Below are 105,741 nucleotides of genomic sequence, written 5' to 3' on the forward strand. Positions count from 1 at the left end.
ACTTTCCACTCAAACGAAAAATTTTAACACTTCAATGCGCTTCATTGTAATTTAAAATCTTTTGTTCATGGACAGTAAAATTACAACTAGCAATTCATGATAACAATACTTAAAAAAGTCAAGTTAGATAATTAAGGATATCTGATCCTCAGCCAGGAAGGATAACTCTTAAATTTATTATTTTATTTAAAAAGTCTCAAAATGAAGCTTAAAATTGAGATCTTTTCGTGCAACAATTTTCATTTTATGCATCTTACTATGATTCAAGGTTCTTTGAAGTCTTTGAAACGATCTTTTAAAAAGTTAACATTTGTACCTCATAAACGAAAAAAATAAATTAATTTTTAGAGAAATCGAATTTCTTTTAGTCTAGCATTAGATACCAATGCTTATTAGCATGATATGAAATTAAACATGATATGTGATGTCTAGCAATGATAGCATAAGCTTTTTACACTATGTATTAAATGACAATTGAAGTAAAAAGAAGAACTAAAATACTGTATTAGAATAAAAAAGATGCAATTTTCTCCAAATGCCTGGATACCTATATTTTTCGATCCTAAATTATATTTGTTGATCAATTTTCAATTAAATAATGCATAGCTGATGTTTTTATTCGCATTTCCTGAAAATATATTTGAGGTTTGATAATTTTCCCTATATAATATGATTTACTATAATGATGAACTTTGAAGAAATTCCATGGGTAAATTCACGTTACTATCACCCTATGTGAAATCAGAGACATTTTTGTGAGCAATTTCAATTACTTAAAAGCCAATTTTCAGAACCTGAGGATTGGAGTACCTTAAGAAAAAATGGCAAAGACTACCTATGGGGTGTGTGATCCTCATATTCATTGCAAAAACTATTTTAATATTGGAAATAAAAATACATGTATAAACAGAAACTGCATATACATAATAAAATATTGGTATTGTGATCCGCTGGGCATGAATAGTAAAGCCTTAAGTTTACATAACCAATAATAGAAATATATCAGTTGGACACTTAGTTTTATTATTGTTGTTGTGTGTGGTTAAATAGTTTGTGTCACCTAGAAATATTTTGAACAAACAAAAATCTATGCTTTCGACTAGGGAGAGAGAGAGGGGGGGGGGGGTTGTCACGATTTACAGAGTCAATATGTAATTTTGCATCAGTGATCGAAATAGTGATCCAGCAGCTACTTGTAAATCACGGTTACATCCGCCAACAAAGGTGGAAAGTGGTTAATTCTGTTTTCATCTGTATGTATGTCTGTCCACAGTAAGTGTAGTACGGTTGACAACGGAATTTGCTCACATTTCAGGAAAAGAAGTATCCTGGAATCAATTGCAGCTTCTCGGGCCTTTGCCGGAAAGGCTCGAGAAGTTATTATTTAAAAAAAATGTAATGCTTTGAAATTTTGGTAATTCCGTTTTTGCTTAAGGTCTTGAGTCTTGATGATTTTTTTTTCCAGTTTTTGGTGTGTACAGATAATTTTTCATCGTATGCTGAAATATGGTCATCAATGTTTATGTTATGAAATCTCAAGTTATTTTTTGTAGAGGAAATGGAGAAAAAACTAAATATATAGAGTTTTTTTTTAAATCAAAGACATTTGCATGTATATCGTTAGGAAGTCAAATGTAGCCATGTTCATGTTGAAAATAAAATTTAATCTTAATACTCTATTCTTGTATAAGGATATGTACTTATTTAGTATAGTTTTCACCGAGGTAAAATATTGAGTTATTGCATATTAGATGTATGATTTTTTTCATGAATAATCATCTACTAGAGAAAGTCCGTCAAAACTGAATCAGAAATTTTAAAATCAAAAAATATAGTTCCATACTTTAAAAACACAATTGAGAGATCGTTTCCATTTTAAACTGAAAACAAACAAGGCACAACTTTTACAATATATGTTTTTAAAACAACCACCTTTGTTTTAACCTTTTGAATTTGAACGTAAAGGATTCAACAATCTCTTTGTTTGTAAAGTTTTTATCATAAATGTGGTTGATGTTTTCTTTAGTGTCTGCTTAGCCTAGGTATACAGAAGGCGTCTGACAAATCTTTTATGTTGGTGTAAAATTTCTTCTCTTTTTAAAATCTTGTATATGATATCACTTTTGTTAACTGCAGTCATAACTCTTAATATCTAGGTTACCTTGACGTTGTTGTGCAGGCTTCAACAAAAGGGATTGTCATTTATATAAATAGCATTAATTTAAGCGAGACAAAATTTGCCGCAGTTCATACTTACAAACAAACAGCCGAACCACTTCTACATATGTACCACTTCAAAATGCAGAAATGTGAAATAAACTTATCTCCCAAAGCAAGAATCTCTTTGTTAATAGGATGTGTTTCACTCTTTTCACATATTGGATACTCGATGTGCCATAAAAGATAGTACTGAAGGAACATCTTGCCACCTACTCGACAATTCTAATAAATTTAAACTCAACAAATCGATGGTCTGATTTTACAACATTTCCCTCCATTTTTCAACACTTAGATCATAAAATTTAATGCAGTGATTTTTTTAAACCTCTTTTATCTGTATTCTAACACGTTTTACCACTTTTATCGCAGAAAAGCGCAACCAGATTTGAGAAATATTGATCTCAATATTTCCATGAAGTTCAAGGTGAAAATTTCAATGAAGATACGTTCAAATCATGAAAAATGCAAAAGTTTTACGATCTTTTTACAGGTCGCACTGAAATAGTACCCAACTAACTTCAGAAAATGACGTCTATGGGAAATGCAAAAGTTTGGTTCTTTTTCTTTCCTAGAGGTCATGCTGATATTATCGGTGACATTCAAGATGAAGCACAAAGCAACAATAACAATATATAGGTATTAAAATACATTGACAACTACTTGTATATACATGTAGCATAGACAAGCACGCACACTTTACGACAGAAAACAATCACAATTTAAAATCATTAAACATTCATTTAAAGGCCTTGCTTATTGATCGATCTGATCACATTTAAAAGCCATTAATTTTTAGAGATGTATCACTGCATTAAATTCTCTCTTGAACACATTTTATATACTAGTATTAAATAGCACTGCATCATATTGTTTTTTTTTGTTTGTTTGTTTGTTGTTTTGTTTTTTGTTTTGTTTTTTTTTTGTTGTTGTTTTTTTTTTGTTGTGTTTTTTTTTTTTTGTGTGTGTGTTTTTTTGTTTTTGTTTTTGTTTTTTGTTTTGTTTTGTTTTGTTTTGTTTTGTTTTGTTTTGTTTTGTTTTTTTTTTGTAATTATAAATATATATGTAATTGTGTTCTATTACTATACCATACATAATTTAGGTAACCTGAATCACTTGCTTGTCGAGTGTCGTTCCCAAATTTTTGAACTTTTACAGCATCTTCACAGAAGCGTTCAACCGATTTCAAGCAAGTTTGGTGCATGTATAGAGCATATCGGCAAAGGGAGACAAAATTTGTGAATGCCATGGTCCCTGTCCCTCTGGGTTCTGATATGAGGGATGTTGCGAAAACCATCAAAATCCATGCAATTTTCAAAAGTCTTCTTCTTGTCGATTGGACATCCAGCAGTCAAACTGTTGGTATGAATATAACAAGCAAAATTGTGAAATTTATGGCCGCAATTTCAGGGATTCTGGAATTAGGGTGTGGCACTATTGATCATATAGTAAAAATGATCACAAATATGATTGATTATTATTGTTTTACGCCGAGTCGGCAATATTTCGGCGATACAAATATGAAAATGTTTAAATTCTTTAAAAAATCTTCTTTTCTCCCCCTTTTATACTTAGCAGACAAACGAGACGTGAGTTCATGGTTATAATGAACAACAGTGCAACCAACATCTAAAGGAAAATTTGCTATAGCAAAAACTATACTCAGAAAAAGTGGGGGGGGGGGTTCTAATAAAATTAGCCTCTAGTATTAGATGAATCTGAGTTTTCTGTCGACATTTTACAATTATATATCATGTAAAGGCACAATAAAAATAAAATTTACCCCCTCCCCCCAAAAAAGAAAAAAATAAATTTAAAAAAAAATAACCTTAAAAAGATAAAAAGAAATGAAAACAAACGATCAAAATGATATCTCTTGTCTAGGCTCTCTTTTTTAGGAGGCGGAGGGGGATATAGAAACCTGAATTTTCTTCTGAAATGCTAAAATTATCGATCATAAAAAGGCACAATAACAAAGTAATTTTAGAAAATCCATCTGTAGTCCGAGGTGATTTTTCTTGTGCAGTTTTTACAATGCAACCATGGAAATGTGAGAACAAAAGAAATGACGTTTTCCGACAAAACACAGCGTCATGACATAGAATTTGTACTTTTTATTTTAAAATTTTGACTCGTTTTTAGTTTATAAACAATGACATGTTATATATCATTTTAAAAAGGAGAAATTTGTCTATCATGATCACTAAACACCTCAAAATGTAATATATTTGACTTAAGGGTGCATGGTTTTTGCTTGACGGTCATCAATATATATTTATAGACGTATATATATTACAATACGGGTAAACACACATACACACAGACACACGCACAGATCCAGATCAATTAAGCATAACACATAATTGTATTAATAACATATAGTAAAACGATTTGAATGTTGTTTTACTATTATCTAACTGAGATAAATAAAGCAGAAAAAGTTGACTGAAGCACTTTTCCCATCGGGTTTGGTATTCAGTATATTTAATAAACAAGATGGCGGCGCCCATGATAATCATGATTATTTTGACAGTTTCATGAAATTGCTCATTCCTTTCATTGTCTTTCGTTCTTCTAGTATTTCACTTTCTAATAACTTGGTAAGTTTCCTAATTTTCTCCTACTTTGTAAATGAAATTAAATTATTTTCCTTATCATATTGTCATGCATACCAGTAATCCGAGATTCCTCTGACTCTAACCCCTGCTTTTATATTTTGACATGTGCAGGGGCACATGTCAAAATGTAAAAGCAGGGGTTAGAGTCAGAGGAATCTCGGATTAGCATACCAGAGACTTAAAGTGACAGTACGGCGCATCTCATCAAAAAACTGACTAGATAAAATTTTCCGACAAGATTTGGAATTTTTTTACTACTCATAAATGTATAAACTTTCAGAAAATTACAACTTTTACAATTAAATAATTTGGATTATTTCATTAAAATTAATAGTTATTTATGGGACGTAAATATATACATCCCAACGTGTTCGGGGTTCCACATTCCATGCTATGCATGCATGCGTAGTTTTCATAAACAAAACAGCATGGTTAGAGAGGGAATCCCGGTAGGCCTGCTACATTGACCAAGTCGACCAAAAAGAAAAAGAAACTGAAAATAGAACTTGAAAAAGCAACTTTCATGACTAAAATTTAGTTTGGGGATTAATAAAATTGCTGGATAAGGAAGAAACGGGAACTCGGCGACACTCACGCAGGGCTCTCGAAGGTTCTATTCGACAGGTTTGTTGATACTTGTTATCATTTCTCATTTTTCCGTCGCTTTCAAAGAAAAAAAATAGTGTAAACTTAACATTAAAAATACATCTTTGACTTATAAACATTGTTGCCATTTGAAATGCTAATTTTTTTTAACTGTGCAGTAAAATATTTTGTTTGACGTTTGCCGCGATAACGTATGATTAGTTGGTTTTTCCTTTCTCGGACCCCAATACAAAATACGTAAACATTTGTACTTTCAATTCTGTTAAATTCGCCTGAATGCAGACTAAAATCTTTACGATTATTATTTTAGATTATTTTATCAGAAAGTAATGATAATTTGTGTTTTTGAAAATTATAGACTCTACCGTGTAGGCACGTGCCGTTTTAGAATTCACGTGGTACAAATAAACAGATCTAAGATTGCTCCAGTTCGTACGACCCTTGATTTTCCGGCAGATTCTAATTACGTTAATTTTGTTTGAGTAGAGAATATTTCTGTTTCTCAAACTGCTTACATCAACTTTATACCTTATTTCTTAATGACATATTGGGTAAATTTGGATGAAATAGCACACATCTTGCAGCCGTACTGTCGCTTTAAATAAAAAATGTTATGTCTGTGCAGGGACCTATATACTAACTTACTTAGTATACTTAGTATAAAGGTCCCTGGTCTGTGTATGCACATGTATGTTCGTTCGCCCTAAAACGCGTTCTTCCTGATTTTTGTTTGCCCAGAGCGGCACTACAAATGACTGATATGCCCCGTAATCACCGAAATATACCCCCGAAGGAATCGCCGAAATGTCACCGAAATACCCTTGTTTTGATATTATTAAACAAAAAATATATAAATAAATATTGATGATATTAACTGTTCTAAAGCTAGCTGCTAATATCAGAGGGTCATCTAGCTGCAGATCTGTAGTTCTAAAAATATAGGGATATGGCCAGAGAGCTACAGTAGTGAGTACCCCCCATTGAAAAAAAATGTATATTTTTTACACAAAAAATGGTGCTGTTTCTGGAATAGCAATAGCAATTTATAGCAATTTGTTTTAAAATATTTAGTTTAATTTTCAGTTCTACATACCTTTCATACAAATTTTTATAAATAAAAGTATGTTCGATCTAAAGCTCATTCACCTAAGGTCCAATCACCTTAAATATTTAAGTCGACAAATTTTGTAATCTTTATTGATTTTATCCTGGAAACTCTGTCATCATAAGCGGAAAACATGCTGTGTTACTCCTTAGTTGCTTTTGATTTGTTTCTTGTTTGCTACACTTAGTAATGGACTTGAACATTGTTGTTAGTACTTAAAAGACAAAAAGTGCAGTTATTAGACTTCTAAACACCACTGTATAGAATGTGTATCACATCTGTATACATTACATCCAATGAACCAAACAAGACCTTTCTGAATGTACTATGATTTGACCTGGACGTTTGACATCAATAGTAGATTTCAAAAAATTTAAACTTAAAACATAGCTTTCATACTTGAAGAGACAGGGCTTTCATATTTTTATATGTGCATTACCTTTGCAGGGGTAGACAAATAGAATTTTTCAGTACTTGCATGCCCTCGGACATGTTACCCTTGTAAAAATTACTTGTATGCTTGTCCCACCTTTTTGTTTAATAATACAAAATTAAAACATAATTATTAACATTTAGGACCAACCTAGACCCAAAATCACTTAATAATTCTCCCATAAAGAAATTTAATACGGGGATTTTTTTTATTCTAGCTAGCGTGTGGGGTGAGCATTGGTTATTAAACTTCAATTTTTAAATACATGTAAATGTATATACATGTATACATATATACATACACACAACTTTATGATTGTGTGTGATCACCATTCAATACCTCCAGTTTTAATAACAGCAACATGTTTGTATGAGTATCATGTATTCACAGCATGAATTTTACATTTTGACAATAGAAAGGTCTAAAATCCTTTTCAACTTTTTTGACATGGCATTGATACCTGCCACGTTTAACGTCTTGTGTAAATTTTAACAACACATGAATGGGTTAATTCTAGAGGAGTTCCGACTGAGTATTTGATGTAGTGGTCAACTGCATCGAAAACAGACACTCCATTGAGATTCATTATATTTCAGAAGCAGTAAAACAAACATTTGAGGATATGTTTTTTAGCTCTACTGGTCAGAGACCAGAAGAGCTTATGCGATAGTAAGGTGTCCCTCATCCATCCGTCTGTCTAGCTGTCCAGCTGTCTGTCTGTCTGTTAGTAAACAATTTTTCAAAATGCTACTCCTCCTACAGTTTTAGTCTGATTTCAATACAACTGGGCACACAAGTAGACTACACTAAGATACATAATATAGTGCATCGGTTTTTGATTTTTTTGAGTGGTGTTGCCATGGTTACTAAAAATAGAAATTTCTTTGAAATTACTTTAAAATGCTACTCCTATTACAGTTTTGGTCTGATTTCAATATAACTTGGCACACAAGTAGACTGTACAATAATACAAAATACAGTGCATCGATTTTTGATTTCAATGAACAGTGTTGCCATGGTTACTAGAAATAGAAATTTCTGAGTAATTCCTTTAAAATGCTACTCCTCCTACAGTTTTGGTCTGATTTTAATATAACATGGTACACAAGTAGACTGTACTATCATACATAATTTAGTGCATCTGTTTTTGATTTCAATGAATGGTGTTGCCATGGTTACTAAAAATAGAAATTTCTGAGTAATTCCTTTAAAACGCTACTCCTCCTGCAGTTTTGGTCTGATTTCAATATAACTTGGCATACAAGTGGACTTCACTTAGATTCTTAATATTTTGCATCGTTTTTTGATTTAGATGAACGGTGTTGCCATGGTTACTAAAAATAGAAATTTCTGTGAAATTCCTTAAAAACGCTACTCCTATTACAGTTTTAGTCTGTTTTTAATATAAATTAGCATACAAGAAGACTATACTAAGATACATAATTTACTGCATCGGTTATTGATTTCAATGACAGTGTTGCCATGGTTACTAAATATAGAAATTTCTTTAAAATTCTTTTAAAATGTTACTCCTCCTACAGTATTGGTCTGATTTCAATCTAATTTGGCACACAATTAGAATACACTATGATACATGATATGTATTTCATTTTTGATGTCAGTGAATGGTGTTGTCATGGTTACTAAAAATAGAAATTTCTGTGAAATACTTTCAAAACCCTACTCCTCTTACAGTTTTTGTTTGATTTCAATATAACTTGGCACAGAAGTAGACTACAATACATTAAGATACATAATTCTATTTATTGTTGCATGTTGCAAAGTTTTAAATCCAAGTGCAACTTTGTTATACGTACAGACCAGTAGAGCTACAGTCTCATCAGAGACTTCTGGTTTGTTAAAAACTGGAAAAGCACTTGTCCACAGGCAGGTACCACTTATCAAATAACTTGCCTGCAAAAAAAAAAAAAATTGGTTGTCCCAGACGTTGGGCAATGCTATTTGTCTAGCTCTGCTTTGACAAGACTTTTACAAATATATTATGATTTTTGACCTCATAACATTGACCTTGAAGTTTGACATATAGCTTGATTTTTAAAAACTTTAATTTTGGCCATAAATTGTTCACCAGAAAATATTACTTTAAAAATTTAGCACTTTTTTGTATGACTGAGAGACAAGACAGTTACAGTATGCCATTAATCATTGCACTCCAACCAATAAGACTGCAAATGGGGGGAAGGGGAGCAATTTTCTGAATTTGCTAGTGTTACTTAAAAGAACAAAAATTGGCAAAACCAAATATTTGGCAACTTATTGACTTTTCCTCAGAGAGGAATGTTAGTAGAAACATTGCATCAATTTATATAAAACAGTCACTAGCTTTAAACACTGTGTCAAATTACATGTATTTCAGATTTCACATCAGGGATAGGGTTCAAGATGACAGCAGAAGATGACACAGATTTTATTTTGAATTACATGACAGAGGTGGAAACAGTGGCAGAGGATATTCTAGCTAAAAAGCAGCACATGATAGAACTGGACAAGAAAAGACAAAAGACTAGAGAAGCAATCAGGTTTAACTCTACAATGACAAGTTAGAAATTAGCATTTCATAAAACATTCTGGTACACATGTAAAATGATACTCATAGAGGAAAGACAAAAAACAATTAGGCTTTATTCGTGAAGAATTGAACAATAAAAAAAGGCCATTCAAGTGTATACTCACACAGGAAAGTGTATATTCAAACATATAATAAAAACATGCAATTTTTTTTTGTGATTTCATATTTTTGTTTCACTTTATGTTGTGTTCTATATTAAAGTGAATTGAATTGCATAATTTACAATGTTAAAATCTGGAAAACATTTCATGTACAAGTATCCATGTCACATGATTGGCTTAAATTGATAAAGAAAATGACCTTCACATATTTCTCTTATTTATCCCCAATAAACCCCTGAATTTAATGTGAATGACATAATTTTAGATATCTATCCATGACATTATTTTACATATCTATCCATGAACTATACACAGTGCATATGAGAGTACAAGTAAATGAAAAATGCCAAAATGAGTCCATTTTCAATCATGCTTATATGTATTTAACACTTTATCCTCAATAAGCACTGAAATTAACCAGTGTCTATGATATTCAAAGTTTAAATACCATATGTCCAAAATTATGACACTCATCTGAATTTGCAATATTGTTACAACCCATGGCCTTTGGATATTTTCACAGAATGGAGCAAATTCTTCATGCAGAATTGCCCCCAAATGATAATGGATACATTTTGTGATTGCATAATCATAAACTAACTTTGATGAAATACTTGCTGTTGCATATATAGAGGATATTCAATGTTTTATAGTTGGAAATGGAATTTATTTTACAAGTGTGACAGAATATTTTTAATTTTTTCACAATTGTAAAAATATATAAAAATAAACCTGTACATCTCACTATCTTTTTGTGATGAAGTTTCGTAGGCTGTGACATCATAGTTGAGTGGTTGTGCAACGTACATCATAGCTAAGCAATTATGAGTTTGAAAATTGTACATGTGGATTTTAACAACCTATACTTTGGCAGTATTAAGCTGTTTTAGAGTGATTTATTTTATCTATCCATGGACCTATATACTAGGTCACTGATCTATCTAACTTCAAGGAGTATTTTCTTTATGTTGTAATGCTCTTATTCAGTGAAGGAAAATTGAGAATTTTGCCACACTTTTAACATTTTCACAGTGAAAATATCACTTTTTAGCTCACCTGAGCTGGAAGCTCAAGTGAGCTTTTCTGATTACCCATTGTCCGTCGTCTGTCTGTCCATCTGTCCATCTGTAAACTTTTCACATTTTTGACTTCTTCTCAAGAACCACTGGGTCAATTTTAACCAAACTTAAGACAAAGCATCCTTGGGTAAAGGGGAGTTTAAATTGTAAAAATGAAGGGCCAAGCCCCATTCAAAGGGGAGATAATCAAGAAAAGCCAAAAATTGGGTGAGTCATAAAAAATCTTCTTCTCAAGAACCACTGGGCCAGAAAAGCTGAAACTTATGTGGAAGCATCCTGGGGTATATGTATATATTCTAAATTGTTCAAATCATGACCCCCGGGGGTAGGGCAGGGCCACAATAGGGAATCAACGTTTTTCATTGAAATATGTAGAAAAAAAAACTTTAAAAATCTTCTTCTCAAGAACCACTGTGCCAGAAAAGCTGAAACTTATGTGGAAGCATTCAGGGGTAGTGTAGATTTTAAATTGTTCAAATTATGACCCCCAGGGGTAAGGGGGGGCACAAGTTGGAATCCAAATTTTACATTGAAATATGTAGTAAAAATCTTTAAAAATCTTCCTGTCAAGAACCACTGGACCAGAAAAACTGAAACTTACATGGAAGCATTCTGGGGTAGTGTAGATTCTAAATTCTTCATTTCATGACCCCAGGGGGTAGGGCGGGGCCACAAATTGGAATCCAAGTTTTACATTGAAATATGATGTTAAAATCTTTAAAAATCTTCTTCTCAAGAACCACTGGGCCAGAAAAGCTGAAATTATATGGAAGCATTCTGGGGTATTGTAGATTCTAAATTGTTCAAGTCATGACCCCAGGGGGTAGGGCGCATCCACAATAGGGGAATCCAAGTTTTATATTGAAATATGTAGTAAAAATATATAAAAATCTTCTTCTCAAGAACCACTGGTCCAGAAAAGTTGAATCTTATGTGGAAGCATCCTGGGGTAGTGTAGATTCTAAATTGTTCAAATCATGACCCCATGGGGTAGTGCGGGCAACATTAGGGAATCCAAGTTTTACAATGAAATATGCTGTTAAAATCTATAAAAATCTTCTTCTAAAGTACCACTGTGCCAGAAAAGCTGAAACTTATGTGGAAGCATCCTTGAATAGTGTAGATTCTAAATTGTTCAAATTATGACCCCCAAGGGTAGGGCGGGGTCACAATAGGGAATCCAAGTTTTGCATAAAAATATGAAAAAAAAAAAAAAAAAAAAAAAAAAAAAAAACCTTTAAAAATCTTCTTCTCAAGAACCATTGGGCCAGAAAGGCTGAAACTTAAGTAGCAGCATCTTGGGGTAGTGTAGATTCTAAATTGTTTGAATCATGACCCCTGGGTATAGGGCGGGGCCACAATAGGTACCACAAGGGGGGAAATCAGGTGAAAAACAGCAAGGCCAAAGTTACTCAGGTGAGCATTGGGGCCCATGGGCCTCTTGTTAAATTTTTTTTCTGTGAAAAATATCAATTCAAAATTATCACTTTTCTTCACTGAAAAAATTGCAGAATTTTAGTCTTGTGAATGTAGTAAGTCTAAATCTTTTTCATAATCCTCATTGTATTTTTAAAATGGTGTTTGAAGTGGCCATAATCATAGAAAAAAATGATTTATCAATAATCAACAACAAAGTTTAGTTGCACAGAATGTACCGTATATACTCGCCTATAAGTCGATTTTTTGGGAGTTAAACTTTGGTCCAAAACTTTTTATCTGACTTATACATGAATTATAAAAAGATTGGTATTTCAGCTAATTTAAACTTTAAAAAATACAACCGACTTATAGGCGACGAGTATATACGGTACTTCTGTGATGTAACAGTTTGATTTTGATCTAATAATAGGGGAGAATGAAAAGAAATGCATCTTGATTTTATTAAATATACAGCTTATCATTTTGAAGGGTGCTCCAGAAAGATAAAGTCTCCAGAAAGAAATGGGTTTGCTTTGGAAACATGTTCATTAAAATGCCAACCAAAGAAACAAAGAAACTCCTGGAGAAAGGTAAGATAATGCTACTAACACTACATTACGGTAGTTGTAGGCATGCACTTTGGATTTTATAGACATTTTGTAGACAAACTTTATAATCAGGTTTTTAAAAAGTTGCAACAGAATTTAAGTCTAATATATTTGTAATTTCCAGGATCATGTTGATTAATGGGGCGTTCTCTGTTCTGTTTAACAAAAAAAAATCTGAACATGTTGCTTGTTTAGAATTATTCATTTCCAAGAGTTGTTTCTCTTTAAGTGACTTGTCGCTTACTAACTAGAACATCAAATAATAGATCTATGATTATGACTCATGATAATTTCATAATAGATAAGTTTTAAAATGATATTGGTGCTGAAGACAAAATTAATCAATTTACATGATAAATCCAAATTAAGGCCATGGAAGAAAAACGGCCTTACCATAATAAAACAAATTTTGCAGTGTACTTCAAAAGTTTTATAGGGTTTAATTTAAATACTACATTTAACAGGAATACATGTCAGACATGTATTTACATTTGCTAATATTTCAATTGTCATTGCAGTAATAACAGTGAATAACTTGCTAGTCAAAATAGAGGTTATAAATGGGAAGAATAGATCAAAATGTCAATTTGTTCATGATATACAGTAGATTCATTTTGTGCAATTAAAATTTTACTGGTATGATGGGACGTAATTTAGCGAGTAACTTAAACATAGAAAAGTTTCAATGAACCAACATGTTGACAAGGTTGTGGGGATGTCAGTTCATGGGTATTAGAGAAGCTAGCTAACCAACGTGTACGTGTAGCAGGGGATGGAAGTTTGTGCATTACATTTTCTATTTTGCTATTGACGAAATTCTACACGTATCCACTTACGTGTAAATTGCCGAGTACATGTAAGTCCAAACTTACAGCATACATGTATGTTTCCTTATCTGCTGTTGATTTCAATAAAAGTGTGTGTTTTTCTAAAACCTAAAGATTTGATGCAAATACATGTACTGATATAAAGAACTAAACCTCTATTAATGGAAAATGCAATTATACAGTGTTAAATACACAACATTCAGATTTTAAAAACAGGCTTTGACGGATTAAAATTATTAGAGCTCTTTTCAAATTATTTCTTATAAATATATTCATTAAAAACAGTGATATACATAATAGATTTCATGTGCTTTCTAAAGATTTTAATGATAAGGACTTCTACATTTAATACACTTACAAGTACACATACACGTTATACATTGATAAACAAGAAAAATAATGCAAACGTGTATTTGTAATTCTGACTTGTAGTTTACACGTACAAATACATATACAAGGGAGCTTGCTAAACCTCTTTAATATAAAGGGTGACCTTTGAAAACCATGAACATTGGTCCCCCACAAACAATGATGATTCCACAGTGAATGAAACAAGAGTAATTATCTTTCTTAAAATCAAAATTAAAAATAATTGTATTAAAAGGCGAGTACTTCACTTTCCTTCTTCCTAAAATTATTGTTTTTAACGAGAGCAAAATTGCACATAATGACAAATATCACAAAAGGTGATGTAGGACATAATGACAAATCAGTGTATGCATGGTCATTGAAATTTGTCTAAACTTGGGATAATACTTAATTATAGAGACCTCCCTTTGAAAAAAAAAATCTGAATAATCAGAAATTTTTTCCAAAGTAAGCTCTGCAAGTTATCTGGTACACATCTTTAAAGTTTTCCGACAAGCAGGACTAATCAAATATGTAAGAAATGCATGAACTGAAAAAAGTTAACAAACTGTATTGAAGTTTTTAGTATGAGTTTTTGACATTAATCAGGACAGACATCTCATGTTTATTTTTAAAAAACAATTGCATCAGTTTGTGGCAATTCTTTAATTTAGTATTGGCCAGAAACTTGATAAAGATCAAATCTGAGCCAGGTGGTACCCTCTACTGTTAATACATGAGAATGACGGCAAATTCAAACAAGCGGGAATTTTCATGGAAGTTAAATTACTTAGCAGTGAAGTACCATCTCACAAGGTGATGCCCTAAACTGTGGGTGGGGGGGGGGGGGGCTGATAGGAGGATGTGTTTTTGAATCTAGAAGGTCTATAATCATCAAAATAAGCTGAGCATCATTTTCCTGTTAATACATGTAGCACAAATACTAGTAAACCTGTACTAAAAGTTATCACACAGTTTTAAACAGAAACGAACACTTAGCTACATTTTTTTTGGACAACTCTCATACCTCGTAATATTTTTTAAACAGAAAACCCAAGAATTATTTTTAGCTCACCTGAGCCAAAGGCTCAAGTGAGCTTTTCTGATCAAAATTTGTCCGTTGTCTGTCGGCGTCGGCGTCGTCGGCGTCGTTGTTGTCGTAAACTTTTCACATTTTCATCTTCTTCTCAAGAACCACTGAGCCGATTTCAACCAAACTTGCCACAAAGTATCCTTGGGTGAAGGGGATTCAGGTTTGTTCAAATGAAGGGCCATGCCCTCTTTCAAGGGGAGATAATAAAGAATTAGTGAAAAATTAATAGCATCTTTTAAAAATCTTCTTGTCAAGAACAACAGAGCCAGGGAAGATGAAACTCATGTGGAAGCATTCTCAGGTAGTGTAGATTCAAGTTTGTTCAAATCATGACCCCTGGGGGTAGGGTGGGGCCACAATGGAGGATCAAAGTTTTACATAGAAATATATAGGAAAAACCTTTAAAAATCTTCTTCTCAAGAACAGCAAAGCCATGATGAGTCATATTTATATAGAAGCATGCTCAGGTAGTAAAAATTCAAATTTGTTCAAATCATGACCCCCGGGGGTAGGGCGGGGCCACAATTGAGGATCAAAGTTTTACATAGAAATATATAGGAAAAATCTTTAAAAATCTTCTTCTCAAGAACAGCAAAGCCCTAATTGGTCATATTTATATGAAAGCATCCTCAGGTAGTGTAGATTCAAGTTTGTTCAAATCATGACACCCGGGGGTAGGGCGGGGCCACAATTGAGGATCAAAGTTTTACATAGAAATAAATAGGAAAAACCTTTAAAAATCTTCTTCTCAAGAACAGCAAAGCCATGATGAGTCATATTTATATGGAAGCATCCTCAAGTAGTGAAGATTCAAGTTTGTTCAAATCATGACCCCCGAGGGTAGGGCAGGGCCACAATGGAGGATCAAAGTTTTACATAGAAATGTATAGGAAAAATCTTTAAAAAATCTTCTTCTCAAGAACAGCAAAGCCATGATTAGTCATATTTATATGGAAGCATCCTCAGGTAGTAAAAATTCAAATTTGTTCAAATCATGACCCCCGAGGGTAGGGCGGGGCCACAATGGAGGATCAAAGTTTTACATAGAAATATATAGGAAAAATCTTTAAAAGATCTTCTTCTCAGGAACAGCAAAGCCTTGATTGGTCATATTTATGTGGAAGCATCCTCAGGTTGTAAAAATTCAAATTTGTTCAAATCATGACCCCTTGGTGTAGGGCGGGGCCACAATGGAGGATCAAAGTTTTACATAGAAATATATAGGAAAAATTTTAAAAATCTTCTTCTCAGGAACAGCAAAGCCCTGATTGATCATATTTATTTGGAAGTATCCTCAGGTTGTGTAAATTCAAGATTGTTCAAATCATGACCCCCTGGGGTAGGGCGGGGCCACAATGGAGGATCAAAGTCTTAAATAGAAATATATAGGTAAATATCTTCTGATGAAGAACTGTAAAGCCATGATTAGTCATTTTGATATGGAAGCATCCTCAGGTAGTGTAAATTCAAGTTTGTTAAAATGATGACCCCCCGGGGATAGGGATGGGCCACAATGGGGGGTCGAAAATTTTACATAGGAACATATAGGAAAATATCCTCTTCTCAAGAACTGAAAATCATGTTTAGTCATTTTGATATGGAAGCATCCTCAGATAGTGTAAATTCAAATTCGTTCAAATGATGACCCCTGGGGTAGGGTGGGGCCCAATGGGGGATTGAAAGTTTTACATAAGAACATGCAGAAAAAATATTTCTTCTCAAGAACAGAAAAGCTATGTTTAGTCATATTGAAATGGAAGCATCCTCAGGTAGTGTAGATTCAAATTTTCAAATATTGACCTCTGGGATAGGGAGGAGCCACAATGGGGGATCAAATTTTTACAAAGGATTATATGGGAAAAATTTTTCAAAATTTACTCAAGTACAACAAAGCCATTTGTTATATTGACATGGAAGCATCATCAGGTATCCCCCCCTCCCCCCCCCCCCCCCCCCCCCCCCCCCCGTAACCTTTTCAATACTGAACTGATTTGTGCTTTTGTCTAGCCAATGTGCTCAGGTGAGCGATGTGGCCCATGGGCCTCTTGTTTTAGATATCGATATGCTGGGAAAAAAAATTAAAAATGCATTCATCATAAGTATAAAATAATATTGCATGGATATATTGGTTTTGATAGTATATAAAATGAACAATTGGAGCAATGTTGATGCCAGAAAATGAAGAGCATAAAACACAGTTTGTGTAATACAGTATAATAAAAACCCAGTAGAGAGGAGCTCAGTATTAATTAAGTCAAGGCTGAGTTTAAGGGTCAGAAATAAAGGAAGTTTTGTACTGTTGCAAGGCTGTGATCTGAATAAGAATGTGTAATTATGAAGCATGTATAGCATCTTTTTAATAAATATAACTTGGTATGAATTAATAATAAGGCCTTCATTTCATTGACCCCTGCTTAACATTCATTGTTTTATATTTCCCTCCAAGAAAATTTTTAAAAAAAAAACATATTCTCTGGCGAATATAATGCAATACAGATGTATTTGGTTGTTTTAAGCTGCAAGGTATAATTCATATATGATAATAAAGTAATGTTGTTCTTCTCAAATAAATTTTTTTCAAATTTAAACATGACGGGAGATGTCAAACTGATCTTGCAATGAGTGGTTACTTTATATCTGGTAATGATATTGACATTATCTTATCTGGGAAATTAGCTGAAAATGTCACACAAGGCTTGTACTGATTTAGTTCTAATGTGTTCAATATTCTCATAAAAGTCTTATAACGATGAAATATTCAAGAGATCAATTCTGAAAAATAAATTTTTACGTTAGGATTACATGTAGTGAAAATTGTAGAAAAAATAAATGACCGATAAATAATGAACATACGTAAGAACTTGTGTTTTTAACAAATTGCCATGTTCAATAAGATCACTTTTTCATTTTTTTTTTTTATTTCAATGGAAGCTTTAAGGTGCCTGAAATTCGTGATGAAAATGTGCATTTTATGATTAACTAAAACACTAGAATGCTTAAGATGAAGATGAAAAAAATCAAAATAAAGTTCAAAAGCATTAACATCAATAATATGCAAAGTAAATTTATTAGAATCTTTAACTGGTTACCCTCCTTCATGTCAGTCAGGCGCTTTTGATTTATGTTTCTTTTACATGACATATAAATTGCATTAATTTTTTTAGGTTTTTTTTTCTATTTTATTGTTGAACTCAGAGTAATTTGTAAATGTTCAACTTTTAAATGAAATGTGGAGATAACGATCAGTTTTCAAGCTCAAAAGTCCATTCAATCAGGAGTAGAGCAAACATGGCCCTCTAATACATCAGAGGTTGGATCAAGTGCCATGGAGGAGTGAACATCCCCTGCCGACCGGTCACCACATATCGAATCAACTGGGAGACATAAACCCCATATGCAGGTGATAAGGGTATATTTCTACATAAATAAGGGAAGTTGACGATTGAAAAGTTGAAGTCATCACATTTATCTTATCATAAAGCTTTTTTGTTAGATTACCATTAACATCTTTTTCTAGTAAAATATCCAGATATGAAACAGATATGTCAGACTCTGTGGTATCTTTTATATTAAGCTCACTGGGATAGATTGAGTGGACTAAAGTAATGTTAAAACATGTACAATGTAGCTATTATTAATTGATCATACATTGTCGATATATCTAAATGTCGAGCTGAAGGCCACAGCAAGTGTTTTCTTCTTTTTCTTGTATAAGATTTTGTCGAATGATTGAATTCTTCATATGATTAAATGCTTCGTATGAATACAAAAATAGGTCTGCTAATAATGGGGCACAGTTGGTACCCATGGCAATTCCGACAGATCGTTGGAAGACCTGGTCTCCAAATCTATATAGATATTTTCAATCAGAAAAACAAAAATATTTAGGATTAGCAGTCAGATCTCTTATTCTTTCCCTCTTTATCTTAATGTGTATTTAGCAAATGATACTTTTCTTCATCAAATTAGAAAAGACAATGAAATTGTGAATAGATAAAAATGGCCAGTGGGGAAATTCCTGAGAAAACTGTAGGAACACTACTATATTAAAAGCTTAATAACAGCATAAAAATGATTATAGCTTTTCTGCAACATGTGAGAAACCACTGAGTGTATTTTCTCAATTATAACCACCTGTGTAACAATTATATCATTATGTTCTATTATCAAAGGCATTATGCATGTGTTTAGTGATGTAAAGTGTTTTAGCTTCCAATACCTCGGTCATAAGGTGAAACTGGGGATAAAGAATTCCCACATGGTTAATGAGATAGTAATAGGGATTTGTCTGGATAAAGAAGGTTAAAAAACAAATAATGACATTTGAAGAGGTGGATACACCTTGTAATTTGTAGGATCAAAGCTGTAAATTCTACATGTTAAAGAAAAATGAATTGTGTATGAAAGGGAACAACATTGATTTTTTTCTGGCATAAAATAAACAGTATTTATATGAAACAGTTCCGCGAAATCTCTGTTGAAGGCAAATTGCACATTACATGTATAAATATTTTTTTGATATGCAGATAAAGGTGATCTGCATAATTTTGTTATATATGTATATTTGTAAATAAAGCTTCCACCTTTGCTATTATATTTTTATTTAAAATACCATGAGTGCCCAGTTGAATAAAACTATTTTCCTGTCAATTTTTTCTTTTCTTTTTTTAAAAAGAGTTTTACTAAGGATAGATAGTATTTATTTCTAAAATAAGAATGAATTTCTAAACAATTCTGCAATTTTCTTTGTTCACTAACACCAACTCAAGCATTCCTTTTTCACTAACCTTTAATTAGACATGTTGTATGTATATAATACATTATTGATAATTGAAGGATAGGTTTGGAATTTGTAGCACATTAAAATCATAGAGATGAGTGTTAATTTGCTCTATCTGAACAATTCGGAAGCTACATGAACAATTTATTTGAAAATCTCTATTCTTCATCTTGTCAACTTGCATTGGAACCATGTAACAGCAATTCACATGGGAAAACTTGTGAATGATTACATCAACAAATATTTTGATTAATGTAAGGATATGTAAGTTGAAAGATGAGTCACTTTGTTTTGCTAGTAGATAGATTTTCTGATCTTTAACATCTTTTCCAGAATATGTCATCAGAGACACTGGTCAGTGCTTTATTGGTATATGCTTTCCCACTTCACACACGTCCAGTACACATATCAGATCTCTGGTTTTGTAAAAGTGATATTATCTGCAGAACTTTTTTTTGAAGTTCATTGTATCTTTTGTACACATTTTAACAGCACATACGTAGAGAAAATACTGATATAACCCTGAACGTTTTCTTTGGATTAACATTTTTATTGTTTAAATATTAAATCACTGCAATGATTGTTTTTTTTTTTAATTCTTCTCATCAATCTAAGGTTTTGATAAAATGTTTTGCCTTGGCTACTATAAAAAATCTCTGTAAATCTTTCAGAATGCTACTTCTCAAACAGTTTTGTTTGATTTCATTAAAACTCAGTACAAGTTTGATAAACATCAGGACATACACATAAAACTTATCTCAAGTCCTAGCACAACTTTTCTTGACCCAAAATCGAAGATTTGGGAGTATATAGTTTTGGTCTGTCTGTCTGTCTCCACAAAAACTTTAACTTTGCCCATAACTTTTAATTGGTCTGAGCCAGGGCTTTCATATTTTATTTGCATAGTTCATATGAAAAGATCTAATGACCTTGACCTTGGAGTTTGACCCACTTTTGAGAAATTTTACCTTACTTCTACCTTGGCCATAACTTTTGAATGGATTATGTTAGAGTTTTCATACTTCACATGTGTATTCCTTGTAACATGACCTTTCCTTGGATACCAGGTTTTGTGACCTCTTAACCTTGGAGTTTAACTTACTTTTGAAAAACTTTAACCTTTTCCTGACTTTTGAATGGTTGGTACTAGGGCATGATAACCATACTTGAACTTTTTTTTGTGATTGATTTGTTATTGATTTGTTTATTTTATTATTATTATTTTGGTTATGACATGTATATTTATTAAATTATATAATGACATGTATAACTGAGAAAGTGTAAGAACATATCATAAATCAGTACTATATTGCATTGAACAAAAAAATTGTTATTGTAAGATCTAGGGCTGTATCCCAAATTCTTTTGATCACACATAGTATGACCTTGTGAAATACTTGCTCCTCTTGATGACCTATATTTTAAAGGCATCCATTAACAACACAACAGCATGAAATCCTGCAATTAATCAGCTAAAATAAAACGTGACACTGAATTAAAACTAGGATGCTTCATTATTTGAAGAGAAATCAATAATTTGGTGACATTCTGTAACAATAAAATCAGGAATCACCAGGGAGGTGGTCTCATATGCTTAGATAAATTTGATTGTACAATATGTCTCCTCTCAATCAAGAGCTAATGTATACAATATTTTGAATATAGATCAATATGGCCTAAATTTTCTGTAAACGATTTATTTACTGTTTGCTTTCTAGTTACATCTGTGGAAAGATTTAATTTATTATTATGACTTTTGCCATTCCCCGATCTCTACACTCTGCCTTGAAAATAATATTGCAAATAAGATACGTTGTTTATGAACAATGTAAACAATTCTGATCGAATGTGACTTTTATGTAAACATTTTTATGACGAATCCTGATCGAATCTGTCTGACTTTTAAACCGTCATAAACTCCTCGGAAGGAGTTGCATTCACTGAATTTCTAATGAAACAAAAGTTATGGACAGAAAAAAATATGCAGAGCAATCAGCCAATTGGAATTTTATCAGGAATGAGATTTTAAAACAGACTCCCCAGACAACCAAGACAATATATACCTTGTGTTACACTTTAATATTTGGCCTTCTGACTGTTTTCTGCTAGTGTTGTATGTTCTCCCCATTTTGAAACCGATTTGCCTCCAAAATGTATTTACAGTTTGATAAAGTAAAGTACTGTAGTAAACCCTAAAGTGAAAACAGAGAGTTCTAAATATTTTTATAGCAGCATGGACTTACAGGCATATCATTTTCGTAATGAAAACTTTCTTTTGAATAATAACTTAAATGGCATGTCTGACTCATTTTTGGCAAATCTTTCGTAAGCGAAATCTGAAGCTCCTACAATGCAATGTCTTAGTTTTGGTAAGCACAATAAAATACCGTTGTTGCGTTGATACAAACCATACGATTGACATTCATGTACTTCCTCGTTTTTATCTTGGATGATACTTCCCCCAAAACCTCAAACCACACAGAAACTTTTTAATTTTTTTAAATGGGATAGATTATCAGCATTACAAAAGTTTGGTGGTTTTTGTCTTTACAGTTTGTATATATACCAAATTTGCTAATAGTTCTTCTGTATCGGTATACAGTTTCCTTCAATTTTATTAAGTTTATGAAAGTTTCCTTCATGCTTTGAATTCACTGTTTTGGTTTCCTGGATGCTGTGATCTAGTGCTTGATGTTGTTTGCCTCATTGTGACCATCAGCTGGTCCTCATTTCTGAAGGTATCTGACATCTGAAAATGTTGTGAACCAACTGCATTTTTCTTCCGATGAAACAGATAGTGGAAGATCCACAACATGGACAGTTTTATGATTCTACGAAATTTTGATTCCCCAACAAAATAAATAACAGGGTTGATTACGTTATTTACAAAATAGGCCCTGGCTAGTAAAGGTAATGTTCCCAGAACCACTGGTGTAGAAGGTAGCGTGTTTCCTTTGTTAAAGGTAGAATTGGCATCCAGGATACAGTCTGGTAAATAGGAGAGAATGAAGGCCACAGTTATAGCAATCATTATCTTTGTAATTCGAGGACTGACTCGATGTTTTTTCTCCTCTGCTTGGTTATGATGTTGGAGTTTAAGGATGACGATCGTGTACAACACAACTAGGCTGAAGAAAACAGAGGTATAGACAACGGTCAAAACAATTGTGTAGACAAAAGGGTAGATTGTCATCTTCACCTTATCATCGATGGAGCAGTCATAACCGATTACACCACCCTTCAAATAATGGTGGCGCATGCCTTGAATAATTGCATTCGGCCAAGCAAATAAGATGGCTACAAATATTGCAATGGTACACAGAATTTGAGCTTGCTTGACAGAGATAGGTTTACTGAATGGTCTGCATATCTTTTTAAATCGGCCAACTGCCATTACCAAAATAATAAATGCAGATCCAATTTTAAAAACATGACCCAAGAATCTTCCCCCTTTGCAGAATCCTTCGATGAAGAACATAAGTGGGTACAAGTTATCCACTAATTCCACAGGCATGGCTATAAGGCAAGATAAGAGGTCCACAGCTGCTAATGTCAGGATGTATGTCCGAAAGGTTGATGAACGGTACCTCAGGGTGTACACAACCAGGACAACCATATTTCCAATGATACCAAAGGCTATAAGAATACACAGAAATATAATTGTAGGAAGTCTCTGTCTTGCCTTTTCATCGTTGAACTCCTCCAATGTTTTAAAGTTTGTGTGCTGTAACGGAGAAGAGACTGTGACTTCCGAAGTGATGTTCATTGTTTAGAAATTCAGTGATATCTGTGTTTACTCTTTGTAAGCCCTGTAATTATAAAAGTGCAGAAAATTAGTTTTATAAGAAGAATAATTTTAATAATACATGTATGCCATGGGATTTTGTGCACATGCATCTGTTCAAGCAGTGATTTATTTTTTTTTTTTTATCTCAACAACTGATTATGTGCCGTATAGTATTTTTGACTCAAAAGAAAACGTTTGGAGGAATACAAATGTAAACAAAAATCTGTTACCATTGCAAAACTCTAATTACTTGGAATTCGATAGCCATTACGTAGAGTAGACACTTACAAAAATGTACATACCACCTATTAGAAATATACATTTATTCATATATAAGAAATTACCATCCATCTTGTATCCTTCTATGCAAGACACGGCCAGAAAACTAAAACGGGGGGGGGGGGGTGAAAAGAAATTAGGTTATCTTATAGCGCATGCTTATCATTTGTTCCGTGTTGAGTTGCTTAGAAGTGGTAGTGAGATATTCATTGTCATTGAAATCTTAAACAGGAAATTGATATCGCCTACGTTTAATTAGGATACTGAAAGCGATACTGAAAAAAACATGTCTTTTTTTATTTGATATTTATTGCAATAGATAATAGTGTAAAAAGAATAAATTGACATCTAAATCTTCAAAGGAAGATGGTACTTATATGGGAAATATGTTAATTTGAATTCACTTAAATTATGTCATAGAAAAAATGTATTGAATGACCTACTGACTGATAGCCCATTTAAAGTCTAAATTTAATAGAAAAATAAAACAACGCATGATATGAATAGACAGTACAATTTTAAATCAGCTTAAATTCTTTATAATATCTTTAACTGCTGTTTATCAAATTTTAAGAACGCCCTTTTTGCATTCTAAAGATGACAGATGATTCTTTAGCAATTTTTTGAATAGGTTTTTTTTTTTTTTTTTTTTTTTTTTTCTTTTTTCTTTTTGAAACACCGTACAAGTTTCATTTTTTTCTTGTTTTTTTTCAAGAACAAAACATTAACTTTTTTCCAATTATCAACAATAAATCTCACCTTTTTGAAGGGCAGCAGCTCACACAGTAACTGTGAAGAGCATATTCTAAACATTCAAAAATAATCGGAGAAAAACTCCAATATATTCGCGTACTCTTTAACACAAATTCTATTAAAGTCAAATGTCCACTTATTACTGAGCTCTTTAAGATTGTAAACAAAGGGGTTTTATGTTCGTGTTATAATTTCCGGGGTGTTTATCTAAATCAAAGTACATGTTATATTTGGAAAAAAAAACTTAATATGCAGTTTTCTTATCATATATAGACCAGAATAAAATAACCAGTCTTAGTACAATTATGAGATAGAAGTAAAGAAAAACAAAGGCGCACGTGTTAGTTATACAATTACAGAATTGTTTTACTTGTATCTTTCCTGCACACTGTGGTGCTCTTGTGATTTGAAAGGAAGTTTTCTCTAAGGTTCATATTGGTCCAGCTCACACCTGGTGCATTGATTCATAACAATATCAGGTTATGAAATGGTTATTTTCTGGAAGATATAGAAGATGGCGAAATGACGACTTATACAAAATGGCATAAGTATGGGATAAGAGTAGAAATTTATTGTTCAGAAGAAGAAGCTAATAAATAAACAATTTTCTGTCGCTGAATCTTACATGTAAATGAGAAACGGACTTGTTACACATATGTATCAAATCACAGTGATTTCTCAAGTAATTTTATATGAATGACAGAAGCCAGGGAAAATATAAGACGAGTGATTGGTGAGTTGATTGACGATGTGTCATCTAATGATTTTTGCTGAACTTAAATATATATATATATATATATATATATATATATATATATATATATATATATATATATATATTTCGATGAAAAGCAACCTTTTAGGATTCCTTATCTTCAATTATAAATCAATGTAAAGAAAAAAAATATTAAAGAAATATGCATCAGATCTAATGAAGATGGGGTTTAATCTTCAGAATTTCTTTTTTATCAGTAACTTCAAAACTTTCAGTCTTTCATTAAAAGTTTAGCTCGATTAGTAAAACTTTTTTTTTAATTCAAAAATACGAGGGGTGATCAAAAAGTTCGTGGATTGATGCGATAGTATTAATACAATGAAGGCTGTGCTTACAAAATTTATGAGGAACATAAAACAACAACAGTTTAAGGAATGTTGAAAATTTTAGCCCGATACGTTGATAATTTGCCAAATTATTATGAATTAAAAATGACATTATATGATCAACCTGCGCTGTCGCCGTTTAGTTTCATTACGACTGACGACGTCTTTGTTTCTCAATGTCCGCTTCCTCTACGTCATACATTATCTTGACGAGATTCCCTGGAGTTAAGTAAGGACTTATAAACCCGACTTGTTTAAATGGCTTTACAATGTCATGAACAGCTGCATTAAATGCATATAATGTTGTAAATTGATTTATACATATGAAGAGATCCTTACTTGATTATGCCAGCATATTTTGCTTGTCGGAGTCAATATCTACCACACATGATCAACGTCACTTTTTGACGTGACTGACTTTTGACACCCCGACTAAATATCGACATTAACTGTGCATATCTCTGAATCTTTTTCGGCGTTCAAAACAAGTACTCTGGATGGATTTTATTTCTCTGTACAATGTTGTCCGTTTAAATATTTCCTAAGGCTATACCAGTTTCTCCAGCGGCGAAACTTTATAGAATGATGGAAAAAGAAACCCTTTCCCCTCTTTGACGTCATTTTCAAGCCTTTAATTGTTTGGACACTCCAAGTTTTTCTCAGTTACACAAGGTAGAAAAAATGTTGTGTTCGAGGTTGCACCGCCTCTTGCGTACAAAATCATTAACAATTTATTAAAAAATTAAAACTAATGATTTGTGGTTTACTCTATCGATAGAAAAGATGATGCTAACTAAATGTGTTAAAATTCATTGAAGTATACCTAAAGCGGTTTTAATTTTATGGCGCTAGTCCACGAACTTTTTGATAACCCCTCTACGTTGTATTTAACCAAAAGGTATTTTTCATTTCCTTTTTATAATTGACAATTTTAAGGAAGTACTACTGTAAGCGTACTTTTTTCCACGAGGTCATAATTCGGCGAAATAACAATTTATTTTACGCGGATTAAGTGGACTTCTTAGATTGGCACTGTATGCTTTTATTGTACTTAAGTTACGCTGGGACAAAATTTCATCGGAAAACTTGTGACCGTGCACATAGTATAAATTAATACCACGCGGAAAAAGTACTTCTACAGTATAACCAATTTAATTATATTTGAAAATAAGTTAAATACGAGTAAGTTGTTTCATGAAAAGTATGAACTCAATACTTTTTAGGAATAAATCCTTTGTTCATGAGCATTGATATTCAAATAAACTCGTAAATAAACAATACTAATACACTGTAACCGATGCAAAATTAAATGGCTATTATAACATTGCAATAATACACTGTTTGAACCCCCCTCCCCCCCCAAAAAAAAAAAATGTTATCCTCCATATTCAATAAATTACAGTTTTCTTTTCAATTGCCACACTGGTATATTAATAGAAAAATGAAAAGTTATATATTCGTTACTCTGTAAAATATTTATTTTATTGAATTTCGTCGAAAATTTCGATGATATTATAAACGATATATAGAAATTCATTTAAATAATGAAATGCTTTCTTTGTTGATTCGGGAATTAAGGTTCATTGGTACTCAGATAAGAGAGATAACTTTTAATGACATAAATGTCTATTTCTCCTTTATAAATTTTGATGTTAAAATTTCTCTCTTGTATAATTTTGTTCCACAAGCTACGCCATAATTGTTTGCATTTTACTTATTAAATACATTCCTTTGGAAAATCATAAGCGTTAAAGTAAAATTTTGTATGAATGAGCAGAGGGTTTATGAACCTTAACAGATGCAACCACTACAAAAAAATAACTTGTTACGAGGTTTATGTATTTTTTTTCTGTAATGGTTGCAACCGTTTATCCCTTCATTAACAAATGAAATAGGTGGAAATAATGAACAGTGATCGATCTCAAAAAACCTACGAGCAATACAAATCTGCGAACAGGGCATAAAACGCAGACCCCTATAAATTCCAGAGGTAGAATCAAATGCCTTTAAAGAGTAAGCATCCCTGTCGACTGTGAGCCTTATATTTTGATCAGGTAGACGGATTAATCCTAAGACTAGTATAAAAACAAAAGCCTAACAATTGGTTTGAAAAATTCAGTCAAATACGATCCCAATGAAAGGTTGTATTTAGTAATATTTAGTAAATAGAATTTCAAAATGCTGACTATAAACGAGGTTGTTGAAATCCCTGTTACATCACCTTACTTTTTCAGTAGTCAGGGCATGCTCTTGGAGGACATAAACACCACATGCAAATGGTAGTGGAATGTAACTACATAAATAAGGAAAGTTGACGACGAAAAAACTGAAGTTCCCATTTGAATTCCAACAGATTGTTGGAAGACATGGTCTCCAAAGACTACATAGATATTATCAATGAGGAACTCCAGCATCTTTTAATATCAACCTCAGAGTACTTGTTTGTAGAATCAGGATGATTTTTAACAAAGTAATTTTGTAGAAGATCAATCGATATCACAATATATATTAAAATTTCCGAGTTCCATTTTTATTGAAGAAGTAGTTGTCTATATCAAAAAGTCTGGTTTTTAATTTATCGTGAGTATATCGTTGTATAAGGTGTAGAAAAGTCATACGTGTTGACATTTCTGACTTTTGAAAAATGATGTGATTTTAATTGTTTGTGAGCGGTAAAGATAGGGTTTGGAAGAACATTTTTTCCCAGGATTTAAGAAAAAAAGGAATTTTATTTTTTTTTTATATCTGTATAAATTTTTCGGATAAAAATGGATGTTAAGTTGTGAAATGTTATATCATTGACAAGTAAATGGAAAAGCCCACCTCTTTAGATATTTTTCATACAAATGGCTTTAAAAATGTTTCAACTAGTTTAGAGTTAATAGATTGGCGAACTGTTTTCATAAGAAATAAAGAACAACATATTCAGAGGATTGAATATTTTACATTTAAAAGATGTTGTAACTATAATAAATATAATTGCAATATATATTACTCAGATATCAAATCTTGAGAAACTTGACAGAATGTTCAATAGCGAGATTAATCAATTCCATTGCTACTGTGATCATCCGGGATTTTAATTTTATTCCTTCTGTTAAAAGTAAATTTTCATTAACAGGGGTTGACATCCCATTGCGAATTCTGTCATTAAAGGAAAAAGATTAACTAAGAATAGGTACAATTTATCTTGTCCAGATAATTCTGCAATTGAAAAAAAAATGTATATGCATGTTTATTTATATCATTGAAAAAGGAGCATGAAATAAGAAAAATCGAGAGAGAAAAATAGTTTGTGTGGCATTATTACAAGTTATGATCGCTATAATACGTTTTTATACTATCACCAAAGCGTTACGGATTAAGGAGAATGTCCTTGCGTCGCGGTTTCAAATCCCACCGCGGAACTTGGAGACCGGTTCTTCGGATGAGACCATATAAACCAAGGTCCCGTGTTGCAATAGGTACCGGCTCGAAAAAAGATCCCTCACTGCTCAAATGCGGTAAGTGCCGACTACAGGTCTAAATTTGGCACTATCCATCGGCAAGTGGTGGCACCTCAGTATGAGTGAAAAATTCTCGAAGGGACTTTAAACAAACAAACTATTACCAAAAATGGATAGGACCTGCAATGATTTTGTTTGAGGTGAAATTGTACGCATTTCTGCAAAATACCCGAATAAAAATAATGTGGTATTGTGATTGTGCTATATATAAGTCTTTCAGACCTTTTGAAGTACTGTATTCTTTCATTATTTTCAAGGAAGTTCCTTTACTTACATTTCCTTATAAGATTGATTGAAGATATCAATACTGAGAATATCATTTGAAATCAAAAAAGGAAGCAATGATAACTAAAGTAATTGTACACAGATATTCTTTTCTTTATTTTTAATTTACATTATTTTCAGTTCAGAATTAATTATTTTGGTCAGACTCTGTGCCAACATCACCGATTTTTCCTATTTAGAATGATTTAACATTTATTTAGACTTGTTCGCCCGCTTTTTGTTTAAGCTATAGTGTTTACCTGTTTATAGCCTCAGTATTAATGACATATTAACATGAAATGTTATAATCGTGAAAATAAAACATGATAAGAACACAGAGTTTTCACGAAAGTTTCATTATTTAAATAGAAATCAATAATTTTGTGACAGTATATTACTATGAAATAAGAGTTCACATGGGAGTTCATCGTATCCGTGTAGATTAGTTTGTTTACAATGTCTGTTTCATCAAACACAAAGGCAAGTGTTCCCACCATTTGCAATACTAAAATGATATCGCTGCGGAAAACGCTCACGTCCTTTGCAGTGTGTTTTGCTTGTACACTCTTATAACATTTTATTCTATTAAACGGGTATTCATTATATATATATGTAAGACTGGTGTCTCTATCGTCTTTTTGACTTCATATGAACATCTTTGAAAAAAAAATAATGTAATAAAGAGAATCAAAGATACATGTAGTTTGACTTTTTTTATTTAAGATGAAAAGAAATATTAAAAGTCTGAGTAAGATAATACTCATTATGATTTAATTTATTTTCTGCATATATAAATTAATGAAATTTAAAGATGACGAAAATAATGTATGGCCTTTTTTCTTTCTTTTTGTCTTCGTTATTTTGACTCTGAAATCAGTTTTGTTTTGTTTTTTTTTTGGGGGGGGGGGGTTGCTTCTGGTTTTTTTCTTTCTTAAATTTGCTTATATTTCCTTTTTTTTTTTTTTTTGCAAATTTATTAAATAATAAAATAGGACATGACGTCATCACTCGCGATATTAAAAAGAGGGGTGGTGGTGGCTGAAATCCAAGCTCGACAAGCAAATAAGTTCTGTTGAAGAATTTTGATTAATTTGATATTGAAACTAAAATGTGTGTGTGTATTTGTAAGGGAGGGGATTCATATATACCTACATGTATAAAGACTAATAAGGTTAAATTTACTTCAAAAGTCATGACCTAATTCAGTAGCTTCCGGGGACTTTTCCTCCTTGGTCCTACCAGGGCTTTGCTTTAGACCTACTAGGGGCCTTCAGGCGGTCATCAGACCCACTGCATCTGAAAAAAAAAATCAACCCCCCCCCCCCTACCAAAAGGTGTAAATCTGAAGTCCTTCGCAAGTATCTGGTGACGTCTCATATGAGTGAAATTATCTTGCAAGGGAAGTAAAACTACAACAATAAAAATAAATCCAAACTATTCAGGAATTGAACCACAGGTTGAGGCTTTATTTTTAAATTTTGGGACCTGCCAGGGATGGTTTCTAGTGTTTCAAAGACAACTTATATAGCGTATATAGGGGCCGTACAGATATGCATAGTAATGTGGCTTAGATCTCTGCCTTTTATGATTAGTGCCATTGTACACCTCTTATGTTTTGTTTCGACCGGACAGATATTTCGGGTTTCCCATGGCAAAACCATGACACTGCCATCCTTTTTATAACATTGGGGATGCCCATCTCTTATTCACCCCTGAAAAAAATTTAATGAGGGACATACCGTTGCTTAGTTTCATTGATTGATTTATTGAGTGTATGTTGTTTTACGTCCTATTCGAAAATTTTTACTCATATAGAGACGTCGCTTTATACCGATCGATGTAGGAAGGGTTTCAAACTTAGACCCTTACACGGCACTTGGGGCCATTGAGCAGTGAGGGATCTTTTTCGTGCAAATGCCTGCCACGAAATGAGGCCTCAGTTTTTAAGGTCTCATTCGAAGGACCCGCAACTTCCCACTTCAGAATTCCGAACGCTTGGCGAAGGAACAGTAGCTACCTATTTTTATCGACTTAGGTCGACAGTTTAGTGCCATTGAAGTATATACTTTAAGCAAGGAAATGATAAATAAAATATGTGAATTCAGAACTTACTCGTACTTGTGTTTGGGTTTAGGATTTCTAATAGTATTTTCTAATTTTACACATTTTTAGAAAACAAAAAGTAACCAATTTTTATATTTCCTCTCTTTACAGTAAGTCAAAGATCTTACCTTTCTTCCTTAATGACCAGCCTTTCAGTTATATAATCATTCTGTAACTCTCAACTGTCAATTTCTCAGTTTTCCCTTTAGTTCTTGAGACAAAATATATATCACTTTTATTTTTAATATAAACAGGCACATGTACATGTAACTCTTCTAAAAGTCAACAAACACTGTTTATATTTATACCTGTAGATATTTTCAAATTTCCTGTTTATTAAAGTTATAATAACACTTCGGTTTTATTCAATGCTTTCATATGACGAGAGGAAGAAATACTGAATGAAAGTTTAGTTGAGAGAAACAAAGACCATTATTATAATGATCGTGAATGTTATGTGATTGACAACATGCACTTTATGGCTAAAAATCCTATTCCCTCATGAATTAATCGCAAACAATTTAATTTGGGTTTGTTTTTTTTTTTCATTTCTGATATCTATATTTTTGATAATTTTGCCATTTCAGTCAAAGCTTTTTGTTATTCAAAAGGATTCACACAATTTATTCTGTGATCTTATACATGTATTTTCTTGATTGATTCTACATCCAAGGATTTACAGCAGAAAGACATCTTATTGTAATATATATATATATGACTAAATTTTCTTAGGTGAGCGTTGTGGACCATGGGCCTCTTATAAAATTATCTTCTCTATAACCAAGGGGCCAGAAAAGAAAAACTAATATGAAAGTTTCCTTGTTGGATATGGAATGTGAAATTTTAAGGGGTGTAGGGTAATTGCACTCAGGGGGAACAAAGTTACACATGTGAATAAACAGCAAGCCACTTGGATGCAAGCATCCTTGTGCATATTCTAGTTAGTTTGAAGCTCACGGACCTAGGTAGTCGTGTAGGGATTCAATAGGGGTTAATATAGAAAATAATATACAGAAATAATTCAAATCTTTCTAAAAACCAGCGCTACATATTAATATTCAAATAATCCTTAGTTGTATGGATTTTTTTATTTCTCAAAGGTATTGTCTTTATTGTTAGGATGAGGTTGAAAGGGGGAATCAAATTTTATTTAAGTAAGTATGCAGGAAAATTTTCTCCAGAACATCAAGTCCAAGTTAGTCATATTGCTATTTCATTCCGATATTGTGTGGAATCGATATCAAGTCATAACCATTTCGGACTAGGATGGGCTCATAAGAAGGGTCAATATTTCCATGGGAGTAGTAAGGGGAAAATCTTTTACGAATCATATTAAGATCATCAGAACCAAGAAGGCCACACTGAGTGTTTTGGCCTCTTGTTAAAAGTTGCCAAAAAAGTACTTTGAATCAAGATCAGCAGATGTACTGTGACGAAATAAAGGTTATTTTCGCATGAAACTGAGCTGTAAAAAGGAATTTAAAGGTCAAAAGGCAAAAACTTAACTTTATATGGAAATAAATCCTTGACAGAGAGTCGGCTTTAGTGTTTTTTAATGACATCAAGGGGAGTTTTATGTATGGCGACAAATTTAATGTTCAAGGACATGTACATCGGGTAACATGCAATTTGCTTAAAGGACTCTTTCCGTGTTTCGAAATCATGCAGAAATTGATGTATTTCTTCAGAAAGTATATAAGAATGAAAATGTGTGTCAAAAATTCTCAGTTTTCACTGTAAATTATCCTTAAATTAAATAGTTTCAATGATATTCTTTTAATAGAACAGTCAACTATAATATATTAGTTGTATTGTATTTAAACACATTTTTAGTAAAGTGAAGTTTGACGCAGACTTGATAAATAATTTGACCCGAATCTATTTCACTTAAATACAGAAACGTTTACTTATTCTCCAGTTAATTACTAAAGTAACTATTTAGAAGTCTTTTACTGGTATAAATACTGTGTGCCAGTGATAGACATTATATTTGGCTACGCTTTTAGATAGAAATCCAGTGACATTTATGTCAGCAATTTATAAAAAAAAAAAATGATATTCTTATGATTTCTCTAAGGTAGAATATTTTAATAAACACACACACACCCATCCCCACAACGTAAGATGTCCTGAGTCAACACCTTGCCTTTGGACCCCTGAAAAAGTTCATCCCTGTGTCGGGCTTGCTTCTCTCATTAAGAAGCACCGGTCGCCCGCGTGGCGCAGTGGTTAGAGCGTCTGCTCTAGAGTCGCGAAGTAAGGAGTTGATCCTTACGTCGCGGGTTCGAATCCCACTGTGGGACGTGGAGACCGGTCCTTCGGATGAGACCGTATAAACCGAGGTCCCGTCTCGCAGTAGGTGCTGGCACGAAAAAGATCCCTCACTGCTCAATGGCCGTAAGTGCCGAGTATAGGACAAAATTTGCAGCTCTCCACCGGCAAGTGGTGGCGTCGAGAGGGACGTTAAACAACATACAAAGAAACAAAACATTAAGAAGCACCAATCAAATTGACGCTTTCATGACTAGATAGATATGTTAACAGAAAGGAATCAGTTGACAACACAAATTCAAGTTTGTTTGTTTGATGTTTAACGTCCCTTTGGAGAATTTTTCGGGGCCGTCACGGTAGCTTAGCCCGTAGAGCGCTCGCTCCGTGATCGGAAGGTCGTGTGTTCGAATCACAGCCGCGACTAACCTAAGTCGATAAAAAAAGGTAGCAACTGTTCCTTCGCCAAGCGCTCGGCACTTTAAGGTGAAATTTGCTGGTCCTTCGGATGAGACCTTAAAATCCGAGGCCCCGTGTCGCGGTAGACGTTGGCGCGATAAAGAACCCTCACTGCTCAATGTACTCTGAGTGCCGAGTAAAGGTCTAAATTCTCGAGAGAGACGTTAAACAACACACAAACAGCTGTTATATAATAAAAAGTGCGAAAAAGCTTTCTTTGCAAGACATCACAGATCACTTCTAATTCTGTCGAAAAAAAAAATCAATTTCAAGTTTCTTTTGGAGACTTTTTAAATTAAATAACAAAAAGAGTTATTAATAACATTCCTGGCTGAGGATCGGATCCTTAAAGTGATAAACATTTGCAAAGAAGATGGGCGAACAAGGCGAGCAAAGTGACTATAGTGCGACAAACATGAATGTGAAATATTAATTCTTAAATATAACAAAATTTTCATTGATATTTTATCTAACATTAAAGTATACTTTATGTAAAATCTCCAAAATTTGCAAAGATCTCACGAAGATTGAAATTATTTGCCTGTGAAATAGCATACACACACTTAAGAGGGCAAAAAGATTCATTTTCTCATACTATAACACAATTTTTCGATATAAGTGGGTCTTCGCTCCATTTTTGTCCCCCGCTTTCACTGAAAGTGGGGGATATTAATTTGGGTCTGTCTGTCCTTCCGTCCTTCTGTCCGTCCGTCCGTCTGTATTTCTGTCTGTAACACTTTCGTTTCCGCGCGATATCTCGAGAACCCTTTGAGCTTTCGCAATGAAATTTTGCATAGCAACTCCCTATGGCCCAAAAAAGAACTCTATTGATTTTGAGGTCAAATGGTCAAAGGTCAAGGTAGTAAATTAATAAATTCTCTCTGTTTTAACACTTTCGTATCCGCGAGATATCTCGAGAATCCTTTGAGCTTTTGCAATGAAATTTTACAAAACCACTCTCTGTGACCTAAGGAAGACCCCTATTGATTTTGAGGTCAAAAGGTCAAATTTCAAGGTCGTAAATTTATACATTCCGTCTGTGTATAACACTTCCGGTCGATATCTCAAGAAGCTTTTGAGCTTTTGCAATGAAATTTTATAACATAACTCCCTATGGCTTCTTTCGCCCTTCTCAAAGTGTCCCGCCCCGTTTCTTTTTTTTTTATTTATTGTATTAAAAGTCGCTTGGAAATATTTTTAGCACATGGGCATGTGGAGAGTTATTACGTAAAATACAGGTTGTGGGCGGACTTTATATTTTAATTACGTCTATTAGAACTATTTGGTAAAGGCTAAATTAGACATGTATCGTGTAAAATTTTGACAATATCGAACGTGAATATAAACATCATATGTGACCTAATGTTTGCATTAAATTTGCTGTATAATCAAGTGACTCCGTGGTCTAGGGGTATGACGCTCGCTTAGCGTGTGAGTGGACCCGGGTTCAAATCCCGGTCGATCCTTTTTTTTTTTTTTTTTTTTTTTTTTTTTGATTTACTATATAAATGATAGTATTCAGCATGTGAAATGAAAAAGTTATGACGTCTGGCTTGTACAAACTCATAAAATCATTAATTACAGTGTGATAAATATTCTATACAAAATGAATCTTCTATACACATATTAAAGAATAAGCAATCAAATCTTTTATATCCATATTGGCATTTTTCATTTGCTTCAATATACATGTATACATTTAATAATTCTACAAATCAAAGGGGGGGGGGGTTCCGACCCCCCCCCCCCCCCGAACTGCGCATGTTCTTCTTTTTTCCCTGAGCGGGGGACACAAATTCTCTGAATTAGCTTGTTTTTAAAGTTTATCCTCAAAGTTTCCTTAAAAATATACAGTTTTTGCTTAACAAAAACAAAAGCAAAGACCCACTATACCTTAAAGATACACTTATATGACACAACATTCGCATCTTCTGAGAAATACTTGATTTCTCAGAATACGTCAAGGGTCGTATTACAAACATGATTCATCAGGAGCTGTGTAGCTTAGTAGTTAGCGCATTAGTGTCAAAGGAAAATGATACTCAGGATTTTTATTGCTAGGGTTCAAACCGTACGAATACCACATTGTATTTTTTAATAACAGAATGATTTTTGTCGAGAAAATTTTCCTCAAAAAAGTTTTGTTTTTCATAATTTCATAAATTTCAATAAAGATAATTTTACTCTAAATACTAAATTCACAAATTGAATATAATTTTTACATATCTAAGCTATAGGCATTCTGCACGCCTTGTTCACCCATCTCCTTTCCCGAAAGACGGCGCTGCAGTTAGCCCGTAAAATATCGAATGATCTTTGTCAGGGGTCCATCGGTTGCCTCAGGACCCCTGAGGTTGTGAGGATGATACTCCCCATGAAGGGGAGGAAGGTAAGGTACACTTGTGCTGAAGTTAACAAAAATTTACAAACACAAGGTAAAAATTCCTGAAACAAACTTTGTACCTGGCGTTTTCTGACAAAAATATGTTATCAGTTGCTTTTTTGGGTCAAGTCACTTTCTCAAAATAATTCTGTATTATTTGAAACAATTTAATTTAATCAATTTTTTTTTATTTCAAAATCATTTATTTACACATGAAAAGAGATGACTGTGGTATATTGTTTTGAAGAACATTTTGTTACATTTTCTTCCTTATTGTTGTCTGTTTAGTCCTGATAAGGAAAGCTACAAAATATAAAAACTTCCTTGAAAGGCATTATAACCTGTCTAATGGAATTAAATGATCTTATTCTTATTGTGTCTAACATTTAAATGCAAAATTTTTGTTAAACTCAGTTTTTATCAAGACCTAAAAGATTAGATTACTCATTGTATGTACAATTTTTATATGTATACCACTATTCTTTGACAGATCATTGAATTAAAAAGATAATTTAAAGAATGAAAGTCATTTACGACGTCTTCAGTGAGTAGACTTAGTAACAATTATTTTGAATTTTGTGATCATAAACAGGAAATCAGATTTTTTTTCTCTTTTGAACAAGTAGCAATTCAAAACAAAATTCCACGCCGGTATTTAGGTTTATTAAATTAGTTTTGTTTAACCAAGTTTTTTTTCTTCGAGTTTCAAGTTTATTCCCTTGAACCATCTGGCTGATTAGAGTAATGAGAACATGTTATTAAGAAAAAAAAATCATACAGGGAAAGTGAAATACCTGCATGAAAACTGTGTTATACATCAATGTTGTTTTTTCTTATCAATGTGGAAGCATTCAAAAATTTGCCTAAATTGAAAAGATCTTTAACATTAATAGTGCTTAGCAATTGAATTTATTTTAAAAACACTAGGCTTAGTATAATAGTACTTTTTTCAAAAATTTCTCTCTTGGGCCGTTATACAAAGAGCATTTCAAATTAAAATGAAATTCGTCTTCTATATCATGGATATTATAACATATACATAATCTATTAATCTTGGTTATGTTATTGTGTCGGCATGTTTCCATATTCATTGTATATTTGATAACCTAAATTTTGTTATATTTTTTGTCAATAGGTTTTGTTAAATATGATTGCAAGCAGAAATTGTCAGTGAAATGTTGATATAAATAACACTTTGGAGAATTTGGTATACTTTCTGTTGTATTTTGCTGAGAAACATATAAAAGTCGTTTTTTAAGTGCTATATGCTTTATCATTTAAATGGGTTTCTGTCCAAATTTGACCTAGTCCTAGAAAAGTCGGCTGTTTTTTAACCATTCGATCCTCAGTGACCCTTTCTAATTAATCAACCTTAAAAATCTTTTACCAGCCAATTTGGTGAGACGTCCACTCAATTTCATTTTGTATTTGAACACGTAGGTACGCCATACGAGTAAACAACCAGAAAATTACGGAAAGTGCATGTACCTGGAATGTATCCTAACAATATCTACGACGAAGTATAAATTGAGAAAGACTTTGACCACCGTATGAACTAAGCGTGAAATGGCACGTAATCTGTGTATATCGAATTCTTTAAAAAATAGAGTAGGATAAAACATACATATCCATACACATTATATCATCATAACGTATTATGATAATAAGGCCAATCCCAAGGTCAATATATTGGTTCATGGTGAGCACTCTGTTGTAATTAAGAACATAATATGTGTACACCAGATTAAAAAATACTGCGACTTTATGCATGTTTCATTAACTTTGTTGTTATTTATGCACGTTTGCTGGCCTTGTGTTTCTGGAGTTATTTACAACGTAGCAATCCATCTTATTTTCCCTTTTGTTTTTGTGTAGCAGCTTGTGTATTTTTGTATCGTTCTGATGATATCCATCTACATCAAACTTTTATGGTTCCCTTGTTACCTCTCTAATTATCTGCGGTCATATCAACTTGATGCCAAGAAGTGTCGAGAATCCATGTTGATGGCTTTAGATATTGTAGCGTCCGGTTTAATGGTATACAAATGTACTTGTATATTCACTTTCACTCAGATTTCCGGAAACCGATGATTATATGTGTACACCCAATGTGTTTGGCCAATGAAAACATTTAAGATATTTGCAATTGCTTAATATTATACATATGCTTGAATATGAGTCTGTTTTGGAATATAGAGTTTACAGTGCTTGTTAAAAGGTACCTTTGTCATTGCCTCTATATATTTTATAGTACTACTGGTCCGTGATCCATTATTTTAAGTAGCTTTGTACTTATTTATTTCTCAGCAGATTTAAATAAATTACCTGCTATGAAATTGAGCGACAGGAATTTGTTGAAAACCGAATAACAAGTCGGATGGCATTAAGTGTCATTAATGGTATAGCATCAAACCTTTTGAACTTACGTCCTAACATATGTTACAATTTATGTCCGAACCACTTTCCTCATCTAAACAAATAGCTTTCCTTTGGATTGAATCATTACGTAACGTAAATCCCTTAAACCAGTAGTGAAGTAGAGCAAATTGAGTGAAGTTTAATGAAATAAATTTTCATCTTCAAATTGGCGCCATGTGCAACCACTGATGGACAGGTTCCATTGTATACACGATAATCGATATTACTTCCGTTTGTGATCAGTGATATATGATGCTAGAATAATTGTGGGCTTAGGTATTCCTTTTTTTAAAATTCTCTTCTAAATCAGTCCTTAATTATAGTCATCTCAATAAATGCCAATGTTAACTTGATGTGAAATTTCAGTCTTCTGCAATTTACATTAACGATTATTGAAAAACTGTCCTCCTATTTGCAGACTGGTCGTTATGTATGACAAGAGAGAAGAATGTGATATTAATATTTTGCTGCCCTTGAATTTGAACCATAAATTCATTTTAACAAATACTTTTATTACATCACACATAGACAAAAACATTGTATAAACACTTTACGAGACAAAAGTTGTCAAAAAAAATCACATTTAGTACATTTTTTTTTCAATCTGAAAAAGTAATAAAATGTACATGTATAATAAAAAATATCACAATACAATATCTAACACTGGGATACGAGTCACTTTTCTAACCCTAGATATAAAATGTCAACTCTTAAAATGAAATAACTGATTGAATCGATCTCTGTCTTACTGTAGGACATCGTCATTACAGAACACCGTAACTTTGATAAAAATATAGCTAAAAATATAGCTAACTAATATTGGATTTCAAATATATAATAAAGGTATTACTAATTTTGTTTTCATTGCTTTCTCTCGCTTTTACCAGAGACCTGTATATTATGTATGTATATAGGTCCCTGCTTTTAAGTAAGCAACAGCGTCCTTGAGTAAGAGCACCTATGATTCTTCGGAATTTTTATTTATTTTTTTTTTTATAATAATGGATAATAGAGATTCAATTAACTTTTATTATAGGTAAATTTAGGTGAAATGAATGTCCCATTCAAGAAAATATTTTAATTTAAAGACATGCTCAGTTTCTGGTCAAATATGACGCTTCTTTTGATGGCGTCATTAAATAAATATTATTGCCATTTTAAACCTTCATTTATAAAAAAAAAAAAAAAAAAAAAAAAAAAAAAAAAAAAAAAATCGAAATATTGTGGAAATTTCTTTACATTGATTATATTTTTTACATCCTGTGATTCAGTTCTAATGACTTTTTAAATTTGAAACCATATTCAATGAGATCAAATCTGTATACAGGAAATATTTGTTACAAGTGACATAATTCAGAAAAGGAGCTCCGTGGAACGTTAAAGCTCTAAGTAATCTGATGAGTAAAATTCAGCACATGTTTGCCTGACATCCGGTTTTATTTTAAATGTGATGATTGTGTAACTTATTGAAGAGATTTATTTCCCTATTTTTGAATCAGGAATGTGATACGTGTTTCACGTCTGTTAGATGCATTGTCTCGGCCACTGTAAAATCTTTCAATTTCTTTTTTCCTGGTCTACAGATTGTGTAAAACAGCCATCGTATTGTCTGTTTTATAATATTTCTAAATTTTGGGTCTCCGAATAAGTAGATGAAAGGGTTGATGACATTGTTGATGAAGAATGTCCTTGCTATCAAAGGAAAAGTTGCCAGGACGATGGGACTAGGGGGCGCTACGTACCCATGTTTGAATGTAGAGATGGCGTCAAGGATACAGTTAGGTATATAACACAAAATAAAAGCAACTGTTATTGCAATCATCATTTTTGTAATTCTTGGATTGGATTTCCGAATGTTATCATTGAAAGCAAATTGTTCTTGTTCTTTGGCATGCTTATTGAGGGAGTAAATAACTAAACTATACAGGACCACTAATGCTAAAAACACTACAGCGTACAATGAGAACAACACTGTAGAAAATATGAACGGATAATTCGTATGTGCCATGTCCGAGTTGATAGTGCAATCAAAACCTGTAATATTGAATTTAAGATTGCGTTCTCTTATGCCTTGGATTAGAATAGTTGGCCATGAAAACACAACTGCTAGAACCACAGACGCTACACATGCTAGTCTAGCCTGAGATATCGTCGTGCTTTTACTGAAAGGGTGACATATCTTCTTGTATCTTCCAATCGCCATGACTACAATCACGAATGCCGAAGCAATTTTGAACACATTTCCTAGAAAACGCCCCACTTGACATAAGGTTTCATTGAAAAACAAGAAAGGAAGCACATTGTCAGCGATTTCAAATGGCATGCTGATGCAGCATGTTAAGAGGTCAATTACAGCCAAGGCCAGAATGTAGAATTTGAACGTCGTGGAGGGGTATTTCCGAATGTACACTACTAGGACGATTATATTTCCAATTACTCCTACTAAAATAAGAATTCCAAGGAAGATCACAGTGGGCATTCGCTGATAGGCAGCGTCGTAATTTTGCTCTTCGCGACTCCTATAGTTCATTTTTCCATTCATCATGTCGTCCAGCAAAGAATCCTCAGTTCCGATCTCATTGTACAAAGTTACCAAATCCATTTACTCCGCAGATCTGTAAAGGACAGCAAATTTCTATTTTATACTGGGGTTTAGAACTGTTCTTTGACAGAAGAGTGTTTTTCAGAGCTGCTTACTTACTCCGTTTTTCCTATTCTGAAATATAAATATTGCAATTAGACAATGTGCAAGTAACCCCTAACCTTTCATATTTGATTATGAGATGATTCAAAGTTTAATTCTCGTTATCTAACCAAGCTTTATAAAACATTCATAGGCGTTTTCAGTGTAATTTTATTCATTTGAACCCAACTTGTAGAGAATTTTCCACATACAGCTTTGGTTTATTAATACTGAATGACAAAATCTTTATTGCTTGTATATTGTTTCCTTGTCCATGTCAAATCCTGTTTCCTATTGGTCCGTAATGGATATCTGTTTTTATCCCAATGTTTTACATTTTCTCTAATTACACAATAAAACGGAAGACCTGCCTCATAAAACCATTTTTACAAGGAAACCAGCTTCATTAAAGGTAATATATATTAGTAATAATCTATAGAGATGTTGCTATGCTGGAGAGAGCGTTTTTAATTTCAGTACTTCAGCAGTATCCATAATTGATGTAGTAGATGCTCTGTGACATCACGGCTCGCATCCATTATTTCTTACAAAGTGACACCCGTTCCGTGATTATACATACCAATAGACTAGGAAACAGTGATGATTGGCTGCATTATGTATTTGATAGGACAGTCACCCAACTAACAATTTCATTTCATCAGCAGTAATGCATGGACTGGAGGCACGGAGTGGAGTCTGGAGTGGAGTTTGGAGTCTGATTTTTTTTAAAATTTGATTTTTGCTATTTAGAACAAAATTCTGCAGGTGACAACTCTGTAGTCTTATTATATTCCCATGTTGCTATAAAGCACCAGCTATTGCAACGTTTAACATAACTCCTGTTACTAAAATTAGATTACGAGTATCTTGAATCACCTTAAAATCTGCTCAAAAACAGACAAATGATGTTTCTTTCTACTTTTTTAGATGGTGTCATTCATGCCCGTTTGATACTCCGTAATCAATTTTAATGTATTTTTCTGCTCCTTTCGCCTGAAATTTTCCGATTGTTTAAGCAAATATATTCTTTCTTGCAATACCCCCAAAATAAGAGTTACTGAATGTGAGCTTTACATTGATCAATCTTGGTATAAATATGAGATTTAATCTGTCTTACTGATGTACATCGTCGCAAGCCACGGGCTTTGTGTCCATTCTATTTCCACAAACCCGTGGCTGCCTCCTACCAAATTCTCTCGTTCTCGCGACTGAATCATTGAATATTTATTAAGTGACGCCAGATTTACCTTGACCAATGAAATCACTCTGTAGCAATTTTTGGTACGCTTAAATGGCGGGGCCCATAATGAAATCATGTTTGCTATGCGTGGCAGATTTAGTGAAAAATATACGATAGATCCTGAAGAACAGAGGTGAGTAACGTATATTCTAAAATACAAGGTTTTACATTAAAATACAGGATTTCGAATGTAGACGTTGTGTGAGAACGCTGAATAGCGTTACTCGTTAAGAAAGGAAATTCGAACCGAAGTTGATGTACAGCTCGTGGTTATGGTTACATCCAAATACAAGATAGACTGATCATTTTCATTGGTTCTGACTTGAAGTGTCAGATGTTATTCCATTGGTTGAATGTATGTTATTAATATTCATGAGAACGAGAGAAATTTGTAGGAGGCAGCCACGGGTTTGTGGAAATAGAATGGACACAAAACCCGTGGCTTGCGACGATGACTGATGTATAGAATAAAGATACAAAATTCTTCAGGTGACAATTCTTTAGTTTTATTATATTCCCGTGTTGCTATTAGAAGTGATGCGTGTGTTCCTTGGAAAAGTGTAGATGAACATTTTAGTTTATATTTCAGTAATTTAAAACTAGAAGTATTTCCATAGGACATGAATGCCCCGTCTAGTGTATATTAGTAATGCAACATGAAAATTTGTATTAATGTATGAAGTTTGAAGCGAACATCTTCTTTCTTTAAAGAAACTTCTATAGTTTCTTTCAAATTGAAATCTAAAAAAATTGGATATAGATGATAAATTTTCACCAAATTATGTATAAGTGCATAAGCTTTCATAAAAATATCTTAAATGTTTTTTAAGACTAAGCAAAATGCAAATTATAGAAAAGTGAGGTCAAGGTCACAGGAAAGTGCAAGGTTAAAAGATTTCATGCAGTTAAATAGCCCTCACTAATAAGATCAGCATATTAGGTTTGATAAACATATCTTGAATGGTTTATTTAAAACTGAGGTAAACACTGATTTAAGAAAAGTGAGGTCAAGGTCAAGGTGAAAAATGTTGATGCAGTTGATAGCTCTCATCAGTATGTATTAGCATATGAAGTTTGATATATCTTAATATCTTAATATCTTAAATTCTTTATTTAAAATTAAGCTGAACATTATTATCAGAAAGGTGAAGTCAAGGTCAAAAGAAAGGTCAAGGTAGAAAAAGTGTTAACATCAGTATGTATCAGCGTATGAAGTGAAGTTTGATTACACTATCTTGAATTGTTTCTTTAAAACTGAGCTAAACACTAATTTAAGAAAAGATCAAGGTCAAAGGAAAGGTCAAAGTCAAAAAATGTTTACACAATTGAAAAGCTTTCACCAATACCTATCAACATATGAAGTTTTATAAAAAATATCTTGAAAAATATCTTTGAAACTGAGCTTTGAACTGAGCTAAATGCAAAGCTTGACGGAAGGAAAGAAGGACGGAAGACAGACATGACAAACTCTATATGCCCCAGCCATATTCATGGCGGGGCATAAAAATATTATGAAGTAGACTAGTGGTATGCTTTTTTGATATATTTGAATTATAAAAAAAAAATATCAATTTTGACGATTTTTCATAATAATCATTAATCAAATTTCTTAGTAATATCAATTAGAGCTTTTTTTCACAACCAAATTTATACTTTTGAAAGACATTGTATCAGTCATATTTGAAAGCTTATGTTCTAGGATTTGAGATAATAACAAATATTCATTTAAGATATTGATTGTTAGAACAAGTCAGTCGAAGATCACATTATCTATTATCTAATCTCAGGACTGGTATTATATTAATGTTAATTTTTATTTAGACAGATTAATCTTCTGTTCCAAACTCTTGAACTTAAATCTTTTTCCTCAAAAATGAATTTGTACTTTAAATGAATAGCATACAGATGTGAATAAATGGATCTGTTATAGTTGCCTAACACTACCTGCATGCTCTTGTATAAATAACTCTTGACAGATTATGTGGGACATACAGTGGCTGCATTAAATTCCCGCAAATTCTTTCAGATAAGGTCGTGGGTATTAATTTCACTCTCATTGTCAAAAAGTGTGTTATCTATAACAGTGGCAGTTTATTCTATGTTTTAATCAAATTTAACTGTTACATAAATAATGATCACCATAGCTTTCAACAAATAATTGCAGGGTGATAAAACCATTTGAACTAAATTTTAGCTTTCTGTCACATCTTTGTTATGTCTGCTAAAACTTAGGTTTTTGACCACACAGCTGAACAATGTAGGTTAATATAATTATTGTTACAAGGTTGTTTGTAAAATAAGATTGATTTTTCTCTCTATATAATTTACTGTAGATTTGAAACCATCAATTTTGTATCTTAAAATTTGAATTTAAAAAAAGATTATCAATAATGCAAATAATTAAATAATATTATGATACTGTAATATAAATTACAATACATTGGTGACTCGCAATTTTTATCAATTTAGAAGTTAATGGGAAGGAATGCACTGTGATGCTACTTAAGGGATGATAATATTTATATATACTCCTAAAGAATGCAATAATTTTAATGTATGCATGCTGTTCAAGTTAATTCACACTAGATCACATACTCCAAAATTAAATGGTCATCGTTCAAAGGTTAATCAGCATCTCTGAAATTAGGTGTGGGGATTCTGGCTTTTCTCTATGAGCCAGTGTAGTCTTACATAGCTTTCACTATCAGTTAGAAAACTGACAATTTATTCAATGTTTAATAAAGATAAACTGGAGTAAAAACAATTAACACATTGCTTTCACTTGAAGTGTGATATGACCCATATAGTTGATTTGTTGATTTTGAGGGTGAGGGAGTGACAACCCAAGGAAAAGGGAGAGATTAGTATGGTAATTGCTATGTCGCTGAAGTAAGGGAGTGAGTGAACCTTTTGGTACACCATATGATAGTGGTATAAAGTGTGAAACTTATTTTAAAACTGATTATATTTTCTTTTTTGATTTAACATGGAAGGTAATGAATAGATGAGTGTATATACTGGAAAAAAGCGTTCTTATAAATTGCTTTAAACACTGAACCTAATAGCTTTTGACAGGTTTGTTAACACGTCGAATTAAACTATATTAAAACAATCAGTAAGACAGACTATATCTGTTGATTAATTATATTCAACAGATATTAATTATATTCAACAGATATTTTTAAAGAACAGGGGTTATCTTGTCAGTATCATGTCTGTTTATTCAATACTGATGTAATTTTTAAAGTTACAAATACTTAAGTTTCAGAAACTTACAAATTTTAATTAAGTCATAGTACCTATGAATTGTCAATCTGTTTAGTTACAAGACAAGAAACAGCAAACAAATGTACAAAAAAGAATACTTTCATACTAATGCAATTTCTTGAACATCTTTTTCCATTCATGTTTTTAAATAAAAATCTTAGACTCCAAAATTTGACTCCAAACTCCACTCCATAACTCCATACCATGCCTCCAGTCCATGAATTACACGGTGCCAGCAAGGATGAGTGGTCGGAAAACCGTCTGTCCATTCTGGTTAAATCCGATTATATCTAACTACTATGATGAATGGAATTCATCACAAATTCACTTCGTTGAGAATTATCACACTTCAAAAATAAAGGGTTTACACTATTTGACATATCAATGTTTCAGCGATCACGACAATTGTATTACTCGTAGTCGTACATGATTCAGTTTTTTTATGTTTGTTGTACTGGTAGACTGTAAAAACTATAGAAATATAAATGAATTTCCGAAATCTCAAAACGACAACTCTCAAAGGAAGAGGTATTGTTATCTGAGGGAAGGATGGGAGTAATCACAGTGGTATTGTTAGCTGAGGAAGGGTGGGGTGGTCACAGTAGAATTCCCACATGTTTTTTTTTAATGTTTTCCACGAAATAAAAATAAAATTTCTAAAGAAAACCATATTACATTTCTTAATGCATGAAATCAGATCTTCTCAAACCAAGAAAAATATCCTCCATTGAAATAAAATCATTTTACAGTATTTGCAAGAATTATCAGCAATTTTAAAAGATGGTCTTTGTAAGAAATATACAGGGTATAATAAGTTATGAGTAATGCAATATACATTTTACCATAATAAATGTAGAGACAGTAAACTTTACTTTTTCACAGTGAAAAGTTCTAATTGAAACTCAAAATCACCGAAAACCATATGCTTTTCCCTCTGTCTTTGCAAAGAAATGCACGTTTAAAGTAAGCATGCATGGTCATTTACGTATAGATATCAATTCAAAGCTGAAGAATCGAACGACTGATTAGTGTCGCAAAATGAAATACCCAATCAGTACCAAAAGTATGCTAATATTATAAAAAGATTTTTAGTGATTAAAATTTTAATGATTTCGTTTTTTTAAAAAATGGTACAAAAACAATTTATTTTTGAAAACAGCTTCATAGATTTGTTCCGTCTGAAGCTGTACAACGACAGGTATTTTATAAGAAAAAAAATTCTCCGATTTTCTGACTTCAATATGAGAAAACTTAAATTTTCTTTATAACTAATATCACTTCCGGTGGTTGTTAGCGTTAGGGGTCATTGGCTTTGGAGAAGGCGGGAGAAAACGATGTGTAATATGTCTCAGCAAGCGACAATAAAATGTTTTGTTTGTTAATGCAGAGATAACTGTTCGACATTGCAGAAAAATTAATTTCTGCAATGATTATTAATTTTTCTGCAATGATTGCAATCAGTATCCCCTGCATTAACAAAGAAGGACAGTTCATTGTTTATGTCTGTATAGATTATGTGTATAAAGTGGAAGGATCCGTAAGTTGCCGCAATGGAAGAACTTACTTCTTAACAGATGGTTTAAAAATCCGATTCTAACTAGAGTAGTGTTAATATAGTGATAACAGGAATCGGTTTTCATTAAATATTAAGGTTAAAAATATTTAGTGGATGTTAATATGTATCTTTGTATTTATAATCCTGTACAATTTGATATCAAACTTAGGTCGCACTGCACTGAGTAAGAGCGAGTACCCTACCTAAGACATTCTTCAATGATGTGATAATTTTATGCCCTTTTCACTTTTACTACGTTCTGTGGGCCAAAAATATATAGATATGTATGATTTGAAACAATGGCAATAACATGTATAAATTTTACTTAGTTGGCAAGTGCTTTCATTGTTGCATTACCATATGATATTCAAAAAAAAAATCCCAATGAGTTCTTAATCAACAGGTACTGAATGTTGGCGAAACTATACAGTATGTATATGTGTAAAAAGGAAGGGTAGACACTCTTTTTGAGGCAAATTCGGGTTTTGGGTACTACGTTTATCCGCTTATTTTAATTAACTGCGATGTTAACCGGATGTAGAGCTGTCTTGCAAAATTATTTTGCAATTGGGTGTGTAAAAACAATTAATTCTTCGAAAAAAGGACATTGAAACTGAACATTTTATCGAGTCAGGTCCTATTAGAAACATCCGTTGTACCCCAAACCCGATTTGCATCAAAAAGAGTGTTCTACTTTTCTTTTCTTATTCATGCACATACCCTATAGTTCCCTGTATTTACGGTTACTTCCAGTTCTCGTGTTGTAATCTGTTTAACATGTTTTAAGGTTTCTCAAATATCTGTTTTGTATCTCTTTATGATATATTCAGAAATTAGCATAATGATCATTATCTCATGATTTCCAAAACTGTTTTCAAAATGTATTAAAAATAAGTCCACCAAAAATCGTAGTATTGACAATTCAAGAGATTTCCAGTAGAGTTACATAGGAAACGCCATCCTTGAGGAACGTGTCGTCTGACCTTTTAACATTTATTTAAGTGTCGTTAAAAGGTGCGACCAAAGTTTCGATAAGACCTTTCTTTTAGATTTCGCACATGTAATATGTCTGTTAATTTACTCAATTAAAAGAAGTAAAAATAAACTCAATGTTTAATTAGCTATATTTAAATCTTTGCGTTAAAGGTATTTTTATTAGAATCAGTTTAGGTTACCTTTGAAAGTGCAGGAAAGAGTTCAACACATCACGTTTTTCCTTTATCCTGTAACATTATTCCCTTGCCGTAGACTGATAGATTAATTCATTCGTTTGTTTCTTTCTAATTACAAACAGTGCACTGCGGAGCTTTTTAAAGGTTAAATATGTTCAGCGTTTAATTGATTTTTTTCTCATTGCTGTGCCTCTTTCTCGTTTTATTTCTCTAAGGCCCCTCTTGTTCTATTTTATTGTAGTTATATTTGATTAATATTGTGTATTTTACACAAAGTTGCAATACCTTCCCATGTATAAATCTAATTAATATATAAAGTATACCAGCGAAGTCTGCACTTTCTTCTTTATTTTTTCAGTGCTTTCTGACAACAGAAAAATGAGGGATTTTTGGCTGTTGACGGTAGACTTGATACTATTTGTTTTATGTGTTTACTTTCTTTGTGTGGTCCTGCAGCTAACGTGATGTTTTTTTTATTTGGCCAAACTGAATCGAATTTGTTTCTACGATTATTGACTGTCCAATCTTATTTTTTGTCAGAATCAATAATTACCTGGAACCTTTCAACTTTTGCGATTAATTATCGTTTGATGGATACATTAAAGATTTATAACCGCCAACAAAACTGTGGCGTCTGACCATTGTTCTGATTTTTGGTTAAAGATAGAATTTAAATATAGTCAACGTTTATTCTTGGTCCAACGTTAAGAACATTAATACTCCCACTTAAAATAGAGCTGTATGACGCTGGATGCGATAATTTGTTTTATTCACTGCGTACATCTTATAAACATATTATGGCGTTTTAAGAAGAGGAGTTCACTTTGATTACACAAATTATGTAGAAAAATTCGGTCGGATGTTGTAATGTTTAGTATGTTATGTGCAAGGTAAATGAAGCTTATTAGTGTTTGAGTATTTAAAGTTGTATGTTCAGTAATCTCGCCCATGTTTCCTAGATTTATGCTTAGGTTGCACATAAACTGGACTTTATTCTATTAAAATGGTTCTACTTAATGAAGAAACAAATGTAATTTGTAAGAACATTAGAAAATAATGTTTCTTTATCTTTACAGATGCCCCTTTTGAAGTTCAAATGAAATTAACGAATTACAATTGAAATTTATTTATTAACTTGCTTTTGACAAAAGATTTGGTCATTTGTAGCAAGGAAGAAATGTACATCAGTGGAATGAGATTTGCAAATTTATAGATCTGTTGTTTATTACTCTGAAAAGCCCATCGGTTTGTTTTATAGTATCTTTCATACCATGTTAACAGACTGAATAGGCTATATTTTACCAGGGTATTTACAATGAAGAAATTTCTATTGTACTTGTAGTTTTTACAGATCCAAGTGCCTTAAATTAATTTAATCTTGAACCTACCTTTCAAAATCGGATGCGCTGTAATGTTCAGAAATAGAGTCAATATTTATACTCTCGACATCAAGTGCATTTTCGAATCTTATTGTACGAAGGGGAACCTGCTTGTAAAAGAAAAAAAAATCATCAAATTCCTCTGTTGTTCTTGACACCATCTATTATAGTATGATATAGTATCTCAGTTTGAGACTGAGTTTTTTATCAGCACATTTTGTTGTACATGTCCTCATCAATAGCTTACAAGTGATTCAAAAATATTTTGTTTATCCTTTATTCATAATTATATATATCGATCATAGAAATATTTTAGCCCATAAGATATTTTCTGTAGCGGAGAACACTGTAGCCTTAGAAAATCTCCATAGCAAAATCTCTCTAACCTAAAATAGTTCTATTGCCTGAGATAATCTCTAATGCCAAAGATAATCTGTGTATCTTAAGAAAAACTAAATAGCGTAAGATATTCTTTGTAGTGCGAGATAATCTATGTAGCCCAAGTTGATCTCTGTAGCCTAACAATCTCTGTACATATAGACTAAGGTAATCTCTGTAGCCATAGTTGATCTCCGTATCTTAACTAATCTATGTAGTCTTTAGTAAATCTATGTAGCCTAAGAAGGTCTAGGTAGCCTAAGATTATCTAGGTAGCGTAAAATACTCTATGTAGCATAAGGTAGTCCATGTAGTGGAAGTAAATCTGTAGCCAGAGATGCTCAGTAATCTATGTAGCCCAAGTTGATCTCTGTAACATAAGATAATCCATATAGCTTTATATGGTATTATAGAATCCCTGTAGCCTAACAGAAAATATATATAGCCTATAGAATCTCTGTTGCCTATAAATTAATTATATTTTTAAGTTATCTTTGTTTATTGGCTAGATCTTTTAGTTACAATTGTACATTGCCTTCTAATACACAGTGTAAGAAAGGGAAAATGAATTATTTTCTTATATGTATCTCCAATTTTGTAGATTCACAATCTGTTATGTATGTATGTAATAGTTTTCATGTGTATATATTTTTTATATTGAGGATCTCGAAAATTTTATATGTACTAAGTCTAGATATTTAAAATATACATGTATCAATATCCCACATAAATGATCTAAGGAACTACATAAAACAAGTCTATGTATTCTAATGTCCAGCATTGGCATTGGCAAAGCATAGAATATACAGACTTAGACTACGATTTACACCCCTGATTTGTAGAATTCGTAAGCATAATCTGTGTCAAGTTGTAATCTTAGAAAATTAATTATATCTGGCTTATACATGAGATTAATTTGTCAACGCAGATTTTGACGAGTGATACATAAACATTAATGTGAAGACAGTCTTTTGTCTATGCTGAAAATCCACTCCTCTTCATCTGCCGTTCATGATATTATTTTTATGTGTATTGCTGATTGACATTTTATACAAAAGGCAACAATTGGATATCAAATATTCAGCATTAATTGGGGATTTCAAGTGGAAAGAAATGAATTGCTGTTCCATTACACTATTGATTGTTAGTTGGTTTTATATTGACTTTTCTGTATATATGTCCAGTACAGTTGTCTTAAATATAATAGAGATTAAATCAATGATAACATTGCCATGTACTATTTTAGATAAAGCAATTTAAAACATTAATAACACATAAATATGAATCTTCATCTTGGAACATTTCTTCATTTAATGTTCTGTAATGTCTGTTTCCAAGAATTGGGAACATATGCACCATGTTTTTTTATGTTATTGATGTATATAATAGTCCCGGATGTTACAATTACACTCTAGTCTATCCTAATAATTCACATCAATAGGTAATAATGATGTAGATTGTACATGTACATTGTACTTCAGCTAGATGTACTTTTATGTTCATTGATATATGTATTTCAATAGCGTATGAAATGGCAAACGCCGAGTAAGGTTCAGCAGGTTATTTGAGCATATTGTGAGGCGTTGACCTTGTTAAAAAAATTTTGTGTGACAAGTGTTTACATTGAATGATTTATAACAACACACACATAAGAAATGCTTAATCTTTTGTTCTGGTTTTAAGGTCTCATTGTTTTGTAATTTCTCTTGCTTAAATAGATTAAACTTTAAAAAACATGAGATTATCTTAAATGAAATTTCACATACCTTGCAAGTTGAAAGGCAAGTTCCTGCGGATGGAAACAACACGTGTTTTACTGGAAAATATTTAATCGAAGGATCGGTCGTAGCCCACACACTTAAAAATCTACATTATGTTAAATTATATGACGTTGTTCACGTGACTAATTAAGGGCTAATAGAAAAAACATAGGATTACATCACATGACCAGAAATCCAAAATGTCAATGAAGTGCACCCCAGAGAAAAGCTGCCCTCAACAATCCTAAGTCAGCGATAAGAAACTCACCTTCACCTAGCGTAATGCACGCGGTCCTGGATTCAAGCAAATGGTTTAAATTGTCAACATTTCATTGAATATAAACGCTCATCCAGTGTGAATCTCCGAATAAAATGGGGGAGAAAATGGCTTGGTTCCACATTGGTAATTTCATTGCCGCAGCTTTTTAACAGAGCTCAAAGAGTACGTGTTGAATACAACGTGTTCTCCTGGGCAGGGCATTCAGTTCATAGATAGTGCATTGGATATGAATTCTGTGTGGTCAGTGTGTTTGTACATGTATTGGATGAGGCACTTCTAGTTATTGTTCATTTTTACTCACTATCTCAGAGACGCTTTTGGAATATATCATTCTCAATATTCTGGATTCTTAAAAAAGAGGTTATTATGATATAAAACATGCTTGCCATTTGTGACTTCGCATTAATGAATAACACGATATCACATTACTTTTTTTGCAAGTTTGCGTTTTAGAAGCAATTAGGTCACCCACTATCACATTAATCAGTATACAATACAACCAGAAAAAATGTTTACTTTATCTAAAAGGTAAACGCTATCGTATAACAAACGAATAAACATTGGAATAGGTTAGGTTTAAATACCTAAGAAAGAAAAGGTTTTTGAACGGAAGAATCTCATTATGGTCAAAACTGAACCTTACAATGGTACTTGGTCTTTGGCGAAAGCGTGTCTGCTACTTGTATGTCCTCTAAGGTAGTCTAGGTGGTGTATTTTTCAAACAGTCAAGGGTTATTTAACGAGTTGAATTTTTGTTGTGTAAGACATGGGCCACTAGTGATCTAATGGACTCTGTCAAAAGATTATTTAAATCAGCTGAAATTTTGTTGTGTAAGATATAGTTTATTAACCCATAAAAATATATAATTTACACTTACACGAGATTTAATGACCAATTACCACATGGAAAACTAACGCATCGACATTTTTAAGAACCGACTGATTTTATTGAAGTACACAGCTTCTGTTTGTCAGAGCCTAGAATAGTGAAATACTATAAAGCAACTACAAAAACGTGATTATCGACTGAAAGTTTTTTTTTCGTCCTTTTTTTCTCGACAGTTTCTTATTAGTACGAGTATGTAAAATCAGTTATTTGTTGACACTAATGAAACAGAAAATTGATATACATGTACATGTATCTTATTAAGGACCGCCACACTTGCATGAAATCGGTCTTCTAAAACTAATACTACATGTTTATCATATATCATTCTGACTGTCTCATGGAGAATAAACGGTACTTTTATACGTGCAGTTGATTGTTATGAAGAAAGATCCGAAATTAGTATGGAAACCATAAACCTGAGAATAGAATGTTACATGAGGAAATTATAACTTAGTCTCTTGCTATGTTCTTTATAAATTTAGGTTTTATGTAAAATATTTAAATTCATCGCATCTATCGCCCAAATATTGCTTGTAACCAGAGGGTGTGTAATAACCCAGAACCGCGGTCATTTTGAACAAGGTTAGGGGTTGAACATTCCTGTCCATAGCATAATTTTTTAAATGTTTTTTTAATGGTTTTTAATGTACGTCATGTCCCTGAACAAAGGTCATTTCGACAGGTTCAGAAGTCAGAAATTTCTGGTATTTGATGAGCATAAGAAACGATCTTCAGGTTAATCTTGGCATAAGGGAGTCCTTGTAATAAAGAGATTTTTCATGGTTCCATGTCATTATGTTTATATTTAGGGCAAACTCATATAACTCTGAAGTTGACAGTGTCATTAAAGTGATTGAATTAAAGGTCTTATTTTTTCAAAACTCAACACAAAATTGATCACTGTACATTTCCACAGCGATTTACTGTTAATTTTTGAAGCAAAATGGCAGGGTTCTTTTCTATAAGATATTTCAAAGAATGACATTTCTTTAGTCCTCTTGCAGTTAGAATATGGACCTATTCAGATAGTTTAGTTTAAGCTATGTTTACATCCAGGGAATATTTTCCCCTTTATTTCTTAAGATAATCATTGTCGTTTATCAATCAGTAAACACCACTAAGCATATCGCCTGCCTGAGCAGTGGCTCTTCCTTCAATGAAACGTACAGTGACGTACATGTACATGATATAAATGGATATATTCAAGCTCTAAAGTCCATTAAACAATACAAATTTTGGAGCAGAACAAAAACGGACCTCTAAAACATCAGAGGTGGGATCAGATGCCATGGAAGAGTGAGCATCCCCTGCCGACCGGTCATACATAACAATAATACAACTTATATTTAATCTACTTAATCCTACATCAAATGATTATATGTACAGATATAAATATAAACAATAAAATGTCTTTCTTTGGTTGTAAGTTTGGGCATAAACGTTGCAGCTATTGCAGAAACAAAATTTACATTACCCGCTTATGCGGGATATGCATTTTTCTGCAACAGCTGCAACATTCTTCCCATATACTAAAAACCAAAGAAAGCATTTTATCGTTTTATTAAAATGTTCCTCCTTTCTTAATTGATAATATTAGTCCATTTATGAGAGTTCAAGTTTTCTTTAGAAGTTTTCTTATAATTATTATAAAAGACACCGATTTAGTTAAAGCGAGATTTAAAAAAAAATATGTTTTTGGTTTTAATTTGCATTTACTTAAATGTTAGATTTATGAACTGCGATTAACCTGGAATGAGCAAATTTTGTCTATGAAAACATAACTTAAACAACAATTTTAAAAGGTTCTAGGCATAATGTATGCTCTTTTTTTCGGCATAAGCATCGATTGTATCTATAAGGCATTTGTATAATTGTACTTTTCAATTCAGTAGAGATTAAAATTTTAACGTCAAGACTGAAAGAAAAACAGCTTTATGTATGACATAAATAGGTCACCAATGTGTTGTATGTGATTGATTATTTTACTATCTCATTATCTGCTTTTTGGATAAAAAATTGCGATGTAAATTTTGCTAAGTCGTCAATGTTGTTTATGCTCTTGGTGATGAGATTTTTTTTTTAAAAAAATGATGTCATATTTGAATTGAAAGAAGAGATGTAAAAATTACAGCAAACAAAAATGCATAGCATGTCATAACAATGTATACATTTGCGGAGTGCAGGAATAATAAGACACCCGGTCATGTTGACCATCTTTAAAAACTTCAATGTTTTACAGTTTAATAGCACTTTTGGTTAAAGCATAACCAACATCAGAGCGTGTAAACCGGGCTTTACTGTGCTTTGTAAAGGTAGCATTAAATAAATGATGAATTTTCATGGAATTACACTCATGTGATAATACTTTAATTTTGATGTAAAACGTGTATGGTCATGTTAGAATTGTTGTTACGTAATATTAAATTCTCTATCGTCCAATCAGCTATTTGAGGTAAACTCTAACCCACCAATCTTTCAAATTTACGACCCCCATGTTAACTGTTGCTCTGATGTATGTCGCACCAGAGTTGAAATAGATTTTTCTTCAGCATTGATCTGTTTCTTCATAGTTTTCCATATACCCTTGTATTCTTGTGTTATCTGTAAACTTATGAATACGAATATATCTTTCATCGCAATGAAGCAGTTTGCTTCTTTTTTTTTACTGTCGGCTCTCTATGAAAGATGAAATATGAAGATATCTTACAGTAGTCAAGCTCAGAAGTCCATTTAAATAATTTAGATTTTACGCAGAGCAAACACGGACCTCTAAAAACATCAGAGGTGGGATCAGATGCCATGGAGAAGTTATCATTCCCTGTTGATCGATGACACACGCCGTGGGCTCTTTGGCATGATTGGGTAATAAGAGAAACCCTTAGTCAATTAGGTATGAAAATATTGACCTTACAATTAATATAAAAGAAAAGGTCAAATTCGACCTAATGACAGATTGTTTATAAAAACAAGGTCATAGTATCGACCACAGAATTTGCGAAATGTACTTCAAATTAGATTGTAGATACCCTTGAATCATCGAACTGTTTGTTTGTAGCCTGCCTCATTTTTAAAAATTGTTCTTACGAAGAACATGCTCTTGCGTATTGAATCAACTGTGAGGCATAAACCTAAGATATGCAAGTATTAATGGTATATTGCTAAATAAATAAGGGAAGTTGACGATAGAAAAAGTAAAATAATCACATTCATCGTAAAATTTAGGTTTCAATTTGCCATCAATGATTTTCTATAGTAGTATTTCAAAATATGAAGGAGTTGTGTCAGACTAAGTGATGTTGAATGGGATATATCGAATCAACATATGATATATCACACTTTGAAAGAATGATAACTCTTTCATCACAGTACAGTAGCTGTTTTTCTTTTTTTAGAATTCTCCCGCTTTGTATTTCTGTATAATTGTATGCAATAATATTGATGGTAACGGGTTAAGTTTTATCATTTAATCGAGTGAATATAAACAATATTACAATGTATGTGTAAATATATCGATCAAGTTTTATCAAATCAAAATAGTTACTTTCATTTATGTCACCTTGATATATCCCATCGAACTTGCAACAGGGTGTACACATATAATTTTTTTTTTAAAATTGAGTTTTTATGGAGGGGGAAGTAAATGGATTTTAATTTGGCAACAAAATACATGTTCAGAATGAAAAAAAAATATTAATTGGTCAGCATTCTATTCAAAGATCATACCAATCCAAAGATACTCTGAAGTTCAAATCTTGATTTACGTCTATCTACATATATTTCATTCAACTTTATTGCTTTTCATTAATATTGAAATATAATTTTGACTGTTTATTATCAATTGTTTATCGTATACAGTATAGAAAAATTCACTTGCATACATATGGACATATTATATAACAAATTTAAGTAATCTTCCTCAAGTTTTTTCTCTAGAAGTATAGAATGTGTTTTGATAGTACTTTGCAAAGATAAAAAAATGTTAACATTAGTCTATCAACAGGGATATGCATTACATGAAAACTTAAAAAAAATAAAGTTAGTCCGATACACTAGATTTAAAAGACAAATACTTATGCGATCAATGTAATACTTTCAAACAAATTTGAAAGAAAACATTTTGTCGAACTCGGAAAAACTCACGTATAAAATAATCCTCCCCCCCCCCCCCCCAATAATAATAATGACACAGGTCTTTGCTTAGTGGTATTTCAAAATGAAGTGTGTAATTATTTTGTAAGACATTTATCAAAGTTTTATCTTTTGCTTCCCAATCCCAACGCACGCCAGTCATAGTAATGACGTTAAAAGGCAATCATGGTTCGGTAATAAATGTACATCTATCAATATTCATTTCAATCAATCAATATTCAATTCAATCCATTGTTGTAAGTTAATATTTCAATCAATAAATGTTAAATGTCAATTTTATGTACAAGTCATCAATTTTCCACGAGATCATGTTGCAACTGCGCCTTTGTTAAGTCAACGCAAGTGAAAATAATTTGATAATCCACCCAACGTGCATAGATACTCATGCATCCGGCACCTTACACAAAATCAAACCCCGGCTCCTGCCATCAATGCACACTGATTTGGCCGTTCACGATAGTTGCAAATCCACTTGTACAGTTTTTAGCTCACCTGAGCCGAAGGCTCAAGTGAGCTTTTCTGATCACATTTTGTCTGTAGTCCGTCTGTCCGTCTGTCCGTCTGTCTGTCTGTCTGTCTGTCCGTCCGTCCGTCTGTAAACTTTTCACATTTTCGACTTCTTCTCAAGAACCACTGGGCCAATTTCAACCAAACTTGCCACAAAGTATCCTTGGGTGAAGGGGATTCAAGTTTGTTCAAATGAAGGGCCACGCCCTCTTTCAAGGGGAGATAATGAAGAATTAGTGAAAAATTAGTAGAATCTTTTAAAAATCTTCTTCTCAAGAACCACAAAGTCAGGGAAGATGAAACTCATGTGGAAGCATCCTCAGGTAGTGTAGATTCAAGTTTGTTCAAATCATGACCCCCGGGGGTAGGGCGGGGCCACAGTGGAGGATCAAAGTTTTACATAGAAATATATAGGAAAAACCTTTAAAAATCTTCTTCTCAAGAACAGCAAAGCCATGATGAGTCATATTTATATGGAAGCATCCTCAGGTAGTGTAGATTCAAGTTTGTTCAAATCATGACCCCTGGGGGTAGGGTGGGGCCACAATGGAGGATCAAAGTTTTACATAGAAATATATAGGAAAAATCTTTAAAAATCTTCTTCTCAATAACAGCAAAGCCATGATGAGTCATATTTATATGGAAGCATCCTCAGGTAGTGTAGATTCAAGTTTGTTCAAATCAAGACCCCCGGGGGTAGGGCGGGGCCACAATGGAGGATCAAAGTTTTACATAGAAATATATAGGAAAAACCTTTAAAAATCTTCTTCTCAATAACAGCAAAGCCCTAATTGGTCATATTTATATGGAAGCATCCTCAGGTAGTGTAGATTCAAGTTTGTCCAAATCATGACCCCTGGGGGTAGGGTGGGGCCACAATGGAGGATCAAAGTTTTACATAGAAATATATAGGAAAAACCTTTAAAAATCTTCTTCTCAATAACAGCAAAGCCCTAATTGGTCATATTTATATGGAAGCATCCTCAGGTAGTGTAGATTCAAGTTTGTCCAAATCATGACCCCTGGGGGTAGGGCGGGGCCACAATGGAGGATCAAAGTTTTACATAGAAATATATAGGAAAAATCTTTAAAAATCTTCTTCTCAATAACAGCAAAGCCATGATGAGTCATATTTATATGGAAGCATCCTCAGGTAGTGTAGATTCAAGTTTGTTCAAATCATGACCCCCCAGGGGTAGGGTGGGGCCACAATGGAGGATCAAAGTTTTACATAGAAATATATAGGAAAAACCTTTAAAAATCTTCTTCTCAATAACAGCAAAGCCCTAATTGGTCATATTTATATGGAAGCATCCTCAGGTAGTGTAGATTCAAGTTTGTCCAAATCATGACCCCTGGGGGTAGGGCGGGGCCACAATGGAGGATCAAAGTTTTACATAGAAATATATAGGAAAAATCTTTAAAAATCTTCTTCTCAATAACAGCAAAGCCATGATGAGTCATATTTATATGGAAGCATCCTCAGGTAGTGTAGATTCAAGTTTGTCCAAATCATGACCCCTGGGGGTAGGGTGGGGCCACAATGGAGGATCAAAGTTTTACATAGAAATATATAGGAAAAACCTTTAAAAATCTTCTTCTCAATAACAGCAAAGCCCTAATTGGTCATATTTATATGGAAGCATCCTCAGGTAGTGTAGATTCAAGTTTGTCCAAATCATGACCCCTGGGGGTAGGGTGGGGCCACAATGGAGGATCAAAGTTTTACATAGAAATATATAGGAAAAATCTTTAAAAATCTTCTTCTCAATAACAGCAAAGCCATGATGAGTCATATTTATATGGAAGCATCCTCAGGTAGTGTAGATTCAAGTTTGTTCAAATCATGACCCCCCGGGGGTAGGGTGGGGCCACAATGGAGGATCAAAGTTTTACATAGAAATATATAGGAAGATATGTTCTGATGAAGAACTGCAAAGCCATGATTAGTCATTTTGATATGGAAGCATCCTCAGGTAGTGTAGATTCAAGTTTGTTAAAATGATGACCCCAGGGAATAGGGATGGGCCATAATGGGGGATCGAAAATTTTACATAGGAACATATAGGAAAATATCTTCTTCTCAAGAACTGAAAATCATGTTTAGTCATTTTGATATGGAAGCATCCTCAGGTAGTGTAAATTCAATTTTGTTCAAATGATGACCCCCGAGGGTAGGGTGGGGCCCAATAAGGGGATCGAAAGTTTTACATAGGAACATATAGAAAAAAATTTCTTCTCAAGAACAGAAAAGCTATGTTTAGTCATATTGATATGGAAGCATCCTCAGGTAGTGTAGATTCAAGTTTGTTCAAATGATGACCCCTGGGATAGAGAGGAGCCACAATGGGGGATCAAATTTTTACAGAGGAATATATGGGAATTTTTTTAAAAAATCTTCTCAAGTACAACAAAACCATTTGTTAAAACAAATTATATATTGACATGGAAGCATCATCAGGTAGTTTAAAATTCAAGCCCCCCCCCCCCCCCAAGTAATCTTTTCAATACTTCAATACTGAACTGATTTGTGCTTTTGCCTTGCCAATGTGCTCAGGTGAGCGATGTGGCCCATGGGCCTCTTGTTCTAGGAACATTTAATAGCCAGACGGAGAATGGTGTACCCCCCAGTACAGTGATTTTCCGGACTGCAATATATATTACACTGTTTAATGTGTACTGTGTTGTACTGAGATAAAATATGCTTGGTAACCGTGCTATTTACTCGCATCCCAACTTTTCCAAATCGGGTCTGTTCTTCATATTGCCATACAACCCTAGAGATTATTTGCGACCAAATTATTTGAGTATTTGACAGATTTTTTTTCAAATCCCCTTTTATTGCAAGTATCAATTAAATTTTCTTCATTTGACCGAGGTCATTTTCCCGACAGTATTACTATAATACCAGATGATTTGGTGGATGGATGAAAAAGTAGATTTTTATAAGTTTGAGAACACAGTTCGAGAGCATTCCTCTTGGGCCTTGCCACAATATTATGTTCATGCGCATTTCACTAAAAAAAGGAGTCATCAGTGACGAAGAAGATGTATAATACTGATTGATTAATACAACTGTAGTTATGGTATAGCTACACCTGTTCACAGCGACGGATTTTCATATGATTTTTGTTGAACTAAATCCGCCAATGACACTTAGGATTACTATCACTGTAATACGTACATCAATGGATGAAAAGGGGGCCAGAGTGACACAGGCATTGTCCAAGAATTATTGATAGCTCAACTTATTGATAGCTCAACTTTCCTGAAATGAAAAATCTTCAAAAGTTTCAAAAGTAATCATTCATGGCAAAACTTTTATTTTGTTTCTCTTTAGGACAACAGATGGTATAATACAACCATCTCAATGACTGGTAAACCAATAATAATTGTAATTATCAGGAAGATAACAGTGGGGAGGCATTGTTCGGCTTTTGTCGCATTGATTTCTTCCAAATTCGGGTAAATTTTGGCAGACACATTGGAAATCATCATTGTAAAATTTTCCATCGTTATCAAATTTGAAAAATTAAACAAAAATGTTAATTTCTTTATAACTTCCTCGTTATAAATGAACACGATTTGCACTGAGCACTCACTTTTTTTGTAATAATTGCGTGCAACCTCTAAATAAAAGATGTGCATCTGAAGTAGACAACGGGAGAGATGTGACGGGTGTGGGTCCTTGTTCACATTTCTCTTCGTTTAAACATATTTTAATTAAATTTTCTTTCGATTGCCTTTCCTTCCGCTAACTTTCCTTTGTTTCTCTTGGAATTTTCCATGTGTCAGAAAAAGATATATATCATTAAGAAATTTTCTATTTTAGCTTTTTTTTCTTCCGTTTGAATTTCTTTATCTTTTTTTCCATTTGCATGTTTTCTCCGCTGATACACTTTCTTACTATGATTTTTCATACATACTTCCTTTATCAGTTGATGCACCTTGGGGTTAGGGTGTATAATGACCCTGAAGTAGGTCACTGTGACCTTATGTTTGAATTCTATAATTCTTGTTCGTATGATTTTTATAAAGTTTAGAAATCTAGTATAGGTAGGGTAGATCGATCTTCGTTACTGGAATGTTAAATATTTTAAAGGCCTAAATGTGATTTTGAAGAATGTCCTCCTTAGAAAGTGATCTGTGAGTATAAGTTGGATTCCTTTTAAAATAGTTTTAATAACGAGTCTTACAAAGCGGTAAAAACGGTATTGTTGCTTGTCTGCTGAAACCATAGCATATTGTTCATGTAGTCCTTCAGATTCTTTTTCAACTCCGATTTGGTGAAAAAACGGAAGGATAGGTGGTTCCCATATTGCATTTTAACTTTCCAACACGATTCTTTAATATATGTCTAAAACACTAATATATTTCTAAAACACTTATCTGTTTCTAAAACACTTAATCTATTCTGAGAAAGTGTGGAGGTCTTCCTCTTCATATTTCGCCCCACGTCTGACATAATCTTCGACAGAATTCATGAAATAAACGACTTTCTGTCGCCAATTGAAAGATCGGCACTCCCTGTATTTAAGACCTTTTTAAAATGATTGCTTTTAGGCCGTCATTTTCAACTATATTAACATCACAAGTAATGACCGTTCCAACGGGACTATAGTTGAATGAAGAGCAAGAGCACTTAAGAGGATTTTGTTTTAGATGTTCAATATGAATTCATTGTAAGACTTGTTTATAATTGAAAAGTTTGGAGACAACTGTTTTGGAATATCCGTAGGAAATGCAGGGTGTAGACTTCAGCTTGAAATTTGGTTGAATGCAAGACTGAACTTTTTTTTATGATTAAGAATGTAATAATGTTCACAGCACCTCTTCCTTTGTTGTCAAATAATTTATGGCACCGAGGGGTTGAATTGGAACTATTATCTTCCGACTCACGTGGCGACTTAAAGAGCATGTGTTGGGCAGTTAACATCCATAATCACAAACACTAGCTTGTATTCTGCAGTTGAAGAATCAAAATAAGGACTTGCTTTAGCTTCTTCAAATAGTACATTCAAAATTTCAAGGAAACAGAGTAAAGTGTGAATGTGATTAACCCCTAACTTTATAGACGTGGGGAAAAAGTAAATTAAAAGAGACGTCATGTATATTAAGTCTATTGTATGATCGATGTCCGTGATTACGCCTACGTCTGGATGTTTTCTTAAAAAGTCCCATCATATTCACACTGGTGCATTGGGGGCTTAAAAGTCTATTGTATGATCGATGTCCGTGATTACGCCTACGTCTGATTGTTTTCTTAAAAAGTCCCATCATATTCACACTGGTGCATTGGGGGCTTAAAAGATTCCCTACATTATTATGTGGTCGTTGCAACCATACGGCACTGCAGTGCCTAGGTGCCTAGTTTCCTGATCAAGTATTCTTCTCGTTGTCTACGGAATGAAGTACAGAAAGTGGGACTACCGACGATTCCCAAATATACGCGAGAAAATAATTACAGGCATCGTGTAATTTCGCGAAAAGCACCCCCCCCCCCCCCCACTCCGCGAAATAAAATTACTCGCTTTTATTTTTATGGTGCGGAAATGCATGTAAAATCTCAAGATAAAATCTAAGAGCCATTTTGCGACATAAAGTACTCGGGTAAAATAAGAAATATACAGTATTATTTGGATGATATATATATTTTTTTCCAAAATTTAATCCTCCTTGAAAGGATAGAGTGGTCAGGGGAATTAAAATGTTTATTAAGATGTTGATGACTTCCATTATTTATTTCAGACTTGCCTTTGAGTAGCTCTCTGTTGATTATTTACGTTTTCTGGAGAAAAAAAGTATTTTCAAAAGTATTCTAATGTGAATCCATTGCAGCTATCGCATAGAAGTTGTTATGTAACAACTCCACACCGCGGTCATTTGATCTCAAGATTTAAAGTGTTAATTTTTGTCCCTACCAAAATCTTTTGAGAGAGGGGGTTTTGTGCCTAATGTATTTTGGCACTGCTTCAAATGTCCCTATTTCCCTATTTTAGAAGTTCATATTTAGTCTCAGGATTGCTTATGTTCATTGGATATGTCACGATCCTCAAAAGCATCAAATTATGTGATTGATATTAAGTAGACAAAAGTCATTGCAGGAGCATCAGGAGTTCATCCTTGGTACTCTAGGCCCTGCATAAAATGTAGAAACCCTTAAAAAATCACACTAAGTATCAAAAGTCATTGCAGGAGCATCAGGAGTTCATCCTTGGTACTCTAGGTCCCACATAAAATGTAGAAACCCTAAAAGAAACGTCTGTCCGTCAACAGTTTTGTCTTTAGATGCACGCGGGGGGGGGGGGGGGGTCTATTGGAATATTTCTAGTTGAACTATTTTAAAGGATGTCTTATAGTTGTTTTGCGGGTGTATCATAGTCCATTCAGAGTTTTGTTTCTAGATTTGTCATCATTATTCTTACTAAGAAATCTCCAATACCAGTTCCAATTCTATTCATATTTCATTACTCGACCATTCGTGCGGAAATTTCAAGGTTTAAAACAGATTATCAGTGTACAACAATTTTCCACTCAGATGCCGTTTTATAAGTACATATTCCAGGGAACTTTTGGAAAATTTGAAATCACAAAATTTTACCAAAATCAATAACATCAAAACTAGCGACTTTTCAACACTATATACTACCATTCCCCACGACAAATTAAAGTCCCGGCTTTTTGACATCATTGAAAGCTGCTTTTTCAATAAAAATAGAACTCGAAAATTTACTTACCTTGTCATTGGTCATTTGCAAAATTATTTTGTTAAAAACATTCTGATTGTACACAAAAGTACTCTGAAGTTGATATTTAAAAAATGCTTTTACAGAAATGAGTTGAAATATTTATGTGGTTTTTGGAGACCAGGTCTTCCAACAATCTGTTGGAATTCCCATGGGTACCAATTGCGCCCCATTGTTAACCGATCTATTTTTGTATTCAGACGAAGCAGAATTTATTCAAAATCTTATACATAAGGAAAAGAAATCTCTTGTGGCCTTTATCTCAACATTTAGATATATCAACGACGTATTATCAATTAACAGTAGTTATTTCCATTCATATGTCGAGAAGATATATCCTAGTGAGCTTGAAATATAAGATACCATAGAGTCTGACACATCTTTTACCTAGTTTGATATTTAACTAGAAAAGGACGTTAGTGGTAATCTAACAACAAAGGTATATGATAAACGTGATGACTTTAACTTTTCAATCGTCAACTTCCCTTATGCAGCAATATAACCTTATCACCTTATTTACAACTGAACTGTCGACGGATTTTTCGGTTATTTTCCGATCATGACAAGGAGCACACGGCGGGTGTGACCGGTCGGCAGGGGATGCTCACTCCTTCATGGCAGCTGATCCGACCTCTGATGATGAAGTCCTTGTTGCTATGCTCCCGATTTATATTTTTTTAATGGACTTTGAGCTTGAATACTGTTCGTTATCTCCATATCTATTAGTAGATGAAAAGTATACTAGTATCACAAAATTGGTAAGTTATCATGTTATTTTTTTTCGTCCTGCCATCAGTTTTATTCCGGGGGTGACTCTATAGCGACAACGGTTCATACCAGTGAGGACTTGCGTTGCAAATCTAGTCGTCAGTATTTATTTATGCAATTATCACTAGTGAAACTTTTTTACTAACGTTTTTGTTTGTTTGTTTGTATGTTGTTTAACGTCCCTCTCGAGAATTTTTCACTCATATTGAGACGCCACCACTTGCCGGTGGAGAGCTGCAAATTTTGTCCTATGCTCGGCACTCAGGGCCATTGGGCAGTGAGGAATCTTTTTTGTGCCAGCACCTTCTGCGACACGGGACCTCGGTTTATTCGGTCTCATCCGAAGGACCGTTCTCCACGTCCCACAGGGGATTCGAACCCGCGACGTAAGAATCAAGTCCTTAATTCGCGACTCTAGAGCAGACGCTCTAACCACTGCGCCACGTGGGCGACTTTTTACTGACGTCATTTAATTTAAAGAAAATTGAAATCAAATTATATAATGCTATAGGAAATATAAATTCTTCAATGCTTTCAAAAGGTGTTTCACATTGCTGTAAATTTGAATTAAATTTAAGTAAAATCTCTAAAATAGGGAAATAGGGACATTTGAAGCAGTGCCAAAATACATTAGGCACAAAACCCCCTCTCTCAAAAAAAAAAATGTCAGCAGAGCAGTTCACAAAATAAAATGGTGTTTAGACCGGAGTTGTTCATTTCAGGTACATGTAAGATTTTAAAATACGTCTGTTTTATCTTATTCTTAACGTGTGTCTCTCTTTGTGCGTCACTGATAGAAAATCAACTTTGGAATTTATGAAACAATATTTTGATAATTTGGACATAATCATTTTAAGTTGTCCTCCAATCCAGTGAGGAAGATGGGCGAACAAGGCGAGGAAGATGGGCGAACAAGGCGAGCGAAATGCCTAAAGTGCAACAAACATGAAGGTGGAAAATTTAATTTCAATTAAAACAAAATTTTCATTGAAATATCATCTAACAATAAAGTATATTTTAAATAAAATCTTCACAATTTGCAAAAATCTCACAAAGATTGAAATATTTGCATATAAAATAGCATGCACACCATTTTTTCGATATGAGTGGGTCTGCTCCATTTTTTTTTTTCTTTTTTTTTTTTTTTTTTTTTTTTTTTTTTTTGAAAGTTTATCCTCAGAACTTGCGTATAGGTTTGCGTATAAATATTATTTTTGGTCAACAAAAACATGGAGCAAAGATTAACTATACCTCAAAATACACATTTATGACACAACATTCACATCTTTCCAAGAAACTACGAGATGACTGAGATGGAAAAACCTGTTATGAATACCCTGTGAGATTTACATTTTTACGATTACTATCAGTTTCAATGTTTAAAGCGAAATGTACAACAAAGGTCACTGTGACTTGAGGTGACTAAAAGCAATGTTACAGTCCACTAGATGTTCAAACTATCGATGGAGTTTTTATAAGATGGAAGGAGTAATTTTTGTTGAAAAGTTTTTATTCGTAGATCACATCAAAGTTATCAGAGTTGAATTTGCCTCCGTATACTTCAGCTGTAAGATGTTTCTTCAGATCATAGTTTACCTCATACCCTATAGGTTCTTGTGTACTGTGTGAACTTATGAATATGAATTTGTCTTTCATCACATTGAGGCAGCTGATGTATTCTCTGAAGAATTTTCTACTGTGGGTTTTCTTTGAAAGATACTGTACCACACTGTGCAAGAATGATAACTCTTTCATCACAGTGTATTATACTAGCGGTTCTGATTCTTTGAGAATTCTCCCGCTTTGTATTTCTCTGTAGTTAGTATCGATGTTAACCGGCATTTGACCGACGGGAAAATAAATAGGATTACTTTATATTGATTATCAAACAATAATGAATACTAGTAAGTCATAGTTTACAAATTTATTTTAGAGAAACCAAAATTTAGCGCCTATTTGCATGATCAATTATTCATATCCACTTAATATTTTTTCTACTTTGTTTCTTGCGTAAACCGACTGTTCTTGATCAATCAATAAATACAATTAAGTTCGAAACTCATAAAATCCATTTTTGTTCACCTGAGTCACTAAAGTAACCTAGTGCTATCTGTTTTCGACCGTCAGCGTGCGTCGTGTGTTAACATTTGAACATTTTCAACTTTTATTCTGGAAGCAATTTCAACCAAATTTGACAGATATATGCCTTAAGAGAAACAAAAATTTTAAATAAATGGTCATTATTGGTTTTTGATTTCAATGAACAGTGTTGCTATGGTTACTATAATTAGAAAAATCAGTGAAATACTTTCAAAATGCTACTCCTCCTACAGTTTTGATCTGATTTCAGTATAACTTGGCACACAAATAAACTACACCAAGATACATAATTCTCTTTATTAGTTTTTAATTTTGACGAACGATGTTGCCATGGTTACTAAAAATAGAAATTTCTGTGAAATACTTTCAAAACACTACTAGCCGTCACAGTAGCTCAGTCGGTAGGGCGCTCGCATCGTGATTAGAAGGTCGTATGTTCGAGTCACGGCCGAAGTCGATAAAAAATTGGTAGCAACTGTTTCTTTCGCCAAGCGCTTGGCACTTTGAAGTGAAAGTTGCAGGTCTTTCGGATGAGACCTTAAAAACCGAGGCCCCGTGTCACGGTGAGCGTTGTCACCATAAAGAACCCTCACTGCTTAATGTACCCGAGTGCTGAGTAAAGGTCTAAATTTGAAGACCTTCACCAGTATATAGTGACTCTCTATTTGAGTGTACGATTTTCGAACGGGACATAAAACAACATAGTATCAATCATCAATCAAAGTACTACTCCATCTACTTTTTTGGTCTGATCTCAATATAACTTGGCACACAAGTAGATTACAATGAGATACATAATTGTCCTAATCTTTTTTTGATTTTGATGAACGATGTTGCCATGGTTATTAAAAATAATTTTTTTGTAAAATTCTTTCAAAAGGCTACTCCTATAGTTTTAAGTTTGATTGCAATAAATCTTGCCACAAAAAGAGACAAAATCAAGGATCATTAATCAATCTGTTTATTGCTTTTGCAAAGCCTCAAGTCCTTTGTTCTTCTTTTGTTATAAGTACAAACCATCAGAGACTTCTTGTTTGAAAGCTGTTTAAATATATACGTTAAACCATCTTTCCGAGAAATATTTGAAGTCTAGTTGTGCAAGGGTCATATAATAAATAAGATTTAAATGCCACTACCTGTTATAATTTGCGTAGTGTAGTGGTTAGCGTGACAGTATCTAATAAAACATTCTCAGGATTTTTATTTATTCATACAATAAGCACTGTTATAGTATGGATGAAAATGGTGGCGACAACGAACAGTGGTCAATCTCATAATTCCAGTTAACAAAATGAATCGTAAAAAGTACAAAAACAGGCCCCTGGAAACACCGACCAGGTGCTTATGAGAGGTAAGCAGTCCTGTTGACTGGTCACACCCACCGTGAGCTCTATGAATTGAGTAGTACTCCGTAGTCAATGTATGCAAAATCCGACAGCTTCAATTATATCAAAATCAAATTCAGTTTGTAAACTAGGTATTTTTAGTTCTAATTATTGAAAGATATGAAATTATGACAAACAGAACTTTTCTGGGGGATGTTCTCTGTACAATATTATCCTATAACATAAAAAAAGATAAGGAGGTTTTTGGATCTGAACCCAAGGGATAATGAAAAAATAAAGCTGAAATGATACATTTTTAAACATTTTTAGAATAAACATTATCTTAAAATACTTAGAAATAAATATATAGCAGTATTGCGCCATAACTTGAGGATTGCATAGACAAAGTATGATTTTAGCTCACCAAGGTTCGAGTTGCATGTAATTGTGCGTTTTCTGTTCGAAAATTTTTCCTTTGTGTGTCTTTGTAAGTTTTTCATATTTTCATCTTCTCAGGAACCACTTGGCCAATTTCAACTAAACTTGGCATAAAATATTCTTGAGTAAAAGAAATTTATGTTTATTCAAATGTAGGGGCATAAGAGGAGATAATAAAAAAAAATTATGATGGGTGTCTCAAAAAATAAAAATCTTCTCAAGAACCAATGGACTTAAAATGATGAAATTATATATATATATATATTAGTCATGTAAATAAGCCGGCATCCTCAGATAGTGAAGATACAAATTTGTTCAAATCATGGTCCTCTAAAGTAGGATAAGGCCACAATATGGGATCAGAATTTTTATATGGGAATATAAAGGGAAAATCTTTCTAATATCTTCGTCCAAAGAACAATTAATTATATTGATATTAACGCATCTTTGTATGAAGATATCACTGTGGTTCAACTTTGGTTAAATTATAACCCGTATGGGTTAGGGATTGGCCACAATATGGGGTGAAAACTTTTCCAGGGGAATAAAAAAGGAAAGATGTCTTCAAAAAAAAATCTGAAAAACAGGGACCAAGATGACTTAGGTGAGCGATGTGGCCCATTGACCTTTTGTTGTCACTAAGCTGCTTTCATCGAGCGCCGTTCTTTCGTGATTAAAAATTTTGGCTTCTCGGAAATAATTTGACCTAATTTTAGTATGATTTCATCTTTTCTTAGAGACATATCTACAGCATACTACGTTACATTTTATGACCAAATATTTTCAAACTTTGTTCGAATAAATTTGCTTATTGATTTAGCTGGCAATGTTTTATATATACAGTAACAGTAAAGGTGGTTGAATTTTAATGAATGATTTATGTGAAATCCATTAGGCACGACTATCAAGGAATCTTAAAATTGACCCGATAATGCAAAGGAAATCAAGATTTTCTAAAATCATGGCAGATTTTTAATGTCAACGCCAAATCAATTATGCTATCTTAAACTTAGCTTCACTTCTGATGTCGATGTTTACTGTATGTAGCAATCAATGGTGGTGACCTTGCTTATCTTAGGGTGAATCCTTCAGAAATACCTAATGACACAGAACCTCCCACGAATAAACATATAAAATGAAGTATTCTGAGTATTTCCAAAGAACCTTATGGTGGATAAGAAATAACAATTTATCTTTCTGTTGTTTTCTTCCTTGATACTCGATATGCTGGATAATCATCTTTTACCAGAGCTTTGCATTTATTTGATATTCGCTCCTCTGCAAAGCAGAATTATAAACTGTGTTAAGGTGCAAAGCGAATGATTTTCACATAAAATTTATAAAGAGCTTAATAAAAAGTGATGTTCTATAACGTATTTCTTTCTCTTTATTACTTTCTGAGGCCAGTGATGAAGAGTACATGGATATTGGTTTGGTCCTCTTTGTCTCTTGGTCTGATCGTTTCTTTAATTAACTGAAGCTCTCAATCATCTCAATATTTCTCTTCATGATTTGTTTTACAGTTTTTTAAGTAATCGACATGGAGATTTAATACTTGCTTTAGTGATTATGACTAGGGAGTGAATTTAACCTTAACCCAACGTCATATAAACGAGGTCGGGGTCAAGTATATGTAAATATTCAAAGCAAACAATAGCAGTTATTTTAAATTTATCAGGAATTTTGATGTTCTCGGATTAGTCCAGGCTCTCTTTCCAGAGGTTTACCTCAGAGGGAGTTAGTTCCGGGAGGCTTATTTAGGTTTTCCCTTTTGCCCAGCCATAGATTTGCTTACACTTTAAACAACCAATCAAATTGGGCGTTTTAAAGCATATTTCGTTGTAACGTAAATATTACAGAAGCTAGTATCGAAGAGTCTAAGCTTCTTTGTTAGTGAATGGTTGAGAATATATTGTTTTATAACATTTATTTTCCACCTTGTTAACCAGTTGTTAATCTTTTAAAATTTAATTATGATATGTTGCTACAAAATATATGATATCATGAGTGTTTATATTTGGTTGGAGACAATAACTATAATGTGAAAAATGATGTAAAATTTCTGATTACTGTATATGTACTTAAAAAAGTGGGCTTCATATTTAAGCGTCTTTGGCGTAGACACCGATGCGCTAATTCATGAATACCGCTAGGAAATCATTTAAAAATACAATATAGGGAACGGATATGTATAGCGCTAATTCGTGATACTCCATACCCAGTGATTGTGCTAAATTTTTTATACGCCAATTTATGTACACGTACAGTATTTGATAAAACGGTTGTCTTTTGAATTCGGCATACGCGGTATTGGTTAACCTCGGCCTTCGGCCTGGATTAACCAATACCTGACCAGTTTCGTATAGTTGCGAGCAGGCCTCATTAAAATACATTAATTGTATAATTTCATCCCGAATTGCCCAATATTGGAGTTAAGTAAGCAAATAAAATCAATTTTTTATAATTTCAAATTTTCAGAAATTTACCCTTCCTTGTGTCAATGGCAACGGCAGCAATTTTTAAACATAACTGACTGATCAATATTACCTTTTAACGAAGAATTATGCTTTTATTTAGACTCCCTTCGCCCCCCCCCCCCCCCCCCCGCCTTTATTTCTTAAATTGACACCATTGTCAAATTTTTTGCAGGAATCAATTAATTTAAGACAAGGAAAAATCATTTAATCATTTTAACAGTTAAATATATTGGCTGGGTAGTTCTTGAGAAATTTTCACATTTCTCTATCTCTATTGCAAAGGTGGCCATTTGAACATTTTAAATGATGTATGCACAGCTACATTGGTGATGATCATTATTATGAAAATTGCCAGAGCCATTTGCAAGAACAATTGCAGTCAAAATGGAATTTGCAACAATAACGATACCCCCTTCCCGATTTAGTTTATTTTTTCGGGGGATGGGGGCGAGGTGGGGTTGAGGGGATTGGAGGTGATCTGTAATTTTGTAAGGGAAATTCATTATAAGAGCATTTATGCACAAAGTTAACCATGCTCCTCTGATATCTTACAACGATTTGTTGTCAGACACGTCAAAAAATAAATGTAATAATTATTATATACGTGACCTGAAATTCTCAAGTACAAATGATGTTTATTAAATTGTGGGATACGGGGAAAGTATTTCTAGTGTTTTAGACAAACAAACTGTTATAACCCAGAGTGCATAAATAGGTTGCAAAGTAAGGGTTTTGTTAAGTGGGATAGTCATTCTGATTTCCTGAGGTGAAGGATATGCATTCTAAGTTAACTACAGTGCATGTACAACGTACTCATCTAAGCAGATTTGTTACGTATTAGGTTTTTTCCCCTTGATTTGCTAGACTTGTATCCATACTTACTATTACAAGTAGAATTCATTGGTTTGAACATTGTAAGATTTGATGACATTTATATCGAGACCCCAATAAACATGATTATTTGCTTCGACAGTTATTTGTAAAGAGATAAAAATGTTAACACTAACTTTTCTTTAGTCAAAGATTCCATGAAAACAAAACTTGTATAATTATGATTTTGTATGCAATGTACACCAAGGACTCATTAAAATATAACCATTCCACATATGTTGGAAATGATTGTATGTTGTTTTGCGTCCCGTTCGAGAATTTTTCACTCATATAGAAACGACGCCATATACCGGTGAAGGACTTCAAATTTAGACCTTTAAGGTATGTCACTCGTTAGATTAATTATATCAAGGATTGTTTAAGAAGTATTTTTTAGAAAAGTACTCATATGGCATGATTCAAAATCGCAAAGAAAATCAGGGGCCAGTGTGCTTCTTCCTGAGCAACGGTACAATTAACTTGACCTTTTTGCACTTAAATTGTAACTTTTAGGTTAATCACTTTAATCTTTATCATATTTTATTAGATGGAATCATGACAATAAATATAATCTTATTTTACGTTAAATAGTTTGAATAAAAAGTATCATTGAATAGATCATGCAAATTAATGTGTACAAATTATTGTGTGACTTTTTGCACTAAAAAGCATCATATATACGGTATTAAAAATCTAAATTGGCAATAAAATATTTTCTTGTACCGAATTTTTTATGTCTTTAGCGCTGATCGGTTGGAAGTATGGTGTAGTTTAAAATAATGAGTGAAAAAGTTTGTGTCAGTGATGTAAATTATGAGATTATGGTCAATTCTCTGAGAAAAAATATGTGGGGCTAAAGTTAAAAGATATTAAATGTAACAAATGTGTAGATTTGAAGAATTTTCTTCTAAATATCCTTCCACCAAAAGAAATAGTCCCCCATAAATCTTGTTTCTTACTGACTGTAAGTAGTTTTTAAATTGAATATTGTATAATTTGTATTGGTTAATTCAAATATCTTATAAAAATTGAATTTAATGAATAGTTTTGAAGTTAGAGGTTCAAACCGTACTTTTTTAAAAAGCTGACGAGTGACAGTGCCTAATCGGCACTCAGGGTCATTGAGCAGTGAGGAATTTTTATCGTGCCTACGCCTGCCGTGACACGGGGCTTCAGTTTTTAGGTCTCATCCGAAGGAACCACAACTTTCACTTCAAAGTGCCGAGTGCTTGGTGAAGGAACAATTGCTACCTATTTTTTATCGACTTAGGTCAGTCGCGGCCGGGGCTCGAACCCTCGATCTTCCGATCACGGAGCGGGCGCTCTACCGACTGAGCTACCGTGACGGTCATATGTTGGTGTAAAGGTGTGGAAGACAAATAAAGTGAATTAAATATGTCAAATTCAAGTTCACCCGCCAGATAGCATTATTTTTCAATAAAAAAAAGTTTTAAGGTGAAGTTTCTCCTTTTTTTCTAAAAACTAATTCAAACTGAAGATAACCTAAATAATTTATATCTAATATATAATTCTAATTCTTCAGACATTAAAGCTTCATTAATACTCACCCTGTTTTCTTTTATTTAAAAAGGCTAAATCAGTATCAATTTCGATTACATTTACGTGGTATATAGTAATAAAATTAAAATTGTAAATGATACATAAATATCCTTTTTTTCAATATGAAAAAGAATTAAGCAACTAGAAGATGTGCGAACAAGGAGAGCAAAATGCCAATTGTGCGACAAACATGAGGGTGAAAAATTAAATATGAATTATAACAAAAAGTATACTTTATGTAAAATCCCTACAATTTCCAAAAATCTCACCAAGATTGAAATTGTTTGCTTATGAAATAGTATACACACACTAAAGAAGGAAAAAGGAATCATTTTCTCATACTATAACACAATTTATCGATATGAATGGGTCTTCGTTCCATTTTATTGAAAATGTTTTCCTCAAAGTTTGCGTAAATATACTAGTATACATTTTTGGATAACGAAAACAAGGAGCAAGGACCCACTATACCATAAAAATACACTTTCATGAAGCAGAATTTATTCAAAAACTTTTACATTAGAAGAAAACGCTTGCTGTGGCCACTGACTCGACATTTAGTTATATCGACGACGTATTATCAATTAACAATTGTTATTTCTATTCATATGTTGATTTGATATGCTAGTATACCAGCGAACTTGAAATAAAAGACACAACAGAGTCTACAAATCTGTGTCATACTTGGAAAATTTTCTAGAATAAGAAGTTAATGGTAACCTAAGAACAAAACTTTATGATAAACATGATGACTTCATTTTCTATCGTCAACTTCCCTTACTTATGTAGCATAATACCCTTATCACTACATGTGGGATTTTTGTCTTCCAGTTGATACGCAAGAGCGTGCCCTACGTACGATCATTTTTCAAAACGCTATAGGGACACAATGTTTGATCAAAGTTTTACAAATATTGATTGATTGTATGTTGTTTTTATCCCGTTCGAGAATTTTTCACTTATAAAGAGACGTTTTTACAAAGGAAAACAGAAGAAAATCTTTAAAAATCCTCTTCTCAAGAACGACAAAGCCATGATTGATTATTTATATAGAAGCATAATCTGGTAATGTAGATTCTATTTTGTTCAAATCATGACCCCCGGGATTAGGGAGGGTCCACAATGGGCGATCAAAGTTTTACAAAGGTATACGTAGAAAAATTCTATAAGAAGCTTCTTCTCAAGAACAGCAATGCCATGATTCGTCATATTAATTCAGAAGCATCCTCAGGTAGTGTATATTTAAGTTTGTTCAAATCAAGTTTTCCGGAGGTAGGGCGGGGCCTCAATAGAAGATCAAATGTATATAAAAAAATCTTGAAAAATCTTCTAAAGCCATGAGAAGTCAAAGAAATGTAGAAGCATCGTCAGTGTAGATTAAAATGTTAACAAGTCGTATACACACAGACACACACATTCGGGGTGTTTTTGCGATCACATATATTTAACCTTTTCAGTACCGAACTGATTTCTGCTTTTTCTTAGCCAGTGTGCTCAAGTGAGCGATGTGGTTCATGGGCCTCTTGTTCAATTCATATTGTAATACCTGTATTAAAGCAGCAATTGAATGTGATAATATGACGCCAATGATTTTTAAACACGTCATCTTTAACGTCTGAAGGGAGAGAAGTTATTTGTTCTTTGAAATCAATATAACAGTGTATTCTAGTGTCTGCATTTCCCGATATGATAGGCGTACTTCCTGGGCTCATCACTTACGCATGCGCAAGAACTATCCTATGAATGGCGTCTCGTCTTTCATTTCTTCACCTATATTAGCTGATGTAGAGTGTCTAAATTACATACACCAGTAGTGCGAAAAGCACATAAATGAATTGTGGTAATTAAGTTACTAGTATCCTATACATGTATAAAATGACAACTTGAATACTACCGAAAGATACGTGTGCATTCATAAAAGCAAATGAAAGCATGTAAAAGTATTCTTTATTTTAAAATGCGTTACATATTGGATAGTACTTACATGGATCCAACAGTACGTTTTTAAATACAGATTAAAATTATTTTGCAAATGATGGTTTTCAACGTTCTGCAAATGTGTTTTAGATAAACAAAAAATAAATAAATATGTCTAAGGAACAACCTAGTAACTATAGGTGTCATAAAGACTCGTGATATGATAGAGGTCAAAGCTGTGTTAAGTGATATTTTCAATCAGACGTCTCTTCATTTCTGCATTAATCAGCATCTTTTCATTCAGTTATTTTCGTCATGTTGCACACTTCCAATTTGCTTTATATATTTTAATGCAGAAACATTCTGATTTAAAATAATTCAGGAAGTGCTGTCAATGTTGTATCAGAAATGAGACCTTTTTTTTGCCCAAAATTCATGAAAAAACCAACGACCTATTGAACAAGTACTACATAATTATGATATGCACATTTATTTTAATGTCGATTTTAATGTTCATACGATGGAATATTAGCCATATCAATGTTTTCCTTAACTAAGAGTCGGTAGATCTAACCTCTGTTAATCGAATGGACTCTGTAATAGCGAAGCTTTTCTTTTGTTTCTCTTTAGGACAACAGATGGTATAATACAACCATCGCAGAGACTGGTGAATGATGTTTCGGAATTTTGATTCCCCGATTAAGTATATGAAAGGGTTTATGACATTGTTAATAAAAAATGCTCTGGCCAAAAGCGGTAGAGTTCCCAAAACAATAGGGCTTGGCGGGAAAATGTTTCCTCTTTTGAATGTAGAGATGGCATCCAAAATACAGTTTGGTAGATAGCACAAAATAAATGCCACTGTGATTGCAATCATAAGTTTTGTAATTCTAGGGTTCATTTTGTTCAGTCTCTCATTTAGATTTTTTGTTGTTTGCTTTTTAGTATGTTTCTGAAGTGACAAAATCACAAGGGTATATAGTACAGTTAGCAACAAAAACACTAACACGTACACAACGAAAAGAATTGTAGAATAAATAAATGGATATTTTGTGTTAATGATTTTGTCATCAAGAGAGCAATCGAAACCAGTAATATTTCCTGGAAGATATACATGTTTTATTCCTTGGATGATTGCGTTTGGCCACGAAAAAGCAATAGCAAGAAGGACCGCCGCTGCACAGCAGAGACGAGCCTGAGGTAAGGTAGTGGCGGTCGAAAACGGGTGACAAATCTTTTTGTATCTACCTGCTGCCATCACAACGAGAACAAACGCTGATCCAATCTTGAATATATTGCCAAAGAAACGACCACATTTGCAGAAGGCTTCATTATAAAACATAACCGGGTAGGCGTTGTCCACTACTTCCACGGGCATTGCAAAAATACATGAGAGAAGGTCAATGACCGCTAAGGTCAGGATGTACAGTCTGAATGTGGACGGTGGGTATTTTAATGAGTACACAATGATGACCACTGTGTTTCCAATTACTCCAATAATAATTAAAATTGTCAGGAAGATAACGGTGGGGAGGCGTTGTTCGGCTTTTGACGCGTTGATTTCTTCTAAGGTCTGGTAAATTTGTGTAGAGGTATTGGAAATCACCATTGTCAAATTTTCCATCGTTTAGTTCTGAAAAAAAAAATCTAAAATGAGAATTTCTCAAATTTTACATAATGATACTTCCGTTGAGAATTTTCACGTTACAAATTAAAGCAATGTTAAATATACACTTTACATATTTATGACAAACACATGCAACCTCTTAACAGCATACATATATGTGCTTCTTAATAATAGCAAACGGAGCAAATGGGGTGGATATGGTCCATATTTTATCTATACTCTAAATTGAATGTCAAAATGACCTGGTTAAATGAATTATGAACACCAATGTCACCAATGTCAATAACCTAACATTGATCCAAGTTAGGAAACCGAATTTGTCACCACACTATTTCTCAAACGAAGGAGAGAGTTATGTAACTAATTTGTTACGCTGGTTAGTGTAATGGATATTTAAGAAAATTGATCTTTGACTTAAATTAAGAATCTGACAGCTGACATTTTTTCCCCAGGGATACTTTAAACGATATCTATGTCGTATAATATCAATTCTTTCCCAGCCTGAGTTCATGCTGACAGGTATAAAATGTTATTTTTATAGTTTAAGTACTTTAAAAAATAACAATAAAATTATAACGTATCAATATCAATGAACTAAAACGTACAAGTTATTAAAATGACTTTTTAAAATGTATATTATTTACAATGGAGTAAAATTTTATTACAATCCAGAATTTAAATAAATTTAAGTGAAGTTACTTTTTACTGTAAAATATCAATTAACCATTTATTAATTTAAGCTACAAAAAGCTCATGGTATGGAATGTATTAATTATGTAATACTATCGTGTTTTCACACACAACAAACATACCTGGCAGCACAAGAATCCGAATACACCAAATGTCCGAGAGCCAAACGTGTGTATCTTTTCTGGTATTTCCGTCAAATACTAACGAACACGTGTATAGAACATCTCTTTATCTCTTGACATATGTGTAATGTTTTGTTCCTGTCTCCACAGATTAACTCTATATATTGTTTCTTAGTCTCTCACTTTGATATATCTCTCTGTGTTTCACAAGTTGCTGTAAACCGTTACTGCATGATCTCGATGATAAGTCCTATAATGTCCAGTGCTGTACATATATACATTTCCTTTAATTATCAAGGAGTATATAGGGTTACCCCGACACTCATTAGTCTAACAAACTTCATAGATTTTCTCTTCAAGTGACAGCAATTAATAATTAAACGTTATTTGCACGTTTCATTAGTGTGACTAGACGTCATTAGACGCGAAAGATCTTTTCCCTTTGTCTTTAATAAATGAGTGCATATAATATCATCTTACCTACTCTTTTATTCAAAAGAGAAGGATATAATGGAGCGGAGTGACTGTGTCTTTCCGCAATGTTTGTTTGGGTATGCCTCGTTTTAAGATCATAATCGTCTTTCCATTGGACTGCACTATTTTGATTGACGGGAAATTTCACCGGAAATTTGACGAACACTATATCGTTTATCCTCCGTGTAAAACAAAACTTAAGCGGATCTGTCAGGACAGTTGTTAATGTTCTGAGTTTTTCTAATGGCTTCTTGATAACCTATTTTGTTCTTATCAAAGCCAATGAGATGGTGTTTATTAAATGTGAATTTTATCATTTCTTAGACGAAATACCGGGTATACGGCATAACGTTTCATACTTATTAAGTAAAAATGAAATTTAGATAAAGTTTTTTTTTTTCATTTTCATTCCAGTTTAAGAGTCTTTTAAGTGCTTTAATTTGTGTTCAAAATTCATATACTTTTTTTGTCTAAATAGCCCTCTATAATAACGATCAGAATTGGCTCACACTTCATCATTGTACAAGGATTATTACCCCACTCACTGATACAACGCAGGAGAATTACGGTATTGATATCTAAAGATCGGACAGGGTTCAGGTGCTAAACAATTACGCCACATATTGATTTTGGTCACCAAAATATATAACTGCTTCATATTGGATGAAATTGCTATCAAGTTTACTGTTTCTCCGCAAAATTAGTATTTCCATTTTCCAGTAAAATCTTCATCTCCAAATTCTGTTTTGAGGAAATATAAATTAAACAAAACGGTAAAAATAACAAATGTAGATAAAATTATTTCTAAGTTGATTATTTCTTTTATGATTACCATTCATATCATCCTCTGGTTTTTCTCTGTGGTCTTGATATCTACATTGTATAGATGAGGATAATTGACGTTTCCTCTAAGGTATTGTTTGATCACCTGAACTAGACAACCATAACACGAAGACTAATGCACATTATTGACACAATTATCCGAATTATCTTACACACATGCCAAAACAAAAGGTTCTTCGCTCTTTCATAAGTCAGGTTAAGTCGTCAGCGAAACAGCTATTCCTGTTAAAGTCTTTAATGTTTCTTTTCCTTTAAATTGTTTATAAAACTGAAAGGTGCGTTCGTTTAGATTACTTGCCGGCTGTACTGGTCACGTTACTCATGTTTATCGCCTTTATAATTTCCTTAAGATCGAGTTTCTTCAGAAATGCTATTTCGTTTTCTCTAATTATTTGCATTACAAAAGATCTTGAGTGTTTCAATGAAAAAACGGGAATACAATTTTTTGTGTATAAATTACGAGTTATCATTGACGTCATTTCTTATTGGCTAGAGTTAAATAAGATCTTGATTTTCAAAACAAAAGGCGAATACCCATACTGAAGTGTAAAAGGAAAACAATATCACTCCATCATCATTGAAGCTGATACCTTAGCAATATTAAAAGCAGTTTCATTTATAAATTCAAAACTTCCAGTATCTTCAGATTAAAGTCCCTTGTTAAAGGTCATCTTAAGTCTAAATTTAACTTAGTATTTAACTTCAACATCAACACGACTTATTATTATCATCTCTGTGATTAAATACATTTTTATGCACCCGTATCGAAGATTCGGGGATATATAGTTTTTGCCCTGTCCGTCTGTCTGTCTGTCTGTCTGTTTGTTTGTCCGCAAAAACTTTAACATTGCCCATATTTTTTGATTGGTTGGAGCTATGGCTTTCATATGTCATGTACATTCCTTGTGACAAGACCTTTCTTTGGGTACCATCATATTTGACCTTGACCGAGTTTGGCCCAGTTCTGCAAAATTTTACCATACTTTAACCTTGGCCATAACTTTTGAACGGTTGGTGCTAGGGTTTTCATACTTCACATATGTAATCCTCTTGACAAGATCTTACTTTGGATTTCAACAACTTTGACCTTGACCTTGGAGTTAGACCAACATTTGGAAAACTTTAACCTTGGCCATAACTTTTGAACGGTTGGTGCTAAGGCTTTCATACTTTACATATGTAATTCTTGTGACAACGCCTTCCTTTGGATATCAACAACTTTGACCCTTTGAACTTGACCTTGGAGTTTGACCTACTTTTGGAAAACTTTTACCTTGGACATAACTTTTGAACAGTAGGTGCAAGGGCTTTCCAATTTAATATGTCTTTTCCTTGTGGATATCAACAATTGTAATCCATTGTAATCCATTGACATTGACCTTGGAGTTTGACGTACTTTTGGAAAATTTTAACCTTGGCCATAAGTTTTGAACGGTTGGTGCTACGGCTATCATATTTCACATGTGTATTTTTGTGAGAAGGCCTTTCCTTGGTCACCATGAATTTTGACTATTTGATCTTAATGATTTACTTACTTTTGAAAAACTTTAATCTTTTTCATATCTATTCAATAGTTGCTGCTAAGGCTTTCATGTTTCACAGGTATGTTCCTCGAGACAAGACCTTAATTTGGTACCAACATATTTGATTTGCATTTGAGAAAGTTTAATCTTTGCTATAAGTTGCCATACGGGGCCATCAGTGTTTCACAAACACATCTATTTTTTTCATGAAATGAAATGTATAAATAAAATTAACTATTACGAAAAACAAAAGCCTTTGTATAAAAGTTTTATTGGAATTTGAAAGTAAAATTAGCAATTGAAGAAAAAAAGTAAAAATCTTTTTTTAAATCATTTTAGAGGATTTCCCCTCTTAACAACTTTTGTGGAGGTACTAGTGTACACACCATTTGTAGCCCCAGCTTTTTCTTGATACTAACATATAAAAAGATGCAGAGGAAATTCAAGATAACCATGATGATGTCGGTATCACCTTCAGTATAAGTCATGATGTGATTCTTAGAAAAGAAGCTAAAAACAACAGCTAGTGAATACGCAATCATATGAAGATCTATACATTTGTAACAAAAATAAAACTAATCAGAGTCCGAAATCTTGCTGACTTCCGAGTCATAGAACCTTGCACATGAAGGAAAAAAATATTTATCAGTATCTATGCTACTATATTAAAATAATAGACTCGAATTTTTGGCCTTTAATACCGATAAATCGGAAGAGAACTGTCGTTTGTTTTATATATTATAAACATCATTGGTACTTGAAGATTACCAATTTGTTTTTATTTTTTCTCTATTAAGCTTCGCTAATTAATAATCAACGAAAATTCCTCAAAAAATTCCGGAAATCATCTGGATTTTTTTGGATTTTACAATCTTGCGCGTGCGTATTACATTCACGCTAGATCACGGTGTTCAAATCAGTAATTTGTACTAAGTAGATATATATTTGTTATTTTATAGTTTTCTCTAATAAGAAATCATAAATATATATGAACAAAATATATAGCATATTTCCAATGAAAATTTACACTTATTTGTATTAATGTTTCTAAGTATATCCATGCAAGTGTGATATTGTGGCCACGTGGGTAATCATTCGCCATCTAGGAGACACATTTATTAAATGTTATTTATGTCTCTGGTCATCTCAACGGAGGCAAAAAGCTCATGATCGTAGGAGCAAAATTAATGTAACTACCCGATTTTATTTTATCCTTCCTTTCTTTTATGCTTTTTTGAGGGTAAATGGGGGAGGGGGGGGGTGTTACAACTCCAGCTAGAATCACATCTTAGTGAAGTAGGCATTCTTTTTTCCGCCAAAAATTACAATAACATTATTTTCATTTCTTAACTTTGAAATAAATCGAAATAATTAAATAACGTCAATATAACCGATATTTTCAATTTGAAATGTGTCTAAATGATTGCAACTTGAATTTGATCGCCATGTTTACTATTACCTTCACTGCTGAGATTTATAACTTCACCTCCAAAAATTTCATTAACTTTCAAAAAAAGTGGGTGAAATATGTAAATTATTGTTATTGAACTTCGGTACGTTATATAGAAGGGACAGCCTGTTCTTCTAAATATGTAAAGGTTGTCGTGGTAACTACGCTTGATAGGTAGTCTGAAGTCAGCCCTTGCGGCCCGTACAGTTCATTCTATCAATGCTGCTAAAATACCGATTGTTTTTAAAATTTAATTCATGCATAGTAAATCTCAAAACTATGAGATGGGACAAAATTAAGATCGTAAAAATATTTATTCAATGATGAAATGAATTATATTTAATCGTAGCAAACAAACTTATGTTTTATTAAATCGCCACAAGAAAAAATACACCAGCGTGAAAACAAGTTGTCTTCTTCAGCAGCCATGACAGTTCTCATGTGATGTAATGACTTTTGATTGAAAACGTTTAACACTGCAGTAGATTAATTTTTGTTATCACTAAACAGATATATAAATGTTTATGAGGTATTTATTTTATTTTTGCCTGATTATTTACATGTACGTATGAAGTAAGAAAAATTCCCATATACAGTTCAAGATCCGCTCCCAAATTCTCATTGGCTGTCCCAAAATAAAATCGGTAAAGGTCAGTAAGCTTTAAAGTTTGCGGTAAACTCAGACTTTACTAAATATTATGGAAAAATTTATGCTCTGAAAAATAACATTAGAAACATTTATTTTAAAATGTTCCTGATTACATTGTATGATTTCAATTAAAAAATGGAAATGATATTGTATGATCCAAAAAGAGTTGTACCCCACCCCCAGGAAAAGGCTTTATTATTGCAGCAAGAAGTACCTTCAAATTCCTACTTTCCTACTTAGGATACCCTTGCTTGGCTTATGTAAGATAATGATAATTCATGTTTCCCATATATTTTATGCTTAGTATACACAAGAGGCCCATGGGCCACACCGCTCATCTGAGCAACTATGGTCAATTACTCCAACCCAAACAGCTTTAACAAATCAGAAATATCTGTACAAATTTAGTTTTTTATATTAAGTTTTTGATACATATTCTAACTTTGAGATTTTTCTCCAAAGATTTTCATATGTAAAATTTACAGTAAATATTCTGTCCCCCCCTCTCCCATTGTGGTTATGGTTACATTTCAGAAAACCTCTCTGGTCAAGTAGTTTTGGAAAAGAAAATTCATAAAAAAAATTCCTATAAATACTCCCATGGATACCCCTCCCCCATTGTGGCCCCACCGTATCCCCAGGGGTCATGAAAGGTCATGATAAGATTTAAAGGAAATTGAGAATGCTTCCACATAAGTTTCAACATTCCTGGCCAAAAGGTTCTTGAGAAGAAGATTTTTAAAGATTTTCCCTATATATTACTATGTAAAATTTCAACCCCCATTAAGGCCCCACCCTATCCCTGGGGGTCATGATTTTAACAATTTAGAATCTACACTACCTGAGGATGCTTTCACATAAGTTTCAACTTCCCTGGTCAAATGGTTATTGAGAAAAATATTTTTAAATATTTACCAAAAAAATTCAATATTTCTTATTTATCTCCCCTTGGTAAAGGGCGTGGTCACTCATTTTAACAATTTTGAATCCTCTTCACATAAGGAATTGCTTTGTGCCAAGTTTGGTAGAAATTGACTTAGTGGTTTTGGAGAAGAAGTCGAAAATGTGAAAAGTTTACGGACAGCTAGACAGACTGACGACAGACAAAATGTGATCAGAAAAGCTCACTTGAGCTTTCAGCTCAGGTGAGCTAAAAAGTAAAACACACTACATTTGTTGAATCATAAAAGATGAAAAAAACTTTCAAATTGGTTAATATTTATTTCGAATTTTCAATAACTATAACAGGTTTAAACAGAACTGAAGCAAACATTTTGTTTCCAAAAATCGAATCAAAATTATTCAAAAACCGAGGTTTTTGTTTTAATCGAATCGATTCAAAATATTACTAATTCAAGGATTTTTACATTAATTTTTATCAAAACAGACAGTCATGAGAGCATTTTCTTATATCATATATAAAGTTCATTTTTATTATGATCTCTTGAACAAGTAGTATGTTTTTTTTCGGGGGGGGGGGGGGTATTTGCAAGATAATCTGTTCTGCTTCACATCTGCTAAATTGTGTAGAAATACCAGTATAGCACATTTGTCCATTTTCATTTCTGCTTTTACAGATTATATACATGTCTATAACCTGTGTATATATAAAGTATATGTATTAGCAGTGCTTAATAACTCTTTTATTGTTGAGATCATATTTTGAACAAGTTGAGACCTGCAGTGTTAAAATTGTTACAAAAATTTTTACACCTTTAGTTTAATAACTATTTGTGTAAAAATACCAGCTAAACACATTTCTTCATTTTCATTACTTTGCTTGAAATGTATCAGCAGTGCTCAACTCTTTGTTGTTGTCATATTTTCAATAAATATCCATAATTTCTTTTATTAAAGTTTGGAAAGGTGAAATTTATGTAAGCTCCGGCGTGATTCGAACTCATGACTTGATTTATAGCTAACTGGGGGTCAAACCCATTCTGCGCTACACTGTTACGCAACAATTTTGCAACAAAAATAAATAAATAAATAAATTTTTTAAAAAAAGGATTATATTCACATTCATTGTTTATTTCAAAAGTACCTTACAATATATGAATGTGTCGATGTATCTATTTTGTAAATGTCCGATATGCACATGGATGCATTCATAACAATGTCAACCCGTGCACGCACGGGTCAAAGTCTAGTTGTGTATTATGAGAATCTCTATAAATCCTTAAACAAGCTATGAGGAAATTTACAATGCTTCGCATATTAGAATTAGTCTTTTTCCCAAATAACACATTTTTATGCCCCGCCATGAATATGGCCGGGGCATATAGTGTTTGTCATGTCCGTCTTCCGTCCTTCCGTCCTTCCGTCCTTCTGTCCTTCCGTCTGTCCTTCCGTCACACTTTGCGTTTAGCTCTGTTCAAAGCTCAGTTTCAAAGAAACTATCCAAGATATTTTTATCAAACTTCATATGCTGATAGATATTGATGAGGGCTATGCAACTGCATCAACATTTTTTGACCTTGACCTTTCCTTTGACCTTGACCTCACTTTTCTTAAATTAGTTTTTAGCTCAGTTTTAACGATACCATTCAAGATAGTGTAATCAAACTTCATATGTTGATACATACTGATGTAAGCTTTTCAATTGCATCAACATTTTTTTGACCTTGACCTTTATTTTGACCTTGACCTCACTTTTCTTAAATTAATGTTTAGCTCTGTTTTAATGAGACCATTCAAGATATTTTTAACAAACTTCATATGCTGATACATACTGATGAGAGCTATTCAACTGCATCAATATTTTTTACCTTGAACTTTCCTTTGACCTTGACCTCACTTTTCTTAAATAAGTTTTTAGCTCAGTTTTAAAGATACCATTCAAGATAGTGTTATCAAACTTCATATGCTGATACATACTGATGAGAGCTATTCAACTGCATCAACATTTTTTGACCTTGACCTTTCCTTTGACCTTGACCTCAATTTTCTTAAATTAGTGTCAAACTTCATATGCTGATACATACTGATGAGAGCTATTCAACTGCATCAATATTTTTTGACCTTGACCTTTCCTTTGACCTTGACCTCACTTTTCTTAAATTAGTGTTTAGCTCAGTTTTAAAGAAACCATTCATAATATTTTCATCAAACTTCATATGCTAATACATACTGATGTAACCTTTTCAACTACATCAACATTTTTTGACCTTGACCTTTCCTTTGACCTTGACCTCACTTTTCTTTAATTAGTGTCAAACTTCATATGCTGATACATACTGATGAGAGCTATTCAACTGCATCAATTTTTTTTTACCTTGACCTTTCCTTTGACCTTGACCTCACTTTTCTTAAATTAGTGTTTAGCTCAGTTTTAAAGAAACCATTCATAATATTTTCATCAAACTTCATATGCTAATACATACTGATGTAACCTTTTCAACTACATCAACATTTTTTGATCTTGACCTTTCCTTTGATCTTGACCTCACTTTTCTTAAATTAGTTTCTGAATCAAATGTCATATGCTGATACATACTGATGTAAGCTATTCAACTGCAGCAATATTTTTTTACCTTGACCTTTCCTTTGACCTTGACCTCACTTTTCTCAATTTGTGTTACAATGTTGCATTACTAATATACCCTTGGCGGGGCATTCATGTCCTATGGACATATTTCTAGTTTTTTCTATTTTTACAAAGATAGTAATGTTAACTTATTTTGAAGTGCAGTCTTGTTAACCAAATGCAGTTATAAAGCCCTAAATTATATAATTTATAGCCAAGAAAGTGGTTGAATTACTCTTTGAACCTTTAGAATGATTCTCAATTTCTAATCGATAGCTGAAAACTTTTTTTGTTTTTTTGTTTTTATCAAATTGAATCATTGTCAAGCATGTTATTTATAATTATTTTCACTCCTTTAAAGATGGAACAATAAAATTCTGAATAAATGCTAGACTTATAGCATGGGAATATCAATGTATTTAACTATGATTTCACTTTTTCCAGATTTTGATCAGCTAGACAATGAAATCGCAGAAACCAGAAAGGAATTGAAGCCCAAAGTGAGCCAACTGCATGATCTGGAACACAAAGACAACCCTAAGGGCTTCCATTTGAATCCTTTAACCAAAGAGGATATGCGAGCTGTAGAGCAGATGCTATAAACTGTGTAAAAGGTCATGAAAGTGTACTTAACAAGTGCATTCTGGAAGCAGTAGTATGATTCATACAATTGTGAATACTTCTCATTTAATAACAAAATGTTTGAAATAAGTATGCCGGAGACGTTTTTCAAGGAGGACGTTCTAACCGATGTTTGGTTAAAAACATTGAAATCTGATGTGTTCTACTACCACTTGTCATGTGATCTCTGTTCAAAAACTGTGATGTATAATCAGTTAATTTGTAGAAATTACTACACGGTGACCAAATGCATAATGAAATATAAAGGTCGGTTGTTTGTTGAAATAAAAAAATTGCTCATAATTTACATCTTTTCAAACGTTTAGTAAAATAATGAAGAAGTGCACTTTGACATTCAGAGACCTGATTTGACCGGATTTGTTTGTTTGTTTGTTTGCTTTTTTTTTTTTTTTTTTTTTTTTGTGAACAGCGACACGTTTCACTGTTTCATAAATATATATTTTTAATATAGTAAATAAAAAGTTAATCATTAATTGATTGGTATGCCTGTTTTTAGTATTGTGGGAAAAGTGAAAAAGTATCGTTCTTCCTCTCTCGAGATGGTGTTAACAATGTTGAGAACACAATACTTTATTTTCAACAATATTAACAAGAGCCATAACCTCATTCATCTGGAAAGAAATATGTTTTGAAATGTCAGACACTAATGCTTTTCGTCTCTGATCAAGGGTAAATTTATTGCTAAGATCCTGTCCAGTTTTACCACAGTAAATGTTTGTGTTCCTCTGCATACATGAATGTTTTAGTCAAACGAAACTGATAAAATGATAAACATTTTGATAGGTACATGTGATTAAATGAGGGTACTCATACCGAATTCTAAATCTTGTAATGGTTGGGGAACTATATGAATATTTAATGAAATTTATTTATATTGAAAGCACAGGCGCTTGACGTTTTTAACTTTTCTTTCCATAAATAAAAAATCCCCCATACTATAATAATAACAAGGTTCGTCACGGTCGCCATCTTGAATTTTTCAGTTCAGCTACTTCGCCTCGATTTTTAGTCTACAATGTGTTTAAAATTAACGGATACAACCGTTTCCCTCAAGTACTTACTTTAAACATGCCTCCACTTTCGGGCAATTCAGCTCAAATCACATTAAATCCCCTCTAATTCTTAAAATGTCGCTTCAAACTCAGTCTACTGCTACCGATTCCGTAAAACTTAGAAAAGGGAGGCCGGAAGTTGATGTTAGAACGTCACAATCCGGGAAAGCCCTTTTCTGATTGGTGGATATCTTGAGAGTTATATTAATACATGTATTAAGAACTGTTTAAAAATGGAGCTTGAGCAGTTCTAGACTACTGGTACGTATTTTATAAATAACTTAGTAATATATATTGATACATCTATAGTCCCCAACTGTTTGCAAATAAATATATATTTAGCCTAAAACTGTGTACTTTTTCAACTGCTATTAGAAACACTGAAATATTTAGGCTGAATAGTATACATTGTATTTTACATACAGAGGCGTAGTTACACACCTAAAAGTAAAGGGGGGGGGGGGCTTAAATCCAAATAAAAATACAATTATATTGTCAAAACATAAAAGCGTTTACAATTTAATTCTGAAATTTAGGGGGGGGGGGGGTCTGGCATATTTTGATAATAAATTTGATTGTCCTTCACTGACATGGAAATAAAGCTGGAAAAAAATTCCCAGCCCAGTCCCCCCCTCCGGAATCAATTGGTCCTCCCTTAAAAACAAATGAATGGCAATATAATCTGTGAGGCCACCCGTAGGTCTTAGGCGAAGCCTTGTCTGGGGCGGGGGCTTGTACAAATATTTCAATCACATTCTTGCAGGGAATAGCATGGTATTTAGCTTTTCTTATGAAAGACAAGGCAGTAATATTGTTTTCAACACGAAGTTTAACTTTCTCGGAAACTTATTGTAAATGTACTTGAGGCATGCAGAATCTTTTACCGCTACATTTGTATCGTCTGCTCTCTGTTATAATATGTTTTAATAATGTTCAGCAACAAGTATTTTAATTGTTGGTAGCAAAAAGAATTTCAAAATCATATACTACAGTGGCGGATCCAGGAATCTTGAAAAGGGGGCGACCAGTTTGGGGTCAGGGTAGGGGCTCACAGCCACACACAGAAAAATTGCTTTATTAAATCTTATGTATATTTTGGACACAAAGGGAGGGGGCTGGTCCCCTGCCCCCCCCCCCCCTCTAAATCCGCCAGTATACTATTTGATCAAGCCATTTAACGATAATTAAACTTAATTTCTCAAAGGTCTTATAGAATTATTAATGTGTTATAGAACACTTACTATAGATTAATGATTTATTTGGATTTGGCAATATGATTCAATAAAAAGATTTCAAATTTCAAATATAATATAAAATTTGATTCGAAATAATGACAATTAATAATTTGAAAAAAAAAATATTTGCCGGATGATGCTAATATTTTTTTTCTCTCAACAATCTCTCTCTCTCTCTCTCTCTCTCTCTCTCAGACCGAGATTTTTTTTTAAAAAAAACGATGTGTAGTAACGCACTTGCGTACTTGCAAAGACAGCTTCGCGCCTGTAGAAAGAGGGGACATGGAGGTTCAGTGATCTGGGCCAGCTCACTACTGTAATGAAAAATAAAAAATACACATATCTATCCTTCTATTTTATAATTTTCATCGCTTCCAAACACTGAAAATAGTACCATTGTAGGGAAGAAATATTTATGCCAGAATGTAAGGGGTCTGGCTTACACGAGAAATTAGTACCCAGAATTCCAGGACCAAGCATAATTTTTATTTCCTCATGATTTTTTCTTCAACAAAATAAAAGAAAAAAAAATATTTCACATATTATTTCCGATGATTATGGAAATCATCGGCCTGCTCAGCATTCAACATGTCGAAAAAGTTTGTTACTGTCTTCGCATGATTTTTCCCGCGAAACGTCATATTTCTTTTAACCAATGAAATTTAAGTAGAGGGAATTCCCATTTACATAACAACATCAACTTCCGGCCTCCCTTTTCTAAGTTTTACGGAATCGGTAGCAGTAGACTGAGTTTGAAGCGACATTTTAAGAATTAGAGGGGATTTAATGTGATTTGAGTTGAATTGCCCGAAAGTGGAGGCATAGTTAAAGTAAGTACTTGAGGGAAACGGTTGTATCCGTTAATTTTAAACACATTGTAGACTAAAAATCGAGGCGAAGTAGCTGAACTGAAAAATTCAAGATGGCGACCGTGACGAACCTTGTTATTATTATAGTATGGGGGATTTTTTATTTATGGAAAGAAAGGTTAAAAACGTCAAGCGCCTGTGATTGAAAGGTAACCTTAAAAACAAATAGATTTGTTAGTTCGTCTTTCTTATGATGCAAGATAATAAGATTCAGTGCACAACAATTGATTGATGAGTGATCAGTATAGATTGATCATAAATCTTCAGTTACTTGTAAGTGACTTGTGATTCATCTTTTTATCCTTTTCATCTTTGTTAAAAACATTTCATCTCTTAAGTTCGAAATTATCAAAGGCCGAGAGAAGAGTGGGTTATTTTTTTATAGCTATGAAATAAACGCTTTCCCAAACCATGACAGCGAGAAAACATATATATATATATATATATATATATATATATATATATAGAAAGCACAAAGAAATTCACTTTTTATTAGGATACCCACATCCGCCCCAACCCGGGGTTGAACTCTCGACCTATGGAATCTGTCTCCTAGCAGTACAGGAACAGCGTGCTATACCGCTCGGCCATCTAGGAAAGTCAAAAAAACTTGCTTTCGATGCCGATGGAATTCTTGCGATGCTGTCCTACACTACAGGGTCATTGAGAATGGAAGTGAGATACAGTTATTTGGTCATTAGTTTTATTAGGAGATCGTTACCGATACATATTGTAAAGACTAAAGAATTAATTTCATTTATAAAGCACATTTTACAACAACTTTTAAACTATCATAACTGCCCTAAGTAAGAAATATTAATATAGAAAGCACAAAGAAATTCACTTTTTATTAGGATACCCACATCCGCCCCAACCCGGGTTTGAACTCTCGACCTACGGAATTTGTCTCCTAGCAGTACAGGAACAGCGTGCTATACCGCTCGGCCATCTAGGTAAGTCAAAAAAAAACTTGCTTTCGATGCCGATGGAATTCTTGCGACGCTGTCCTACACTACAGGGTCATTGAGAATGGAAGTGAGATACAGTTATTTGGTCATTAGTTTTATTAGGGGATCGTTGCCGATACATATTGTAAAGAATTAATTTTTTTTATAAAGCACATTTTACAACAACTCTTTAACTATCATAACTGCCCTAAGTGAAGAAATAAAGTATAGAAAGCACAAAGAAATTCACTTTTTATTAGGATACCCACTCAAAAAATTAAAAAAAAAAATAATAAAAAGTGAACTTCTTTGTGCTTTCCATATTTAATATTTCTTCACTATATATATAATTTAAATGCCCTTGAATATTGAGATCGCAAGTTTATTTTTAAAGATCAGCCTATATCTTTCCTAAAAGTGAACATTATTGCCATATTTTTTTCATTTAAAATGTGAATTAAAATGAACAATTTCTTATATTATTTACTTACTGAAGATTTTTTTTTCCATTGAAAGCTTATCACATGAGTCACTCATTTGACTTTTGCTGTTTTTCGTTAGTCGTCGCTCTTTTTTTTTTTTAACCTTTTCAGCTTCTTCGGAACAGCTGAACCAATTTGAAAAAAAAATTAGCATCTTTGAGTAGAAGGGAGTAGACGGGAATAAAAATAAGAATGAATTTTATTGTATCTGTCACCTTGGCCCTGAGGGTCATGACCGAAACTATAAAAAATTATTCAATCTTTAGAAATCTTTATTTATACATATAAATCAATAAAATTTTAGGCATGATTATAATAAACAAGGAATACGAACCGTTTGCACAAAATGTAAAATCCATGGTTCAGGCTTCAGTGTAGGGCTAGGTTGGTCTTTTATTAAAAATGCATTGTATATTTAATTTTCATCATTCACTTGGCCTCTAACTTTAATCAATAAGGTCGTTTTTTCCTGATTTTACAAGGTTAAAAACAGACGTGTGTTATATTTGTAAATTTAAAAATTCGTCATAGCCAACAATTTGTTTTTGTACCTAGCATGGAAATATCTGGAAAACGGAGATTTGGCTAGTCACGGCATGGCTATTTTAAAAATCATTTCAGGTAAAAATGACCAAATTGTTTAACAGTTTTGAATAAAAAGAATGTTCAAGGTTTCAATAAAAACATTTGAGGGAAAGGGGGCCAGGTCATCTAATGTTAAAGTGGTTTAAAAACCCTGATGTGGTACTCATGAACTACTATTTGTGGAAAATACAAGCACTGAAGAAAAACATGACTAACAGGTTATTAGTGGAATTCAATCCTTCCTACATATAAACTCTAGTACTAATGAATGATATTTTTAATGGAAATGCAACTGTGCAATTACAAGAGGTACACTTAAGAGTTTAAGTGTTTAGTTTTAAAATTTGATTTGCAGTGATTCAGAAAGGAAATATCGCAAAGCCATGCTACAATTTCATATCAGTGTGACTGGTGTACAGAACGACCGACACTTTTAATTTTATTGGAAAGAGGCACATAAATATGAATTTAAACATTTCTAATGTAAGCAATCTTTTCCAAGAAAATTTTCAGAAAAACTGCATATTCTTTGCGGTAAAGTTTGAAAGACTATAAATTTAAGGATTTTAAAAATTTTCTTGTATATGTAAAATTTAAGCAGAGTTTGCCGTTTTACAAAACATCTGTCATACTAAAGAGTTGACGTATATTTTGAATGAGTTTTTATTTATGAATTTAGCCACTTATTTCCGCTAGAAACCTTGAGAGTGGGTCTTTGTGATATATTTATATTCATTATCGTATTTTTCATATGTCGTCTTTGACAAAATCTTGCTTTCCTTTCAATGGCTGTCTATGCTTTGCTTCATAACATACATACTAGTCGTAGAGATATAGTGTTTTAAGCTCACCTGAGCCGAAGGCTCAAGTGAATTCTTTCTGATTGAAGGGTGTCTGGTGTCCGTAGGTCGTCTTTGATTTTTTCTTATTTTCGACTTCCTTTAAAGAATCACTGGGTCAAAGGGGACTCAAGTTTATTTGAAGACCACACACTCTTTCAAGAGAGATAATAATAAATGTGAATTCAATGGCATCTTTTAAAAAGTCTTCTTCTCAAAAACAACTGGGCTAGAAAATATGAAACTTATGTGAAGGCTTCATTTCATTTTGTAGATTCTAGTTTCTTAGAACCATGTCCCCCGGGCTAGGGCGGGGCCACAATGGGGGAACAAAGTTAAAGTTTTACATAGTAATATATAGGGAAAATATCTTCTTCGCAAGGACAGCAAAGTCATGATTAGTCATATTTATGCGGAAGCCTCCTAAGGTTGCGTAGATTCATGTATGTTCAAAGGATATGGGAGAACAAGGCGTGCAAAATGTCTATAGCTTCAGATATATAAAAATCATATTCAGTTTGTGAATTTAGTATTTAGAGTAAAGTTCTTATTATTGAAATTTATGAAATTATGATTAACAAAACTTTTCTGAGGAAAATTTTCTCAGCAGATTTTTTTTCTGTTATTAAAAAATAATGTGGTACTCTCGGGGTTCAAACCCTAGCAGTAAAAACTCTGAATATCATTTTCCTTTGAGACCAACGCGCTTACCACTATGCTACAACAACTCATTTAAATCATGTTTGTGATTTGACCCTTGACTAAATGATCTTCAAGTATTTCTCGGAAGAATACGAATGTTGTGTCATAAAAGTGTACTTTTTAGGTATAGTGGGTCTTTGCTCCACCGAAAATTGTACGTTTTTACGCAATCTTTAAGGATAAACTTTTTAAGAAATGGAGCGAAACCCACTCATATCGAAAAATTGTGTTATGGTATGAGAAAATGATCCTTTTTTGCTCTTTTTCATGCGTGAATGCTATTCCATAAGCAAATATTTTCAATCTTGTGAGATTTTTGCAATTTTGGAGATTTCACACAAAGTATACCTTAATTTAGATGAAATATCGAAGAATTTATTGTTATAATTGAGATTTAATTTTCACCTTCATGTTTGTCGCACTATAGGCACTTCGCTCGCCTTGTTCGCCCATCTTCTTAAGACCCCCTGGGGAGATCAAACTAGAATAGGAGATTAAATTTATGCATCGGACTTTCGATTTACGATTTCTTCCAAAACGGGCCCCTGAGTTACGCATGGGAATTTAAAACAAAAATCTTTTAAATAATTTTCTCTAATAACAGCAAAGCCCTGATAAGGCACATTAATATCCGTGCATCCTCAAGTAGTTTAGATTCAAGTTTGTTTAGATCAAGACCCTCAAGAATAGGTTGAGACTACAATAGGGTATCAGAGTTTTACAAGAGAGTACATAGGACACCATTTTTGAAAAGAGTTGCAAGATCACACTAAATCTAAAGCAAAACAGACCTTAGATGTGTAGAGTCGAGTGTTCTATTAATGATTCTTGAGGCTAAAGTAAAGATCCAAATTTTATGTAATGCATGTGTACGGGAAAAATTATTCTTAAAAACAACAAGCCATGTTGGTTGTATTGATATAGAAGCATCCCAACATGTTGTTGATTTAATATAAATAAACTGTAACTCCCTTGGGTCTAGTTTTTGGTCTATAACATGGAGTCATGGAGTTTAAAGAAGGAATTTTTTTTTAAATCTGCTGGGCTAAAATGACTCAGATGAACGTTGTGGCCCTTTGGCCTCTTGTTTTATGTTATGCCAGTATATACCAAAAATGCCAGGAAGAAGGTTTCATCCAGTATATTTATCAAGGATGATGACACTTCATTGATTCCAGGGATAAGAAGACGTAGATTCTAGTCTCGACTGACTCTCATTGAAAATGATAACCGTGAAAATGAAAAACTGGCTAATTTCCTGAGAAGTCTGACACTTTGTAAAATTGAGCATTTCCCACATTGAAATTGTATAATATTTATTACAACGTCAGGCACCAAAGATAATGCAAAGACAACTACGTTAAAGAAACTCATCAGGGACAGGTCTGAACTTATTGAAGAGATTATGAAGAAAACTTCTCGAGTAATAATCCTAGATGTTCAATCAAGATTTGTAATTTAGCGTGAAATATTGCTTTTTCTTTATATTGCAAGGAGTGCGGACTCCTTAACCTGCACGTATTCAGAAAACATTATATCATTCAACAATAATCTACTGCTTATGGATTTATCGCCGTTTCAACCTTTTCACTCTTTGTAAATCAGACACGGGCAAACGCTGACAGACTCATTACGTATATCTTACTCAAGTTGTCATTTGGAATTACAAGAATGGATGAAAGGCCCAGAGTCATTCATATTTCTGCTTGAAGATTGCACGTGTTACAAGTACAGAGTGAAACGAACTGTCTGTAAGCAGTTCAACTCGCTGTTATCTCGCCTTTGTCCCTCACTTATCGGAAATCTCTACAGAGTAACATTACTTGAATAATATTGTTTAGTCTAGGATTTCAAATAATTATGTCAGAAATATTTACGCAAATTTCTGTATCAACGATCAAGTTGGTGATAAATTTAGAAGTGTATACAAAGAAGACTTTTATTATTTAATTCCTTTGTGACATTTTATTTCTCCCTGTTATACACACAGTTTTACTCTTTGGAGGCAAGATCAATAATATGATCTGTATTATAGTTTTCCGTTACAGTATATAAAGATACGATAGGTTTCATTCCAAAGTGCATAGAAATCAGAAAAGTAAAGTTTATAGAGAAAGAGAGAGGAAAATGAAAAAGATTATACATGTACAGAATTTTATAATGATTGATTGATTAATTGATTGTTGATTTTACGTTCGAGAATTTTTCACTCATATAGAGACGTGAACCATAAACCAGTGAAGGGCATCAAATTAAAACCAGGGCCATTGAGCAGTAAGGGATCTTTATCGTGCCAAATCCTGCCGTAAGACGGCGCATCGGTTCCGAAAGACCCGAAACTTTCACTTCTAAGTGCCGAGCGCTTGGTAAAGGAACAGTTGCTACATATTTTTTATCGACTTCGGTCAGTCGCTGCCGGGGTATGAACCCACGACCACCATGCAATAACGGAGTGAGCTCTATAATTCTTGAATGAGCATAGAGCAGCATAACTACCAACTATACATGTAAATGTCGCATATGGAGAGAACAAATGTTTATAATTTGAAAATATATTTTTATGAAAGTATTATAGAAAATATAAGTTTAAGCGTTGATCGTCAAATTTTCGAGGAACCTTATTTTGGTGTGGTATTTGAGACAGAATTTTCACGAATTCTGGCTATTGTTGTAACTGTATATAATTTTTATCAAATACGTGAGAATGAAAGCTGTTGTCGCTTAAAAGATTATTTTAATTGATTTGCAGTATATACTGCTAGGTAATTAAATAATTAGTTGTGTTCGTTCCTCAGACTAACCTATGGTTGTTAATACATAGGTATTACAAATAACAAAAGAAGTGGATATGTTTCAGGTGCTTGCATGATAACAAATTGGCGTAACGTCATAGTTTAGCAAAAGCATGCTCATGGGAAAAAGATACAGTGTATATGAAAAACAATTCACATAACTTTATTGTATAAATACACGAATACTGCGAATATTACGTACAGCAAACATGGTCTTTGTATTCACTTCTTCAATACTGCATTGTGTTTGGAAAGCTTGAACACAATCTGTTTTGATCTTTTTTGAAAAGCTCTTTACGTTTTTTGATTAAAGGGTTTGGTAAAATTGTTCATTGAAAATGCAATGCAGTCTTTGGGGAGACCGCATCAGGGATTTGCCCCCCCCCCCCCCCCTTGGAGACCGTAATCGGGATGGACGGACCTGTGTCACGTCATGTAAACAGGATTTACACTTCGTCTGGAACATCTAGCTTCTGAATCGCTTCGAAGCGTTTAGATTAACTATCGGAGCGATATCACCTATTAAGACCTACGAGGGGAAAATATTCTACTTCTTTTCCTCACCCTAACGCAAAACTCGACCTGTGAGTGCGCCACTTCCAGTCTGGCATGCTGTACTTGAGAAACGTTTTGTTTACAGAGAATTCTTTTCTGAAAGATAGTCATTATAGACTATTTAAAGTCTATCATTGAGCTAAAGAGTGCCATTCTGAAAAGTGTGTTCTTCAACGTCATTTTACTGGTGGGGGTAGCGAGGTAAAGTGAGGATTCACAACTAGGTTAATGACAGAACACTTATAGTAATAGTTAATGAACATCACACTGGATTCCCGTACCGTGACGAAAATAAACAGAACATTGTTATTACCATATTCATTGGAAATCAGGTTTTAAAAAGTTGTCCTGCAATGTGAAAATGCCCGGTCATGTATGTTGCATGTATTGTTTATGATTATCGTATTTGCTGGAATATATTCAAATGAAATGTGAAGAATGATAATGAACAGTAACCATGCTTAAAATTCTAATAAAACATTAAAATAACACTAATAAAACATTAAAATAACACTAATAAAACATTAAAATAACACTAATAAAACATTAATTTAAAAAAATGCAGGAATAGCAATCACGGTCATCTAAAAAAAATCAAATGTTGGATTAGGTGTCATGGAGGAGTATGCATCCGAGCTGTCAACCGGTGTCGCATAATATTTGGTCCGCCTCGTTTAAAGGTCCGGGGGGACCTAATACGATAACATATAAGGTCCGCCTTTTATAAGAAAAGGTCCGGCCCGTATAAGAAAAGGTCCGCCGAAGTTTAAAGGTCCGGGTGGTGCAAAAATGTTTTAATCTTGACTTAAACACATAAAATTAAAGAGAGTTTGTTTACATCATATGGAGAAAGATTAAGGATTTACCCTTGCTGTTGTGTTTACTTTTTTGTACAATATATCTCGTAGGGCAGGAATTGCTACCCCATGTTTAGTGTGCTTTTAGCAATACCGTTTAGGGCAATGATTTAAAAAAATGTCGCATTTATTGGATTTGTGTTTGTTTTCCCCCAGCATTTGCTTTGTGTAAATTAGGACGATTAAAGGTGTGAAATCTGTCGGTGTGTATAGGCAATAAAACAATGGGGGTGTGAAGTATACCTGACAGGTACTCGCAGGTAGAGCCCGCGGCAGATAGCAATGACAATGTAATGGTCATGTGTTTGCTTTAAACCAATAGATATGAATTCTCTATTTTAATAAATTATGCTGAAGAACAAATTATAATACTGTTATGATATTCATGCGTACACATCAAAATTGTGATATGTATAATTATATATAGTCTATTTTTATTACAATATTTAAAGAAATTTCTTATTCCAAGTGTAGAGTTTAATATACTAAGACCAATAAAAAATAAAATTATGTATATGCTTCCCTTTAGTTTTAACAATTAACTTGTTTTCAGTTTATAATATTTTGCCCTTTATTTGTGGATAGGGTAATATATAGCCTAATGTTGTATTCGATCTATATTTACTGCAGAAACAAAATACATGTAATGTTAAAGCTTAAAACAGGTAACTCAATGTTGAAGACATATACATCAAATTTAAAGTATAATCATGGTTTGGATTTAATTCTTTCTTATAAAAACATCACTCTTCCTCGTCATAATGAACTACATATGAAATAATGTTTCATTTTTGTATTTTTTTTTTTTTTTTTTTTTGCCAAAAGAAAAAGAAAGAAAAAGAAATTACACATTTTACTGTGACTATAATAGACAGACTGTGGGATAATCTAGCAGGCTGTATTGCATGACCGATTAAAATTTGAAATCATTATTGTCAAATATTTTCTTTTATTACTGACATGAAGTATTTTGGGCAAAGTTGAATGTCCAGTTCTATATACAAGTCATTTATGTATCTCACGTCTGTATGAACGGGGGAAGGGGGAGGGAACATCAGCTAATCCTCTTCCTTTTTTTTGCGTTTCAAAGAATTTCTCTTTCCTACATTAATTTGTGCAATAACCCCCCCCCCCCCCCAATGCATCCAGAAATATACTGACTGACTGTTTCTGGGGACGTTGTCAAGCGTGCGTCACATTTCCCATTTCAAGCTACATGATATGTACATTTTCGTGATGTCGACTAGAAGCGTTTCAGTCTAATTTTAAATCAAAGATATATTTCTTTTATAAAACGCTGATTATTTATGATTATTTATTTTATTCATTTAAGGAAAGTGGCAACTCACGGTTAACCGGAGAAAAAAGGTAATTCATGGGGTTTTCCATCATGAGAGTCCAAGCTGCAGACAGCTCAGTATTACGTTACGCTACAACTCCATACCAAGTAGCCCTGGAGAATTGACACTGTATGGAGTATGACTGAGAGTCAAACTCCATACTCTCCGGGAACTACTTTCCCTACGAATAATGATATGGAGTAATACTGAGCTGTCTGTAGCTTGATTGAGAGTGATTTTCTATGCGGTGAAAACCAATAAAGTGTTTTGTTTAGTACCACTACACCTGCTCAAGAGTTTTTGAAAAATTCTTTACGAAAGCTAGGAACCTTGCCAATGTCCTTAAATTATCTTTTTCGAAGTCCTCAGTCATTCTCCGTGGTAACCATGGAGGAAATAATACAATCGATTTCATGCAGTCACGACAGAATTTTTGAAGTTCGATTTTCATAAATGCTATACATTGCACATATGTTGTTTCGGATATTACCTAACAATTTTGAATAATGATTATACAGGCGCGGATCAAGAATTTTTCCAGGGGGGGGGGGGGGGGGTTCCATGCCAGTCAAAAAAATTTCTAACCCAAAAATTTCTTGACAAGGAAGAAAAAAAAGCGTAAAATCCAATTCCATTTCCAAAACGTGAAAAACACCTATTTCGTGGTGGTGATGGTAGGGTCCACGTTTTCTAAGGGGGTCCAAAGTCATTTTTTATTTACTTCAGTATATACTTTTAATAACTCTGCAAATTCCAGATGGGGGGTTCTCCCGACCCCCCACCCCCCCAGATCCGCGCATGTTATATGAATAATTCCGGGTATTGGCTGGAGAAATTTCCGGTGATACATTGCATCTCAGGTGAGGAAGAGGGGGAGGGGTGGCAATAATTTCCATCTGCTCCTTCCGTATCAAGTACGTAGAAAATAAACACCATCTGGTGTATTACAGATTTCTTTTTACTTGTCACACAGGGCATTTACCACATACATTATGTACGTAGTGTTGATGAACCCCTTTCTTATTTTTAAGGTGATTATTTTCCCAATTCATTGTATGAATACAGAAACAAGTACTCCCTCTTTTTCATGCTATATGAATCAAAGTCTGTAGATACGGATACAGTACAACTAATTATGATCATTCTAACATAACATTTTTGTGATATACATGGATAATAAATCTGAACATATCTTTTGATCGTATGTGGTGAATATATTTTAGATAAATATACATTGTACTATACCATTATACATTCAGATTCGTCACTGCCTTTTATAAAAGAATCGTCCTACGATTTTCCAAGACCTTGACATACAATAAGAGGCCCATGGGCCACAACGCTCACCTGAGTCAATAAGACCCTGCTGTTTTTCATCAGCAAATTTATTCTAACATATCTTCCAATGTAGAACATTAATCCCTATTGTGACTCCACCCTACCCCAGGTGTCATGATTTTTATAGATATAGCGCTAGCCCCACCCTACCCCTCGGGGTCATGATTTAAACAAACTTGAATTTACACTACCTCAAGATACTTCTATATCAATGTGACTAAACATGGCTTTGTTGTTCCTGAAAAAAAGGTTTTAGATTTTTTTCCCCATACATTCACATGCTAAACCCTGATAGTGCATTGTGGCCCATCCTACCCCTAGGGGGTCATGGTTTGATTGATTGATTGATTGATTAGGGTTTAACGCCGAGTCGGCTATATTTCAGCCATATTCCGGCGGAAAATTAATTTTATATGACCGGTTATCATGGTTTAAACAAATTTGAATCTACAATACCTGAGGATGTTTCCATATCAATCTGACTAAAGATGGCTTTGCTGTTCTTGTGGAGAAGATTTTTCGATATATATATCCTATGTAAAACTTTGATCCCCCATTGTGACCCCACCCTACCCCGGGGGTCATGATTTGAACAAACGTACATCTACACTAACTGATGATGCTTCCATATCAATATGACCAAAATGGCAGGGCGGACCTTAAAACGCAGTATAATAAAAGGTCCGCCCTCTATATTTTAGATATGTTACTATAACAAAGCGAAAATTTTGAACAGGGTTTATTTTCGTAGCATAAAAATTAGAGAAAGAGGCAGGGCGGACCTTAAAACGCAGTATATTAAAAGGTCCGCCCTCTGTTTTTCAGATATTGTACTGTTACAAGGCGAAAATTTTGAACAGGGTTTATTTTCGTAGCATACAAACTAGAGAAAGAGACAGGACGGACCTTAAAACGCAGTATATTTAAAGGTCCGCCCTCTATAATTCAGATGTCTTACTGTTAGAAAGCAAACATTTTGGACAGGGTTTATTTCCGTAAAATAAAAACTAGTCAAAATGGCAGGGCGGACCTTAAAACGCAGTATAATAAAAGGTCCGCCCTCTGTTTTTCAGATATTGTACTGTTACAAGGCGAAAATTTTGAACAGGGTTTATTTTCGTAGCATAAAAACTAGAGAAAGAAGCAGGGCGGACCTTAAAAGGCAGTATATTTAAAGGTCCGCCCTCTATAATTCTGATGTCTTACTGTTAGAAAGCAAACATTTTAGACAGGGTTTATTTCCGTAGCATAAAAATTAGAGAAAGAAGCAGGGCGGACCTTAAAACGCAGTATAATAAAAGGTCCGTCCTTTGTATTTCAGATATCTTACTATTACAAGGCGAATATTTTGAACAGAGTTTATTAAAAGTTATCGTAGCGAAAAAAAAAAAAAAAACTCGTTAAAATGGCAGGGCGGACCTTAAAACGCAGTATAATAAAAGGTCCGCCCTCTGTTTTTCTTTTTTTCCACATACATGTATCTCACTTACAAAGCAAAAATTATGGAAATGCTGCAAGTTCCTATTCTTTGTTTTTTTTCTTTGTTGGTTCGTGTGTTTTTCCAGGGTAAAAAGATAATTAGGTTTTTAATTTTAGGATGGACGCTAAATTAACTTAGAAAACTCTTGGAATGGCCTAATTGTGCATAAGAATTGCATATATACTACATGTAGTAGTGTACTTTTTTCATTTAATATGCAGACAAAAAGAGAAAACTTTAATGACAATTAATTATCCACTCTATGTACGTTTGCAGGAGATGTGTCTACTGTATTGTATATCTATATGCAACCATAAACATCTGTCTGAAGGGACCAAGGATATATATTATTATTTAATTAGTAATGTTGATGACGTGCAACAAGAGAACCATAACCCCCATAACACACACATAAATAAAAAAGAAATAGCCGCTAAAAGTAAATCTAATTTAAACCAAAATCAAAATAAATATAAAAAATATTAACAAAAGAACACGACTTGGTGGTGTTTTATGAATTTTTATATCAGTCACGATCTCAACAGACACTTTCCTTTTTATTTTAGGGGGAAAAACATGTCAAGTTGCTCTGTAAAACCCCTCTGTAAATAGTATGGGTGGATAAGATTCTCCCTAGTAAGAAGTTGGAAAAGGAGAAAATTCTGTACTGAAGCGTACTGAGTATTTCCTATGGTGGATAATAAAGCCGGGGTTGTTTCTTCCAAGCTCGCTGCATGTCATTTTCCGAAATTTTGCATTGCATTTCCGACATTTTTTGTTTTCATTTTAGAATACAATCAACACTAAGTCTAGTAAAAATACAAAGTTTAGTAATAAAATGCAATAATTTCAATAATAAAACAATCAATTTTTGATCACCAAATTTTAATGCCCACTGAATTATATGTGTTTGAAAGCACCGAAAAACAGAATCCCCTCAACTTTGATTACCTTATTCCCTCAAACATAGTTTCTGTATGTCATAAATTCTGTCTTAACCTTTCTGATCTCAAATTCAGTCTGCTTATTTTGATTTGAAAAGATGAACAAAAATTCACAACTTACACTTACATGTGTCCGAGGATAAAATCATCATAAGATTCTTTTAAATATAAGCAGAACTTATTATTTGGAAATCAATGAATTATTCTTGATTTATTCTTTAATATTTTTTATAAGGGAAATTTCAATTTTGTTTTCATTGCCGGAAAAGTACCTTATGATGATAAATGTCAGAGATGAAAATTTTAAAACGTCAGAAATGAAAACTACAAAAATGTAGGGAATGAAATAAACAATAATAATTTTAAAAAAAATTCCGGAAATAAAATCCTATGCTAGGCTCATTTTCCAAAAGGGGGAGGGGTCTTTAAACCCAAGCTCGTTTTTCTGGGAAAAAATATTAATGCGGGAGGAAAGTCTACAACATCAGTACTTTTTAAACTATTTGACATGTATTAAGATAATTTTGCTATACCCCACCCACCAAATGTACAACAACACCATTTAAAATCTTTTCCATTTGGGGGGGGGGGGGGGTGAGGGGGTGTTTTATTGCTTAAAATGTTCAACTCGATTGTTGCCAATTAATGCACATCTTCCTTAACCAGTGTTAACCCCGGGGTAATATCAAGTAGAATGAAATAATCGTTAGTCTTTAACTGGATAAGAAACGATGGTTATAAAAACACGGGGGATATGCGACTTCAAGTTTCGTCAGGTGAGACAATAGGCCTACCCCCAAAGCACAGACATGTTGTTTTAACAACAACGGGATAGGCTAGTACACCGTAACACAAGTCCCTGTCACAGTGACCCTCCAATTATTTTATAGTTAGGTACAATATGAATCGTAAGAATTACGCATAATTATTATTAATAATATAATGAAATATCTTTCGAAAGATATGAAAATTCTTTTTGGGAAGTGGAAGTCGAACGTTGTTAGGAAAGAGACTGTAATGAAATGATCATTGTTGGACTTACGAACACCATATACTGTACAATGTGCCAGTGAAGGTATGCGTATTATATATATGTATTTTTTTTTTTATTTTGCAATGATAATATTGATATCACTTAAACTATAAAAGACACATGTCGTACATGATTTTCCCATAAGGTAACTCGATCAACAGATCTTTGCATCTTTATATTTTTTGTTTTGTGCACTACCTGTGAGATATGTACTACGATAAGGAGCTAAAAGTTAATCAGTGCTAACATCAAATTTTGAATAATTTTTTGATAGATAATTTGAGGTTTTGTACTGAGATATATCATAGTATTAGAAATATAATTAATTAAAATTGGCTAACGAAATCCAGCAACTAGCGAGATATCGCAAGACTTGATCCTTTTAGTATATATACAATGTACATACATGTACGTCCCTGGAACTCCATTTTGCTGGGAGGGACACTTTTATAACAACTATACCTTAAATAATTTAAAAAGATTAATAAATCAAATTAATTTCGAATCAATAAAGGAGAAAAATCTGCATATTAAACCGAG

The 105,741-nt window shown here is 33.2% G+C and overlaps 4 protein-coding genes across 4 annotated transcripts; 1 reads left to right on the plus strand and 3 right to left on the minus strand.

The window, feature by feature from the left end:
* Positions 1-4,732: 4,732 nt before the first annotated feature.
* LOC133200203 (p53 and DNA damage-regulated protein 1-like) lies at positions 4,733-88,437 on the plus strand. Its single transcript, XM_061336006.1, has 4 exons — positions 4,733-4,817; positions 9,357-9,519; positions 12,658-12,758; positions 87,954-88,437. The coding sequence occupies exons 2-4, from the start codon at positions 9,383-9,385 to the stop codon at positions 88,109-88,111; spliced, it is 396 nt and encodes a 131-aa protein (XP_061191990.1). The 5' UTR covers positions 4,733-4,817; positions 9,357-9,382; the 3' UTR covers positions 88,112-88,437.
* On the minus strand, positions 22,300-24,711 carry LOC133200199 (neuromedin-U receptor 2-like). Its single transcript, XM_061336003.1, has 2 exons — positions 24,650-24,711; positions 22,300-23,633 (listed from the first exon to the last, which is right to left on the minus strand). Exon 2 carries the CDS (start codon positions 23,588-23,590, stop codon positions 22,463-22,465), a length of 1,128 nt encoding a protein of 375 aa, XP_061191987.1. The 5' UTR covers positions 23,591-23,633; positions 24,650-24,711; the 3' UTR covers positions 22,300-22,462.
* On the minus strand, positions 40,634-41,770 carry LOC133200200 (C3a anaphylatoxin chemotactic receptor-like). Its single transcript, XM_061336004.1, has one exon. The coding sequence runs from the start codon at positions 41,745-41,747 to the stop codon at positions 40,641-40,643; it is 1,107 nt and encodes a 368-aa protein (XP_061191988.1). The 5' UTR covers positions 41,748-41,770; the 3' UTR covers positions 40,634-40,640.
* LOC133200202 (C3a anaphylatoxin chemotactic receptor-like) lies at positions 76,614-79,504 on the minus strand. Its single transcript, XM_061336005.1, has 2 exons — positions 79,045-79,504; positions 76,614-78,238 (listed from the first exon to the last, which is right to left on the minus strand). The coding sequence occupies exon 2, from the start codon at positions 78,227-78,229 to the stop codon at positions 77,159-77,161; it is 1,071 nt and encodes a 356-aa protein (XP_061191989.1). The 5' UTR covers positions 78,230-78,238; positions 79,045-79,504; the 3' UTR covers positions 76,614-77,158.
* Positions 88,438-105,741: the final 17,304 nt, after the last annotated feature.

The sequence above is a fragment of the Saccostrea echinata genome, unplaced genomic scaffold (assembly GCF_033153115.1).
Source record: "Saccostrea echinata isolate AGI-Se365-2 ecotype Australia unplaced genomic scaffold, CSIRO_AGI_Sech_v1 ptg000037l, whole genome shotgun sequence".
NCBI classification, from domain to species: domain Eukaryota; kingdom Metazoa; phylum Mollusca; class Bivalvia; order Ostreida; family Ostreidae; genus Saccostrea; species Saccostrea echinata.

Coding starts and splice junctions, on each gene's coding strand:
- LOC133200203 (XM_061336006.1), top strand. CDS start 9,383: ATGACAGCAGAAGATGACACAGATTTTATTTTGAATTACATGACAGAG. Junction 9,520..12,657: donor AAGACTAGAGAAGCAATCAG/GTTTAACTCTAC, acceptor ATCATTTTGAAG/GGTGCTCCAGAAAGATAAAG. Junction 12,759..87,953: donor AAAGAAACTCCTGGAGAAAG/GTAAGATAATGC, acceptor CACTTTTTCCAG/ATTTTGATCAGCTAGACAAT.
- LOC133200199 (XM_061336003.1), bottom strand. CDS start 23,590: ATGAACATCACTTCGGAAGTCACAGTCTCTTCTCCGTTACAGCACACA.
- LOC133200200 (XM_061336004.1), bottom strand. CDS start 41,747: ATGGATTTGGTAACTTTGTACAATGAGATCGGAACTGAGGATTCTTTG.
- LOC133200202 (XM_061336005.1), bottom strand. CDS start 78,229: ATGGAAAATTTGACAATGGTGATTTCCAATACCTCTACACAAATTTAC.